Genomic DNA, 144,179 nt, shown 5'->3' with positions numbered 1-144,179 from the left:
GATGCTGATTGGCGGCCTCGACCAATCAGCAACGGGCACAGCGACGATGATGTCATAAAGGACGTAGACATCTCACGTTTCTGATTTAGCGACGGGCACAGTATCGACGTAGATGTCATAATGGTTGCCATGGCGATGATGATGTCATAAAGGTTGCCTCGACCAATCAACGACAGGCACAGTCTGCCGCGAATTCTGGAATCCTCATTGTCCATATACTACGGGGACATGCATATTCTAGAATACCCGATGCGTTAGAATCGGGCCACAATCTAGTACTGTATAATGGCCACACATGATGCTCCATCTATATATATAATTGTCTAAGAGTTTTTCCGTCTGTCTGTCTTTCTATCTGTCTGTCTGTCTTTCTGTCTGTCCTGGAAATCCCGCGTCTCTGATTGGTCGAGGCCACCAGGCCTCGACCAATCCGAGACCGGCACAGCATCGACGTAGAAATCCCGCGTCTCTGATTGGTCGAGGCCGCCAGGCCTTGACCAATCAGCAACGGGCACAGCGACGATGCTGATTGGCGGCCTCGACCAATCAGCAACGGGCACAGCGACGATGATGTCATAAAGGACGTAGACATCTCACGTTTCTGATTTAGCGACGGGCACAGTATCGACGTAGATGTCATAATGGTTGCCATGGCGATGATGATGTCATAAAGGTTGCCTCGACCAATCAACGACAGGCACAGTCTGCCGCGAATTCTGGAATCCTCATTGTCCATATACTACGGGGACATGCATATTCTAGAATACCCGATGCGTTAGAATCGGGCCACCATCTAGTACTGTATAATGGCCCCACATGATGCTGCATACAGTATAATGGCCCCACATGATGCTCAATAGTGTATAATGGCCACACAGTGCTCCATACTGTATAATGGCCACACATACTGTATAATGGCTCCACATGATGCTGCATACAGTATAATGACCCCACATGATGCTCAATAGTGTATAATGGCCACACAGTGCTCCATACTGTATAATGGCCACACATACTGAATAATGGCCTCATATGATGCTGTGTACAGTATAATGGCCACACAGTGCTCCATACTGTATAATGGCCACACCTGATGCTCCATACTGTATAATGGCCACACCTGATGCTCCATACAGTATAATGGCCACACATGGTGCTCCATACTGTATAATGGCCACACAGTGCTCAATACTGTATAATGGCCACACACGATGCTCCATACCGTATAATGTAATCACAAAAACCTTGGTACTCAAAGTTTTGCAGAAAACAATTGAACATTTCTTTTATAGTGCATCCAGTTCAAAGATTTTAAACGTTTTTGATCTATACACAAGACCTTCATCAGAATAATCTTTAACAAAACTGAAATATATACAAAATCACAAACAGATTTAAGAGATAATCTGAATGATGCACGGACAGAGAAAACATAAATCACAATTACCGTATTTTTCGCTTTGTAAGACGCTCCGGATTATAAGACGCACCCCAAATTTTGAGGAGAAAAAAAACTTTTTTTAATAAATTGGTGGGGCGTCTTATAATCCATGCGTCTTATTACTTACCAGGGGTTGTGGCTGCGGTGGATCAGGGTCCCAGGGTCGTTGCTGGAGGCAGGAGTGGAGCATTGCTGCAGGCTGGGATGAGGGGGTCTGCAGGGGGCTCCTGTGCTGCAGGGGGGCTCCTGTGCTGCAGGGGGGCTCCTGTGCAGCAGGCGGGGATGAGGGGTCTGCAGGGGGGCTCCTGTGCTGCAAGCTGGGATGAGGGGTCTGCAGGGGGCTCCTATGCTGCAGGGCTGTCTCTGGTGCTGCGGGGGGCTCTGGCGACATTTTGTGAAAGGCCAGAGCCCCCCGGCAGTTCGTCTATGCGTTCCTGTATGACTGACTCCAGGAAAATGGCCGCCGGAATCTCGAGAGATGAGATCTCAGTGCTGAAATCTCATCTCCCTAGATTCCGGCGGCCATTTTCCCGGAATTAGTCATACTGGAACGCATGGACGAACTGCCGGGGGGCTCTGGTCTTTCACAAAATGTCGCCAGAGCCCCTCGCAGCACCGGAGCCTCCAGCATCACCCGTGGCAGCAGCGGACAACCCCGGCAGTGGCGGCGGACGACAGCGGCGGCGGATAACCCCTCATCCCAGCCTGTAATGGTAAGCGGTATATCCGCTTTGTTAGACACACCCACATTTCCCCCCCAAATTTGGGGGAAATAAAGTGCGTCTTACAAAGCGGAAAATACGGTAATTCTATCTGTAACCAAATTCCGTCAAACAGTCAGAAGGCAAAAGGTGACAACAGTCGCGGCTGAGATTAAATCCAAGCTAGTGCTCCGTGAGCCGTGGAGGTTCCAATTGAAAAAATCTATAGACTGTGAATGAATGAAGCGTGATCTAGACATTTCACCATGTACGTTAGCATATAGCGTTACTGCAGCTTCGATACGTGAACGATACTGAGTAGGAAGATTATGAGGAAAACTTCCAAGGCGCCTTGAACCGAAAACGTTTAAAATCTTTGAACTGGATGCACAATAAAAGAAATGTTCAATTCTTTTCTGCAAAACTTTGAGTGCCAAGTTTTTTGTGATTACTAATTGATGGGCTGGAAACCTGACTTGTGCACCACCAACGAGGACCTTGAGTGTCGTGTGTACCTTCTCCATACCGTATAATAGCCACACATGATGCTCCATACCGTATAATGGCCACACAGTGCTCTATACTGTATAATGGCCACACATGATGCTGCATACTGTATACTGGCTCCACATGAAGCTGTGTACAGTATAATGGGCCGACATGATGCTGCATACTGTATAATGGCTCCACATGATGCTGCATACAGTATAATGAGCCCACATGATGCTGCATACTGTATAATGGCCCCACATGCTGCATACTGTATAATGGCCACACATGATGCTGCGTACAGTATAATGGGCCCACATGATGCTGCGTACAGTATAATGGCCACACAGTGCTCTATACTGTATAATGGCCACACATGATGCTGCATACTGTATGATGGCTCCACATGATGCTGCGTACAGTATAATGAGCCCACATGATGCTGCATACTGTATAATGGCCACACAGTGCTCCATACTGTATAATGGCCACACATGATGCTGGGTACAGTATAATGGCCCCACATGATGCTCCATACTGTATAATGGCCACACATGATGCTGGGTACAGTATAATGGGCCCACATGATGCTGCATACTGCATAATGGCTTCACATGATGCTGGGTACAGTATAATGGCCCCACATGATGCTCCATACTGTATAATGGCCCCACATGATGCTGCGTACAGTACAATGGGCCCACATGATGCTGGGAAAAGTATAATGGGCCCACATAATGCTGCGTACAGTATAATGGGCCCACATGATGTTGCGTACAGTATAATGACCACACATGATGCTGCGTACAGTATTATGGGCCCACATGATGCTGAGAAAAGTATAATGGCCAAATATACAGTATAATGGGCCCTCATGATGCTGGTAAAAGTATAATGGGCCCACATGATGCTGGGAAAAGTATAATGGACCCACTTGATGCTGCGTAGAGTATAATGGGCCCATTTAATGCTGTATCCATCTATATAATCGTCTAAGGGGCACTTCCATCTGTTAGTCTGTCTGTCACGGAAATCCCAAGTCACTGATTGGTCGCGGCCAGCCAGCCGCGACCAATCAGCGATGAGCACAGTCCAGCCGCGATTTGGCCCCTCCCTACGCCCCTGCAGTCAGTGCCCCCTCCATACTCCCCTCCAGTCAGCGCCCAGATAGTGTTAAATGGACTGCGTTACACCGCGGCATAACGCGATGTAATGGTCTGTTAACGCTGCTATTAACCCTGTGTGACGAACTGCAGCATCAATAGTAAAAATATATAATGTTAAAAATAATTTTAAAAAATCATTATGTTCTCACCTTCCGGCGCCTTTCCCGCTCCTCTCGCGCCGCTCCGGTCCCAAGAATGCCGCAAGCGTCGCGAGGAGGATCGCTAAAGACCTGGGCTGGATCCAGGAGCCGCCGGAAGGTGAGTATATAACTATTTTTTATTTTAATTCTTTTTTTTAGCAGGGATATGGTGCCCACATTGCTATATACTCCGTGGGCTGTGTTATATATTACGTGGGCTTTGTTATATACTACGTGGGCAGTGTTATAGACTGCGTGGGAAGTGTTATAGACTGCGTGGGAAGTGTTATAGACTGCGTGGGCTGTGTTACAAACTGCGTGGGCTGTGTTACAGACTGCGTGGGCTGTGTTACAGACTGCGTGGGCTATGTTATATACTGCGTAGGCTGTGTTATATACTGTGTGGGCTGTGTTATATACTGCATGGGCTGTGCTATATACTACGTGGGCTGTGTTATATACTACTTGGCTGTGCTATATACTACGTGGCTGTGCTATATACTACGTGGCTGCTATATACTACGTGGGCTGTGCTATATACTACAGGGGCTGTGCTATATACTATGTGGGCTGTGTTATATACTACGTGGCTGTCTGTATTATATACTGCATAGCCTGTGTTATATACTACGTCGCTGTGCTATATACTACGCGGGCTGTGTTCTATACTACGTGGGCTGTGTTATATACTACGTGGGCTGTGTTATATACTACGTGGGCTGTGTTATATACTACGTGGGCTGTGCTATATACTACGTGGGCTGTGTTATACATTACTTGGGCTGTAATACACTACGTGGGCTGTGCTATATACTACGTGGCTGTGCTATATACTACGTAGCTGTACTATACACTATGTGGCTGTGCTATATACTGCGTGGGCTGTGTTATATGCTATGTGGCCTGTTATATACTACGTGGCTGTGCTATATACTACGTGGGCTGTGGAATATACTATGTGGGCTGTGCAATATACTACGTGGCTGTGCAATATACTACGTGGCTGTGCAATATACTACGTGGGCTGTGTTATATACTACGTGGGCTGTTATATGCTACGTGGGCTGTGTTACATACTACATGGGCTGTGTTATATACTACATGGGCTGTGCTATATACTACGTGGCTTTGTTATATACTACGTGGCTGTGCTATATACTACGTGGGCTGTGCTATATAATACGTGGCTGTGCTATATACTACGTGGATGTGCTATATACTACGTGGATGTGCAAAATACTACGTGGCTGTGCTATATACTACGTGGGCTGTGCTATATACTACGTGGGCTGTGCTATATACTACGTGGCTGTGCTATATACTACATGGGCTGTGCTATAAACTACATGGGCTGTGCTATATACTACGTGGGCTGTGTTATATACTATGTGTCTGTCTGTTATATACTGCGTAGGCTGTGTTATATACTATGTCGCTGTGCTATATACTATGTGGGCTGTGCTATATACTACGTGGACTGTGCTATATACTACGTGGCTGTGCAATATACTACGTGGCTGTGTTATATACTGCGTGGGCTGTGTTATATATTACGTCGTTGTGCTATATACTACGTGGGCTGTGTTATATACTACGTGGACTGTGCTATATACGTGGGCTGTGTTATACACTACTTGGGCTGTGTTATACACTACTTGGGCTGTTATACCCCTTTCACGACATGCGCCATACTATTACTGCGCATGTCGTGTCTCCCCCTTTGATGTGGGCTCCGGCGGTGAGCTCACATCAAAGTCGCGACATGTCAGCTGTTTTGTACAGCTGACATGTGCGCGCAATAGCGGCGGGTGAAATCGCGATTCACCCGCGGCTATTAACCTGTTAAATGCCGCTGTCAAACGCAGACAGCGGCAGTTAACCGGCGCTTCCGTCCGGGCGGCCGGAAATGACCTCATCGCCGTCCCCCGTCACATGATCGGGGGTCGGCGATGCATCAGGATGGTAACCATAGAGGTACTTGAGACCTCTATGGTTACTAATGCCGGCCTGCTGTGAGCGCCCCCTTGTGGTCGGCGCTCACAGCACACTTGCATTTCTGCTACATAGCAGCGAACATCAGATCGCTGCTATGTAGCAGAGCCGATCGAGTGGTGCCAGCATCTAGCCTCCCATGGAGGCTATTGAAGCATGGCAAAAGTAAAAAAAATGTTTTTAAAAATATGAAAAAAAAAAAAATATGAAAGTTTAAATCACCCCCCTTTCGCCCCATCCAAAATAAAACAATAAAAAAATCAAATCTACACATATTTGGTATTGCCGCAGTCAGAATTGCCCTATCTATCAATAAAAAAAAGCATTAACCTGATCGCTAAACAGCGTAGCGAAAAAAAAATTAGAAACGACAGAATTACGTTTTTTTGGTCGCCGCGACATTGCATTAAAATGCAATAACGGGCGATCAAAAGAACATATCTGCACAAATGTGCAGCTCGGCATGCAAAAAATAAGTCCTCGCACGACCCCAGATCACGAAAAATGGAGACGCTATGGGTATCAGAAAATGGCACATTTTTTATTTATTTTTTTTAGCAAAGTTTTGAATTTATTTTCACCACTTAGATAAAAAATAACCTAGACATGTTTGGTGTCTATGAACTCGTAATGACCTGGAGAATCATAATATTAGGTCAGTTTTAGCATTTAGTGAACCTAGCAAAAAAGCCAAACAAAAAACAAGTGTGGGATTGCACTTTTTTTGCAATTTCACCACACTTGGAATTTTTTTCCCATTTTCTAGTACAAGACATGGTAAAACCAATGATGACATTCAAAAGTACGACTCGTCCCGCAAAAAAACAAGCCCTCACATGGCCATATTGACCGAAAAATAAAAAAGTTATGGCTCTGGGAAGGAGGGGAGCGAAAAACAAAAATGAAAAAGGGCCGCGGCATGAAGGGGATACACTGTGTGGGCTGTGCTATATACTACGTGGGCTGAGCTATATACTACGTGGCTGTGCTATATACTACGTGGCTGTGCTATATACTACGCGGGCTGTGTTATATACTATGTGGGCTGTGTTATGTGCTACGTGGCTGTGTTATATGCTACATGGGCTGTGTTATATGCTACATGGGCTGTGTTATATACACTACGTGGCTGTGCTATATTTCTCTGCTGTATCTGTGCATCATGAATCAAGGTATGTGCTAAAGACAGGGGCCCACTGAGACTCTTTCGCCCGGGGCCCTCAAAAACTTTGAGCTGGCCCTGGCTTCACTAATTGTTCTCGGCCGGCCGGGCGTGACCAATCAGCGACAGGTGCAGTCCGGCCGCGAATTGGCGCGGGATTTGAACCACGCTTCGCTGATTGGTCACGACCGGTCGGTCGAATCCTGTGTATTCATTGCATTATTTTTAAATCTTCATAAATATACTATATACATATTCTAGAATACCCGATGCTTTAGAATCGGGCCACCATCTAAAACAGTATAAAGGCCCCACATGATGCTCCATACTATATAATGGCCCCACATGATGCTGCGTACAGTATAATGGCCCCACATAATGCTCAATAGAGTATAATGGCCACACAGTGCTCCATACTGTATAATGGCCACACGTGATGCTCCATACAGTATAATGGCCACACATGATGCTCCATACTGTATAATGGCCACACAGTGCTCAATACTGTATAATGGCCACACATGATGCTCCACACCGTATAATGGCCACACATGATGCCCCATATCGTATAATGGCCACACAGTGCTCTATACTGTATAATGGCCACACATGATGCTGCATATAGTATAATGGCTCCACATGATGCTGTGTACAGTATAATGAGCCCACATGATGCTGCATACTGTATAATGGCCCCACATGATGCTGCATACTATATAATGGCCCCACATGATTCTGCGTACAGTATAATGGGCCTACATGATGCTGTGTACAGTATAATGGCCACACAGTGCTCCATACTGTATAATGGCCACACATGATGCTCCATACTGTATAATGGCCCCACATGATGCTCCATACTGTATAATAGCCCCAAATGATGCTGCTTACAGTGTACTGGCTCCACGTGATGCTCCATACAGTATAATGGCCCCACATGATGCTGGGTACAGTATAATGGGCCCACATGATGCTGCATACTGTATAATGGCTTCACATGATACTGGGTACAGTATAATGGCCCCACATGATGCTCCATACTATATAATGGCCCCACATGATGTTGCGTACAGTATAATGACCACACATGATGCTGCGTACAGTATAATGGGCACACATGATGCTGGGAAAAGTATAATGGGCCCACATAATGCTGCGTACAGTATAATGGGCCCACATGATGCTGCATCTATCTATATAATCATCTAAGGGGCACTTCCGTCTGTTTGTCTGTCTGTCTGTCACGGAAATCCCAAGTCGCTGATTGGACGCGGCCAGCCAGCCGCGACCAATCAGCGACGGGCACAGTCCGGCCGCGAATTGGCCCCTCCCTACGCCCCTGCAGTCAGTGCCCCCTCCATACTCCCCTCCAGTCAGCGCCCAGATATTATTATTATTATTATACATTTTTATAGCGCCATTTATTCCATGGCGCTTTACATGTGAATACGGGGCAAATATAGACAATTACATTAAACATGAGCAGATAACAAGGCACACGAGTACATAAGGAGGGAGGACCCTGCCCGCGAGGGCTCACAGTCTGCAGGGGGTGGGTGAGGATACACTAGGAGAGGGAAGAGCTGGCTGTGCGGCTGTTCAGTAGGTTGAGGATCACTGCAGGCTGTAGGCTTGTCGGAAGAGATGAGTCTTCAGGTTCTTTTTGAAGGTTTCTATGGTAGGCGCAAGTCTGATGTGTTGGGGTAGAGAGTTCCAGAGTATGGGGGAAGCACGGGAGAAGTCTTGGATGCGGTTATGGGAAGAAGAGATGAGAGGGGAGTAGAGAAGGAGGTCTTGGGAGGATCGGAGGTCGTGTGTAGGTAGGTACCGGGAGACCATGTCACAGATGTATGGAGGAGACAGGTTGTGGATGGCTTTGTATGTCAGTGTGAGGGTTTTGAACTGGAGTCTCTGGGCGATAGGAAGCCAGTGAAGGGCTTGACACAGGGGAGAGGCTGGGGAATAGCGGGGGGACAGGTGGATTAGTCGGGCAGCAGAGTGTAGGATGGATTGGAGTGGTGCCAGAGTGCTAGAGGGGAGTCCAGAGAGTAGGAGGTTGCAGTAGTCGAGGCGGGAGATAAGGGCATGCACTAGCGTTTTTGCAGTGTTGCGGTCAAGGAAAGCACGGATCCGGGAAATAATTTTTGAGTTTGAGACGACAGGAGGAGGCAAGGGCTTGGATATGTGGCTTGAAAGAGAGGGCAGAGTCGAGGATCACCCCGAGGCACCGGGCGTGTGGGACTGGGGATAGTGAGCAGCCATTGACATTGATGGATAGATGTGGTGGAGGGGTAGAGTGAGATGGGGGAAAGATGATGAATTCTGTTTTGTCCATGTTCAGTTGTAGAAAGCGAGCAGAAAAGAAGGCTGAAATGGCAGACAGACAGTGCGGGATTTTGGTAAGCAAGGAGGAGAGGTCAGGTCCGGAGAGGTAGATCTGCGTGTCGTCGGCGTAGAGATGGTACTGCATACCGTGGGATTCTATGAGCTGTCCCAGGCCGAAAGTGTAGATGGAGAAGAGTAGGGGTCCTAGAACAGAGCCTTGAGGAACACCGACTGACAAGGGGCGAAGTGAGGAGGTGGTGTGGGGGAGGGAGACACTGAATGTTCGGTCTGTCAGATATGACGAGATCCAGGAAAGGGCCAAGTCTGTGATGCCAAGGGATGAGAGGATTTGTAGCAAAAGGGAGTGGTCAACAGTGTCAAAGGCAGAAGACAAGTCCAGGAGAAGGAGGACAGAGTAGTGTCGCTTGCTCCTGGCAGTTAGTAGGTCATTGGTGACTTTAGTTAGGGCAGTGTCAGTTGAGTGATGGGAACGGAAGCCTGATTGTAACCGATCAAAGAGGGAGCAGGAGGAGAAGTGGGAGGACAGTTCAAGATGGACGTGTTGCTCCAGCAATTTGGAGGCATAAGGGAGAAGAGATATTGGGCGATAGCTAGACACAGAGGATGGGTCGAGGGAGGGCTTTTTGAGGATGGGTGTGATCTTGGCATGCTTGAAGGATGAGGGAAAGACACCTGTTGTGAGTGAGAGGTTGAAGAGGTGCGTTAGGGTTGGGATGAGGACCGTGGAAAGGTTAGGGATGAGGTGGGATGGGAGCGGGTCAAGCGTGCAGGTGGTGAGGTGTGATCTTGACAGGAGGGTGGAGAGCTGATCTTCTGTCATGGTGGAGAAGCTGGTTTTGGAGGAGCAGGGTTGAGCAGCTAAGAGGGGCAGTGGGCGCTGTGGGCCAAAGCTTTCTCTGATCGTATTGATCTTCTGTTTAAAGAAAGAGGCGAAGTCATCAGCAGAAATGAGGGGGGAGGGAAGAGGTGCGGGGGGACGGAGTAGAGAATTGAAAGTGTTGAAAAGCTGTTTAGGGTTGTGAGACAGGGAGGATATGAGGGATGAGAAGTAAGTTTGTTTTGCGGCAGTGAGCGCAGACTTGAAGCTGGCGAGGGACTGCTTGTATGCAGTGAAGTGGTCGGCAGAGTGGGATCGCTTCCATCTCCGCTCAGCAATCCTGGAAGCCCGTCTCAATTCTTTGGTCAGGCTGGTCAGCCAGGGCTGCCTGTTAATTGTACGAGTTTTACTATGCATGAGTGGGGCGGCCGAATCGAGTGTTGTTGTTATTGTGGTGTTCTAAAAAGTGGCAGCAGCATCTGTGTCATGAAGGGAAGCTATGTCTGTGAGAGGGAGAAGGGACTCAGAGAGTGATTGTAAGTTGAGATGTTTGAGATTTCTGCGAGGGTGAGTGAGTTTGTGGAGTGGGGGTTGCACACTAGGAGAGGAGAGGGACGAGAATGTCAGTAGGTTGTGGTCAGACAGGGGGAGATAGCGTTAAACGGACTGTGTTACACCGCAGCATAATGCGGTGTAACGGTCTGTTAACGCTGCTATTAACCCTTTGTGACGAACGTTTTACTATTGATGCTGCTTATGCAGCATCAATAGTAAGAACATATAATGTTAAAAATAATAATAAAAAAAATCATTATATTCTCAACTTCCGGCGCCTTTCCAGCTCCTCGCGCGCCTCTCCGGTCCCAAGAATGCATTGTGGCAACGACCGCTAATGATGTAGCAGTCTCGCGAGAACGCTACATCATCACGTGTTATTGCCGCAATGTATTCTTGGGACCGGAGCGTCGCGAGGAACATCGCTAAAGGCCTAGGCTGGATCTGGGAGCCGCCGGAAAGTGAGTACATAACTATTTTTTATTTTAATTCTTTTTTTAACAGGGATATGGTGCCCACATTGCTAAATACTACGTGGTTGTGCTATATACTATGTGGGCTGTGTTATATACTGCGTGGGCTGTTATATACTACGTGGCTGTGCTATATACTACGTAGGCTGTGCTATATATTACGTGGGCTGTGCTATATATTACGTGGGCTGTGCTATATACTACGTGGGCTGTGCTATATACTACATGCTGTGCTATATACTATGTGGCTGTTATATACTACGTGGCTGTTATATACTACGTGGCTGTGCTATATACTACATGAGCTGTGCTATATACTACGTGGCTGTGCTATATACTACGTGGGCTGTGATATATACTACGTGGGCTGTGTTATATACTACGTGTCTGTCTGTTATATACTGAGTAGGCTGCGTTATATACTACGTCTCTGTGCTATATACTATGTGGGCTTTTATACACTGCGTGGGCTGTGTTATACACTGCGTGGGCTGTGCTATATACTACGTGGGCTGTGCAACATACAACTTGGCTGTGCTATATACTACGTGGGCTGTGCTATATACTACATAGGCTGTGTTATATGCTACGTGGCATGTTATATACTACGTGGCTGTGATATATACTACGAGGGCTGTGCTATATACTACGAGGGCTGTGCTATATACTACGTGGGCTGTGATGTAAATAATCAGAACAGAGCAACAAATACGTCCGAAACTGGACAGAAGAACTCCCATACAATATACATATATCATCTGAAGGAGTCACGAAACTGTCATGTAATGTATAATGGTAACAATATTTATTGAACAATATAACAATAAAAGATATGAATAAAATCCAAAAATCTCAGTCATGGTAAGGTAACTATGTGAATGGTGGATACAGGTAACACCCAAGTACCACACAAACACACCTAGAGGTCAATGACCAGAGATCACAAGTTCACAGAAACATAAGTGAGTAGTTCACATGTAGAGTCCCACTGAGGGCTCCCTATCATGAATGAATAGATGATCGTGTAAAAGACTGGATCTCACCCATTGTGGTCGCGGTGTGTGTGTGTGGCAGCGCCAGCCCCTACGCGCGTTTCGCGTAGGCTTCTTCGGGGGGCCGTGCAATGTGTGTCACTGGCAAGGTATTTATACAGCCACCGCACCTGAGGCTAATCGCGGGACTCGGTGTACGGCGCATGCGTCGATGACGTCAGCGCCGGAACTAGCATCACTGCTCGGCTGTCCGGGACGAGCGAGAAGCCAGGGAGCCATCTCCATGGCAACCATGACTCACACGCTCGAACCAATGGACGCCGGCGGCGATGCACAGTCACCGTCATGCGCACAAGTCCTGGAGAGAGGAACAATAGGACTAAGTGTAAGTCTAAGTACCGCTGTGAGTAAAGGTATAGGGGTAGGAGTGCTAAAGTGCAAAGTGCTGTGCAAGTGATAAATGTGCAATCATAGCGTTAACTGGCCAAGGTACACAATATAGTATAATACAATATAACATGAGGACAAAAACACAAATAACAGAAAAATAGCAAACAAATCCGTGGATGAAGTATGATTTTCCAGACATGTGCTATGAGTCCATAGATGAATCTAGTTCCCCACTTTCATTCTCTCACGTCAATTAGCGATGGAAGTCAATAAGCAATAGTTTTCCCATCATGAACAACTAAAGATAAAATAGCAAAACAAAAAACACAAATTACGTAACAGCAAAATAAAGAGACACACAAAGACATAAAAAACTAAATCCAGATAGTCTTAGAGGAAACATGCGAAGTTATTCTGTTCATTAAGTCCGAAGGGGACCATTGTATTTAAGACATTAATCCACCTGCATTCACGTTGGAATAAAAGGCGTTTCATATCTCCGCCTCTGATGCCAGTATGGATCCTATCAATGCCCCATATTTTAAGATCCCTAGGGTCACAATTGTGTTTTTCCCTGAAATGCCTTGGGAGTGTTTTTAGGTTTCCTATATCAGTCTCTTCCCTTGCGGCCATAATCTCTCTCACGTGTTCACGTGTTCTCACACGTAACTCCCTAGTTGTCAATCCTACATATACTAGTTCACATGTACATTTGGCATAGTAGATAACGGAGGTACTCTTACACGAGATAAATTCCTTGATTTTGTACTCATGTACCCCGTCTGAGGATGTAAAAGATACAGCTCTCTGATGATTTCTGCATGCTAAACACTCCATGCAGGGGAAGAAACCAACCCTTGGTTTCCCTAATCCGAACCTATCCGGGGGGCTCGCCACATAATGACTCTTAACGAGTACCGTATATCTCGCAGATTTGGACTACGCCTAGCCATCATCAATGGATAATTAGATAGATGCTGACTTAGGATCGGGTCTGTTTTCAGAACCGACCAATGTCTAGACAGGATTGACCTAATTTCTTCCCACTTAGAATTGGAGGTAGTGATGAAAAGGGTAGCACCTTGCTGCCCATATTGACCCTTCTTTTTAGTCTGATTCTTACTTCCAGACACATGATGGCAATGGTCCTGGGAGAGTAAGGAGGTCCTACTGACATTTTTGGCCCTCTTATATCCTTTCTTAATGCATCTCTTGCTGTAACCACGTTCACTAAATCTCTCCCCAAGGTCCACTGCCTGACGCTCAAAAGCCTCTTCTGAAGTACATATTCTCCTCATCCGGAGAAATTGACCCACAGGCACGGCTCTGATGGTTGAACTCATGTGCGCGGAAGATGCATGGAGTAGTGCATTGACTGAAGTTTCCTTCCTATGCACATCCGTGTCCAGTGAACCATCAGGCTGTACATGTATTTTGATGTCAAGAAAATAAATTTCTTTTGGATGCCAAGAATACGTGAGTCTGATATTGTAGTCGTTGCGGTTCAGTCTGGACATAAATAAATCCAAATCATCGACCGATCCCTGCCAGATGAAAACGATGTCATCTATGAAGCGGTACCAACCAAGGATCTGGGGGGCAGCATGTGCGTCATCGGGAAAAATTTCCCTTTCCCAGAATCCCAAAAATAAATTTGCATACGAGGGCGCACATGCCGCCCCCATAGCGGTCCCCCGCTTCTGCAGGAAGAATCTGTCTTTAAACGTAAAAAAATTGTGTTCCAGGATGAACCGCAACAAATCCAACACCAGATCTCTGACATCCGGGTCTAGATTACTGGACTTCAGAAAGAAACTTGCGGCCCTCATGCCATCCTCGTGATCGATGCACGTGTACAGAGTTTCCACGTCAGCCGTCACGAGGAGCATGTCGGGCTCGATATGTAAACCATCCAAATGTCTCAGGACGTCCCTAGTGTCCCTGACATAGGAGGGCAAAGTCTCCACCTGTGATCTAAGATAGTGATCAATATATTTACACAGTGGTTCGTTTAGCCCTCCCATGCCAGAGACAATCGGATGTCCTGGAGGGTTCTGAGCGTCTATGTGGACCTTGGGGAGAAGATAGAACGTGGGTACCCGTGGAAATTCTACAGTTAGGCCATCCCTTAATTTTTTGGTGATGACCCCCCTTTCAAATGCTATATCCAGAATGTTGCACACCTGTGTCTGGAAGTTTTTCATAGGGTTCTCCTTCAACACACTATAGGTGTCTTTGTCCCTCAATTGTCTGAAGGCTTCTTTCTCATATTTCTCAACCGGCCAGACCACCACATTTCCCCCCTTGTCCGCTGGTTTAATCACCACATCCCTCTTAGTACGTAGCTGTGTAAGGGCCTGTTTTTGATTAAATGTCAGATTATTCACTTTCTTAGTTACACTTAATTTTTTCAGATCCTCCGTTACCAATCTGGTGAATATATCCACCTGCGGTACCAGTGACAAGGGAGGAAATGTGGCAGATCTGGGAGCAATAGACGGAGGAGAAATACCTGAGGGTCCCGGTAGTGCCTCGGCCTCCAGTTCCTCCAAGATGTGGAGAGTCTCCTGTTCAGAAATCGGTATTGAGTCTGAGGAAGATTCGTGTTTAGAGTGTAAACGTTTCAGTACCAGCTTTCTTGAAAATAAATTAAGGTCCTTTAAGACTGTAAAAAAAAATCAAAAGAGTTAGTGGGCACAAATGAGAGTCCCAATTGTAGGACAGAGATTTGATCAATGGTCAGTTGTTGAGGGGAGAGGTTTATTACCTCAAGATTAGTTTTCGCCTTCTTCTCCCTTTGTGGGGAGTTGAAGGGTTTACGTTTATTGTAGATTTTTCCACTCCTCAACCAGTTTTCTCTTGGAGGGTCCCTCCTCTCAACTGAGGTTCTCCCTGTCTCCGCTACATAGTTTCTTTCCTCTGCTGCTTCTGAGGTTCCTTCCACAGGTGACGGAGTTTATTCGTTGGCTGGCTGCTCTATTTAACTCCACTCAGATCGTTACTCCATGCCAGCTGTCAATGTTCTTGTACTGGTTCAGTTCGCTCTTGGATCTTTCTGGTGACCTGTCTACTCCAGCAGAAGCTAAGTCCCTGCTAGTTATTATTTGTTCATTGTTTCCTTGTCCAGTTGGCTATCATGATTTTGTCTTGCTAGCTGGAAGCTCTGGGATGCAGAGTGGCACCTCTGCACCGTGAATCGGTGCGGGGGTCTTTTTGCACACTCTGCGTGGTCTTTTGTAGTTTTTTGTGCTGACCGCAAAGATAGCTTTCCTATCCTCAGTCTGTTTAGTAAGTCTGGCCTCCCTTTGCTGAAACCTGTTTCATTTCTGTGTTTGTGACTTTCATCTTAACTCACAGTCAATATATGTGGGGGGCTGCCTTTTCCTTTGGGGAATTTCTCTGAGGCAAGGTAGGCTTTATTTTCTATCCACCTCTCGTGTCTCCCCTTTTCCTCATAGTTTGTAAGCTTGCGAGCAGGGCCCTCATTCCTCTTGGTATCTATTTTGAACTGTGATTTCTGTTATGCTGTAATGTCTATTGTCTGTACAAGTCCCCTCTATAATTTGTAAAGCGCTGCGCAATATGTTGGCGTTATATAAATAAAATTTATTATTATTATTATTATCTTCAGGGCTAGCTAGCTCTTAGGCTGTGAAGAGGCGTCTAGGTCATGTTAGGTACGCTCCACGGCTATTTCTAGTTGTGTGATAGGATTATGGGTTGCGGTCAGCAGAGCTCCCACTTCCCAGAGCTTGTCCTGTGGTAGTTTAATCAGGTCATTCCGGGTGCTCCTAACCACCAGGTCCTTAACAGTACAGCTGGCCCAAAGTATTAATGCATCTCAATAGAGGGATAAGAGAAGTTCTGAGACCATTTTTTTTCTCTGCAGTGTTTTTTGTCTTTCTTTTCCCCTTAACCTCTGGGTGGTTCTGGACACAGGTGTAGATATGGACATTCAAGGTCTGTCCTCTTGTGTGGATCATCTCACTGCAAGGGTACAAAACATTCAAGATTTTGTGGTTCAGAATCCGATGTTAGAGCCTAGAATTCCAATTCCTGATTTGTTTTCTGGGGATAGATCTAAATTTCTGAATTTCAAAAATAATTGTAAACTGTTTCTAGCTTTGAAACCCCGCTCCTCTGGTGACCCCGTTCAACAAGTAAAAATCATTATTTCTTTGTTGCGTGGTGACCCTCAAGACTGGGCATTTTCCCTTGCGCCAGGAGATCCTGCATTGCGTGATGTAGATGCATTTTTTCTGGCGCTTGGATTGCTTTATGATGAACCAAATTCAGTGGATCAGGCAGAGAAAATCTTGCTGGCTTTGTGTCAGGGTCAGGATGAAGCGGAGGTGTACTGTCAGAAGTTTAGAAAGTGGTCTGTGCTTACTCAGTGGAATCAGTGTGCCCTGGCGGCTATTTTCAGAAAGGGTCTTTCTGAAGCCCTTAAGGATGTCATGGTGGGATTTCCCACGCCTGCTGGTCTGAATGAGTCTATGTCCTTGGCCATTCAGATCGATCGGCGCTTGCGTGAGCGCAAAGCTGTGCACCATTTGGAGGTATTCTCTGAGCATAGGCCTGAGCCTATGCAGTGTGATAGGACTCTGACCAGAGCTGAACGGCAAGAACACAGACGTCGGAATGGGCTGTGTTTTTACTGTGGTGATTCCACTCATGCTATCTCTGATTGTCCCAAGCGCACTAAGCGGTTCGCTAGGTCTGCCACCATTGGTACGGTACAGTCTAAATTTCTTTTGTCCGTTACTCTGATTTGCTCTCTGTCGTCCTATTCTGTTATGGCATTTGTGGATTCAGGCGCTGCCCTGAATTTGATGGACTTGGAGTTTGCCAGGCGCTGTGGTTTTTTCTTGGAGCCCTTGCAGTATCCTATTCCTTTGAGAGGAATTGATGCTATGCCTTTGGCCAAGAATAAGCCTCAGTACTGGACTCATTTGACCATGTGCATGGCTCCTGCGCATCAGGAGGATATTCGCTTTTTGGTGTTGCATAATCTGCATGATGTGGTCGTTTTGGGGTTGCCATGGCTACAGGTCCACAACCCAGTATTGGATTGGAAATCAATGTCTGTGTCCAGCTGGGGTTGTCAGGGGGTACATGGTGATGTTCCATTGCTGTCAATTTCGTCTTCCACTCCTTCTGAAGTCCCTGAGTTTTTGTCGGATTACCAGGATGTATTTGATGAGCCCAAATCCGGTGCCCTACCTCCTCATAGGGATTGTGATTGTGCTATTGATTTGATTCCTGGTAGTAAGTTTCCTAAGGGCCGACTGTTTAATTTATCTGTGCCAGAGCACGCCGCTATGCGGAGTTATATAACGGAGTCCTTGGAGAAAGGGCATATTCGCCCGTCGTCATCACCGTTGGGAGCAGGGTTCTTTTTTGTGGCCAAGAAGGATGGTTCTTTGAGACCTTGTATTGATTACCGCCTTCTTAATAAGATCACGGTCAAAATTCAGCACCCTTTGCCGCTACTGTCTGATTTGTTTGCTCGGATTAAGGGGGCTAGTTGGTTCACCAAGATAGATCTCCGAGGGGCGTATAATCTTGTGCTGTATTAAACAGGGCGATGAATGGAAAACAGCATTTAATACGCCCGAGGGCCATTTTGAGTAGCTGGTTATGCCATTCAGGCTTTCCAATGCTCCATCTGTGTTTCAGTCCTTTATGCATGACATCTTCCGAAAGTACCTGGATAGATTCATGATTGTATATTTGGATGATATTTTGGTCTTTTCGGATGATTGGGAGTCTCATGTGAAGCAGGTCAGAATGGTGTTCCAGGTCCTTCGTGCGAATTCCTTGTTTGTGAAGGGGTCTAAATGTCTCTTTGGGGTCCAGAAGGTTTCATTTTTGGGTTTCATTTTTTCCCCTTCTACTATCGAGATGGACCCTGTTAAAGTTCAGGCCATTTATGATTGGACTCAGCCTACATCTGTGAAGCGCCTACAGAAGTTCCTTGGGCTTTGCTAATTTTTACCGTCGCTTCATCGCTAATTTTTCTAGTGTTGTTAAACCATTGACTGATTTGACCAAGAAAGGTGCCGACGTGGTCAATTGGTCCTCTGCGGCCGTTGAGGCCTTTCAGGAGTTGAAGCGTCGTTTTTCTACTGCCCCTGTGTTGTGCCAGCCAGATGTTTCGCTCCCGTTTCAGGTCGAGGTTGATGCTTCTGAGATTGGAGCAGGGGCTGTTTTGTCTCAAAGAAGTTCGGATCGCTCGGTGATGAAACCATGTGCTTTCTTTTCTAGAAAGTTCTCGCCTGCTGAGCGCAATTATGATGTTGGCAATCGAGAGTTGTTGGCTATGAAGTGGGCATTCGAGGAGTGGCGACATTGGCTTGAAGGAGCCAAGTATCGCGTGGTGGTCTTGACGGATCACAAGAATTTGACTTATCTCGAGTCTGCCAAATGGTTGAATCCTAGACAGGCTCGATGGTCGCTGTTTTTCTCCCGTTTCGATTTTGTGGTTTCATACCTTCCGGGCTCTAAGAATGTGAAGGCTGATGCCCTTTCAAGGAGTTTTGTGCCTGACTCTCCGGATGTTCCTGAGCCGGCTGGTATTCTCAAAGAGGGGGTAATTTTGTCTGCCATCTCCCCTGATTTGCGGCGGGTGCTGCAGAAGTTTCAGGCTGATAGACCTGACCGTTGTCCAGCGGAGAAACTGTTTGTCCCTGATAGATGGACTAGTAGAGTTATCTCTGAGGTTCATTGTTCGGTGTTAGCTGGTCATCCTGGAATCTTTGGTACCAGAGATTTGGTGGCTAGATCCTTTTGATGGCCTTCCTTGTCACGGGATGTGCGTTCTTTTGTGCAGTCCTGTGGGATTTGTGCTCGGGCTAAGTCCTGCTCTTCTCGTGCCAGTGGGTTTCTTTTGCCCTTGCCGGTCCCGAAGAGGCCCTGGACGCATATTTCCATGGATTTTATTTCAGATCTCCCTGTCTCTCAAAGGATGTCGGTCATCTGGGTGGTTTGTGATTGCTTCTCTAAGATGGTCCATTTGGTACCCTTGTCTAAATTGCCTTCCTCCTCTGATTTGGTGCCATTGTTTTTCCAGCATGTGGTTCGTTTGCATGGCATTCCGGAGAACATCGTCTCGGACAGAGGTTCCCAGTTCGTTTCGAGGTTTTGGCGGTCCTTTTGTGCTAAGATGGGCATTGATTTGTCGTTTTCTTCGGCTTTCCATCCTCAGACAAATGGCCAAACCGAACGAACTAATCAGACTTTGGAAACATATCTGAGTTGCTTTGTTTCTGCTGATCAGGATGATTGGGTGTCCTTCTTGCCTTTGGCTGAGTTCGCCCTTAATAATCGGGCCAGCTCGGCTACTTTGGTTTCGCCGTTTTTCTGTAATTCTGGTTTCCATCCTCGTTTCTCTTCAGGGCAGGTTGAGCCTTCGGACTGTCCTGGTGTGGATACTGTGGTGGACAGGTTGCAGCAGATTTGGACTCATGTGGTGGACAATTTGACATTGTCCCAGGAGAAGGCTCAACGTTTCGCTAACCGCCGGCGCTGTGTTGGTCCCCGACTTCGTGTTGGGGATTTGGTTTGGTTGTCGTCTCGTCATGTTCCTATGAAGGTTTCCTCTCCTAAGTTTAAGCCTCGTTTCATTGGTCCGTATAAGATTTCGGAAGTTTTCAATCCTGTGTCTTTTCGTTTGGCCCTTCCAGCTTCTTTTGCCATCCATAATGTGTTCCATAGGTCGTTATTGCGGAGATACGTGGCGCCTATGGTTCCGTCCGTTGATCCTCCTGCCCTGGTGTTGGTCGAGGGGGAGTTGGAGTATGTGGTAGAGAAGATTTTGGATTCTCGTATTTCGAGACGGAAACTCCAGTACCTGGTCAAGTGGAAGGGTTATGGTCAGGAACATAATTCCTGGGTTTTTGCCTCTGATGTTCATGCTGCCGATCTAGTTTGTGCTTTTCATTTGGCTCGTTCTGATCGGCCTGGGGGTTCTGGTGAGGGTTCGGTGACCCCTCCTCAAAGGGGGAAAACTGTTGTGAATTCTGTGATCGAACTTCCTCCTGTGGTCATGAATGGTACTTCGGCGAGTTCTGTCCATGGACTCCCTCTGGTGGCTGTGAGTGGAGCTGCTGCTTCTGAGGTTCCTTCCACAGGTGACGGAGTTTATTCGTTGGCTGGCTGCTCTATTTAACTCCACTCAGATCGTTACTCCATGCCAGCTGTCAATGTTCTTGTACTGGTTCAGTTCGCTCTTGGATCTTTCTGGTGACCTGTCTACTCCAGCAGAAGCTAAGTCCCTGCTAGTTATTATTTGTTCATTGTTTCCTTGTCCAGTTGGCTATCATGATTTTGTCTTGCTAGCTGGAAGCTCTGGGATGCAGAGTGGCACCTCCGCACCGTGAGTCGGTGCGGAGGTCTTTTTGCACACTCTGCGTGGTCTTTTGTAGTTTTTTGTGCTGACCGCAAAGATAGCTTTCCTATCCTCAGTCTGTTTAGTAAGTCTCGCCTCCCTTTGCTGAAACCTGTTTCATTTCTGTGTTTGTGACTTTCATCTTAACTCACAGTCAATATATGTGGGGGGTTGCCTTTTTCTTTAGGGAATTTCTCTGAGGCAAGGTAGGCTTTATTTTCTATCTTCAGGGCTAGCTAGCTCTTAGGCTGTGAAGAGGCGTCTAGGTCATGTTAGGTACGCTCGACGGCTATTTCTAGTTGTGTGATAGGATTAGGGGTTGCGGTCAGCAGAGCTCCCACTTCCCAGAGCTTGTCCTGTGGTAGTTTAACCATCAGGTCATTCCGGGTGCTCCTAACCACCAGGTCCATAACAATACTCGTTAAGAGTCATTATGTGGCGAGCCCCCCGGATAGGTTCGGATTAGGGAAACCAAGGGTTGGTTTCTTCCCCTGCATGGAGTGTTTAGCATGCAGAAATCATCAGAGAGCTGTATCTTTTACATCCTCAGACGGGGTACATGAGTACAAAATCAAGGAATTTATCTCGTGTAAGAGTACCTCCGTTATCTACTTTGCCTAATGTACATGTGAACTAGTATATGTAGGATTGACAACTAGGGAGTTACGTGTGAGAACACGTGAACACGTGACAGAGATTACGGCCGCAAGGGAAGAGACTGATATAGGAAACCTAAAAATACTCCCAAGGCATTTCAGGGAAAAACACAATTGTGACCCTAGGGATCTTAAAATATGGGGCATTGATAGGATCCATACTGGCATCAGAGGCGGAGATATGAAACGCCTTTTATTCCAACATGAATGCAGGTGGATTAATGTCTTAAATACAATGGTCCCCTTCGGACTTAATGAACAGAATAACTTCGCATGTTTCCTCTAAGACTATCTGGATTTAGTTTATGTCTTTGTGTGTCTTTTTTTATTTTGCTGTTACGTAATTTGTGTTTTTTGTTTTGCTATTTTATCTTTAGTTGTTCATGATGGGAAAACTATTGCTTATTGACTTCCATCGCTAATTGACGTGAGAGAATGAAAGTGGGGAACTAGATTCATCTATGGACTCATAGCACATGTCTGGAAAATCATACTTCATCCACGGATTTGTTTGCTATTTTTCTGTTATTTGTGTTTTTGTCCTCATGTTATATTGTATTATACTACATTGTGTACCTTGGCTAGTATACGCTATGATTGCACATTTATCACTTGCACAGCACTTTGCACTTTAGAACTCCTGCCCCTATACCTTTACTCACAGCGGTACTTAGACTTACACTTAGTCCTATTGTTCCTCTCTCCGGGACTTGTGCGCATGACGGTGACTTGGGCGTGACGGTGCATCGCCGCCGGCGTCCATTGGTTCGAGCGTGTGAGTCATGGTTGCCATGGAGATGGCTCCCTGGCTTCTCGCTCGTCCCGGACAGCCGAGCGGTGATGCTAGTTCCGGCGCTGACATCATCGACGCATGCGCCGTACACTGAGTCCCGCGATTAGCCTCAGGTGCGGTGGCTGTATAAAAACCTTGCCAGTGACACACATTGCACGGCCCCCCGAAGAAGCCTACGCGAAACGCGCGTAGGGGCTGGCGCTGCCACACACACACCGCGACCACAATGGGTGAGATCCAGTCTTTTACATGATCATCTATTCATTCATGATAGGGAGCCCTCAGTGGGACTCTACGTGTGAACTACTCACTTATGTTTCTGTGAACTTGTGATCTCTGGTCGTTGACCTCTAGGTGTGTTTGTGTGGTACTTGGGTGTTACCTGTATCCACCATTCACATAGTTACCTTACCATGACTGAGATTTTTGGATTTTATTCATATCTTTTATTGTTATATTGTTCAATAAATTTTGTTACCTTTTATACATTACATGACAGTTTCGTGACTCCTTCTTCAGATGATATATGTATATTGTATGGGAGTTCTTCTGTCCAGTTTCGGATGTATTTGTTGCTCTGTTCTGATTATTTAACTGCTAATTTCTGTGTTCACACAGCTTCTAGTTCCGAGCACATGGATTATCGTGCACGTGAGAAATCATGGTTGACACAACTAGATAAAGTGTTTTGTGAAGGACCGGGTAACACTTCTGATCCTAAATCCAGAGATATCTTTGAAATGAGGAATAAATTCAAGGAACTATTGAACAAACGCACACGTATTTGGTGGAATAAAGCGTTCCTTGAAAGATACATATCATGTGGTCTGATACCGAGGGGACTGAGACTCCAATTGTTTCCTTCATTCACTGTGGAGGAGGAGGCGTTTAAAGATAAATGGGAGGAGGTCGCCACACAATGCTCGAAAGGCTTTATGGAGCTCCTTATTAAATCAAATGAAACCAAATTGACTGAACTTGATGCAGATCTTAATATGATCCAAAGTGAAATTAATAAACAAGCCCCGGCTGAGCTGGTTACTAAATTCACTGGCGAGATGGATGCTGACTTGGAGAGATGGGAAAATGATATTGTCACTAGGAAAACTAAAAAATACCAGCGGGAACTGACAGACTTGAAAAATAATAGGATCTATAGATGGAGAAGGAATCTTCCCAATGTTAATCCAGAAGCACGAGGTAGATCAGTATCCTTCTCCTCTGTATCATCGAATGAGGAAAGAAACTATGTAGCTGAGACAGGGAGACCCTCAGTTGAGAGGAGGGACCCTGCAAGAGAAAACTGGTTGAGGAGTGGAAAAATCTACAATAAACGTAAAGCCTTCAACTCCCCACAAAGGGAGAAGAAGGCGAAAACTAATCTTGAGGTAATAAACCTCTCCCCTCAACCACTGACCATTGATCAAATCTCTGTCCTACAATTGGGTCTCTCATTTGTGCCCACTAACTCTTTTGATTTTTTTACAGTCTTAAAGGACCTTAATTTATTTTCAAGAAAGCTGGTACTGAAACGTTTACACTCTAAACACGAATCTTCCTCAGACTCAATACCGATTTCTGAACAGGAGACTCTCCACATCTTGGAGGAACTGGAGGCCGAGGCACTACTGGGACCCTCAGGTATTTCTCCTCCGTCTATTGCTCCCAGATCTGCCACATTTCCTCCCTTGTCACTGGTACCACAGGTGGATATATTCACCAGATTGGTAACGGAGGATCTGAAAAAATTAAGTGTAACTAAGAAAATAGGTATTAAGCTTACCGTTAATTATGTTTCCAGGAGTCCATCCTGACAGCACTCTGGAGGACGTCCTTCCTCCCTTGCTGGGACAGGAAACACACGAGAGTTTAAAAGGTCCGGTCCCACCCCCAAACCTCAGTGTTGTAACAAGAACCGCCTCAAGGAAATGCAGAAAAGACATTTTAATGGTCAATTGAACATAATACATTAAAAATCAGACACATATTACATCATATGCTATGAACACACTACAACTCTGCCAGAGTTATATTATATTATGCCAATCCATATTACCAGGGGGGGAACTACCCGTGCTGTCAGGATGGACTCCTGGAAACATAATTAACGGTAAGCTTAATACCTATTTTCCAGGACGTCATCCTGACAGCACTCTGGAGAGTACCAAAGCACCTCCTCAGGGTGGGATTACCGCTTGGAGAACCTTTCTCCTGAAAGCAGTATGATAACCAGACAAAACATCGAGTTTATAATGTTTACAAAAGGTATTAGCACTGGCCCATGTTGCCGCCCTACAGATCTGATCTAGAGAGGCACCAGCCCTCTCTGCCCAAGATGTAGCTATCCCTCGAGTAGAGTGTGCATGAAGACCCCCCGGAGGAGGAATCCCCTCTGATCGGTAGGCCTCAGAGATCACCGAAGTGATCCAACGAGCGATAGAGGCCTTAGAAGCCTTTTTTCCCTTATTTCTCCCACCAAACAAAATAAACAAATTTGGATCAATACGCCAAGAGTTGGTGGCAGCCAGATAGTCAAGGACAGCCTGTCTGACATCTAGAGAATGTAAAGCTCTCTCCTTAGCATTAGCCGGATTATTGCAGAAGGATGGTAACACGATTTCCTGGTTCCTATTTTTAAGAGTTGCTACTTTTGGAATAAACGAGGGATCAAGTTTGAGGATTAAACTTTCATCTCTAATCTGAAGGTACGGATCCCTAGTACTCAGAGCCTGAATCTCCCCCACTCTCTTAGCTGTGGTAATAGCTACTAAGAACGCTGTCTTTCGTGTTAGAACCGAAATGGGCATATTATCAGCTGAGGCATAAGTATCTTTACAGAGAAATCTGAGGACCAAATTAAGGTCCCAGGAAGACGACAGTTGCCTAATGGTGGGGCGTAACCTCTGGGTGGCTCTGATAAACCTGACTATCCAAGGGTGAGATGCTAGGGGATAGTCAAAAAAGGAGCTAAGAGCGGAGATCTGCACTTTCAGGGTGCTTGGTTTGAGACCTTTGTCAAACCCAGCCTGCAGGAAATCTAGAATTCTAGGTAAGTCGGGAGTGCCTGCCGCAATCTCGGACCTGCCACCCTCCAGACAGAATCGTCTCCAGATCTTCAAATAAATTGCCGACGTGACAGGCTTCCTACTGGCCTTGATTGTGGCAATTACTTGACTTGATAGCCCTCTGGCCTTCAAGATCATCCCTTCAGGATCCAGGCCGAGAGATGGAGCTTCTCTGGATTTGGGTGATACACAGGACCCTGGTGGATTACATCTGTCCTGAGAGGCAGCTCTACTGGGTTCTCGACTGCTAAGTCTACCAGACGGGAGAACCAACTTCTTTTCGGCCAGTATGGCACAACCAGAATAACTCGAGCCCGGTCTTCCTTGATCTTCTTGAGAACGGCAGGGATTAATGCCAGAGGAGGGAAGGCATAAGAGAGAGGTTCTGTCCAATCCTGGCTCAGACCGTCTATCCCTTCCGGAAGATCCCGCGGGTTCAGAGAGAAGAATTTTGAGACCTTCGAATTTCTCCTGTTTGCAAAAAGGTCTATACTGGGAGTTCCCCAGCGAAGACATAAATCCCGGAAGATATCCTGGTTGAGTTCCCACTCTGTTGCCAACACTCTTCTCCAGCTCAGGAAGTCTGCAATGACGTTCTGGGAGCCTTCTAGGTGAACCGCAGAGATTGAAAGGACCGATCTTTCTGCCCAGCGAAATATTCTCCCTGCCAGTTCCTGAAGTCGATAGTGCCTTGGACCTCCTTGATGCTTCAGAAAGGAAACCGTAGTCACATTGTCGGATAGAATCCTGACATGTCGATTCTCCAGAATCTGATGGTTCCTTTTCAAGGCCTCCCAAACGGCATACAGTTCTTTGAAGTTGGAGGAACTGTGAATGACGTCTGAAGGCCATCTGCCCTGTAGAATCCTGCCTTTTAAATGAGCACCCCAGCTCCAGGCGCTGGCGTCTGTTGTGATTACCACATAGGGATCGGTGGACCATAGCACCCCGTTCCTTAACTTCTCTGGGTTTGTCCACCAAAGGAGAGACCTTCATACCTGATACGTCAGCTTTAAAATATTGTCCAGAGAAGACTGACGCCGGTCCCATTTGGAGAGGATTAATCTCTGCAGAGGTCTTGAATGGAACTGTGCCCATCTTACACATGGTATACATGCCGTCATTAGGCCCAGCATTCTCATGGCCATCCTTACTGAGACTCTGTGTTCTAGTAAGAGTCTGACCTGGATCCGTATTGCTTCCAGCTTGGACTCTGGTAGAAGCGATATTCTGTTTACTGAATCCAAACATACTCCCAGGAAGATCTTCTTGTGTTCTGGAGTTAAGTCGGATTTCTGCCAATTTATGACCCAACCTAACTGTTCCATCACAGATAAGGTTCGGTTCCTGTGATCTACTAGAATCTCCGGAGTACTTGCCACCAGGAGGAAGTCGTCGAGATAAGGAATTATTCTGATTCCTTGGTTCCTTAGGAAAGCAACAATCTCCGACACCAACTTTGTAAAAATCTGAGGAGCCGATGCAAGGCCGAAAGGAAGGCTCTGAAACTGGAAGTGACAGGTCCCAGATGGCAGAACTACCGCAAACCTCAGAAGCCTCTGAGAAAGAGGGTGAATGGGAACCTGATAATAGGCACTTTTCAGGTCGAAAGTGCACATTACATCGTTCTGATCTATGAGGAGGATTGCCGAACGAACTGACTCCATACGGAACCTCTTGTACCTGACCCAATGATTCAGGGGTTTCAGGTTCACTATTGTGCGAGAGTCGCCGGAGGGTTTCGTTATTAAAAATAGGGAAGAGTAGTGACTCTGGCCTACTTCTAATGGTGGTACTGGAATTATGACTTGAGAGGAAAGCATCCTCATTAAGTTTATCATCATGGGCGAGTCCCGAGGAACCATCATAGGAACAATGTATCTGTCTGGTGGAGGGGAATAAAGCTCGATCCTGTAGCCCTCTGCCACAGTCCGAAGAACCCACTGATTCTTGGTGATTTGAGCCCAGCTGTCTGAAAAGTGACGAAGCCTCCCCCCTATAAGGGTGGCGTCATTGAGACTTAGATTTCGAGGAGAGACTGAAGAAAACATTTCTGTTCCTATTACCCTGGGTACGTGAACCCCTGTTGAATCCCGTTAGATCTACCGGCTCTGAAGTCTGACTGTCTCCTGAAGGAGAACCCTCTCCGAAAGGACTGCGACCTCTTAGGCTTGTCCTCCGGAAACCCTTTTTTCTTGTCAGAGGCTGACTCCAGAATAGTATCTAGAGATGGACCGAATACCCTTGTACCTGAAAAGGGGATTGAGCATAGCTTGGTCTTAGAGGCATTATTTCCAGACCAAGATCTTAACCAGACCGCCGTCCTAGCCGCATTGGATAATGAACTATTTCTGGCCGAAAATCTGACGGACTCAGCCGTCATGTCGGACAGAAAAGCCGTGGCAGATCTCATTATAGGGAGAGATTTTAGGATCTCGGATCTCGGGGTCTTATTAGAGAGATGCTCTTCTAATTGACCCAACCAAAGGTACATAGACCGGGCTACTGAGGTAGCTGCAATGTTGGTCTTAATTAGCGCCGCAGAGGATTCCCAGGTCCTTTTTAACAGTACGTCGGCTTTCCGATCCATGGGATCGCGTAAGTTTGATGAGTCCTCAAAAGGAATAGCAGTCCTTTTGGCAACCTTTGCCACAGGAACGTCCACTTTGGGGATCTCGTCCCAAAGTTTTACTTCCTCTGAGTCAAACGGCAGACGAGCCTTAAAGTCCTTGGACAATACCAGCCGACGTTCTGCCTCCTTCCACTCTTCGAGTACCATGGCTTTGATATGCTCGCTAACTGGGAAGACTGTCTGCCGACGCGACATAAGTCCCCCAAACATCAGGTCCTGCCTGGATTGCGGCTTAGCAGTTTCTTCTATTTGCATTGTGCTCCGCACTGCTTGCACCAGATCATTCGTATCCTCAGCCTAGAAGAGGTACTTCCTCTGGTGGTCCTGGCTTCCCGAAGGAAGCTCCCCTTCCTCTTCAGAGACAAAGTCTTCAGAGTCAGACCTATCTTCAGAGGAAAATTCTGGTTCTTTAAAGTCCCGTTCCTTCCTGGCCCTCTTGCGGACAGGAATAGGGCTAGATCTTTCCATCATACTAGACAGAGAGGATTGGACTTCCTCTCGTATAAGGGACCTCATCTCCGATAGCAGTGAGGGCTGCTCATCTCTCATAACCTTGGATGTGCAATCTGCACATAAGGTTTTCCCATGCGAGTCTGGCAGCTTTACGCTACATATGGGGCATCTACTGGACTTCCCAGAGGCCTTGCCGGATTTCTTAACTGGACCAGGCGGGACAGCGGGGGTACCCTTATCCTTAAACGATATAAGATAGGGAATAGGTAAGGAGCACCTGTCTGGGCGAGCCGGTGGGGAAGTTTGCGCTATGTGCACTTACCCCCTCCTCAGGTGGCATGCTTCCTTCCATGTTTGCAGAGGTCCTCGGAACTCCCAACAGAAGTGCTACAGCCGCCGACTGAACCGCGCTGGAACGCACACCTCCCTCGTACATCAGCGTTACCGGAAGTGACGGTAACGGGTGCCGCGAAACAAGAAGTGACGCGGCCCCTGGGAACTTCCGCTCAAAGACGCCGAGCCGGGCACCGCCGGCCTCCAGGAACCGCGTCCGCAGCCGAGAGCCTCCCTCCGGGAGGAGCGGCTGCCTCCAGGAGCCTTGTCCACTCCTGGTCTTTGGAGCAGAGGGACCCCCCTCTGGAGGGTATCTGCCCTGAGCCTCTTGACAGGGGGAAGGGTATTGGACGAGCCGCACGATCCCCCTGAGCTCCGGTAAGTTGCTCTCGCGCGTCCCTTGCAGGGACAGGAAAAACACTGAGGTTTGGGGGTGGGACCGGACCTTTTAAACTCTTGTGTGTTTCCTGTCCCAGCAAGGGAGGAAGGACGTCCTCCAGAGTGCTGTCAGGATGACGTCCTGGAAAATGAATAATCTGACATTTAATCAAAAACAGGCCGTTACACAGCTACGTACTAGGAGGGATGTGGTGATTAAACCAGCGGACAAGGGGGGAAATGTGGTGGTCTGGCCGGTTGAGAAATATGAGAAAGAAGCCTTCAGACAATTGAGGGACAAAGACACCTATAGTGTGTTGAAGGAGAACCCTATGAAAAACTTCCAGACACAGGTGTGCAACATTCTGGATATAGCATTTGAAAGGGGGGTCATCACCAAAAAATTAAGGGATGGCCTAACTGTAGAATTTCCACAGGTACCCACATTCTATCTTCTCCCCAAGGTCCACAAAGACGCTCAGAACCCTCCAGGACGTCCGATTGTCTCTGGCATGGGAGGGCTAAACGAATCACTGTGTAAATATATTGATCACTATCTTAGATCACAGGTGGAGACTTTGCCCTCCTATGTCAGGGACACTAGGGACGTCCTGAGACGTTTGGATGGTTTACATATTGAGCCCGACATGCTCCTCGTGACGGCTGACGTGGAAACTCTGTACACGTGCATCGATCACGAGGATGGCATGAGGGCCGCAAGTTTCTTTCTGGAGTCCAGTAATCTAGACCCGGATGTCAGAGATCTGGTGTTGGATTTGTTGCGGTTCATCCTGGAACACAATTTTTTTCGTTTAAAGACCGATTCTTCCTGCAGAAGCGGGGGACCGCTATGGGGGCGGCATGTGCGCCCTCGTATGCAAATTTATTTTTGGGATTCTGGGAGAGGGAAATTTTTCCCGATGACGCACATGCCGCCCCCCAGATCCTTGGTTGGTACCGCTTCATAGATGACATCCTTTTCATCTGGCAGGGATCGGTCGATGATTTGGATTAATTTATGTCCAGGCTGAACCGCAACGACTACAATATCAGACTCACGTATTCTTGGCATCCAAAAGAAATTTCTTTTCTTGACATCAAAATACATGTACAGCCTGATGGTTCACTGGACACGGATGTGCATAGGAAGAAAACTTCAGTCAATGCACTACTCCATGCATCTTCCGCGCACATGAGTTCAACCATCAGAGCTGTGCCTGTGGGTCAATTTCTCCGGATGAGGAGAATATACTTCAGAAGAGGCTTTTGAGCGTCAGGCAGTGGACCTTGGGGAGAGATTTAGTGAACGTGGTTACAGCAAGAGATGCATTAAGAAAGGATATAAGAGGGCCAAAAATGTCAGTAGGACCTCCTTACTCTCCCAGGACCATTGCCATCATGTGTCTGGAAGTAAGAATCAGACTAAAAAGAAAGGTCAATATGGGCAGCAAGGTGCTACCCGTTTCATCACTACCTCCAATTCTAAGTGGGAAGAAATTAGGTCAATCCTGTCTAGACATTGGTCGGTTCTGAAAACAGACCCGATCCTAAGTCAGCATCTATTTAATTATCCATTAATGACGGCTAGGCGTAGTCCAAATCTGCGAGATATACTCGTTAAGAGTCATTATGTGGCGAGCCCCCCGCATAGGTTCGGATTAGGGAAACCAAGGGTTGGTTTCTTCCCCTGCATGGAGTGTTTAGCATGCAGAAATCATCAGAGAGCTGTATCTTTTACATCCTCAGACGGGGTACATGAGTACAAAATCAAGGAATTTATCTTGTGCAAGAGTACCTCCGTTATCTACTATGCCAAATGTACATGTGAACTAGTATATGTAGGATTGACAACTAGGGAGTTACGTGTGAGAACACGTGAACACGTGAGAGAGATTACGGCCGCAAGGGAAGAGACTGATATAGGAAACCTAAAAACACTCCCAAGGCATTTCAGGGAAAAACACAATTGTGACCCTAGGGATCTTAAAATATGGGGCATTGATAGGATCCATACTGGCATCAGAGGCGGAGATATGAAACGCCTTTTATTCCAACGTGAATGCAGGTGGATTAATGTCTTAAATACAATGGTCCCCTTCGGACTTAATGAACAGAATAACTTCGTATGTTTCCTCTAAGACTATCTGGATTTAGTTTTTTATGTCTGTGTGTCTCTTTTTATTTTGCTGTTACGTAATTTGTGTTTTTTGTTTTGCTATTTTATCTTTAGTTGTTCATGATGGGAAAACTATTGCTTATTGACTTCCATCGCTAATTGACGTGAGAGAATGAAAGTGGGGAACTAGATTCATCTATGGACTCATAGCACATGTCTGGAAAATCATACTTCATCCACGAATTTGTTTGCTATTTTTCTGTTATTTGTGTTTTTGTCCTCATGTTATATTGTATTATACTATATTGTGTACCTTGGCCAGTATACACTATGATTGCACATTTATCAGTTGCACAGCACTTTGCACTTTAGCACTCCTGCCCCTTTACCTTTACTCACAGCGATACTTAGACTTACACTTAGTCCTATTGTTCCTCTCTCCGGGACTTTTGCGCATGACGGTGACGTGGATGTGACGGTGCATCGCCGCCGGCGTCCATTGGTTTGAGCGTGTGAGTCATGGTTGCCATGGAGATGGCTCCTTGGCTTCTCGCTCGTCCCAGACAGCCGAGCGGTGATGCTAGTTCCGGCGCTGACGTCATTGACGCATGCGCCGTAAACTGAGTCCCGCGATTAGCCTCAGGTGCGGTGGCTGTATAAAAACCTTGCCAGTGACACACATTGCAAGGCCCCCCGAAGAAGCTTATGCGAAACGCGCGTAGGGGCTGGCGCTACCACACACACACCGCGACCACAATGGGTGAGATCCAGTCTTTTACACGATCATCTATTCATTCATGATAGGGAGCCCTCAGTGGGACTCTACATGTGAACTACTCACTTATGTTTCTGTGAACTTGTGATCTCTGGTCGTTGACCTCTAGGTGTGTTTGTGTGGTACTTGGGTGTTACCTGTATCCACCATTCACATAGTTACCTTACCATGACTGAGATTTTTGGATTTTATTCATATCTTTTATTGTTATATTGTTCAATAAATATTGTTACCATTATACATTACATGACAGTTTTGTGACTCCTTCTTCAGATGATATATATGTGGGCTGTGATATAGACTACGTGCTGTGCTATATACTACGTGGCTGTGTTATATACTACGTGGCTGTGCTATATACTACATGGGCTGTGCTATATACTACGTGGCTGTGCTATATACTACATGGGCTGTGTTATATACTACATGTCTGTCTGTGTTATATACTGCGTAGGCTGTTATATACTACGTCGCTGTGCTATATACTACGTGGGCTGTTATACACTGTGTGGGCTGTGTTATACACTGCGTGGGCTGTGCTATATACTACGTGGCTGTGCTATATACTACGTGGCTGTGCTATATACTACGTGGCTGTGCAATATACTACATGGGCTGTGTTATATACTGCGTGGGCTGTGCTATATACTATGTGGCTGTGCTATATACTACGTGGCTGTGCTATGTACTACGTGGCTGTGTAATATACTTGGGCTGTGTTATATACTGCGTGGGCTGTGCTATATACTATGTGGGCTGTGTTATATGCTACGTGGCCTGTTATATACTACGTAGCTGTGCTATATACTTGGGCTGTGCTATATACTATGTGGGCTGTGTTATATACTACGTGGCATGTGTTATATACTACGTGGCTGTGCAATATACTACGTGGCTGTGCAATATACTACGTGACTGTGCAATATACTACATGGGCTGTGTTATATACTGCGTGGGCTGTGCTATATACTAGAAAAACAGAAAAACTTTTCAGCTCACCCAGTAGAAACATTTGTCTGTAGTCCACATAGTTTCCGGGCAAGGAAAAAACATCTCTGTCTGACGTTGAAACTTGTGCACGTGGAAAGAAAAAATCCAGCTCCAGGAATAAAAAGTATCAAAAATTTATTTAAACATATTAAAATATGGAAAACTGCTGACAAGCGAAAAGTTACATCATTTGGATAGAAGATACCATGTAGTCGCTGGATGCGTTTCGAGCACAAACAGCGCTCTTAGACTTCAGCATAAGACTAAACAGACTAACCCAATATGTAACCACTAAAAACAGGTGAAAATAATTCGGCTATGTACTTTGGGTCACTACCATGCCGACTTTGCGGGAGGGAGAGAACCAAAGCAAAAACTGCAATAACAACAAGACATGTAAAATATTCATGAAAGAAAAAACACATAACAGGCAAAATGGAAATAAATAAATAACTAAATATAAAGTGTGGAATAAACACGAAAACACAAGTATGAGTTAATAATGCAACATAGCTTCTTTTCTGAGATTTAACCCTGATGGAACACGAGTATTTAGCAAATAGATCCAGAATGCTTCTCTGTCACGTAGTTTTTTCTCTCTCTCTATCTTCCCCCCTGATATCTCGGTATATCTGTTCAATTGCAAAAACTCTTAAATAAGCTGTTTGTCTGTTATGTATTCTAATAAAGTGATTGGAAATGTTGGAAACGTGTCTGATTGATGGTTGCAATGTGTCATAAAGATGTTAAACATTTTAATAATGTTTTAATCTTCTTATAGTAGATCCGACATTAAAAAGTTTGCAATGTGTGCACTCAATTATATAAATTACGTAATTTGTATTGCAATTCAAAAAACTCTTAATAAAAAAATTATTCTGATTTTCAGAACAGGAGAAATTAGCGTTTTTTTTAGTATAGGGACAGGTTTTACCAGGGTGTGACCCGCATTTGAAAAACCCTTTAGTAGATAACCATCCAGTTGGATTCCTGGCACTCATGGAATCTAAATAACTAGGGGATAAAACATTACCCAAAGTGGGTGCACGTCTTGATACTATTTTTATACCATCCTGGAGAATTGTATCCATAATATGGTCGTCCCTTAATATGTTAAGATTTTTATGAACAATATTAGATACAGATTTTAAAAAAGTACTATAGGTTAATACCAAAACTGGTTGATCACTAGAATTTTTATTAGTGATGTTTTGTTTTTCAGAAATGGAATTAATATTGATAAGGTTGTGTTACGTGTTACGGAACCACTCAGCACCCAGAATATGTTGTGCAGTTATATGTATGTGTAACAGGTTCCACGTGAGATGCATGTCCCTAATGCATCAGCCAAAAGGCTGCGCCCCTGGGCAGAGGGGACACGATATTCCCCTTTTGTCCTCCCCCCACCTTTGTAATTCCCACAGTAAATATCGGCAGGCTCCGGCCCACTGCAGCTATTGTAATGTATGTCTGGCCTGCCGCCTGTCTATTGGCCTGCCCTCTGTAACTGTGTGATATATTCTGTGTCCTGTGAATAAAGTGTTGTCAGACTGGAAATACGTGGAGAAGCAGTGATATTTTATATGCGCCCATGTAATCAAGGAATTCCAGCCAGCGTCATTCATTCAGACTCCAGCCAAAGAAGAGTGGACCTCCTGAAACAAGGGGTGGTACTGAAAAAGGTACCCCAGCTTGGTAGACCCCTTTACGGGTCCAATCTGTGTTTGGTATCAGCAATATCAAAGGCACGTTTAATGCTCCGATTGGGATAATGTCTGGTGGTCAGACGTTTTTTTAATGATGTTTTTTTCACGATTAAAAGCTGAATTATTGCTGCAGTTTCTCTTGGCTCTGAGTACTTCGCCCAATGGACTAGATTGTATGGTATGAGGCGGGTGGAAGCTCTGAGCGTGTAAGATTGTATTGCCTGCGGGTTTTCTTGCGATAAGTTTGACTTTGAATGATTTGCTCATGAGTACCTGTAAGGCTACGTTCACATTAGCGTTGTGCGACGCAGCGTCGGGCGCCGCTGCGGCGACGCATGCGTCATGCGCCCCTATATTTAACATGGGGGGCACATGGACATGCGTTGCCGTGCGTGCGTTTTGTTGCGTTTTTGTTTGCGTTGTGCGTTGCGTCTCCGACGCAACATCGCACAACGCAAATGTGAACGTAGCCTTAGAGTCAGATCCAAAAAATGTATGCATTTATCATTATGAGTAAAGTAAATTTTAAGTTGAACGGATTATTATTAATGTAAAAAATTAAATGTGATAAAGAAATATGATCACCAGACCAATGAGTAAATCATCAATATGTCTGGAATAATATTTTATATGTTCAATGTTTTATTAAGAGTTTTTTGAATTGCAATACAAATTACGTAATTTATATCGTTGAGTGCACAGATTGCAAATTTTTTTATGTCGGATCTACTATAAGGCTATGTGCACACGTAGAAGAGGTCCACTGCGGATTTTTCTGCAGCGGATTTGATAAATCCGCAGTGGAAAACTGCTGCGGATTTATCGCGGTTTTACTGCAGTTTTTACTGCGGTTTTACAACTGCGGTTTTCCATAGGGGCAGTTGTAAAACCGCTGCGGAAAACACAGAAAGAAGTGACATGTACACAGCGTTTTTGGTTTCCCATAGGTTTACATTGAACTGTAAACTCATGGGAAACTGCTGCGGATCCGCAGCAAAATCCGCATCGTGTGCACAGAGCCTAAGAAGATTAAAAGATCGTTTCCGTGAACATCTTCATGACATATTGCAACCAACAGTCAGACACGTTACCAACATTTCCATAACAGACAAACAACTTTTTAACCTTTCTGACCTCAGACGGGATAGTACGTCCGGGGTCAGAACCCCCGCTTTGTTTGGGCTCCGGCGGTGATCCCGCATCAAAGCCGGGACATGTCAGCTGTTTTGTACAGCTGACATGTGCCCGCAATAGCATCAGGTAAAATCGCGATTCACCCGCCGCTATTAACTAGTTAAATGCCGCTGTCAAACGCTGACAGCGGCATTTAACCGGCGCTTCCGGCAGGGCAGCCGGAAATGAGCGCATCACCGACTCCCGTCACATAATCCGGGGTCAGCGATGCGTCAGAATGGTAACCATAAAGGTCCTTGAGACCTCTATGGTTACTGATGCCGGCCTGCTGTGAGCGCCACCCTGTGGTCGGCGCTCATAGCACACCTGCATTTCTTCTGCATAGCAGCGATCTGATGATCGCTGCTATGTAGCAGAGCCGATCGAGTGGTGCCAGCTTCTAGCCTCCCATGAAGGCTATTAAAGCATGGCAAAAGTAAACAAAAAAAAAGTTTAAAAAAAATGTTAAAAAAATAAAAAAAAATATAAAAGTTTAAATCACCCCCTTTTGCCCCATTCAAAATAAATCAATAAAACAAAATCAAACCTACACATATTTGGTATCGCCACGTTCAGAATCGCCCGATCGATCAATAAGAAAAAGGATTAACCTGATCGCTAAACAGCGTAGCGAGAAAAAAATTTGGAACGTCAGAATTAAATTTTTTTGGTCGCCGCGACATTGCATTAAAATGCAATAACGGGCGATCAAAAAAACGTATCTGCACCGAAATGCTATCATGGAAAACGCCAGCTCGGCACGCAAAAAATAAGCCCTCACCTGACCCCAGATAATGAAAAATGGAGACGCTACGGGTATCGGAAAATGGCACAATTTTTTTTTTCTCGCAAAGTTTGGAATTTTTTTCCCACCACTTAAGGTACCGTCACATTTATCGACGCTGCAGCGATCCAGACAACGATCCCAATCGCTGCAGCGTCGCTGTTTGGTCGCTGTAGAGCTGTCACACAGACAGCTCTCCAGCGACCAACGATGCCGGTCCCCTGGTAACCAGGGTAAACATTGGGTTACTAAGCGCAGGACCGTGCTTAGTAACCCGATGTTTACCCTGGTTACCAGCGTAAAAGTAAAAAAAAACAAACACTACATACTTACCTTCCGCTGTCTGTCCTCCGGCGCTCTGCTATCTGCACTGACTGTGAGCGCCAGCCGGAAAGCAGAGCGGTGACGTCACCGCTGTGCTCTGCTTTCCGGCTGGCCGGCGCTGACAGTGCAGAGGAAAGCAGAGCGCCGGAGGACAGACAGCTGAAGGTAAGTATGTAGTGTTTGTTTTTTTTACTTTTACGCTGGTAACCAGGGTAAACATCGGGTTACTAAGCGCGGCCCTGCACTTAGTAACCCGATGTTTACCCTGGTTACCAGTGAAGACATCGCTGAATCGGCGTCACACACGCCGATTCAGCGATGTCTGCGGGAGGTCCAACGACGAAATAAAGTTCTGGACTTTCTGCTCCGACCAACGATGGCACAGCAGGATCCTGATCGCTGCTGCGTGTCACACTCAACGATATCGCTAGCCAGGACGCTGCAACATCACGGATCGCTAGCGATATCGTTCAGTGTGAAGGTACCTTTAGATAAAAGAGAACCTAGCGATGTTTGGTGTCTATGAACTCGTAATGACCTGGAGAATCATAATGGCAGCTCAGTTTAGCATTTAGTGAACCTAGCAAAAAAGCCAATCAAAAAACAAGTGTGGCATTGCACTTTTTTTTGCAATTTCACCGCACTTGGAATTTGTTTCCCGTTTTCTAGTACACGACATGCTAAAACCAATGATGTCGTTCAAAAGTACAACTTGTTTCGCAAAAAAGAAGCCCTCACATGGCCATATTGATGGAAAAGTAAAAAAGTTATGGCTCTGGGAAGAAGCGGAGCAAAAAACGAACACGGAAAAACGAAAAATCCCAAGGTCATGAAGAGGTTAAAGAGTTTTTGCAGTTGAACAGATATACCGAGATATCAGGGGGGGAGATAGAGAGAGAGAAAAAACAATGTGACAGAGACGCATTCTGGATCTATTTGCTAAATACTCGTGTTCCATCAGGGTTAAATCTCAGAAAAGAAGCTATGTTGCATTATTAACTCATACTTGTGTTTTCGTGTTTATTCCACACTTTATATTTAGTTATTTATTTATTTTTCCATTTTGCCTGTTATGTGTTTTTTCTTTCATGAATAGTTTACATGTTTTGTTGTTATTGCAGTTTTTTGCTTTGGTTCTCTCCCTCCCGCAAAGTCGGCATGGTAGTGACCCAAAGTACTTAGCTGAATCAGGGTATGTGCACACGTCCGGAAAGTATGCAGAAATTTCCTGAGAAAATCCTGAGGTTTTCTGCAGAAATTCTGCATGCGTTTTCTTGTGCGTTTTTGGCGCGTTTTTCCCCAGACACTCCAAATGCCATAATATAGTGGGAAATCCGCAAAAAATCCGCAAAAAGAATGAACATGAAGCTTCTTTTTCCGGAATGTGTTTTTTTGCGGAAAAAAACACATCATGTGCACAAAAATTGTGGAATGCATTCTAAATGATAGGATGCATATGCATGCGGATTTTAAGCGTTTTTCTTGCGGATAACGCGCAAAAAACGCGAAGAAATCCGGACGTGTGCACATACCCTCATTTTCACCTGTTTTTAGTGGTTACATATTGGGTTCGTCTGTTTAGTTTTATGCTGAAGTCTAAGGCTATGTGCACACGTTCAGGAATTCATGCAGAAAATTCCTGAGAATTCTGGACATTTTCTGCATGAAATCCGCAAGAAAACCGCATGTGTTTTTGCCGCGGTTTTGCCGCGGTTTTTTCCGGACACTTCCCAATGCATTTTGGAGTGGGAAATCCGCAAAAAAAACGCAAAAAGATAGAGCATGTCCGGATATTGTGAGGTATGCGTTTTTTATGCGGAAAAAAACGCATCATGTGCACAAAACATGCGGAATTCATTCTAAATGATGGGATGCTTATTGTATGCGTTTTTTTTTGCGGTTTTATAGCATTTTTATCGGGAAAAAACGCGAAAAAACCGCGTGTGAACACAGCCTTAAAGCGCTGTTTGTGCTCGAAACGCGTCCAGCGACTACATGGGAGCTTCTATCCAAATGATGTAACTTTTCGCTTGTCAGCAGTTTTCCATATTTTAATATGTTTAAATAAATTTTTGATACTTTTTATTCCTGGAGCTGGATTTTTCTTTCCAAGTGCATTGTGCTATATACTACGTGGGCTGTGCTATATACTACGTGGCTGTGTAATATACTGCGTGGGCTGTGCTATATACTATGTGGGCTGTGCTATACACTACGTGGGCTGTGTTATATGCTACGTGGGCTGTTATATGCTACGTTGCTGTGCTATATTTCTCTGCTGTATCTGTGCATCATGAATCTTGGTATGCGTTAAAGGCGAGGGCCCACTGAGACTCTTTCGCCCGGGGCCCTCAAAAACCTGGAGCCGGCCCTGGCTTCACTAATTGTTCTCGGCCGGTTGCAACCAATCAGCGGCAGGCGCAGTCTGGCCGCGAACTGGTGCGGGATTTGAACCACGCTTCGCTGATTGGTCGCGCCCGGCCGAATCCTGTGTATTCATTGCATTATTCTTAAATCTTCACAAATAAACTACATACATATTCTAGAATACCCGATGCGTTAGAATTGGGCCACCATCTAGTACAGTATAAAGGCCCCACATGATGCTGCATACAGTATAGTGGCCCCACATAATGCTCAATAGTGTATAATGGCCACACATGATGCTCCATACTGTATAATGGCCACACAGTGCTACATACTGTATAATGGCCACACGTGATGCTCCATACTGTATAATGGCCACACATGATGCTCCATACTGTATAATGGCCGCACATGATGCTCCATACTGTATAATGGCCACACAGTGCTACATACTGTATAATGGCCGCACATGATGCTCCATACTGTATAATGGCCACACAGTGCTACATACTGTATAATGGCCGCACATGATGCTGCGCACAGTATACTCCACTCCATACACCTCATACACACGTGGCTCCGCTCCATACACCTCGCACACACGCGGCTCTGCTCCGTACACCTCGCACACACGTGGCTCCGCTCCGTACACCTCGTACGCAAGCGGCACTGCTCCTTACACCTCGTACGCAAGCGGCACTGCTCCTTACACCTCGTACACACGTTGCTCCGCTAAGTACACACGCGGCTCCGCTCCGTACACCTCGTACACAAGTGGCTCTGCTAAGTACACACGCGGCTCCGCTCCGTACACCTCGTACACAAGTGGTTCTGCTAAGTACACATGCTGCTCCGCTCCGTACACCTCGTACACAAGTGGCTCTGCTAAGTACACACGCGGCTCCGCTCCGTACACCTCGTACACAAGTGGTTCTGCTAAGTACACATGCTGCTCCGCTCCGTACACCTCGTACACAAGTGGCTCCGCTCCGTACACACGCGGCTCCGGTCCGTACACCTCGTACACAAGTGGCACTTCTCCGTACACCTCTTACACACGTGGCTCCGCTCCGTACACCTCGCACACACACGGCTCCACTCCGTACACCTCGTACACACGCGGCTCTGCTCCGTACACCTCGTACACACGCGGCTCTGCTCCGTACACCTCGTGCAGACACGGCTCTGCTCCGTACACCTCGTGCAGACACGGCTCCGCTCAATACACCTCGTACAGACACGGCTCCGCTCCATACACCTCGTACACACACGGCTCCGCTCCGTACACCTCGTACACACACGGCTCCGCTCCATACACCTCGTACACACGCGGCTCTGCTCCGTACACACGTGGCTCTGCTCCGTACACCTTGTACACACGCGGCTCTGCTCCGTACACCTCGTGCAGACACGGCTCCGCTCCATACACCTCGTACACACACGGCTCCGCTCCGTACACCTCGTACACACACGGCTCCGCTCCGTACACCTCGTACAGACACGGCTCCGCTCCGTACACCTCGTACAGACACGGCTCTGCTCCGTACACCTCGTACACACACTGCTCCGCTCAATACACCTCGTACACACGGCTCTGCTCCATACACCTCGTACACACACTGCTCCGCTCAATACACCTCGTACACACGGCTCCTCTCCATACACCTCGTACACACACGGCTCCGCTCCGTACACCTCGTACACACACTGCTCTGCTCCATACACCTCGTACACACGCGGCTCTGCTCCGTACACACGTGGCTCTGCTCCGTACACCTTGTACACACGCGGCTCTGCTCCGTACACACGTGGCTCTGCTCCGTACACCTTGTACACACGCGGCTCTGCTCCGTACACCTTGTACACACGCGGCTCTGCTCCGTACACCTCGTGCAGACACGGCTCCGCTCCATACACCTCGTACACAGACGGCTCCGCTCCATACACCTCGTACAGACACGGCTCCGCTCCATACACCTCGTACAGACACGGCTCCGCTCCGTACACCTCGTACAGACACGGCTCTGCTCCGTATACCTCGTACACACACGGCTCCGCTCCGTACACCTCGTACACACACGGCTCCGCTCCATACACCTCGTACACACGCGGCTCTGCTCCGTACACCTCGTACACACACGGCTCCACTCCGTACACACAGGGCTCTGCTACATCCACACTGTAAACCCCTCCTGACCGCACACATAAACTTCCTCTCATCCAGCACCATGACAACCAGCACAGCAGAGTCCTGCATACATGGAGGCCCCTGATCATGTGACCCCTGACTCCTCCCCCTCCTGTGACCTCATCACAGGTCCTGTGCGCACACAGCAGCCATCCGGATGTTGTGCAAAAGCTGCAGAGCGAGTTACCCGCACTTGCCAACCCGAGCGTCACTCCGGAAGCGACACGCAGGGAACGCCGGGAAATGTAGTACCGTGACTCTGCGAGCGCCACGTGACGGCAGGGGACGGCTCTCCGGGCGGCTGCGCAGTAGGGACCAGCACACTGGCTGGCGGGAGCTGGAGCCGCACAGTGCGGTCAGGACACGGCAGGGATCTGTGTTCTCCCAGGTGAGCCTGGACTGTATGGCCGCTGCCTGCCCGTGTAATGGCGGCTTCTCTGCCTGTACTAGTGATGTGTCGTTCGTGAACGATCCGACACAAAGAGCCGGCTCCCTGCTGTGAACGAAAGGAGTCGGCTCTGCAGCGTGAGTGAGCCGAGTCTTTTTTTTCTTTCTTTCTTCCCTGCTGGTGCCTGCAGCCTATCAGATTCAGGGTGGTGAAGTGACTGTGACTCATGTGGGAGGAGCAGTGAGGAGAGAGGGAGCTGTGGACTGTTAACCCTTAAGTGCCCCCAGACTGCAAGGATTAGGCCGGCTTCACACTCAGCGTATGAAAATACGGTCCGTATATTACGGCCGTAATACGCTGAAATGTCCCGAAAATAGTGGTCCGTAGCTCCTCCGTAGGCAGGGTGTGTCAGCGTTTTTTGCGCATGGCATCCTCCGTATGTAATCCGTATGGCATCCGTACTGCGTGGTTTTCTCCCAGGCTAGCAAAACCGACATACCGCTATAGAAATGATCCATGTGTCCCAAAAAGAAAAAAAAAAATATATATACTGTCTATATATATATATATATATATATATATATATATATATATATATATATATATATATATATATATATGTCATTAGACACATATATGTATATATATTAATATTTATTCCAGCGCTATACAGCTTGAAAGCCGGTAATTCAATTACCGGCTTTTTCTTTCTCCTTCATAAAACCCGACATGATTTGAGACATGGTTTACATACAGTAAACCATGTCTTCTCTCCATTTTTTTTTGCAGATTCCACACTACTAATGTCAGTAGTGTGTATCTGCAAAATTTGGCCGTTCTAGCTCTTAAAATAAAGGGTTAAATGGCGGAAAAAATTGGCGTGGGCTCCCGCGCAATTTTCTCCGCCAGAGTAGTAAAGCCAGTGACTGAGGGCAGATATTAATAGCCTGGAGAGGGTCCACGGTTATTGGCCCCCCCCTGGCTAAAAATATCTGCCCCCAGCCACCCCAGAAAAGGCACATCTGGAAGATGCGCCTGTTCTGGCACTTGGCCACTCTCTTCCCATTCCCGTGTAGCGGTGGGATATGGGGTAATGATGGGTTAATGCCACCTTGCTATTGTAAGGTGACATTAAGCCTAATTAATAATGGAGAGGCGTCAATTATGACACCTATCCATTATTAATCCAATTGTAGTGAAGGGTTAAATAAAACACAAACACATTATTTAAAATTATTTTAATGAAATAAAAACAATGGTTGTTGGAGTATTTTATTCAACGCCCAATCCAGTCACTGAAGACCCTCGTTCTGTGAGTAAAAAAACATAATAAACCAACAATATACTTACCCTCCGCAGATCTGTAACGTCCAACGATGTAAATCCTTCTGAAGGGGTTAAAACATTTTGCAGCAAGGAGCTGTGCTAATGCAATGCTACTCCTCGCTGCAAAACCCCGGCGAATGAGTCTAAATATAGATCAATGATCTATATTTAGCTTCATTTGCGGTGAGGCGCCCTCTGCTGGATGTTCATAGATCGTGGGAAATTACCTAGAAAGCTCCCAGGCTTTCTATATATATATATATATACCTATTCTATGTGTACACATTTATTCTACCTATTCTACTATAAGCTGTCAGTGTGATTTTACTGTACACCGCACTGAATTGCCGGCTTTTCTCTCTAACAGCGCTGCGTATTTCTCGCAAGTCACACTGCTTGTCCGTGTGTAATCCGTATTTTTGGGGCTTCCATAGACTTTCATTGGCGTATTTCTTGCGCAGTACGGTGACAAACGCAGCATGCTGCGATTTTGTACGGCCGTAGAAAGCCGTATAATACTGATCAGTAAAATACGGCAAATAGGAGCAGGGGCATAGAGAATTATTGTGCCGTATTTTTTGCGAGTTTTACGGACGTAGATTCTGCGCTCTTACGTCCGTAAAACTCGCATGTGTGACGGCGGCCTTAGTGTTCCACCATCCTTCAGTCAGTGCTGGAGTCAGGATTTGAGCTACCTTAGTCCCACATAAAGATATACTTTACTGGCCTCATTCATGGCATTATATACTGATATATACTTTATAATTGTCTAAGGGTCACTTCCGTCTGTCATTCTTTCTTTCTGTCACGGTTATTCATTCGCTGATTGGTCACGCCAGCTGACTGTCATGGCTGCCGCGACCAATCAGCGACGGGCACAGTCCGGAAAACAATGGCCGCTCCTTACTCCCCGCAGTCAGTGCCTGTCGCCCACATACTCCCTGCTAACTCAGGGTTAATGCCGGTGATAACGGACCACGTTATGCCGCGGGTAACGCACTCCGTTACCGCCGCTATTAACCCTGTGTGACCAACTTTTTACTATTGACGCTGCCTATGCGGCATCAATAGTAAAAAATGTAATGTTAAAAATAATTTTAAAAAAACAACCTGCTATACTCACCCTCTGTAGTCGCTCGTGCTGGCCGCCATCTTCCGTTGCAGGTTCGGGTGGCAAAGATGGTATGGGAGAAGGACCTGCCATGACGTCACGGTCATGTGACCGCGACGTCATCACAGGCCCTGCGCTCATACCAACCCTGGGACCGGAAGCTGCCGTGGACTACAAGGGGCCCTCGGAAAGGTGAGTATATGTTTATTTTTTAACCTGTGACAAACCTGGCTGGGCAATATACTACGTGGCTGGGCAATATACTACGTGACTAGGCAATATACTACGTGGGCTGTGCAATATACTACGTGACTGGCCAATATACTACGTGGCTCTGTGCTGTATACTACGTCGCTGTGCAATATACTATGTGGCTCTGTGCTGTATACTGCGTCACTTGGCAATATACTACGTGGCTGGGCAATATACTATGTAACTGGGCAATATACTACGTGGCTGGGCAATATATTACGTGGTCCAGATTGCATCTCTACACTTGACATAGGGACGCATGGACCTGCAATTGCATCAGGATTTGTCATGTGCTCCCAAAACGCAGCTTGTTGCGAATTTTGGGTGTTAAAAAATCTGCAGACATCCTGGTACGTGGCAGCGAATCCAATAAACATGATTGTCAATGTAGACGCCCCCCAAATCAGGATGACTGCATCCAATCTGTATGTGGATGTCATACTGCGCAGGCTCGGAGCCTAATTTTTATTTTCTTTCACTTTCACCAGTGCTGGTAACATGCCTTTATTTTTATGAATTATAATCTCATACAGCGCCAGCACATCACACCACTTACTAAATCAGAATGGACATGTACAAAAAAATGCCACATATTAGGCTGGGATCACACATACGAGAAATACGTCCGTGTCTCGCATGTGAAATCCAAGCTCTGGCACCGGCACTCCAGAGCGGAGCGTGCGGCTCCATGTGTTGCTATGCGGCCGCACGCTCCGCTCCGAAGTGCTGGTGCCAGAGCTTGGATTTCACATGCGAGACACGGACATGTTTCTCGCATGTGTGATCCAGGCCTTAGGGCTTGTTTTCACATGCGAGGAACACGTCCGTGTCTCGCATGTGGAAACGAAGCTCTGGCGCCGGCACTTGGGAGCGGAGCGTGCGGCCGCATAGCAACACATGGAGCCGCACGCTCCGCTCTGGAGTGCCGGCACCAGAGCTTCGTTTCCACATGCGAGACACGGACGTGTTCCTCGCATGTGAAAACAAGCCCTTAGAAAGTAATACATAAGACTACAACTGAGTAGCAGGGCCCTGTTCACAAGAGCTGACAATCTGAGGAAATAGCAATGCTAAAAAACAGTCTGTACTGCTTCACTAGAGACTTCTACAGGTGTATAATGAGGCCCTCACTGTACAGGCAAACACCTGGAGCAAGGACTATGGAAAACGGATTTTTATTTTGAAAAAGAGCCGGTTCGCGAGCCAAAAGAGCCGGATCACCAAAAAGAGCCGGACTGCCCATCACTAGCCTGTACTGAGTCAGGGCACGCCCCCTGTGTGACACGCCCCGGAAATGACGTCACACCGGGAGGAGCCGCACAGTAGTTTAGTATTTACTCCAGAGTCTAGAAGTTTCTTATCCCCGTGGATTCCCGGTGTCCGGTGTGCGGCTCTGCAGGTGGAGTCTGCGCAGTCCTCGTCTTCCTCCATGTGGGGGATTCCTCCTCCTATACCGCCTCCATACTCCGCCCCCTCACTATAGCGCTATTCACACCTGGGGTCCTGGCTGTGTCTGTGCAGTAAGTGCGTTTTCCTCCCCTGTGTACTGGCCACTGTAAGAATTCTCCCTTCTTCCCCACATGGTGATATTCCCCTATTAACACCTTCATGACCCAGCCTATTTTGACTTTAATGACCTGGCCGTTTTTTGCAATTCTGACCAGTGACCCTTTATGAGGTAATAACTCGGGAACGCTTCAACGGATCCTAGCGGTTCTGAGATTGTTTTTTCGTGACATATTGGGCTTCATGTTAGTGGTAAATTTAGGTCGATAACACAGGGGACAGACTAAACTGCATATTGGGATGATGGGCTGCAATACTAGACTCGACCACTAGATGGCAGCACATTTTACAAATGCAGCCCAGGAAATGACTTCTTGTAATATAGCAAGAAGGGAATTCAATGGAAATACTTAAATGAATCAGAACATCCACAGGGCTGGATTAAAGTTTAATAATAGAACCAGGGAAAAAAGATTGTAACTATATGGGATTATGTGTAGAATATCGGGTTACACACGCCTGGTGATATATCTCATCAACATCTCATAGGAATATGGGTATATCTATTGATCTGTATGGGGATTATGGGTGAAATATCACAAATACACATGCTCAGGAACATACTTCATCTACTTCTGATAGGAATATGGATATAATTATTGTTCTGTATGGGGATTATGGATGAAATATCACAAATACACATGCCCAGGAACATACTTCATCTACTTCTGATAGGAATATGGGTATAATTATTGTTCTGTATGGGGATTATGGATGAAATATCACAAATACACATGCCCAGGAACATACTTCATCTACTTCTGATAGGAATATGGGTATATCTATTGTTCTGTATGGGGATTATGGGTGAAATATCACAAATACACATGCCCAGGAACATACTTCATCTACTTCTGATAGGAATATGGGTATAATTATTGTTCTGTATGGGGATTATGGGTGAAATATCACAAATACACATGCCCAGGAACATACTTCATCTACTTCTGATAGGAATATGGGTATAACTATTGTTCTGTATGGGGATTATGGGTGAAATATCACAAATACACATGCTCAGGAACATACTTCATCTACTTCTGATAGGAATATGAGTATAATTATTGTTCTGTATGGGGATTATGGGTGGAATATCACAAATACACATGCTCAGGAACATACTTCATCTACTTCTGATAGGAATATGGGTATATCTATAGATCTGTATGGGGATTATGGGTGAAATATCACAAATACACATGCTCAGGAACATACTTCATCTACTTCTGATAGGAATATGGGTATAACTATTGATCTGTATGGGGATTATGGGTGAAATATCACAAATACACATGCCCAGGAACATACTTCATCTACTTCTGATAGGAATATGGGTATAATTATTGTTCTGTATGGGGATTATGGGTGAAATATCACAAATACACATGCCCAGGAACATACTTCATCTACTTCTGATAGGAATATGGGTATATCTATTGATCTGTATGGGGATTATGGGTGAAATATCACAAATACACATGCTCAGGAACATATTTCATCTACTTTTGATAGGAATATGGGTATAATTATTGATCTGTATGGGGATTATGGGTGAAATATCACAAATACACATGCCCAGGAACATACTTCATCTACTTCTGATAGGAATATGGGTATAATTATTGTTCTGTATGGGGATTATGGGTGAAATATCACAAATACACATGCCCAGGAACATACTTCATCTACTTCTGATAGGAATATGGGTATATCTATTGATCTGTATGGGGATTATGGGTGAAATATCACAAATACACATGCTCAGGAACATACTTCATCTACTTCTGATAGGAATATGAGTATAATTATTGTTCTGTATGGGGATTATGGGTGGAATATCACAAATACACATGCTCAGGAACATACTTCATCTACTTCTGATAGGAATATGGGTATAATTATTGTTCTGTATGGGGATTATGGGTGAAATATCACAAATACACATGCTCAGGAACATATTTCATCTACTTCTGATAGGAATATGGGTATATCTATTGATCTGTATGGGGATTATGGGTGAAATATCACAAATACACATGCTCAGGAACATATTTCATCTACTTCTGATAGGAATATGGGTATAATTATTGATCTGTATGGGGATTATGGGTGAAATATCACAAATACACATGCCCAGGAACATACTTCATCTACTTCTGATAGGAATATGGGTATAATTATTGATCTGTATGGGGATTATGGGTGAAATATCACAAATACACATGCTCAGGAACATATTTCATCTACTTCTGATAGGAATATGGGTATAATTATTGATCTGTATGGGGATTATGGGTGAAATATCACAAATACACATGCTCAGGAACATATTTCATCTACTTCTGATAGGAATATGGGTATATCTATTGATCTGTATGGGGATTATGGGTGAAATATCACAAATACACATGCCCAGGAACATACTTCATCTACTTCTGATAGGAATATGGGTATATCTATTGATCTGTATGGGGATTATGGGTGAAATATCACAAATACACATGCTCAGGAACATACTTCATCTACTTCTGATAGGAATATGGGTATAATTATTGTTCTGTATGGGGATTATGGGTGAAATATCACAAATACACATGCCCAGGAACATATTTCATCTACTTCTGATAGGAATATGAGTATAATTATTGTTCTGTATGGGGATTATGGGTGAAATATCACAAATACACATGCTCAGGAACATACGTCATCTACTTCTGATAGGAATATGGGTATAATTATTGTTCTGTATGGGGATTATGGGTGAAATATCACAAATACACATGCTCAGGAACATATTTCATCTACTTCTGATAGGAATATGGGTATAATTATTGTTCTGTATGGGGATTATGGGTGAAATATCACAAATACACATGCCCAGGAACATACTTCATCTACTTCTGATAGGAATATGGGTATAATTATTCTGTATGGGGATTATGGGTGAAATATCACAAATACACATGCCCAGGAACATATTTCATCTACTTCTGATAGGAATATGGGTATATCTATTGTTCTGTATGGGGATTATGGGTGAAATATCACAAATACACATGCCCAGGAACATACTTCATCTACTTCTGCTAGGAATATGGGTATAACTATTGTTCTGTATGGGGATTATGGGTGAAATATCACAAATACACATGCCCAGGAACATATTTCATCTACTTCTGATAGGAATATGGGTATATCTATTGTTCTGTATGGGGATTATGGGTGAAATATCACAAATACACATGCCCAGGAACATACTTCATCTACTTCTGCTAGGAATATGGGTATAACTATTGTTCTGTATGGGGATTATGGGTGAAATATCACAAATACACATGCCCAGGAACATATTTCATCTACTTCTGATAGGAATTTGGGTATAATTATTGTTCTGTATGGGGATTATGGGTGAAATATCACAAATACACATGCCCAGGAACATATTTCATCTACTTCTGATAGGAATATGAGTATAATTATTGTTCTGTATGGGGATTATGGGTGAAATATCACAAATACACATGCTCAGGCACATACTTCATCTACTTCTGATAGGAATATGGGTATATCTATTGATCTGTATGGGGATTATGGGTGAAATATCACAAATACACATGCCCAGGAACATACTTCATCTACTTCTGATAGCAATATGAGTAATTATTGTTCTGTATGGGGATTATGGGTGAAATATCACAAATACACATGCCCAGGAACATATTTCATCTACTTCTGATAGGAATATGGGTATATCTATTGATCTGTATGGGGATTATGGGTGAAATATCACAAATACACATGCCCAGGAACATACTTCATCTACTTCCGATAGCAATATGAGTATAATTATTGTTCTGTATGGGGATTATGGGTGAAATATCACAAATACACATGCCCAGGAACATACTTCATCTACTTCTGATAGGAATATGGGTATATCTATTGATCTGTATGGGGATTATGGGTGAAATATCACAAATACACATGCTCAGGAACATATTTCATCTACTTCTGATAGGAATATGGGTATAATTCTTGTTCTGTATGGGGATTATGGGTGAAATATCACAAATACACATGCTCAGGAACATACTTCATCTACTTCTGATAGGAATATGGGTATAATTATTCTGTATGGGGATTATGGGTGAAATATCACAAATACACATGCCCAGGAACATACTTCATCTACTTCTGTTAGGAATATGGGTATATCTATTGTTCTGTATGGGGATTATGGGTGATATATCACAAATACACATGCTCAGGAACATACTTCATCTACTTCTGATAGGAATATGGGTATATCTATTGATCTGTATGGGGATTATGGGTGAAATATCACAAATACACATGCTCAGGAACATATTTCATCTACTTCTGATAGGAATATGGGTATAATTATTGTTCTGTATGGGGATTATGGGTGAAATATCACAAATACACATGCTCAGGAACATACTTCATCTACTTCTGATAGGAATATGGGTATAATTATTCTGTATGGGGATTATGGGTGAAATATCACAAATACACATGCTCAGGAACATATTTCATCTACTTCTGATAGGAATATGGGTATAATTATTCTGTATGGGGATTATGGGTGAAATATCACAAATACACATGCTCAGGAACATACTTCATCTACTTCTGCTAGGAATATGGGTATAACTATTGTTCTGTATGGGGATTATGGGTGAAATATCAGAAATACACATGCCCAGGAACATACTTCATCTACTTCTGCTAGGAATATGGGTATAACTATTGTTCTGTATGGGGATTATGGGTGAAATATCACAAATAAACATGCCCAGGAACATATTTCATCTACTTCTGATAGGAATATGGGTATAATTATTGTTCTGTATGAGGCTTATGGGTGAAATATCACAAATACACATGCCCAGGAACATACTTCATCTACTTCTGATAGGAATATGGGTATAATTATTGTTCTGTATGGGGATTATGGGTGAAATATCACAAATACACATGCCCAGGAACATATTTCATCTACTTCTGATAGGAATATGGGTATAATTATTGTTCTGTATGGGGATTATGGGTTAAATATCACAAATACACATGCCCAGGAACATATTTCATCTACTTCTGATAGGAATATGAGTATAATTATTGTTCTGTATGGGGATTATGGGTGAAATATCACAAATACACATGCTCAGGAACATACTTCATCTACTTCTGATAGGAATATGGGTATATCTATTGATCTGTATGGGGATTATGGGTGAAATATCACAAATACACATGCTCAGGAACATACTTCATCTACTTCTGATAGGAATATGGGTATATCTATTGATCTGTATGGGGATTATGGGTGAAATATCACAAATACACATGCCCAGGAACATACTTCATCTACTTCTGATAGCAATATGAGTATAATTATTGTTCTGTATGGGGATTATGGGTGAAATATCACAAATACACATGCCCAGGAACATACTTCATCTACTTCTGATAGGAATATGGGTATAATTATTGTTCTGTATGGGGATTATGGGTGAAATATCACAAATACACATGCCCAGGAACATACTTCATCTACTTCTGATTGGAATATGGGTATAATTATTGTTCTGTATGGGGATTATGGGTGAAATATCACAAATACACATGCTCAGGAACATATTTCATCTACTTCTGATAGGAATATGGGTATAATTATTGTTCTGTATGGGGATTATGGGTGAAATATCACAAATACACATGCTCAGGAACATATTTCATCTACTTCTGATAGGAATAGGGGTATAATTCTTGTTCTGTATGGGGGATTATGGGTGAAATATCACAAATACACATGCTCAGGAACATACTTCATCTACTTCTGATAGGAATATGGGTATAATTATTCTGTATGGGGATTATGGGTGAAATATCACAAATACACATGCCCAGGAACATACTTCATCTACTTCTGTTAGGAATATGGGTATATCTATTGATCTGTATGGGGATTATGGGTGAAATATCACAAATACACATGCTGAGGAACATACTTCATCTACTTCTGATAGGAATATGGGTATATCTATTGATCTGTATGGGGATTATGGGTGAAATATCACAAATACACATGCTCAGGAACATATTTCATCTACTTCTGATAGGAATATGGGTATATCTATTGATCTGTATGGGGATTATGGGTGAAATATCACAAATACACATGCCCAGGAACATAATTCATCTACTTCTGATAGGAATATGGGTATAATTATTGTTCTGTATGGGGATTATGGGTGAAATATCACAAATACACATGCTCAGGAACATATTTCATCTACTTCTGATAGGAATATGGGTTTATCTATTGATCTGTATGGGGATTATGGGTGAAATATCACAAATACACATGCCCAGGAACATACTTCATCTACTTCTGATAGCAATATGAGTATAATTATTGTTCTGTATGGGGATTATGGGTGAAATATCACAAATACGCATGCTCAGGAACATATTTCATCTACTTCTGATAGGAATATGGGTATAATTATTGATCTGTATGGGGATTATGGGTGAAATATCACAAATACACATGCCCAGGAACATACTTCATCTACTTCTGATAGGAATATGAGTATAATTATTGTTCTGTATGGGGATTATGGGTGAAATATCACAAATACACATGCCCAGGAACATACTTCATCTACTTCTGTTAGGAATATGGGTATAATTATTGTTCTGTATGGGGATTATGGGTGAAATATCACAAATACACATGCTCAGGAACATATTTCATCTACTTCTGATAGGAATATGGGTATATCTATTGATCTGTATGGGGATTATCGGTGAAATATCACAAATACACATGCCCAGGAACATACTTCATCTACTTCTGATAGAAATATGGGTATATCTATTGATCTGTATGGGGATTATGGGTGAAATATCACAAATACACATGCCCAGGAACATATTTCATCTACTTCTGAGAGCAATATGGGTATATCTATTGATCTATATGGGGATTATGGGTGAAATATCACAAATACACCTGTCGAGAGGAATAAAGTGTAATATTTTTGTGCGGAGGCACCAGTGAGGCGGTTAGAGGGCTGTCCACACTGCTGGACCTGTCAGCTATGCCACCATAGCTGCGGCTTGGTGGCATGGAATGTGATGACAGGTCAGCTTTAAGCCTTTTTTTCAGTACTGAAGATAAGCAGTTAAAAGTCTCTTAAATCAGCCTTTATTTACTTATTTCAGCAACCTTGACGTCCAACCACAAAATATATCAATAAAGTCACAAAAGCTATTTTCAAGTCAATGCTTCAGACAGTTTTCACAATCTTGAAGAAAAAAAAAAAAAAAAAGCAAAAACTTTGTTAAACCCGTCTTTCCAGGCCTGTTTCAGCATCTTTGAGCGTATAAACACTGCATATGTCCAGGAAATCAATGCAGATATTTTCAAATTAATAGTTCAAACTGTTATCGCTATATTAATGAAAAGCCGTCATATAGAGACAATAAACAGCCTATACTGACTTATTACAGCGCTATTGAATGCAGAATTACCAAGCTGTAAAAGGAAATTACTTAGCCTATTTGACGCTGTAATATAAATGTACATATAGGTATTCATTTATTATGGAGCTTAGGTGCCCACAAGTTTTTAAAGATATTTTTTCAAACAAAGCTGCAAAATTATTTGGCCTCTGTAAATATAATATTTCACATTGAATTACCATGGAGGTGAATAATTCTATTCATATTATTATGGGAAATTCATCAAATGTGGTACTGGGCATGACTATTTGGGATAAATATATATGTTCTTAAAATAATGATAAAATATGTTCCTGGGCATGTGTATTTGTGATATTTCACCCATAATCCCCATACAGATCAATAGTTAGACCCATATTCCTATCAGAAGTAGATGAAGTATGTTCCTGGGCATGTGTATTTGTGATATTTCACCCATAATCCCCATACAGATCAATAGATATACCCATATTGCTATCAGAAGTAGATGAAATATGTTCCTGGGCATGTGTATTTGTGATATTTCACCCATAATCCCCATACAGATCAATAGATATACCCATATTGCTATCAGAAGTAGATGAAATATGTTCCTGGGCATGTGTATTTGTGATATTTCACCCATAATCCCCATACAGAACAATAATTATACCCATATTCCTATCAGAAGTAGATGAAGTATGTTCCTGGGCATGTGTATTTGTGATATTTCACCCATAATCCCCATACAGAACAATAGATATACCCATATTCCTATCAGAAGTAGATGAAGTATGTTCCTGGGCATGTGTATTTGTGATATTTCACCCATAATCCCCATACAGAACAATAGTTATACCCATATTCCTATCAGAAGTAGATGAAATATGTTCCTGAGCATGTGTATTTGTGATATTTCACCCATAATCCCCATACAGAACAATAGATATACCCATATTCCTATCAGAAGTAGATGAAGTATGTTCCTGGGCATGTGTATTTGTGATATTTCACCCATAATCCCCATACAGAACAATAGATATACCCATATTCCTATCAGAAGTAAATGAAGTATGTTCCTGAGCATGTGTATTTGTGATATTTCACCCATAATCCCCATACAGAACAATAGATATACCCATATTCCTATCAGAAGTAGATGAAGTATGTTCCTGGGCATGTGTATTTGTGATATTTCACCCATAATCCCCATACAGAACAATAGATATACCCATATTCCTATCAGAAGTAAATGAAGTATGTTCCTGAGCATGTGTATTTGTGATATTTCACCCATAATCCCCATACAGAACAATAGATATACCCATATTCCTATCAGAAGTAGATGAAGTATGTTCCTGGGCATGTGTATTTGTGATATTTCACCCATAATCCCCATACAGAACAATAGATATACCCATATTCCTATCAGAAGTAAATGAAGTATGTTCCTGAGCATGTGTATTTGTGATATTTCACCCATAATCCCCATACAGAACAATAGATATACCCATATTCCTATCAGAAGTAAATGAAGTATGTTCCTGAGCATGTGTATTTGTGATATTTCACCCATAATCCCCATACAGAACAATAGATATACCCATATTCCTATCAGAAGTAGATGAAGTATGTTCCTGGGCATGTGTATTTGTGATATTTCACCCATAATCCCCATACAGAACAATAGTTATACCCATATTGCTATCAGAAGTAGATGAAGTATGTTCCTGAGCATGTGTATTTGTGATATTTCACCCATAATCCCCATACAGAACAATAATTATACCCATATTGCTATCAGAAGTAGATGAAATATGTTCCTGAGCATGTGTATTTGTGATATTTCACCCATAATCCCCATACAGAACAATAGATATACCCATATTCCTATCAGAAGTAGATGAAGTATGTTCCTGAGCATGTGTATTTGTGATATTTCACCCATAATCCCCATACAGATCAATAGATATACCCATATTGCTATCAGAAGTAGATGAAGTATGTTCCTGGGCATGTGTATTTGTGATATTTCACCCATAATCCCCATACAGAACAATAATTATACCCATATTGCTATCAGAAGTAGATGAAATATGTTCCTGGGCATGTGTATTTGTGATATTTCACCCATAATCCCCATCCAGAACAATAGTTATACCCATATTCCTATCAGAAGTAGATGAAGTATGTTCCTGGGCATGTGTATTTGTGATATTTCACCCATAATCCCCATCCAGAACAATAGTTATACCCATATTCCTATCAGAAGTATATACAGTATGTTCCTGGGCATGTGTATTTGTGCTATTTCACCCATAATCCCCATACAGAACAATAACTATACCCATATTCCTATCAGAAGTAGATGAAGTATGTTCCTGAGCATGTGTATTTGTGATATTTCACCCATAATCCCCATACAGAACAATAGATATACCCATATTCCCTTCTTGCTATATTACAAGAAGTCATTTCCTGGGCTGCATTTGTAAAATGTGTTGCCATCTAGTGGTGGAGTCTAGTATTGCAGCCCATCATCCCATAATCCCAATATGCAGTTTAGTCCGTCCCATAACACAGGGGAACAATTTGAAAAAAAATGTTTCTGTTGAGTTCGGTTTTTGAGCTGATTTATACTAAAATTGTCATGCTGATTCCAAAAATGTAGTCTGTTTTTTTCTAGCACGTCAAGTTTTTCCTCCACAACTTACCTGCCAGAGAAGCACAATTGCACTGATATCTGTAATAAGACTTGTTACCTGATTACAATTCGACTCATATAGAGCTACGTGGCAACTTGTAAGAGTAGTCACAACTTTGTCATGCCTATTTCTTATATATTTCATTTTTTGTTCATATTTGTACCATTTAAAAAAACAAACAAACACTTTTCAGGTACAGTGGTTTACATAGTTTTGAGAAGACAAAAAACCTATAGTTAAAAAACTTGACGTGATAGAGAAAAACTGAAATCATTTCTGGATTCAGCATCCAAAAATTAGTTAAGAACAGTTGTCTGACCTAAACTCTAAAAAAAATTGTGTTCCCCAGTGTAATTTTTGCGTTTATTTGTGAAAAAAATGGAAATTTGGCAAAAATTTTGAAAATTTCTCAATTTTCACATTTTGAATTTTTATTCTGTTAAACGTGAGTTATGTGACACAAAATAGTTAATAAATAACATTTCCCACACGTCTACTTTACATCAGCACAATTTTGGAAACAAATTTTTTTTTTTGCTAGGAAGTTGTAAGGGTTAAAATTTGACCAGCGATTTCTCATTTTTACAACAAAATTTACAAGGCTGAAGTTGGTTTCTTATTCGTTCAGTTTCTTATTCGGAGCTGAAGTTGGTTTCTTATTCGTCAGTTTCTTATTCGGCATTTTTTTCTTTTCTGTTTTTTATAGGGTTAGCAACAAAAAATGATCATCACAATAATAAAAGACAATGCAGCGAGGAGCCCTGATGTGAATACACTTAAAAACGGCAACAAAAACAATAAAACTGGCACAAAAATGGGCATCAAAGTGGGCACCAAAGAGTGCTGAAGAAAGGGTTAAATGCCTTTGGGCCAGTGATCTAACACTGCAGACATATAGAACAGGGCGCCCCACATCCAAACCAGTTATTTCCAGCCTGGCCCAAATGGGTTCTGGGCATCAGAACTGGCATCAAAGTGGGCAGTCAATTTTTGCCATTTGAATAAGTAACTGATGTTTTTAAGGGGTTAAATGCCTTTTGGGCCACCGATCTGATGCACAAAATACACAGACAGCGATGCCCTGCATCAAATTCACGTCCCTCCTGCCTGGCCCAAATGGGTTCTGGGCACCAGAACTGGCATTAAAGTGGGCAAACAGCCCATTTTCTCAGATTATAATATAATAATAATAATAATTTTTATTTATATAGCGCCAACATATTCCGCAGCGCTTTACAAATTATAGAGGGGACTTGTACATACAATAGACATTACAGCATAACAGAAATACAGTTCAAAACAGATACCAGGAGGAGTGAGGGCCCTGCTCGTAAGCTTACAAACTATGAGGAAAAGGGGAGACACGAGAGGTGGATGGTAACAATTGCTATAGTTATTCGGACCAGCCATAGTGTAAGGCTTGGGTGTTCATGTAAAGCTGCATGAACCAGTTAATTAATTTTTTTTTTTTTTTTTTAATATAGGCCACACAGGGATTGTTAGGTTAATGCATTGAGGCGGTAGGCCAGTCTGAACAAATGAGTTTTTAGGGCACGCTTAAAACTGTGGGGATTGGGGATTAATCGTATTATCCTAGGTAGTGCATTCCAAAGAATCGGCGCAGCACGTGTAAAGTCTTGGAGACGGGAGTGGGAGGTTCTGATTATTGAGGATGCTAACCTGAGGTCATTAGCGGAGCGGAGGGCACGGGTAGGGTGGTAGACTGATACCAGGGAGGAGATGTAGGGTGGTGCTGAGCCATGGAGTGCTTTGTGGATGAGGGTAGTAGTTTTGTACTGAATTTTAGCCCGCAATTTTTTATTTTCCCAAGGGTAACAGGAGAAATTTGACCCCAAAAGTTGTTGTCCAGTTTCTCCTGAGTACGCTGATACCCCATATGTGGGGGTAAACCACTGTTTAGGCACATGCTGGGGCTCGGAAGTGAAGTAGTGACGTTTTGAAATGCAGACTTTGATGGAATGGTCTGCGGGCGTCACATTGCGTTTGCAGAGCCCCTGGTGTGCCTAAACAGTAGAAACCCCCCACAAGTGACCCCATTTTGGAAACTAGACCCCCAAAGGAACTTATCTAGATGTGTGGTGAGCACTTTCAACCCCCAAGTGCTTTACAGAAGTTTATAACGCAGAGCCGTGAAAATAATAAATACGTTTTCTTTCCTCAAAAATAATTTTTTAGCCCAGAATTTTTTATTTTCCCAAGGGTTACAGGAGAAATTGGACCACAAAAGTTGTTGTCCAGTTTCTCCTGAGTACGCTGATGCCCCATGTGTGGGGGTAAACCACTGTTTGGGCACACGTGGGGGCTCAGAAGGGAAGTAGTGACTTTTGAAATGCAGACTTTGATGGAATGGTCTGCGGGCGTCACGTTGCGTTTGCAGAGCCCCTGGTGTGCCTAAACAGTAGAAACCCCCCACAAGTGACCCCATTTTGGAAACTAGACCCCCCAAGGAACTTATCTAGATATGTGGTGAGCACTTTGAACCCCCAAGTGCTTCACAGACGTTTACAACGCAGAGCCGTGAAAATAAAAAATCATTTTTCTTTCCTCAAAAATGATGTTTTAGCAAGCAATTTTTTATTTTCTCAAGGGTAACAGGAGAAATTGGACCCCAGTAATTGTTGCGCAGTTTGTCCTGAGTATGCTGGTACCCCATATGTGGGGGTAAACCACTGTTTGGGCACACGTCGGGGTTCGGAAGTGAGGGAGCACCATTTGAATTTTTGAATACAAGATTGGCTGGAATCAATGGTGGCGCCATGTTGCGTTTGGAGACCCCCTGAAGTGCCTAAACAGTGGAAACCCCTCAATTCTACCTCCAACACACCCCTAACCCTTATCCCAACTGTAGCCGTAACCCTAATCACAACCCTAACCCCAACACACCCCTAACCACAACCCTAACCCCAACACACCCCTAACCCTAACCACAACCCTAATTCCAACCCAACTCTAAGGCTATGTGCCAACGTTGCGGATTCGTATGAGATTTTTCAGCATCATTTTTGAAAAATCCGCGGGTAAAAGGCACTGCGTTTTACCTGTGGATTTACCGTGGATTTCCAGTGTTTTTTGTGCGGATTTCACCTGTGGATTCCTATTGAGGAACAGGTGTAAAACGCTGCGGAATCCGCACAAAGAATTGGCATGCTGCGGAAAATACAACGCAGCGTTCCCGCGCGGTATTTTCTGCACCATGGGCACAGCGGATTTGGTTTTCCATATGTTTACATGGTACTGCAAACCCGATGGAACACTGCTGCGGATCCGCAGCGGCCAATCCGCACCGTGTGCACATAGCCTAATTCTAAAGGTATGTGCACACGCTGCGGAAAACGCTGCGGATCCGCAGCAGCTTCCCATGAGTCCACAGTTCAATGTGAACCTATGGGAACCAAAAATCGCTGTACACATGCTGCGGAAAAACTGCACGGAAACGCAGCGGTTTACATTCCGCAGCATGTCACTTCTTTCTGCGGATTCCGCAGCGGTTTTAGAACTGCTCCAATAGAAAATCGCAGTTGTAAAACCGCAGTGAAATGCGCAGAAAAACCGCGGTAAATCCACGATAAATCGGCAGCGGTTTAGCACTGTGGATTTTTCAAATCCGCTGCGGAAAAATCCGCATAGGACCAGAATACGTGTGCACATACCGAAACCCTAACCCTAGCCCTAACCCTACCCCTACCCCTAGTTCTTACCCCAACCTTAGTGAAAAAAAAAAAAATTCTTTATTTTTTTTTATTGTCCCTATCTATGGGGGTGACAAAGGGGGGGGTCATTTACTATTTTTTTTATTTTGATCACTGAGATATATCCTCTCAGTGATCAAAATTCACTCTGGAACGAATCTGCCGGCCGGCAGATTCGGCGGGCGCACTGCACATGCGCCCGCCATTTTGGAAGATGGCGGCGCCCAGGAAAGAAGACGGACGGACCTCGGGCGGCCAGGTAAGTATAAGGGGGGGGAGATCAGGGCACGGGGGGGGGGCGTCGGAGCACGGGGGGGGGTGGATCGGATCATGGGGGGGGGTGGATCGGAACACGGGAGGGAGGATTGCAGCACGGGGAAGGATTGGAGCACGGGGTGAGGGATCGCTGTGCGGGGGGGGTGGATCGGAGCACGGGGGGGGTGTCGCTGTGTGCGGGGGGGGGGGGATCGGAGTGCGGGGGGGTTTGATTGCAGCACAGGGGGTGTGATTGGTGCACGGGGAAGCGGACAGGAGGACGGGGGAGCGGAGCACAGGACGGAGGGGAGCGGACCACAGATCGGGGGGCTGGGGGGGCGATCGGAGGGGTGGAGTGGGTGCACATAAGTGTTTCCAGCCATGGCCGATGATATTGCAGCATCGGCCATGGCTGGATTGTAACATTTCACCAGTTTTTTAGGTGAAATATTACAAATCGCTCTGATTGGCAGTTTCACTTTCAACAGCCAATCAGAGCGATCGTAGCCACGAGGGGGTGAAGCCACCCCCCCTGGGCTAAACTACCACTCCCCCTGTCCCTGCAGATCGGGTGAAATGGGAGTTAACCCTTTCACCCGGCCTGCAGGGACGCGATCTTTCCATGACGCATATGCTGCGTCATGGGTCGGAATGGCACCGACTTTCATGACGCAGCGTATGCGTCAAAGGTCGGGAAGGGGTTAAAGGCAAAGTGTGTTCCCTATGCCCCCAGCAGTTATCACTGCATATGTAAACACCCTGCTAAACAGTCACTATTACACAAACAGCTCTTTAGAAAAAGCACTTCTAGAGTGAGTGAATTAGATTAGGAGGGCCACATATTTAAAGGGAACCTGTCACCCCAAAAATCGTGGGTGAGGCAAGCCCACCGGCATCAGGGGCTCATCCGCAGCATTCTGCAATGCTGCAGATAAGCCCCCGATGCTACCCGAAAGGAGAAAAAGACGTCCCACCATACTCACCCAGGGGCGGTCCCGCCGCTGGTCAGGTCGGATGGGCATCTCTGGTCCGCTCCGGCACCTCCCCTCCTCATCCCAAGACGTCCTCCCCTGATCCCCAGCCACGGCTCCGGCGCACTCTGCTCTGCCCTGTTGAGGGCAGACAAAGCACTGCAGTGCGCAGGCGCCAGGCCTCTGACCTTTCCAGCGCCTGCGCACTGCAGCACTATCCTCTGCCCTCAACAGGGCAGAGCAAAGTACGCCTGCGCCGGAGCCGAAGACCAGAAGAGGACGTCCCGCAATGAAGATAGGAGGCGCCGCATCCGACCTGACCAGCAGCGGGACCGCCCCCGGGTGAGTACAATACAACGTCCCCTTCTCCTCTTCCAGGCAACATCGGGGGCTCATCTACAGCACTACAGAATGCTGCAGACAAGCCCCCGATGCCGGTGGGCCCACCCCACCCACGACCCTCGGGGTGACAGGTTCCCTTTAAGATCTCCACTACGCCAACAATGCTAACGTTTCCACCTTGTAAAATAAGAGCTACGCTCACCTCCACTGTCAGCACAGGCTCATCCAGGGAATACCAGATCACCACCCCATCCCGGCACCCAAATGGTGCCATTTTCACTCTCCCCGCCTTTGGGCAAATCCCATACATCTAGAGGAAGTGAGGGAGCAGCCACAACTCTTACATGAGGAAACATAGGATTGAGAATGGATTGTCCAAGTAGTGGACAACCTCTTAAGATCTCAGATTAAGAAGCTTTTGGCATTTATATTTCAAGTACATTCAACAAGGACTAGCCAACCATGTGGAGGGGGGGAGCAGCATTCAGATTTGAATAAGTAACTGATGTTTTTAAGGGGTTAAATGCATTTGGGCCACTGATGTCACTCCACACTTACATCCCCCATAATGGTTTTGTGGTCCATCACCATTGTCATTATGTCACTTTTATTAGTGTTAAAATGTTGCAGCAATTTTTCATTATATTTAATGAAATTTGCAAAACCTTCTTTTTACTGACTTATACCATTTTTAACGATCTTTGAAGGCTTGATATATTTTGAAACCTGTAGAATTATACCTTTTCAACTGCACCTGTCAGGAAACAGGAAGAAATTCTGATTACTTCAATTACACATACAGGGCTCTCAGCTGCAGTTTCCTCTGCCTGCCAGCACAAGGGTGGAATTCAAAGCTTCTCTTCCTCCCTTCCCCCTGCAATATGGCTGTAATTGAAGAGCAGCGTGCAAGCTCCACTGAGAAATTTTTATGGCTTTGTGCTGTGAAAGCCGTCCTCTCCCTAAACCCCTCATCCCCCCTCCCGCCTGATACTAGCTATAACTGGTACAGCCACTTTCAAACCGCATGGGACTTTTTTGTTCTTGAAAATTTATGTACAATGACACAGATCAGGGATTGGGATATAAGGGTTACACATTCCGAATATCCACCGAGAAATCTATAACTCACTGAAATCGCTAGTATCTACACCCAAAAAATGCAAGGCAAGGATTTCTCCTTAAGCGGATTATATATCTACGCCGTGTTTATACTTAAAAGAACCCCCATGACATGGTGAGCATCATGATCATTGTGTCCTTCATCTCCGAGGTTCATACAGCGAGTTATGTATAGAAATGTCTTGTCATAACTCGAAGAAAGGGGAGTATTCAGCCTCTGAGTGAGATCACCACAGGGGCAGTGCCTTGGTTTTGGGCACGGAGATCAGTGAGTTAGACATCAATCTTCACTAGTCTTTTGTCTAGGGTCCAACTGCGAGACCCATCTGTAATGCATCTTGATGTATGCCCATCCCCCACAGCACATGGTCTGCTATGAGATGAAATTACATAACAAACTGTAAGTGTTTTTTCAAATTTAATCCCATTTTAGTTGTAATTGTACTGTACATACGATACTTGTCTATTTTTCGAATATCTTTTTATAATTCTGTTAACGCAGCCTACCTTTTTGTAGTAAAATATATAAAATTACTAGATTTGTTCCTCCTTGCTCTACAACGTACTGTCCTGTCCTCTGAAGAGAATTACTCTACTAATTTGGGTTGCCTCCTGACACATTATGAATTAAAAAAATCGGAGCTCGTGGCAGCGGATATGTCCTCTGCATTTGTGAGACCTTGTTGCAATGGACGGCGTTGATAGTTATTGTTCCCACCTGAGTGGGAGTAGTTATATCGCCCTCGCTGCAGAGTGCCAATTAGCCAGTACAAAGAAGGCAGACTTTCTGGCTACTAATTATCCTAGGTGCAGTACCCTTTCTGACCTGAGGGTAAGGGGGGGGTGCCATAGAGCTGCAAGTTCAAAACCGGAACTTTGAAGTGGGACAGAAATAATTCCCCTTCAGAAAGAAGTGAGCAACCTAACAACTCCGGTTCATGTCCTATTGGTGTTAGTGGCGGGGATCATAAAGTTATCCTCCCTGTCAGGAACATGAGGTATTTGATTGTGTATTATCGCACACACCGAGCTCTGCTACAACCAAGAGCAGAGAACAGATGCTGTGGGTCATTCCGACCCCCCTCTTCTGCTTGCTGCTATGAGTGTAATTCAAAACCCTCGCTAGAAGTTATGGCTGTAGCTGCCGTTAGCAGTCTCTGTGAAGGCTGCTCATTTCCCCCCCTCCCACCAAAGACTAGTTTTAACTGGTGTAAAGCCCTGAGTTTCTTTGTACTATTAAAGTTATAGCGCCACTGATTTCAGCTACAAAGATAAGAATTATATATTCCGGACATCCATCAATAGATCTATCACACACTGAAAGCGCTAGCAGCTAAACCCAACGAGGGCAAAGTGCAGATTTTTCCGTAAGTGGTTCAGGGAATCAATCCGTATTTACAATTAAAAGAATCGCCCCGACGTAGTGCACCGCTTGATCCTGGCGTATTTCATATACGAGGTTCATACAGTGAGATATGCATAAAAATGGTTTTAATATTTTCAGTAAAGGGGTGGTTTCAGCCCCAGAGTGATGTCACGACAGGGGGAGTGCCTGGGTTTTTGGGCTAAGAATATTTGTGTTTCAGCATTCCAGCAGTCTTGGTGCAGGAAGCAAGCTAACAACAGCTCGGTAAAGCTGTGCTCATGCATCTGGATATATGGAATCCCTTTCTCCTCCTGAGCACAAGGCCGCCATGCTGATATGAAATGACCTGAACGACCTGTAATTGTTCTCTATTCAATGTTAATCCTTTTTTTTTTTTTTTAATCTTCAATGTACATATGAGTTTGTCCTCTTTAGAACATCTTTTATACTTTGTAAACACTGCCTTCCATTTTTATGGAGTAAAATATCTAATTTACTAGCTTGTCTCCTATGCTCTATAAACGAACTGTCGCTTCCTCTTAACCCCTTCATGACCCAGCCTATTTTGACCTTAATGACCTGGCCGTTTTTTGCAATTCTGACCAGTGTCCCTTTATGAGGTAATAACTCAGGAACGCTTCAACGGATCCTAGCGGTTCTGAGATTGTTTTTTCGTGACATATAGGGCTTCATGTTAGTGGTAAATTTAGGTCGATAAATTCTGCGTTTATTTGTGATAAAAACGGAAATTTGGGGAAAATTTTGAAAATTTCGCAATTTTCACAATTTGAATTTTTATTCTGTTAAACCAGAGAGTTATCTGACACAAAATAGTTAATAACATTTTCCACATGTATACTTTACATCAGCACAATTTTGGAAACAAATTTTTATTTTGCTAGGAAGTTATAAGGGTTAAAATTTGACCAGCGATTTCTCATTTTTACAACGAAATTTACAAAACCATTTTTTTTAGGGACCACCTCACATTTGAAGTCAGTTTACGGGGTCTATATGGCTGAAAATACCCAAAAGTGACACCATTCTAAAAACTGCACCCCTCAAGGTGCACAAAACCACATTCAAGAAGTTTATTAACCCTTCAGGTGCTTCACAGCAGCAAAAGCAACATGGAAGGAAAAAATGAACATTTAACTTTTTAGTCACAAAAATTATCTTTTAGCAACAATTTTTTTGATTTCACAATGGTAAAAGGAGAAACTGAACCACGGAAGTTGTTGTCCAATTTGTCCTGAGTACGCTGATACCTCATATGTAGGGGTAAACCACTGTTTGGGCGCACGGCAGGGCTTGGAAGGGAAGGAGCGCCATTTGACTTTTTGAATGAAAAATTGGCTCCACTCTTTAGCGGACACCATGTTACGTTTGGAGAGCCCCCGTGTGCCTAAAAATTGGAACTCCCCAACAAGTGACCCCATTTTGGAAACTAGACCCCCCAAGGAACTTATCTAGATGCATAGTGAGCACTTTGAACCCCCAGGTGCTTCACAAATTGATCCGTAAAAATGAAAAAGTACTTTTTTTTCACAAAAAAATTCTTTTAGCCTCATTTTTTTCATTTTCACATGGGCAACAGGATAAAATGGATCGTGAAATTTGTTGGGCAATTTCTCCTGAGTACACCGATACCTCACATGTGGGGGTAAACCACTGTTTGGGCACATGGTAAGGCTCGGAAGGGAAGGAGCGCCATTTGACTTTTTGAATGGAAAATTAGCTCCAATTGTTAGCGAACACCATGTTGCGTTTGGAGAGCCCCTGTGTGCCTAAATATTGGAGCTCCCCCACAAGTGACCCCATTTTGGAAACTAGACCCCCCAAGGAACTTATCTAGATGCATATTGAGCACTTTAAACCCCCAGGTGCTTCACAGAAGTTTATAACGCAGAGCCATGAAAAAAAAAAATATTATTTTCTCAAAAATGATCTTTTAGCCTGCAATTTTTTATTTTCCCAAGGGTAACAGGAGAAATTTGACCCCAAAAGTTGTTGTCCAGTTTCTCCGAGTACGGTGATATCCCATATGTGGGGGTAAACTACTGTTTGGGCACATGCCGGGGCTCGGAAGTGAAGTAGTGACGTTTTGAAATGCAGAATTTGATGGAATGCTCTGCGGACGTCACGTTGCGTTTGCAGAGCTCTTGATGTAGCTAAACAGTAGAAACCCCCCACAAGTGACCCCATTTTGGAAACTAGACCCCGAACGGAACTTATCTAGATGTGTGGTGAGCACTTTGAACCCCCAAGTGCTTCACAGAAGTTTATAACGCAGAGCCGTGAAAATAATAAATACGTTTTCTTTCCTCAAAAATAATTATTTAGCCCAGAATTTATTTTCCCAAGGGTTACAGGAGAAATTAAACCCCAAAAGTTGTTGTCCAGTTTCTCCTGAGTACGCTGATACCCCATGTGTGGGGGTAAACCACTGTTTGGGCACATGTCGGGGCTCAGAAGGGAAGTAGTGACTTTTGAAATGCAGACTTTGATGGAATGGTCTGCGGGTGTCACGTTGCGTTTGCAGAGCCCCTGGTGTGCCTAAACAGTAGAAACCCCCCACAAGTGACCCCATTTTAGAAACTAGACCCCCAAGGAACTAATCTAGATATGTGGTGAGCACTTTGAACCCCCAAGTGCTTCACAGACGTTTACAACGCAGAGCCGTGAAAATAAAAAATCATTTTTCTTTCCTCAAAAATGATGTTTTAGCAAGCATTTTTTTTATTTTCACATGGGTAACAGGAGAAATTTGACCCCAGTAATTGTTGCGCAGTTTGTCCTGAGTATGCTGGTACCCCATATGTGGGGGTAAACCACTGTTTGGGCACACGTCGGGGCTCGGAAGTGAGGGAGCACCATTTGACTTTTTGAATACAAGATTGGCTGGAATCAATGGTGGCGCCATGTTGCGTTTGGAGACTTCTGATGTGCCTATACAGTGGAAACCCCTCAATTCTACCTCCAACACTAACCCCCCAACACCCCTAACCCTAACCCAACACACCCCTAACCCTGATCACAACCCTAACCACAACCCTAATTCCAACCCTAACCCTAAGGCTATGTGCCCACGTTGCGGATTCGTGTGAGATTTTTCAGCATCATTTTTGAAAAATCCGCGGGTAAAAGGCACTGCGTTTTACCTGCGGATTTACCGTGGATTTCCAGTGTTTTTTGTGCGGATTTCACCTGCGGATTCCTATTGAGGAACAGGTGTAAAACGCTGCGGAATCCGCACAAAGAATTGACATGCTGCAGAAAATACAACGCAGCGTTTCCGTGTGGTATTTTCCGCACCATGGGCACAGCGGATTTGGTTTTCCATAGGTTTACATGGTACTGTAAACCTGATGGAACACTACAGCGAATCCGCAGCGGCCAATCCGCTGCGCATCCGCAGCCAAATCCGCACAGTGTGCACATGGCCTAATTCTAAAGGTATGTGCACATGCTGCGGATCCGCAGCAGTTTCCCATGAGTTTACAGTTCAATGTAAACCTATGGGAAACAAAAATCGCTGTACACATGCTGCAGAAAAACTGCACGGAAACGCAGCGGTTTACATTCCGCAGCATGTCGCTTCTTTCTCCGGATTCCGCAGCAGTTTTACAACTGCTCCAATAGAAAATTGCAGTTGTAAAACCGCAGCGAAATGCGCAGAAAAACCGCGGTAAATCTGCCATAAATCCGCAGCGGTTTAGCACTGCGGATTTATCAAATCCGCAGCGGAAAAATCCGCAGAGGACCAGAATACGTGTGCACATACCGAAACCCTAACCCTAACCCTAGTTCTTACCTTAGTGGAAGAAAAAAAAATAAATCTTAATTTTATTATTGTCCCTACCTATGGGGGTGACAAAGGGGGGGGGGGGGGGATGGGTCATTCAGTATTTTTTTAATTTTGATCACTGTGATAGGTTTTATCGCAGTGATCGAAATGCACTTGAAATGAATCTGCCGGCCGGCAGATTCGGCGTGCGCTTTGCGCATGCGCCCGCCATTTTGAAAGATGGCGGCACCCAGGAAAGAAGACTGACGGACCACGGGAGGCTCGGTAAGTATGATGGGGTGGGGTGGAGCACGGGGGGGGGGGGGGGGGGGTGGATCGGAGCACGGGGGGTCGGATCGGAGCACGGGGGGGGGATTGGAGCACCCGGGGGGTGGATCGGACTGCAGGGGTGGTGGATCGGAGTGTAGGGGGGTAGTTGGAGCACGGGGGTGGGATTGGAGCACGGGGGTGAGCGGACAAGAGCACGGGGGGAGCGGACAGGAGGACGGAGGGGAGCGGAACAGTGTAAAGGACAGATCGGTGGCTTGGGGGGGCGATCGGTGGGGTGGGGGCACATCAGTGTTTCCAGCCATGGCCGATGATATTGCAGCATCGGCCATGGCTGGATTGTAATATTTCACCAGTTATAATAGGTGAAATATTACAAATCGCTCTGATTGGCAGTTTCACTTTCAACAGCCAATCAGAGCGATCGTAGCCACGGGGGAGTGAAGCCACCCCCCCGGGCTAAACTACCACTCCCCCTGTCCCTGCAGATCGGGTGAAATGGGAGTTAACCCTTTCACCGGATCTGCAGGGACGCGATCATTTTGTGACACAGCATATGCGTCACAGGTCGGATTGGCACCGACTTTCATGACGCATACGCTGTGTCACAGGTCGGGAAGGGGTTAAAGGGCCACTGTCACCCCCTTCCAGCCATTATAAACTAAAAAAGCAACCTTGTGCAGCAGTAATGCTGCATTCTAACAAGGTGGCTTTTTTAGTTTTTGGTTCATGTATTCCGAAAATAAAGCGTTTTGAAAGTTATGCAAAAATACCTCTGCCGTCACTCAAATCTTCAGGGGCATACGGCGCCGCCCCCTCTGTGCTGTTTTTGCTTCAAAACTGGAGCCTGCGCTGTCTACTACTGTGTTTGCAGGCACAGTAAGCTCTGGCCGTCTGACGTCCCAGCCAGGCTTGCAGACTGCGCCTGTGCGGGCATTGCGGCCGCCCACCTTGGAAATCCCTGCCCCGCACTGTGTTATGCATTATGCACAGTGCGGGGCAGGGATTCATAGGCAGGGCGGCCGCACACGCGCAGTCTGCAAGCCTGGCTGGGATGTCAGACGGCCAGAGCTTACTGCGCCTGCCCCACATAGTAGTAGACAGCACAGGCGCCGGTTTTGAAGTGAAAACAGCGCGGAGGGCGCGGCACCGACAATGGGTTGTTTGCCCACTTTGATGCCAGTTCTGGTGCCCAGAACCGATTTTGGCCAGGCTGAAGGGACCTGGGTTTGATGCAGGGCATCACTGTCTGTGTATTTTAAGTGTCAGATCAGTGGCCTAAAGGCATTTAACCCCTTAAAAACATCAGTTACTTATTCAAATCTGAGAAAATGGGCTGTTTGCCCACTTTGATGCCAGTTCTGGTGCCCAGAACCCATTTGGGCCAGGCTGGAGGGACGTGGGGCGCCCTGTTCTATATGTCTGCATTGTTGGATCAGTGGCCCAAAGGCATTTAACCCTTTCTTCAGCGCTCTTTGGTGCCCACTTTGATGCCCATTTTTGTGCCAGTTTTATTGTTTTTGTAGCCGTTTTTAAGTGTATTCACATCAGGGCTCCTCGCTGCATTGTCTTTTATTATTATGATGATTGTTTTTTGTTGTTAAACCTATAAAAAACAGAAAAGAAAAAATTGCCGAATAAGAAACTGACGAATAAGAAACCAACTTCAGCTCCGAATAAGAAACCAACTTCAGCTTCGTACAAAATTTACAAAACCATTTTTTTTAGGGACCACCTCACATTTGAAGTCAGTTTGAGGGGTCTATATGGCTGAAAATACCCAAAAGTGACACCATTCTAAAAACTGCACCCCTCAAGGTGCACAAAACCACATTCAAGAAGTTTATTAACCCTTCAGGTGCTTCACAGCAGCAGAAGTATCTTATAAGGAAAACATGGAACATTTAAATTTTAGTCACAAAAATGATGTTTTAGCAACAATTTTTTATTTTCCCAAAGGTAATAAGGGAAACTGGACCCCAAAAGTTATTGTACAATTTGTCCTGAGTACGCCGATGCCCCATATGTGGGGGGGAACCACTGTTTGGGCGCACTGCAGGGTTCGGAAGGGAAGGAGCGCCATTTGACTTTTTCAATGAAAAATTGGCTCCAGTCGTTAGCGGACACCATGTCGCGTTTGGAGAGCCCCTGTGTGCCTAAACATTGGAGCTCCCCCACAAGTGACCCCATTTAGGAAACTAGACCCCCCAAGGAACTTATCTAGATGCATAGTGAGCACTTTGAACCCCAGGTGCTTCACAAATTGATCCGTAAAAATGAAAAAGTACTTTTGTTTTTTTCACAATAAATTTCTTTTAGCCTCAATTTGTTCATTTCCACATAGGCAACAGGATAAAATGGATCCTAAAATGTGTTGGGCAATTTCTCCTGAGTACACTGATACCTCACATGTGGGGGTAAACCACTGTTTGAGCACACGGCAAGGCTCGGAAGGGAAGGAGCGCCATTTGACTTTTTGAATGAAAAATTAGCTCCAATTGTTAGCAGACACCATGTCGCGTTTGGAGAGCCCCTGTGTGCCTAAACATTGGAGCTCCCCCACATGTGACCCCATTTTGGAAACTAGACCTCCCATGGAACTAATCTAGATGTGCGGTGACCACTTTAAACCCCCAAGTGCTTCACAGAAGTTTATAACGCAGAGCCGTGAAAATAAAAAATCATATTTCTTTCCTCAAAAATTATTTTTTAGCCCGCAATTTTTTATTTTCACAAGAGTAACAGGAGAAATTGGACCCCAAAAGTTGTTGGCCAGTTTGTCCTGAGTACGCTGATACTCTATATGTGGGGGTAAACCACTGTTTGGGCACACGTCGGGGCTCGGAAGTGAAGTAGTGACTTTTGAAATGCAGACTTTGATGGAATGGTCTGCGGGCATCATGTTACGTTTGCAGAGCCCCTGATGTGCCTAAACAGTAGAAACCTCCCACAAGTGACCCCATTTTGGAAACTAGACCCTCCAGGGAACTTATCTAGATGTGTGGTGAGCACTTTGAACCCTCAAGTGCTTCACAGAAGTTTACAAAGCAGAGCCGTGAAAATAAAAAATCATTTTCCCTTCCCCCATGACGGCACACCTGAGATAGGGGATCCGCCCAGCCAGGACAGGAAACCCTACTGAAAATAAAAGGGCGGTACCTTTCGGTCGCTTCAGTTGGGTTTCCTGTCCTCACAGGGACCCTTGTGCTGAACACGGCGGTTCACTTACCCTGGTCCCGTCCCGGCGTGGAAGAACAGGCAGCGCCTGTGCGTCGGAGTTCGGGTCCTGGATGCGCCATCCGCGGGTCCCCCGGGTCTCTGCGTCCGAGCGGGCGTTGGGCAGCATGGTCAGAGGGCCGGGTTCCCTTCCATGGCTGCCACGCCACCCTCCCCTCTCTGCCGGCGTCCAGGTGCGGTGGCCGCTTCCGGGTCGCTCGTCTGACGTCACGCGCAAGGCACGCTGGGAATGGGCGTGCCCGCGTGACGTCGGGGGCGGGCGCCGGATCCAAGATGGCGGCACCCATGAAGAAAACGCCGGCCGGTGAGAGGGAACTCCGGCGGCACGGCAGAGAGTGGGAGGGGTCATTACTGGGCACCAAAGGAGGTGGGGAGTGCAGTGGTCCCCCCCATAAAAGGGGGTTGGACCACAGAAGACGCGCTCATGTCCAAAATCTTCACCATGGAAGTAGGACAACAGGAGCAGCAGTAGCAGCCGCCTTCACAGCAGCAGCAGCAAATGGAGCTCTCACCAGATGCCTTGCCGAGCCACCAGCATACCAGGAGCAGCCGCTCAAGTGGTAGGAACAGCAGTTGTCCTGTCCGGCAAGATTCGTCGGCGTCCAGGAGGGACGCTTCACGTGCATCTGTTCAGCCTCCAAAATCGGTACCCTTGATTGTCGTTGGTGGTGAGTGATCTACGTGAATGTCACCCTTATGGTAACAGGGTCCATTTTTGTCTGTTTTGATCACTAGGGGTCCAGGAAAGCTGGTGTTAAAACAAAGAACCGAGAGTGTGCCCTTTGTAAAAACCCGCTTGCAGTTCAGTGGCAGAAGGATCTCTGTGCTGACTGCATCAGTAAAACTATACAAGAATTTTGCCACTAGCCTAAAAGCCATAATACAGGCTGAAATAAAAGACTCCTTGAAATTGGCCCTTAGCGAACCAAGAAGGAGAAGCCGTAAGGCGTCCACAGAGTCAGATACCACTCAGAGACAGGGGAGTCATAAAACATCCCGGTCTCCCTCTACCTCCTCGGCCTCTGTCCAGTCTTTAGATTCCTCCTCGGACAGTGATTCAGGAGGTCGTCCATGTTTCCCAACTGAGGACGTAGATAAATTGGTCAAAGCAGTTAGATCTGCAATGGGGCTTAAAGAGGAGAAGACACCTAGGTCACTAGAAGATGTCATGTTTGGTGGCCTAGAAGAGAAAAGGAAACGCACGTTTATTCGGACTCCCATGACAGCACACGAGAGAGGGGATCCGCCCTTAAGGAACAGGAAACCTACAGATACAAAAGGGCGGCACCTCTCCCCATGCATCAGTTGGTTTCCTGTTCCTGAAGGGACTGGATGCCTATAGAATCTACAGGAGTCCAGGCCGGCCGGACCGATTCTGGTGGCGAGGGGGTCTCCCACTTCGGCCGGTGCGGGTACCTGATGTAGTCACGGTGGCCCTGGCAGGGCGGCACGGCGGTGACTAGGCAGCGAGGAGCGGTCGCCAGGGGGTGTCCGGTCTCCGGGGCCAGCGTCTGGTAAGTCGCCCTTCCCGTGGGCTGTGGGTCTCTCTGGACAGGGGGGGGCGCGGCGGCATCTAGGGGGCGCCGATCGGATCGTAGCTGGCCGGCCTCGGCGTTCCACAAGGGCTGCAGCGCTGACAGGAAGCGCTGAAAGCTGTGGTGACGTCGGGGGGCGGAGCCGGCGACGTCTTCCGGATCGGTGAGCTCCTGCGCATGCGCGGGGGCTCCAAGATGGCGGCGCCCACCGGAGATCATGCCGCAATCCCTCCGGAGTAACGATTGATTCCCCACAGCTGCGGGAGGGCGGGAAAATTAAACAAGCAAGCTGGGCAGGATGCGCTGACCGAAGGAGGGGCTTTATAAGGCGGCTCCAGCAGCATGTTCCCGGGTTCTGGCTCCAATTTACTGAAAATGGATTCAGATCAGGATCAGCAGGTTGTGCTGCTGGAACAAGCATCCCAGAAACCCAAGGAGAAGGAACATGAAAAGAGGAGCGATGGTTCGGGCCGCAGAAGCTCCTCCAGACAGGGGTCTGGAGTGTCAGCCAAAAAGGATCCCCCTCGTGCTTCGGTATTTCTGGGTGTGAGCAGCCACTGGTAAGTGATCTTCGAGAAAGTTCACTTAGTGACTAGTCTCCCCTCATGTGTTTTTATGTAGGGAAGGAAAAACGTCAGTAAGGCGAAGCATAGGGAATGTGCCATCTGCGGGGTTCCCTTGCCTGACTCACACCCTAAAAAACTATGTGACCCCTGTATCCAGCAGACGGTAGCCGAAGAATCCTCCTCTATTACGGCCAGTCTCAAGGAGATGATTAGAATGGAGGTTAAAGAGTCCTTTAAAAACCTTTCACAGTCAGGAGGTTCTAGGCAGAGAACTGAATCTGATTCGTCTATGGAAAAGGACAAGTCCGAAGAATCAGACAATTCAGCAGCATCATCCTCCTCTTCGGAAGAAGACGCTGCTCGGTTTTGCCTACCCCTAGAAAGGATAGACAAATTGGTAAAGGCGGTCAGAGGCACAATGGGAATATCGGAACCCAAGCCTCAACTATCCAAAGAACAAATGATGTTCAGTGGATTGGAGCAAAAGAGGCGCAGAGTGTTTCCTTTAAATGAGAAAATACAAGATCTTATTAATAGGGAGTGGAGAAAACCGGAGAGAAAAGGCTCCTTACCACCTGCGCAAAAACGTCGATACCCTTTTGATGACCCAGCAGTAGGTAACTGGGAGAAAGCACCAAAGCTGGATGCAGCAATTGCCAAGGTAGCTAAACGATCTTCTCTCCCATTTGAAGATATGGGAACACTTAAAGACCCCCTGGATAGGAAAGTGGATACCTTCCTGAAGGGAACCTGGGAGATGGCAGCTGGCTCCTTAAGACCTGCGGTAGCTTCAACCTGCACGGCAAGGTCAATGATGGTCTGGCTGGACCAGTTGGAGACCCAATTAAAACAAGGGGCCTCTAGAGATTCCATTCTCTCAGCATTACCTGTAATCCAGGAGGGGGCGGCTTTTTTATCAGACGCCTCAATTGACTCCGTAAAGTTGGCAGCTAGAGCAGCAGGACTTTCTAATGCTGCAAGGAGAGCCCTATGGCTGAAATGCTGGCCGGGGGATATGCAGGCAAAAGCGAAGCTCTGCGCTATCCCTTGTAAAGGCGAGTATTTATTTGGGCCTACCCTGGATGAACTCCTGGAGAAAGCAGGAGATGATAAGAAAAAGTTTCCCAACCTGTTCAATCCATACCGTCGTCCCTTCAACAAAAGAAGGTTCAACCGGGGAGGAAAGCGAGCCTTTTCACCAGGGAGAGATCGTCCCAGATGAGAGGATAGGCGAAAGCGAGGTACAGGTCTCATGTTTCGCTGTAACCAGACGGAAAATAAAAAACAAGACCAATGACTGGCAATTCCAGTGGGAGGGAGACTATTGCGTTTCTCGGCAGAGTGGTCGAAAATCACAAACAGCGTTTGGATAAAAGACACTGTTTCCCATGGTCTCAAGCTGGAATTTGTTCATATTCCACAGGACAAATTTAGTTTAACACCCTGGCGCTCATCTCCCACTGAACAATTCGCCCTAGAAGAGGAAGTGAGGACTCTTTGTTCCAAAAATGTTTTGGTAGAAGTGCCGTATTCTCAGGCAGGGAAAGGGTTTTACTCTCCCCTGTTCCTAATCCAGAAGCCTGATAAATCTTACAGGACCATTATAAATCTTAAGGGTCTCAATAAGTTTTTGGTGAAACACACTTTCAAAATGGAGTCCATCAATTCGGCAATAAAGATGCTTTTCAACAACTGTTTCATGGTAGTAGTGGATTTGAAAGATGCCTACTATCATGTACCCATTCATGCTGATTTCCAACGGTACCTGAGGGTAGCGATACTAATGGGGGGTAGGATTCAACATTTTCAATTCAGAGCACTCCCCTTTGGAATCACCTCGGCACCTAGGGTGTTTACTAAAATAATTGCGGAAGTCATGGCGCATTTAAGAGAGTCAAATATCCTTATAGTCCCCTACTTAGACGATTTCCTCATTGTAGGTAACTCGGTAGATCATTGTCTGTCACAATGGGAGATTGCTAAAACCAAACTAGAACGGTTGGGTTGGATCATAAACTTTGAAAAATCAAAATTACAGCCCCTAAATGTTCAAAAATTCCTGGGGTTAATGTTGAATTCAGTGACACAGCAGTGTCTCCTCCCTATGGAGAAAATGGACCAAATTCAGAGTTTTGTATTAAGAGCAATCAATACACCTTCCATGACACTTAGACAAGCAATGTCTCTACTTGGGTCACTCACATCTTGCATCCCAGCAGTTAAGTGGGCTCAGTTCCACACCAGGTGACAAAAAGAAGTCCTGTTCCATGACAGAGCCTTAGGAGGCGCATTGAATGGGAAATTGACATTGAGGCCGATAACATTGAATTCCCTTAGATGGTGGCTAGAGAAACAAAATTTATCAGCAGGGGTTCCCTGGATGGTAGATGTCACCCACGTGATAACCACGGATGCCAGCTCTTCAGGGTGGGGAGCCTATATGGGGGACATGGTGGTCCAGGGACAGTGGGAACCCTTCACAACATTTTCATCAAATCAAAGAGAGTTGTTGGCGGTTGAACTGGCTGTTAAAAAATTCCTCGTATATCTGCAGGGCCAGCACGTCAGAATTCTGTCGGACAACAGAGTGGCGGTCGCTTACATAAACCGGCAAGGGGGAACTCGTTCCGAAACTTTAATGCAGATCACGGATCGGTTGTTCCAGGTGGCAGAGCTCAATTTTCTATCTTTGACAGCTCTTCACATCAAGGGAAAAGAAAATGTGGCAGCAGATTTCCTCAGCCGAAATGTGTTAAAACAGGGAGAGTGGTCTCTCAACGAGGACATTTTCAATCTCGTCGTCCGCAGATGGGGTCAACCAGTGGTGGATCTATTCGCCACCAGAAACAACAGAAAAGTAAAACTTTTTTGCTCCCTAAATCCCAGGGAGAATCCCCTGGCGGTAGACGCGTTTCTCATAAAATGGGATTTTCCACTGGCCTATGCTTTCCCACCACTGAACCTGATACCTCTAGTGGTGAGGAAAATCAGGGAGGATCGAGCGAAAGTCATCCTTATCGCCCCCTTTTGGCCCAGAAGAACCTGGTTTGCCTGGCTCAAGACAATGTCTGTATCGGTCCCCTGGGTACTGCCAGAGATCCCGGACTTGCTTTCTCAGGGACCGATCTCCCATCCACAAGTGGCGGGGCTCCATTTGACGGCATGGAGTTTGAACGGTCACTATTAGTGGGGAAAGGCTTCTCTCCAAACTTGGTGGAGACGCTCCTAAAGAGTAGAAAGCAAATAACTACGAGAATCTACTCTAGGACTTGGAGAAAGTTCTTGTCTTGTTCAAAGTTTAATGTCCAAGACGGGGTGCCAGTACAACAAATCCTAGAGTTCCTACAGAAGGGGTTCGAGTTAAAACTCTCTCCTAGTACCCTTAGGGTACAGGTCTCAGCTTTAGGTGCCCTATTTTCCTGTAATATAGCGAATAACTACTGGATAGCGAGGTTTATGGAGGCAGTTAGTAGATCTACACCACTGCATAAAGACAGAACAGTTCCATGGGATTTAAATTTAGTTCTGTCCTCTCTAACTAAACCCCCCTTTGAACCTCTGCAGGAGGCCTCGATCAAAATGTTGACACTTAAGACAGCCTTCCTGATCGCCATAACCTCAGCTCGCAGGATAGGGGATATACAGGCACTTTCCAGAGCTCCTCCATACACTGAAATCTTGTCAGACAGAGTAGTCCTTAGACCAGACCCAGCATATCTGCCAAAGGTGGCGACACGGTTCCATAGATCACAGGAGATAGTTTTGCCGTTCTTTATTCCTAATCCCTCTAATCCTAAAGAGCAGGAGCTTCATACGTTAGACGTCAGGAGATCTCTTCTTCAGTATATTTCAGCTACTGATAATTGGAAGAAAGATGGAGCACTGCTTCTTTCCTTCCAAGGTCCAAGGAAAGGGTTTAGAGTATCGAAATATTTACTGGCTAAATGGATTAGGGAAACTATCTCTCTAGCTTATACAGCAGGTGGGGGGCCAGCTCCGCAGAACCTAAAGGCACATTCCACCCGGGCCATGGCGTCATCCTGGGCAGAAAGATCTGGAGTGTCAGTGGAGCAGATATGTAAGGCGGCCACATGGTCATCCCCTTCCACTTTCTTTAAACACTATCGGTTGGATTTGGGGTCCTCCTCTGATCTTTTCTTTGGGTTAAGGGTGCTACAATCTATAGTCCCTCCCTAAGGTAGCTTACATCTCTGTAAATCTCTCGTGTGCTGTCATGGGAGTCCGAATAAAGCATTAAGCTACTTACTGGTAGCGGCATTTTTCGGAGGCCCATGACAGCACCCTTAGTTCCCTCCCTATTCACGTGGGGGTAGCACTTCCTGATATGTATATAGCGTAATATGTAAATCTCACGTATGGTGTCTTATTACAATAATGGGTTATTTTGTTTCAAATGTATATAATGTATATTTGTGTACCACTAACCGCGGCAGTCCTCTCAGGCTCTGAAATACAACTGATGCATGGGGAGAGGTGCCGCCCTTTTGTATCTGTAGGTTTCCTGTTCCTTAAGGACGGATCCCCTCTCTCGTGTGCTGTCATGGGCCTCCGAAAAATGCCGCTACCAGTAAGTAGCTTAATGCTTTCCGGTTAATGCAAAAATAAAAGCGTTAATTGAGAGAGTGGAAAAAGCCTGAAAAAATGGGTTCTTTGCCCTCTTCATCCAAAAGGAGATATCCTTTTGAGGATAAAGACTCTGAGTCCTGGGAGAAGATCCTTAAGATTGACGGGGCAGTAGCCAAATGTTTAAAAAGTTCATCCCTTCCCTTAGAAGACTCTGGTGTTCTCAAAGACCCGCTTGACAAAAAAGCAGATAGTTTTCTGAGACACATCTGGGAAGCCTCAGCGGGGGGCCTAAAGCCGGCAATTGCTGGAACATGTACGACCCGTGCTCTAATAGTCTGGCTACAACAGATGGAGGATCAGCTAAGAAACAAAGTACCCAGAACTGACATCCTTGCAAATATATCTTTAGTGCAAGGAGCAGCAGCTTTTTTGGCAGACTCTTCTGCGGATTCCGCAAGACTAACGGCAAGAGCAGCGGGCTTATCCAACGCGGCAAGAAGAGCCCTTTGGCTCAAAGGTTGCCCGGGGGATTTGCCATCTAAACACAAGCTGTGTTCTATTCCATGTGACGGCCAACTTCTCTTCGGGAAAAAACTTGAAGACATCCTGGAACATGCAGGAGATAAAAAGGTTTTTCCCAACATCCCTAAAGATCCTAAAAAACCTTCTTTTCGGAGGAGAAGATATAATAGAGGTCGCCCTCCAGGGGAGAGAAAAAATTGGGACTTTAGGGATAAGAGAGGATCGGGCTATATGTTTAAAGGGCCCTCCACATCGGCAAAAAAATCCCCCCCCAATGACATTACGCCGGAAGTGGGAGGAAGACTCTCCCTCTTCTTTCCGGCCTGGGTAAATATCTCCCCCAGTATCTGGGTCATGAACATCATCAAAATAAAATTCGTCTGTCCACCCAGACGAAACTTTATAATAACTCCCCGACGGATGTCCCAGCAGGAACAATCTGCCCTAGACACCGAGATCTTGGGACTTATCCACAAAAAGGTTCTTCAAGAAGTCCCGGTTCAGGAGGAGGGAGACGGGTTTTACTCCCCCCTCTTCTTGATCCAAAAACCGGATGGTTCTTGGAGAACTATTATAAATCTAAGGAAGCTCAACCAATCTATAGAGAACTACTCTTTCAAGATGGAGTCTATAAACACGACCATAAAACTTCTTTTCCAACACTGCTTCATGGCAGTAATAGACTTAAAGGATGCATACTACCATATACCAATACATCAGGAATATCGGAAATACTTGAGAGTAGCTCTCTATATTCAGAATCAGGTAAAGCATTATCAATATACAGCCCTTCCATTCGGCCTGTCTATAGCCCCCAGAGTTTTCACCAAAGTGATGGTGGAAGTAATGTCATACCTCCGGTCCCGGGATGTAGTAATTGTCCCATATCTGGACAATTTCCTGGTAATAGGGAGGTCAGAGTCCCACTGCACTCATCAAGTTTCAGTGGTAACATCAACTCTAATGGAGCTGGGTTGGATAATAAACATCCCCAAGTCCAGACTACTGCCAGTAAAACTACAGTCCTTCCTGGGGTTAGTACTGGACTCCGAGCGTCAGCTCTGCCTCCTTCCAGAAAACAAAGTGGACAAGATAATAAACCTGGCCAGTACAGCAATACGTCAACCCGCAATGACTCTCAGAAAGGCGATGTCCCTTCTAGGCTCGTTAACATCGTGTATTCCGGCAGTAGAATGGGCACAATTCCACCTAAGACAACTACAGTGGGAAGTTCTCTCAGCTCAGACTATTAAGAGGGCATTCAGAAGGAAATCTATGTCTCTCCCTGGGCGTAAGGGATTCCCTAGTTTGGTGGACTGTAGAACACCACCTGACAATGGGGGTCTGGTGGAAAAATCCGGTCAAAGACATCATCACGACCGACGCAAGCGGTACAGGTTGGGGAGCTCATCTGAGGTCTCACTCTGTACAAGGTACCTGGTCCATACGATAAAAAAACTATGGGTCAAACGAAAAAGAGCTATGGGCAGTGGAGAAAGCCCTAAGACATTTTCTTCCTTTACTCCAGGGTCGCCATACTTGAATCCTGACAGACAATCGAGCAGTGGTGGCGTATGTCAATCATCAGGGGGGGACGAGGTCCAAAGGCCTCATAAATGCGTCAAAACTACTCTTCCAATTAGCAGAACAACACCTGTTATCTCTGTCGGCACTACACATCAGGGGCATAGAAAACACTCAAGCAGACTTCCTGAGTCGCAGAGGCTTAAGACAGGGGGAATGGTCCTTAAACCCCCAGATATTTCAACAAATAGTCCAAGCCTGGGGCTCACCAGAAATAGACTTGTTTGCCAACTCACACAACAAAAAAGTCAGAAAATTCTGCTCCTTGAATCCAAGAGAACATCCCTTCGCAGTAGATGCCCTACTAATACCTTGGAAGTTTTCTCTGGCCTACGCATTCCCCCCAATAGTGATGATCCCAGCTGTGATCCGGAAGATCAGAGAGGATCAGGCAAAAATTATCCTCATAGCTCCATTTTGGCCAAGGAGACCATGGTTCTCCCTTCTAAGGCAGATGTCTGTAACAGATCCATGGATTTTGCCAGAAATTCCGGACCTACTAACCCAGGGCCCAGTAACCCACTCTCAGGTGAAGGGCTTCCATCTGGCAGCCTGGAATTTGAGAGGGCGTTACTAAGTCGCCAAGGATTCTCACCAGGTTTAATCTCCACCCTGTTGAAAAGCAGAAAACCCATAACTTCTAGAATCTATGGTAGGACATGGAAAAAATTTCTTGACTTCCTGGGTGAACCATTGGGGGAGGTGGCTCCAGTGGGTCCTATCCTGGAATTTCTGCAAGCAGGATTACATCTTGGGTTAGCAACCAGCACCCTTAAAGTTCAGGTTTCAGCCTTGGGGGCACTATTTAACTGTAATCTTGCCTCGAATAGATGGGTTTCACGATTTATAAAATCTTGCAGTAGATCTCGGCCGGTCGTTATCCCAAAAATCCCTCCTTGGGATCTAAATTTGGTGTTAGAAGCTCTAACTAAACACCCTTTCTCTTACCCCATGACGGCACTAACGAGAGAGGGATCCGCCCTCAGGGACAGGAAACCCACAGGTGAAAAAGGCGGGACCTCTCCTCCACCTCAGTTCGGTTTCCTGTCCCCGACGGGGATCCCACAACTCACCATCCAGGAGTCCAGGGACCATCAGGCCGAGTTCAGGCAGCGGGGGGCCCTGCCACGGTCTCAGGTGGATTCCTCCCTGAGGGCGCGATCCGGGGTCGGCGGGCCTCGTAGATGCGCGCAGAGGGGAGGCAGTGAAGAGGATGCCGAGAAAGCCTGCCTCTTCCTTTTCAAAGGGATGATCGGCAATAGGTAGCGGCGGCTACCTGGAGGTTTTTCTCCACCGATCCATAAGGCACACAGGAGGTGGTGACGCCGGTCACCGACAGGAGAACGCTGGGAGCAGCGGCGGCTGCGGAAGCTCCGTCCCTCCTGTGAGCCGGCAAACAGTGAGCGCGCGCGGGGTTCGGCGACTTACTGCGCAGGCGTGGGGGTCACTTCCGGGGCGGCGCAGGGCACCTCTGGGTAATCCGGAAGTTGCCTGGCGCCGCTCCATTAGTATATATCCAGAAGGAAAGGGGTATACCGCTGCTCAGAGATTACCACCATGAGTGGAATAGAGCAGTCGGTGGAAGAAATTTCACAGGCCCCTGTGACAAAGAACCCGAAGGAGCGCCATTCCTCAAGAAAACCCACGCAGCGCAGCAGCTCAGGATCCCAGCGTAGCAGAGGCTCTGGTGGATCCAGGAGGGAGACGGTGGTTCAAGTGGAGGAGGCATCCTCAAAGCCACAGCCGGTATCTTCCTCACATTAGGAGGGTAAGTGACCTCCGTGAAAGTGTAAATTCTAATAGGGGTTTATTGTTTCCTAGGGAAAGAAATGCCAGGGGAAAAGTAAACATAGAGTATGCCCGCTTTGTTCAGCAGATTTGCCGGATTCATGGGTTAAAAAACTCTGTGCGCCATGTATTAAGAACACCATTGATGAGGAGACACCAAGTTTCACATCTGAATTAAAAGATTTAATTAAAACCCAAGTAGCAGACGCATTAAAAAGCGTAAAAAACCGTAAAAGAAAACATAAAGAAAAATCTCCAGATTACAGCTCCAGCGAGGGAGATAGTACGAGTGGGGATTCTGATAGCTCTACAGCTTCATCATCCTCCTCTGCATCTTCAGAAAGCGGTCGCAACTGTTTCCCAATAGATGAAACGGATGCGTTGGTGAAAATGGTTAGGGCGACAATGGGTCTGGCAGACACTCGTTCCAAAAAATCTGTACAAGATCTTATGTTTAGTGGCCTGGAACAAAAGAAGTACAGAGTGTTCCCATTAAATGAAAAAATTCAAGCCCTTATAAAAAAGGAGTGGAAAAGACCAGACAAAAAAGTACTGTTAACACCCAAAAGGAAATACCCATTTGATGACCCAGCCTGCGCCTCATGGGGAAAAGCGCCAAAATTAGACGTCGCCATCGCGAAAGCCTCTAAAAAGTTCGCTCTGCCTTTTGAAGATATGGGGACCCTCAAGGATCCTATGGATAAAAAGGCCGATGTCTTCCTAAAAGGGTCCTGGGAGGCCGCCAGCGGGGGGCTAAAACCCGGTATAGCTGCTACGTGTACAGCTAGAGCACTAATGGTCTGGCTGGATCATTTAGAGACTCAATTAAAAAATAAAAACCCGAGAGAGTCTATACTAGACTCTGTGTCAGCGATGAGAGGGGCCGCTGCATATTTAGCAGATGCCTCAATAGACTCAGTTAGACTGACGGCAAGATCGGCTTCCTTCTCAAATGCGGCTAGGAGAGCACTATGGCTAAAGTGCTGGCCGGGGGACCTGCAAACTAAAGCTAAGTTGTGTTCCATTCTGTGTGAAGGTGAATATTTGTTCGGTCCCACCCTAGACGATGTCCTCGAAAAAGCGGTTGATAAAAAGAAAGCCTTTCCGGGATTCCTAAATCAATCTTATAGGCGGCCCTTTCGAGGAAGGAGGTTCACACAAAGACGCCCCCCAAAAAATCAAAAGGAGGGGTGGGAAGACAGAAAATTCAAAAGAGGAGGTTTCATGTTCAACAAGCCGGATAATAAAAAACAGCCACAATGAGGGTGCGCCCCAGGTAGGAGGGAGACTGACCCACTTTCTTCCAACCTGGGAAAAAATTTCTGGAAGTGCCTGGACTCTAAACATCATAAAGACGGGCCTAAGACTAAGCTTTCACACAATGCCACACAATCAGTTTGTGGTCACACCACGAAGAAAGTCAGAGATCGAGCAGCTCAGCATCCAGAGAGAAGTTCTCAGTCTTCTGGAGAAGAATGTCTTACAGGAAGTTCCACAACAGGAAGAGACGAGGGGGTTTTATTCTCCGCTCTTTCTTCGAACAAAACCGGACGGAACTTTCAGAGTAATTATAAATTTGAAACAACTAAACAGATACCTGGTAATAGAAAAATTCAAAATGGAGACAATAAAATCATGTGTCAGATCCCTTATCCCGTCTTGTTTCATGACTGTTATAGACTTAAAGGACGCATACTATCATGTGCCAATCCATCCGGATTTCCGGAAATATCTCAGGGTTGCAGTAATGATACAAGGGGAACTGAAACATTACCAATACAGGGCTCTTCCGTTTGGTCTAGCCATTGCCCCGAGAGTATTCACAAAATTAATGGCGGAAGTAATGGCCCATATAAGGGAACAAAACATATTGATTGTGCCTTATCTGGACGACCTCCTAGTGATGGGCAGTTCCTCTCTACATTGCAGCCAGCAACTAAACAGAGTGATGGTAGCCCTATCGAATCTAGGATGGTTTTTGAACCTGGAAAAATCCAGGCTTATCCCATCTCAAGTACAGTTGTACTTGGGGATAGTAATAGACTCAACAAAGCAAGAGTGTCGTCTGCCGGAAGAAAAAGTATCCAACATGATACATCTAGTGAATCAGTTGAGTATCTCTCCTCTGATCTCTCTAAGGAGAGCCATGTCCATACTGGGGTCGATGACATCCTGTATCCCAGCGGTACAGTGGGCTCAGAGCCACTCGAGAGATCTCCAGTGGGAAATACTAGAGGCGGTATCCCACGCAGGAGGAAATTTAGAAAAGCAATTAAAAATATCCTCTCGGACAAAAACTTCCTTAGCTTGGTGGACAGACCCATCCAATCTCAGGAGGGGGGTTCCATGGGTATGGCCGGTCTCGATAATCCTGACCACAGACGCAAGCCCTTGGGGGTGGGGGGCCCACCTAAACAGGCAAATTGCCCAAGGTCCTTGGTCAGTAGAAGAAAAAGACCTTACTTCAAACATGAAGGAGCTTTTAGCAGTTCAGTACGCCATCAATCATTTTTTAACTTCCCTCCGTTCCCACCACGTGAGAGTACTGACGGACAACAGGGTGGTAGTAGCATATTTAAACCATCAGGGAGGGACGAGGTCTCAATCCCTAATGAAAGTGACAAATTTCATCATGTCACAAGCAGAAGCCAACTTGTCCTCCCTGACAGCCCTTCACATAAAAGGGTCAGAAAATCAAACTGCAGATTTTCTAAGCAGAACCCAATTAAAACAGGGGGAATGGGAGTTAAATACAAGTATATTCAAACGCATAGTGGATCTTTGGGGGGCCCCGGATATAGATCTATTTGCAAACAATCAAAATCAGAAAACGGAGGCCTTCTGCTCGAGTCCAGTGGCTATAGACGCGTTGTTAATTCCATGGAAATTCCATCTAGCTTATGTGTTTCCTCCGATAGCTCTAATTCCCTTAGTCTTGAAGAAAATCAGGGAGGACAGAGCCAAAGTGATACTGATAGCTCCGTTCTGGCCGAAAAGAGTATGGTTCCCATGGCTACGCCTAATGTCCATAGCAGATCCATGGGTACTCCCAGATATCCCAGACCTTCTGCATCAAGGGCCAGTGAATCACCCTCAAATAAAAAGTTTGCACATGACGGCCTGGCTTTTGAAAGGGAACTATTAACAAAAAGGGGGTTTTCTTCAAATCTAATTTCTACCCTGCTGGCCAGTAGAAAACCTATAACTACCAGAGCCTACGGCAAAGTCTGGAAAAAGTTCCTCTCCACGTCAGGGGTTATCCTATCAAATCAGATGCCAATTCAGGAAATCTTAGAATTTCTTCAAAAAGGTTTAGAGAAAGGCCTAGCAACAAACACTCTGAAGGTTCAGATTGCAGCATTGGGTGCCCTTTACAACCAGGATTTGGCGGGGAATCACTGGGTAAAAAGATTATTAGAGCATCTACTAGGTCCTGACCAGTTATACATCTCACCGCTCCTCCTTGGGATCTGAACCTAGTCCTTTCAGCACTAACTAAGGCGCCGTTCGAACCTTTATCTCAGGCTTCACTAAAAATAATATCTTGGAAAACCTGTTTATTGGTGGCCCTAACCTCAGCTCGCAGGATTAGTGATCTGCAGGCCTTATCAGCCTACCCACCTCTAACACAAATATTAGATGACAGAGTAATCCTCAAAACTGACCCTTCTTACCTTCCCAAAGTGGCGTCAAAATTCCACAGATCTCAAGAGATAGCGTTACCATCTTTTTGCCCCAATCCAAAAAACAAAAAAGAGGAGGCTCTACACACTCTAGATGTAAAGAGATGTCTAACACACTATCTGTCAGCCACTAGGGAGTGTAGGAAAGGGAGGGCTCTGTTTGTCTGCTTTCAGGGACCAAATAAGGGTCACAAGGCATCGAAAGCCACGTTGGCGAGGTGGGTAAGAGATGCCATCAAGATGTCATATACCTCTTCCGGAGAACAAGCTCCGGACACAATTAAGGCTCATTCAACCAGGTCGGTGGCAACCTCTTGGGCTGAACGTGGTGGAGCATCAATAGATCAAATATGTAGAGCAGCCACTTGGTCTTCCCCCTCTACATTCTTCAAGCACTATCAGCTTAATCTATCTTCTCCCTCAGACTTAACTTTTGGTAAGAGAGTTCTTGAGGCAGTAGTCCCACCCTAAAATTTTCATTCTTTGAAATTCTCTCGTTAGTGCCGTCATGGGGTAAGAGAATATCGTAGTTACTTACCGATAACGGTATTTCTCTGAACCCATGACGGCACCTGTATATTCCCTCCCTTCACGTATGGGTGTCCACACTACTTATAAATTAAGTCACGAGGTGTGCATAAAAAAAAAAAAAAGTATATATATATATATATATATATATATATATATATATATATATATATATATATATATATATATATATATATATATATATATATATATATATATATATATATATATATATATATATGAGCTTATATAAGTTATACAGTTATATTTTGTTGTGTAAAAATAACCAATTAAGTTACAGCAGAAATTCCCTGCAAGGCTCTGTAAACCAACTGAGGTGGAGGAGAGGTCCCGCCTTTTTAACCTGTGGGTTTCCTGTCCCTGAGGGCGGATCCCTCTCTCGTTAGTGCCGTCATGGGTTCAGAGAAATACCGTTATCGGTAAGTAACTACGATATTTGAGCCCTTACAGGAGTTATCACCTAAGTTACTTACCCTTAAAACAGTTCTTCTAGTAGCCTTAACATCGGCACGTAGGGTAAGTGATTTGCAAGCCCTGTCAATATCCCCTCCTTATACTCAGGTTTTTGATGACAGGATCGTTCTAAGACCAGACCCGGCTTATCTCCCCAAGGTGGTTCAAAAGTTCCATAGGAGTCAAGAGATTACCTTACCATCTTTCTGTAGTAATCCCAAAAATCCAGGGGAACTAAAGTTCCACATGCTAGATGTGAGAAGATCTATGTTACAATACATATTTATGACTAGTCAGTGGAGGAAAGACCAAACCCTATTCATAGCCTTTCAGGGTAGCAAAAGAGGGTGTGGGGTAGCTAAAAGTACTATTGCTAGATGGATTAGAGGGAGGCCATTAGTTTATCCTACTCTGCGGGTGGCACTCCGGTTCCTGAAGGCATCAAGGCTCACTCTACCAGAGACGTGGCTACCTCCTGGGCAGAAAAGGCTGAGGTATCAATTGATCAAATTTGCAAGGCTGCTACCTGGTCCTCACCCTCAACTTTTTTCAAGCACTACCGGCTAGACCTTTCCTCCTCTGCTGACCTAACCTTTGGTAGAAGGGTACTACAAGCAGTGGTCCCTCCCTAAGGTTTCATTCTACAAAAGTCTCTCAGGTGTGCCGTCATGGGGGAAGGGAAAACACCAAGGTTACTTACTGGTAGCCAGTTTTTCCGGAACCCATGACGGCACCCGTATATTCCCCCCCTTTATCACCCTTTCGGTGTGCACTATTGTTTTGGGTGCTTTTTTAGTTAATATGATGTGGTGTTGGATTGCCATGTGTACTAACCAGGGGGGCCTCTCATGCTCTGAAAACCAACTGAAGCGACCGAGAGGTACCGCCCTTTTATTTTCAGTAGGCTTTCCTGTCCTGGCTGGGCGGATCCCCTCTCTCAGGTGTGCCGTCATGGGTTCCGGAAAAAACGGCTACCAGTAAGTAACCTTGGTGTTTTTCTTTCCTCAAAAATGATGTTTTCGCAAGCAATTTTTTATTTTCACAAGTTTAACAGGAGAAATTGGACCCCAATAATTGTTGCCCAGTGTGTCCTGAGTACGCTGGTACCCCATATGTGGGGGTAAACCACTGTTTGGGCGCACGTCAGGGCTCGGAAGGGAGGGAGCACCATTTGACTTTTTGAATGCAAGATTGGCTGGAATCAATGGTGGCGCCATGTTGCGTTTGGAGACCCCTGAGGTGCCTAAACAGTGGAAACCCCTCAATTCTATCTCCAACACTAACCCCAACACACCCCTAACCCTAATCCCAACTGTAGCCATAACCCTAATCACAACCCTAACCCCAACACACCCCTAACCCTAATTCCAACACTAACCTTAATCCCGACCCTAATCCTAAGCCTAATCCCAACCATAACCCTAACCACAGTCTAATCTTAACCCTATTTCCAATCCTAGCCCTAATTCCAACCCTAAGGCTAGGTTCACATTGCGTTAGAGCAATCCGTTTAGCGCATACGCTAACGGAATGCGCTAACGCAATGTCCAAAAAGGGATTGCGTTTTGCGATCCCGCTAGCACAGATGCCCGATCTGCGCTAGCGAAGAACGGACCCTGAACGCTGCAAGCAGCGTTCGAGGTCCGTCTGAAAATAACGGGACATCGCTAACGCATGCCAAAAAAGGCATACGTTAGTGATGCGTTAGTACATTGCTGTCAATGGGTGCGCTAATGGATCCGTTACATAGCGTTAATTGCGCCATGTAACGGATTCCGTTAGCGGACACCCACTAACGCAATGTGAACCCAGCTTAAGGCTATGTGCCCACGTTGCGGATTTGTGTGAGATTTTTCCGCATCATTTTTGAAAAATCCGCAGTTAACGCAGTGCCTTTTTTACCTGCGGATTTACCGCGGATTTCCAGTCTTTTTTGTGCGGATTTCACTTGCTGATTCCTATTGAGGAACAGGTGTAAAACGCTGCGGAATCCGCACAAAGAATTGACATGCTGCGGAAAATACTAACAGCGTTTCCGCGCGGTATTTTCCGCACCATGGGCACAGCGGATTTGGTTTTCCATAGGTTTACGTGGTACTATAAACCTGATGGAAAACTGCTACGAATCCGCAGCCAAATCCGCACCATGTGCACATAGCCTAATTCTAGCCCTAACCCTAGCCCTCACCCTAACCCTAGTAGGGAAAAAAAAATAAATATTTTCTTTATTCTATTTTTGTCCCTACCTATGGGGGTGATAAAGGGGGGGGGGCGGTTTATTTATTATTGTTTTTATTTTGATCGCTGTGATAGGTTCTATCACAGCGATAAAAATGTACTTGTAACGAATCTGCCGCTCGGCAGATTCAGCGGGCGCACTGCGTATGCGTCCGCCATTTTGCAAGATGGCGGCGCCCATTGAACAGACGGACGGACACCGGGAGGGACACAGGAGGTAGGTAAGTATGATGTTCGGACAGCGGGGGGGGAGGGAGCGGACAGGAGGACGGAGGGGAGCGGAGGACAGTTTATGACCGGACAGAGGAGATCGGTGGCGGTGGGGGGCAGATCGCGGTCTCCAGCCATGGCTGATGCTATTGCAGCATCGGCCATGGCTGGATTTTAATATTTCACCAATTTTCATTGGTGAAATATTACTATCGCTCTGATTGAAAGTGAAACGTCACTTTCAACAGCCAATCAGAGCGATCGTAGCCATGGGGGGGGCGAATCCTCCCCCCTGGACTCAAGTACAACTCCCCCTGTCGGTTGGGTGAAATTACAATTAACCCTTTCACCCGGCCTGCAGGAGCGCGATGCGACCATGACTCATATGCTGCGTCACAGGTCGGATTGGCACAGGTTTTCATGACGCATACAGTGCGTCAAAGGTTGGGAAGGGGTTAACCTACAGGGGCCATAAGTCCTTCTATGTGGCCCTAACTAGTATTAGTGTCCCCTGTGTGCCCCCATATATTACTACTGGCCCCCGTGTGCCCCCATATATTACTACTGGCCCCTGTGTGCCCCCGTATATTACTACTGGCCCCTGTGTGCCCCCGTATATTACTACTGGCCCCTGTGTGCCCCCGTATATTACTACTGGCCCCTGTGTGCCCCCGTATATTACTACTGGCCCCTGTGTGCCCCCGTATATTACTACTGGCCCCTGTGTGCCCCCGTATATTACTACTGGCCCCTGTGTGCCCCCGTATATTACTACTGGCCCCTGTGTGCCCCCGTATATTACTACTGGCCCCTGTGTGCCCCCGTATATTACTACTGGCCCCTGTGTGCCCCCGTATATTACTACTGGCCCCTGTGTGCCCCCGTATATTACTACTGGCCCCTGTGTGCCCCCATATATTACTCCTGGCCCCTGTGTGCCTCCATATATTACACAGGATTCTTACGATGTTACATCGGCTCATCTTCTCATTCAGGTTTCTACAATATCGGATCCTCTCAGTGAAGATCTTCTACAAAAGAAAATTTTCCTGATTTACCCATCAAAAATGGATGTGGACAAAGACAAGATGGCGGAGACGATATTACATCTCACCCTAGAGATCCTCTTCCGGCTTACTGGAGAGGTGAGAGATTCTGATGATTTCACATTACATCATTCTTATCTATGGCAATAACAGATGGACAGAACTAGAGGTGAGGACTCTGGAAATGTCTGTAGTGAGATTTATTAATGTGTCTCTCCATTACCAGGATTACACGGTGGTGAAGAAGACCTCTAGTGATCGCTGTCAGGACCCTGTGTCTGAGGGATGGGGAAGACCGCTGAGCCCAATCACGGGGCCTTCACCTCACCTCCTGATCCATGAGGACATCAATGACCAGAAGATCCTAGAACTCCTCTACAAGATGATTGAGCTGCTGACTGGAGAGGTGACACTGCTGGGAATGCTGGGACATTATACAATAACACTATGAAGAGATCGGGGGGATGACGGTATCATTGTATGTGTCAGGTTCCTATAAGGTGTCAGGATGTCGCTGTCTATTTCTCCATGGAGGAGTGGGAGTATTTAGAAGGACACAGAGATCTGTACGAGAACGTCATAATGGAGGTTCCCCAGCCCCTCACATCTCCAGGTAATAGACAGGACTAAATACACACGGCCTATAATTATCTGTATGTAAATAATGAATTCACTCCCTGTATGTGTTTCCTCCAGATCTATCCAGTAAGAGGACAACACCAGAGAGATGTCCCCGTCCTCTTCTTCCACAGGACTGTAACCAAGAAGATCCCAATGCTCCTCAGGATCATCAGGTAGATGGAGAGGTGGTGTCAGGAGATCTCCCCTATGATGTGTAGATGCTGGTGAAGGTCTTGTGCTCAGTCTTGTTTTAATCACCAGTATTATAGGTTTTATACCTGTGTAATGAGAACAGTGGAGATGGCAGGATTAGAGCTGATCATAGATGTGACTTCTCCATCTGTCGGTGACTTCTACAATATTTGTTTCAGAGTGAAGATCTGACCCATATTAATACTACAGAGACATATGTAAGGGGGGATGAGTGGTGTAAAGAGGAGATTCCCACATATGACTACCCAGGTGAGTAGTAACCACTAAATGCAGAGAGGTCACAGATTCTTCTCAGTCACCGGCTGTGGCTGCTTTATAGGTGGTGTAGTCCGGCCGTATTACCATGATCACCATTTTGCCTCTAGACCACAACATTCTTCTCCACCCAAAACTGTTCAAATGACTTTAGTCTTTGAAAGCCTTTTTCTATAGATCTTACAACCTGGTAGATCCACCTACCACCTGGGTTTAGGAGACGCTGTTACCTTCCCAGATCTGTAAACTATAAAGCCAAATGACAGCGTACGTAGAATGTGCTGACAAGATAGAAAATTACCGTATTTTTCGGACTACAAGACGCACTTTTTTTCCCCCCCAAAAAGGGGGGAAAATGGGGGGTGCGTCTAATAGTCGCAATGCAGGCTTACCGTGGCGGCAGAGGTGCGGTGGCAGAGGTGCGGCGGCAGAGGTGTGGGGGCAGAGGAGGCGCAGTAAGCGGGGTCCCTTTCTCCGGTGAGGTGATGCAGCAGCCTGGTATGCAGCAGAGCCGGGTGAATCCTGTTGTTATCGGTGGGCGCGGCCATTTTCCTGAGGCCGCGTGTGCGCAGATGAAGCGCTCTGCTTCCCGGGGCTTCAGGAAAATGGCCGCGGGAGGCCGCGTGTGCGCAGATGGAGATCGCGGCGGCCATTTTCCTGAAGTCCCGGGAAGCAGAGTGCTCCATCTGCGCACGCGCGGCCTCAGGAAGATGGCCGCGCCCACCGATAACAACAGGATTCACCCGGCTCTGCTGCATACCGGGCTGCTGCATCACCATACCGGGGAAAGGGACCCCGCTTACTGCGCCTCCTCTGCCGCCGCACCTCTGCCGCTGCACCTCTGCCACCGGACCTCTTCCGCCACGGTAAGCCTGCATTGCCTGCACGGTAAGCCTGGGACCCCTCTCACGCCATACCTCTCACTGCACCTCCTGATCCCAGCACCTCCTGATCCCAGCACCTCCTGATCCCAGCACCTTCTCATCCCAGCACCTCCTCATCCCAGCATCACCCCACCTCTGCCGACACCTTGCCTCCCGTGACCCTGCTCTGCCACCGCCAGCCCTCAGGTAAGATACTGTAAATTCGGACAATAAGACGGACCCCCATCTTATAAAAAATCTTTTTTTCTGCAATTTTCACCCCAAATTTGGGGTGCGTCTTATGGTCCGGTGCGTCTTATAGTCCGAAAAATACGGTACTTGAAGAAAAATATTCTGATGGGCCTGTAAGAGAAAGCGGAGGGTAATGATGCTGTTGGCTTCCTAGAACCCTGAGATCTTATGGGATGAATCTCCCTTCTCTCCCTTCTGTGCTGCTGAATGTGATCATATGGTCCCTACAAGACCAGGTCCAGTCTTTCTGGCCAAACTTCACTTTTATGATCGACAACATTAAATGTGCAGTGAGGCCAAGTGTGAATTTCTGTACAATAACAGTGTTTCCCTTTATCCTGACTTTTCAATTTATATTAAAACCGACTAACTTCCAGGAGGATTGTGATAATCTACATAAACCCATCACACCTGTGCCATGATATATCTCTGAGCTGTGCGTGGCTGATGGCTGTAATATACATTTATTCCCGCCTGCAGGAGCTGTGTTGGCTCCAGCCCTGGTTTCATGGATTCACTCCACCTCATAAATTACATTGTTTTTGATAATAAGAAATTCAGATTACTGCACAATCTCTCCTGAAATGGGGAGCAATATTATTTTCTCTAATCTTCTGGTCGGGACTCATAGTAGCTCCAATGGGCCACCATAAATGAATGCAACTCTGGTTTACTGTTGTGTAATCTGTATTTGTGGTTTTCAGTTGATGAGATTCTCATGCTCTGGGGCGGGGCTTTATGTGGTGCTGTGGGCGGGGCTTTGTGGTGCTCTAGGGCAGGGCTGTGGGCAGGGCTTTATTGGTGCTCTGAGGGCGGGGCTGTGGCTTTATGTGGTGCTTGGATTACATATTCATCTTATTGGCTTGTGACAGGTCACTGATCCCTCACTGACCTGCCCTCCATTTTTACATAATGCATATACAGTAATAGCATTGATATGATTGTTGATAATGCCTATAATATTGTGGCTATTGGGAGGCTTAGAAAAAAAATTAGGTAGATCAAAGATATAAAAGGGCATAAGGGCTTTTATCATAGCACACTGTCATTTCCAAGGGATATTAAGTTTAGGCCTGATTTTCATGTCCCCACATAGCCAATATACATCAGGCAATTGGTAGATTTGACCTACCAACAAAGAGTCATTGTATAGACTGCCCTCCTGGAGCGGGATTATCTGGTCATTACAGTATTCAGATGGTAGGTTATTTACCTGTCGTCCGGGACCTTTCCTTTCAAAACAGGTGTAGTTCCCTGGATAGGAGGTGATCCCATGGCCAGTTGGTTCATTACTTTGGTGAGGTGGGTATAAGTGAGATACAGTTTGACATTTATGTGAGTTACCTAGTTGGTTTTTCTCTTCGCCACGACAGCACCCACTTGAGAGAGGGGATCCGCCCCTAGGAACAGAAAAACCTATGGAGAGAATAAAAGGGGCGGTCCCCCTCGCTCCCACAGTTGGTTTCCTGTTCCTACGGGAGACACCTGTGTTATGGCTGGCAATCAGGCAACACAGCGTGCAGTAATCAGCGCACATACAGAGATCTGGCAATAACCAAAAACAATAGGACGAGCTCTGAGACGTGGAATCTCTGTAGACTGCAGTACCTGATCTATCCTCACACAACTATAAGCAGCAGTGGATTGCGCCTATCAACTACCTATGCAACTCGGCACTGCCTGAGGAGCTGACTAGCCTGAAGATAGAAATACAAGCCTGACTTACCTCAGAGAAATACCCCAAAGGAATAGGCAGCCCCCCACATATAATGACTGTTAGCAAGATGAAAAGACAAACGTAGGAATGAAATAGATTCAGCAAAGTGAGGCCCGATATTCTAGACAGAGCGAGGATAGCAAAGAGAACTATGCAGTCTACAAAAAACCCTAAAACGAAAACCACGCAAAGGGGCAAAAAGACCCACCGTGCCGAACTAACAGCACGGCGGTGCACCCCTTTGCTTCTCAGAGCTTCCAGCAAAAGTTAATAGCAAGCTGGACAGAAAAAACAGAAAACAAACTAGAAGCACTTATCTAGCTGAGCAGCAGGCCCAAGGAAAGATGCAGTAGCTCAGATCCAACACTGGAACATTGACAAGGAGCAAGGAAGACAGACTCAGGTGGAGCTAAATAGCAAGGCAGCCAACGAGCTCACCAAAACACCTGAGGGAGGAAGCCCAGAGACTGCAATACCACTTGTGACCACAGAAGTGAACTCAGCCACAGAATTCACAACACACCTGGAGAGAAGAGGATGCCCAGCCTGGATGCCGCTTGCGCAGTTTACCTGTATAGGGACGGCAAGGACTCCAGAGCTGGAAACAGCGTTGGGGGTCCTGTGACAGCTTCCCCCCCTCTGCTGGCAGGTACCGTGAGGCCAGAGTCGGGGAGTCGTGTCATGATCCCAATGGCAGGGGATCACAAAAGGACAAGCACAAAAACAAAACAAGCTCTAGGGTGATGGAACCTGAGCTGACCGCGATCCTGAACCTAAACACACAACTAGCAATAGCCGGGGAACGTGCCTACGATGATACCTAGACGTCTCGCGCCAGCCGAAGGACTAACTTCCCCTATTAGAAGAAACACAGACCTCTCTTGCCTCCAGAGAAACACCCCACAGAAATAGCAGCCCCCCACATGTAATAACGGTGAAATGAGAGGAAAGCACATACGTAGTTATGAAAACAGATTCAGCAAAATGAGGCCCGCTAAAGCTAGATAGCAGAGGATACAAAAGTGAACTGCGCGGTCAGCGAAAAACCCTTCAAAAAGCCATCCTGAAATTACTTGAACTCATGTGCCAACTCATGGACCATGAGGAGTAATTTCAGCCCACTAGAGCAACCAGCAGCAAGGAATCACATCTGCAAGCTGGACTAAGACAAATTAAGCAAAACGTGGAACAGGAAAATCAACACTTAGCTTGTCCTGAAGATAACAGAAGCGGGTAGCAGAGGTAAAAAGACACACTGATTACATTGATAGCCGGCGAGGAAATGACAAGAATGCCAGGATAAATAGGAAACTCCCATATCCTGATTGAACAGGTGGACACCAGAGACCGCAGAGAACACAAGTCACCCAGTACCACCAGTAACCACCAGAGGGAGCCCAAAAACAGAACCCACAACAGTCGCCTGGCTCACGGATGTCCATTCAGCCGACCTGCAGGGACCAGATCGCTGGGGTAAGAGAACCTGTGACGCCATCCTCGGTGGCATACAGGCAGCGTGTGGCCCGGTATTTGTCCACCGGAAGTATTACCACAACTTCCGGGGTGATACAGGAGGAGGACGGCGCCTGCGCGAACGCTGGATGGAGGCGCAGGCGCCTACAGCAGAGCCGCAACCCGGATGTAGTGGTCACTTTCAGGTGCGGCAGGAAGAAGATGGCGGCCCCCATTACAAAAGGACGCCGGCGCTGATACCCGGCGTCCATCATGGCATCTCCCCAGGACACAGCGTTGCCTTCATCCGAAGTCACCGCTATAACACCTGGTAGCCGGACAAGCAGCAGCCGCAGGTCTTCTTCTAAGAGTGCCAGGGAAAAGAGGTCGGACCGGTCGGCTCTTCCATCTGTGCCTCCGTCTCCTCCTCTTCAGCCGCTACTGTGACAACAGCTTCACTGGGGTGAGTGTCTGTCTACCCTATTAGGCTGATTATACTTCCCTCTTTATCTAATTCCCTAGGCAAAAAGAACAGGGAAATCCAAACATAAGCAATGTGCTTTATGCTCTCAGCCACTCCCAGATACTTATTTAAAGAAGCTGTGCCAGTCATGCATCGAATCCACCTTATGTGAGGAGTCTTCAGTAAGGTCGGAAGATATAAGAAGTATGATTAGGAAAGAATTACGAGCCTTTCGAAGCTCGGATAAAATTCCTGAGAATAGGAAAAGATATAATTCTCCTAGGTCTGAACAATCTTCTGATGTTGAGGATAAAGATTCGGACGGTTCCCAAGAGTTTATATCCTCAGAGGGTGAGCAGGATACATGCTTTCCTAAAGACAGTATTGACAATTTAGTCAAATCAGTATGTAACACCATGGGTATTGAAGATGCAAAAACCCTTAAAACGCCACAGGACGTGATGTTTGCTGGCCTGTCTGAAAGAAAAAGACATTCTTTTCCTGTTATTCCAGCAATAAAGGATTTAGTCAAAAAAGAGTGGGAAAGCCAGGGACAAAGAGGGTTGCCATCTTCGTCAAAAAGACGCTATCCCTTTAATGACGAGGATTTCTCCAAATGGTCAAAAGCCCCGAAGGTAGATGCGGCAGTGGCATTCACTTCTAGGAAATCTTTACTGCCTGTAGAAGATTCGGGATCTTTACAAGACCCGCTTGACCGGAAAGCTGATTCCCTTCTAAAAAGAGCATGGGAGTCCTGTACAGGAGCTTTCAGACCGGCTATTTCGGCTACATGCACTGCTAGGTCCATGCTAGTCTGGTTGAATGATTTAGAAGAAGGATTGAAAGGTGGCCTTTCCCGGAATAAACTCATGTCTTCCATACCATTGATTAGAGGAGCTACTGCCTTTTTAGCGGATTCTTCAGCTGATTCTATACGATTAGCAGCCGAATCGGCAGGTCTGACCAACGCGGCTCGCCGCGCCTTGTGGCTAAAGTGGTGGAAAGGAGATCCCCAAACGAAGTCTAAGTTATGTGGTCTGCCATGCCAGGGTGAGTACCTATTTGGTACTAAGTTGGATGAAATTCTTACCAAAGCGGGTGAGAGGAAGAAGGGGTTCCCCAATAACACTTAGTGGGGCAAAAAAGTATTTAGTCAGTCAGCAATAGTGCAAGTTCCACCACTTAAAAAGATGAGAGGCGTCTGTAATTTACATCATAGGTAGACCTCAACTATGGGAGACAAACTGAGAAAATAAAATCCAGAAAATCACATAGTCTGTTTTATTTGCATAATCCCTCCGGACTCTTTTTTTTATTAACTTACTTAAGGTCTCAATCACAACAAGAGGCCTTAGAGCAGGAAATAATAACTCTCCTGTCCAAAGGAGTATTAATGGAAGTCCCTTTTCATCAAAAAGGGAGGGGTTTTTATTCCCCTTTATTTTTGATTTCGAAACCAGACGGATCATTTAGAACAATAATTAACCTTAGGAGACTAAACGTCTTCTTAGAGAACCAAACTTTTAAAATGGAATCTATTCGGTCAACTATTAAGCTTCTGTTTCCCCATTGCTTCATGGCCGATCTTGACCTTAAAGATGCATATTACCATCTTCCAATCTTCATTGAGCATCAACAATATCTACGGGTGGCAGTTATTACCAATATACAGCAATGCCCTTTGGACTATCAATAGCCCCTAGAGTTTTCACAAAACTGTCAGAGGTAATGTCATATTTGAGGTTAAAAGACACCCTCATAATACCATATTTAGATGACCTCTTGATAGTGGGGAACTCCCTTTCTCAATGTCATCAACGTTTATTTGATTCAATTTCGTCCCTACAGGAATTAGGGTGGTTAGTAAACTGGGAAAAGTCTAGATTGTCCCCCACAACTCGTCAAAAATTTCTAGGACTTATTCTAGATTCTATAAATCAAAGGTGCTTTCTTCCCGAGTCTAAACAAATAGCAATTATAAACAAGGTACAATCGGTGATTAATAACCCCCTAATTTCCCTAAGAGAAGGTATGACCCTTCTTGGTTCCTTCACATCATGTATTCCGGCTGTTCCGTGGGCCCAATTCCATAGTAGAAAATTACAGTATACAATACTTCAGGAGGAAGAAAGGTTACAGGGCCGGTTAGATAGTCTTGTTTCTTTGTAACACGTCTGTTGGTAATCTCTCACCTGGTGGTTAGATCCGAATCATTTTACCAGTGGGGTTCCCTGGGTGGTTAACCCCTTTCTGCCATTAGACGTACTATTGCGTCCATGTGGGGTGGGCTTTACTTCCCAAGGACGCAATAGTACGTCATATGCGATCGGCAGCGCTCACGGGGGGAGCGCCGCCGATCGCGGCCGGGTGTCAGCTGTTTATCGCAGCTGACATCCGGCACTATGTGCCAGGAGCGGTCACGGACCGCCCCCGGCACATTAACCCCCGGCACACCGCGATCAAAGATGATCGCGATGTGCCGGCGGTACAGGGAAGCACCGCGCAGGGAGGGGGCTCCCTGCGGGCTTCCCTGAGCCCCCCGCAGCAACGCGATGTGATCGCGTTGCTGCGAGGGTCTCACCTCCCTCCCTGCTCCCTCCAGCCCCGGATCCAAGATGGCCGCGGATCCGGGTCCTGCAGGGAGGGAGGTGGCTTCACAGAGCCTGCTCAGAGCAGGCACTGTGAAGCAGCCTGCACTCCTATCAGATCAGTGATCTGACAGAGTGCTGTGCAAACTGTCAGATCACTGATCTGTGATGTCCCCCCCTGGGACAAAGTAAAAAAGTAAAAAAAAAAAATTTCAAATGTGTAAAAAAAAATAAAAAAAAATATTCCAAAATAATGAAAAAAAAAAAAAAATATTATTCCCATAAATACATTTCTTTATCTAAATAAAAAAAAAAAAACAATAAAAGTACACATATTTAGTATCGCCGCGTCCGTAACGGCCCGACCTATAAAACTGGCCCACTAGTTAACCTCTTCAGTAAACACCGTAAGAAAAAAAAAAAAAAAAACGAGGCAAAAAACAACGCTTTATTATCATACCGCCGAACAAAAAGTGGAATAACACGCGATCAAAAAGACAGATATAACTAACCATGGTACCGCTGAAAGCGTCATCTTGTTCCGCAAAAAACGAGCCGCCATACAGCATCATCAGCAAAAAAATAAAAAAGTTATAGTCCTGAGAATAAAGTGATGCAAAAATAATTATTTTTTCTATAAAATAGTTTTTATCGTATAAAAGCGCCAAATCATAAAAAAATGATATAAATGAGGTATCGCTGTAATCGTACTGACCCGAAGAATAAAACTGCTTCATCAATTTTACCAAACGCGGAACGGTATAAACGCCTCCCCCAAAAGAAATTCATGAATAGCTGGTTTTTGGTCATTCTGCCTCACAAAAATCGGAATAAAAAGCGATCAAAAAATGTCACGTGCCCGAAAATGTTACCAATAAAAACATCAACTCGTCCCGCAAAAAACAAGACCTCACATGACTCTGTGGACCAAAATATAGAAAAATTATAGCTCTCAAAATGTGGTAACGCAAAAAATATTTTTTGCAATAAAAAGCGTCTTTCAGTGTGTGACGGCTGCCAATCATAAAAATCCGCTAAAAAACCCGCTATAAAAGTAAATCAAACCCCCCTTCATCACCCCCTTAGTTAGGGAAAAATTTAAAAAATGTATTTATTTCCATTTTCCCATTAGGGCTAGGGTTAGAGTTAGGGCTAGGGTTAGGGCTAGGGCTAGGGTTAGGGCTAGGGCTAGGGTTAGGGCTAGGGTTAGGGTTAGGTTTAGGGCTAGGGTTAGGGCTAGGGTTAGGGCTAGGGTTAGGGCTAGGGTTAGGGTTAGGGCTAGGGTTAGGGTTAGGGCTAGGGTTAGGGCTAGGGTTAGGGCTAGGGTTAGGGCTAGGGCTAGGGCTACAGTTTGGGTTGGGGCTAAAGTTACAGTTAGGGTTTAGATTACATTTACGGTTGGGAATAGGGTTGGGATTAGGGTTAGGGGTGTGTCAGGGTTAGAGGTGTGGTTAGGGTTACTGTTGGGATTAGGGTTAGGGATGTGTTTGGATTAGGGTTTCAGTTATAATTGGGGGGTTTCCACTGTTTAGGCACATCAGGGGCTCTCCAAACGCGACATGGCGTCCGATCTCAATTCCAGCCAATTCTGCGTTGAAAAAGTAAAACAGTGCTTCTTCCCTTCCGAGCTCTCCTGTGTGCCCAAACAGGGGTTTACCCCAACATATGGGGTATCAGCGTACTCAGGACAAATAGGACAACAACTTTTGGGGTCCAATTTCTCCTGTTACCCTTGGGAAAATACAAAACTCGGGGCTAAAACATATTTTTTGTGGGAAAAAAAAAGATTTTTTATTTTCACGGCTCTGCGTTATAAACTGTAGTGAAACACTTGGGGGTTCAAAGTTCTCACAACACATCTAGATTAGTTCCCTGGGGGGTCTAGTTTCCAATATGGGGTCACTTGTGGGGGGTTTCTACTGTTTAGGTACATTAGGGGTTCTGCAAACGCAATGTGACGTCTGCAGACCATTCCATCTAAGTCTGCATTCCAAATGGCGCTCCTTCCCTTCCGAGCTCTGCCATGCGCTCAAACGGTGGTTTCCCCCAACATACGGGGTATCAGCGTACTCAGGACAAATTGGACAACAACTTTTGGGGTCGAATTTCTCCTCTTACCCTCGGGAAAATACAAAACTGGGGGCTAAAAAATAATTTTGGGGGGAAAGATTTTTTTTTTTAATTTTCACGGCTCTGCGTTACAAACTGTAGTGAAACACTTGGGGGTTCAAAGCTATCACAACACATCTAGATGAGTTCCTTAGGGGGTCTAGTTTCCAAAATGGTGTCACTTGTGGGAGGTTTCTACTGTTTAGGTACATTAGGGGCTCTGCAAATGCAATGTGACACCTGCAGACCATTCCATCTAAGTCCTCATTCCAAATGGAGCTCCTTCCCTTCCGAGCCCTCCCATGCGCCCAAACAGTGGTTCCCCCCCACATATGGGGTATCAGCGCACTCAGGACAAATTGGACAACAAATTGTGGGGTCGAATTTCTCCTGTTACCCTCGGGAAAATACAAAACTGGGGGCTAAAAAATAATTTTTGTGGGAAAAAATTTTTGTTTTATTTTTACGGCTCTCCATTATAAACTTCTGTGAAGCCCTTGGTGGGTCAAAGCGCTCAGCACACATCTAGATAAGTTCCTAAGGGGGTCTACTTTCCAAAATGGTGTCACTTGTGGGGGGTTTCTACTGTTTAGGTACATTAGGGGCTCTGCAAACGCAATGTGACACCTGCAGACCATTCCATCTAAGTCTGCATTCAAATGGCACTCCTTCCCTTCTGAGCCCTCCCATGTGCCCAAACAGTGGTTCCCCCCACATATGGTGTATCATCGCACTCAGGACAAATTGGGCAACAAATTTTGGGGTCCAATTTCTCCTGTTACCCTCAGGAAAATACAAAACTGGGGGCTAAAAAAATAATTTTTGTGGGAAAAAAATTTTGTTTTATTTTTACGGCTCTGCATTATAAACTTCTGTGAAGCACTTGGTGGGTCAAAGTCCTCACCACACCTCTAGATAAGTTCCTTAGGGGGTCTACTTTCCAAAATGGTGTCATTTGTGGGGGGTTTCAATGTTTAGGCACATCAGTGGCTCTTCAAACGCAACATGGCGTCCCATCTCAATTCCTGTCAATTTTGCTTTGAAAAGTCAAACGGCGCTCCTTCCCTTCCGAGCTCTCCCATCCGCCCAAACAGTGGTTTACCCCCACATATGGGCTATCAGCGTACTCAGGACAAATTGTACAACAACTTTTGGGGTCCAATTTCTTCTCTTACCCTTGGGAAAATAAAAAATTGGGGGCGAAAAGATAATTTTTGTGAAAAAATATGATTTTTTATTTTTACGGTTCTACATTATAAACTTCTGTGAAGAACTTGTTGGGTCAAAGTGCTCACCACACCTCTAGATAAGTTCCTTAGGGGGTCTACTTTCCAAAATGGTGTCACTTGTGGGGGGGTTTCAATGTTTAGGCACATCAGTGGCTCTCCAAACGAAACATGGCGTCCCATCTCAATTCCAGTCAATTTTGCATTGAAAGTCAAATGGCACTCCTTCGCTTCCGAGCTCTGCCATGCGCCCAAACAGTGGTTTACCCCCACATGTGGGGTATTGGCATACTCAGGACAAATTGTACAACAATGTTTGGGGTCCATTTTCTCCTGTTACCCTTGGTAAAATAAAACAAATTGGAGCTGAATTAAATTTTTTGTGAAAAAAAGTTAAATGTTCATTTTTATTTAAACATTCAAAAAATTCCTGTGAAGCACCAGAAGGGTTAATAAACTTCTTGAATATGGTTTTGAGCACCTTGAGGGGTGTAGTTTTTAGAATGGTGTCACACTTGGGTATTTTCTATCATATAGACCCCTCAAAATGACTTCAAATGAGATGTGGTCCCTAAAATAAAATGGTGTTGTAGAAATGAGAAATTGCTGGTCAACTTTTAACCCTTATAACTCCCTAACAAAAAAAAATTTTGTTTCCAAAATTGTGCTGATGTAAAGTAGACATGTGGGAAATGTTATTTATTAAGTATTTTGTGTGACATATCTCTGTGATTTAATTGCATAAAAATTCAAAGTTGGAAAATTGCGAAATTTTCATAATTTTCGCCAAATTTCCGTTTTTTTCACAAATAAACGCAGGTACTATCAAATAATTTTTACCATTGTCATGAAGTACAATATGTCACGAGAAAACAATGTCAGAATCACCAGGATCCATTGAAGCGTTCCAGAGTTATAACCTCATAAAGGAACAGTGGTCAGAATTGTAAAAATTGGCCCGGTCATTAACGTGCAAACCACCCTTGGGGGTAAAGGGGTTAAACCTTCAAAAACTATTTTCACTGATGCCAGTCCTAGTGGTTGGGGAGCACACTTAGGAGATCAAATAGTGCAAGGTCTGTGGTCTCTTAAAGAATCGGATGATTCTTCTAATAAAAAAGAGCTGGAGGCTATCTATCATGCCTTATCTAAATTCCTTCCGCAGCTACACGGAACGCATACAAGAATCCTTTCAGACAACATGACAGCAGTTGCATATATAAACCACCAACCAGGAACAAGATCAGAAGCTCTCATGTCTATAGCCGACGACATTCTAGCCATAGCAGAGGAGCACCTTCTATCCCTATCAGCACTGCATGTGAGAGGAATCGACAATTCGAAGGCAGATTTCCTCAGTCGCCACACCCTCCACCAAGGAGAATGGGTTCTAAGTCGTCGTATCTTTTTCATGATAGTAAAAAAATGGGGCACTCCCGAGATAGACCTTTTTGCAACAAGACACAACAGGCAAGTCAAAAAGTTTGCTTCATTGTTCCGATCCGACAGTCCAGATATCTTCGACGCCCTCAAGACAGCTCTTCTTGTCGCCTTAGTATCAGCGAGAAGAGTAAGCGACATACAGGCACTATCGATAGATCCTCCCTTTATGTCAATATTCCCAGATAGAGTTGTCCTAAAGACAGACCCTTCATACTTACCCAAAGTATGCACTAAATTTCACAGATCGCAAGAAATTTTCCTTCCTTCTATGATAACCCTACAAATCAGGAAGAACAAAAATACCACACATTAGATGTGAGGAGAGCCATAATAGCCTATTTAGATAGGACTAGTGCCTGGAGGAAGAGCAGGGCTCTCTTTGTTTCCTTCCAGGGTCATAGAAAAGGAGCTGGAATCACGAAGGGTACTTTATCTCGATGGATTCGGGATGCAATATGTCTGGCCTATTCATCCAATGGGGAGAATCCGCCTGAGACCGTAAAAGCACATTCCACGCGGGTGATAGCATCATCCTGGGCTGAACGAGCGGAGGTTCCAATAGAACTGATATGTAAGGCCGCAACCTGGTCTTCTCCTACTACCTTCTATAATCACTATAGATTAGACTTGTCTTCCTCATCTGACTTGTCCTTTGGTAGATCAGTTCTTAACACGGTGATCAAGTGGGTGCTGTCGTGGCGAAGAGAAAACACCGGATTACGTACCGGTAATGCTCTTTTATAGAGCCACGACAGCACCCCTTTATTTCCCACCCTTATAGGTTTTTTATTTAGGAGCACGGTTAAGGGTGTTTGGTTCTTGTAGTTAGCCATACTTAAGTTAACTAATAATAAATGATAATATTGAATGACCTACTAAAATCTGGTGGGTGGTTCCTCGCAATCTCTGTAACCCAACTGTGGGAGCGAGGGGGACCGCCCCTTTTATTCTCTCCATAGGGTTTCCTGTTCCTAGGGGCGGATCCCCTCTTTCAAGTGGGTGCTGTCGTGGCTCTATAAAAGAGCATTACTGGTACGTAATCCGGTGTATCCATGTACAGGGACAGGACACATAAGAATCCCTTTTCATTTACCCGTGGGTCTATTGGGAAAGGTACTGTGCCTAAACGAGTTCTGGCAGCGGTACAGGCTATGCATGAGGAGCGATTCGCATTAGTAACAGTGTATCTTACCCACTCGAGCCAGACATTGGAGTCAGAGAATCCTGTTTCTATGGCAAGTTTATCCTCCTAGATCAAATCTAATAGGAATTTGGCTCCTGGTATTGTTTCATCTATCTCTTCAGTTTCAGAGATACGCCCGGAATCAAGATTTCTCAATCAAAATTTCCCTATTTTGTCACCTTCCCCTCCCCCCCCCCCCCACCAAGTTTTGTACTTGAGCCTAGTACATATAACCCTTGGTCATCTTCTGAAGGATTGTCAGTAGTAAGGTAGAGAACTATGCATCCCTCTTTGGGACAGTGGGTGGCAGGGATGGAGAGCACTGAACCCCGAAAGGCTTTCTGGCCTTTGAAAGGGGTGTTGGTCAGGGTCATACGGGTGATTAGGCTGGCTCCCCATTTGTCCCTTTGTTGCAGGGCTAGGACTGGCTGATATCGCCACATAATTTCACTGGCGTGCTACCCAACAAGTGACCAATCCTCACAGTTTGACCCTTTCCCCCTTTCAGCTGTGGTGACACAGATGAATTGAGTGCCTAGCCAGACATCAAACTGTGCCATGGGGCCTGGGCATTCAACTATGAGACAATAATCAAATTGATATATGACCCTGGGGGTGGAGACATTATACCAGAAAGTTACTATACCCTCCTCATGGGTGATAGCCCCTTGGCTACTGCTGGAGCTAGATAAAGGATAAGTATCAGATGGATGAAGAGTGGCAGTCGCCACTGGCCTCTGGATCTGGCACCTGCAGTGGGAAGCATGGATCTATGTGGGCTTTCCTTCAAGCTTGACTGCTGTGGCAGTGGTCAACAGGACTTGGTACGGGCCGTCGTATCTGGGCTCAAGGGTACGTCTGTTGAACTTCTTGGTTAGGACCCAATCACCGGGCTGGATCTGGTGGGTTCCCTCTAGGTCCTCAGGAGCTGGGATGGATGAAAACACTCGAGAATGTATTCTCTGTGAGTGATATGGAGAGTGAAGGACCAACTCGGTCCCGAGTGCGTCCCATATCTCTTTTGTGAGGTTGGCAGTGAATGCAGGCCCTTGGTCACTCTCTATGGTTTCTGGGAGACCATATCTGCACACTGAGAGAGGAGCTTCTTTGCAGTGGTCTTTGCTGACTTATTTTAGACTGGAAAGGCTTCTGGCCACCCTGAGAATATGTCTGTAACGGGGTCTACCAAGCTGGCGTACCTCTTTCAGTACCACCCCGTGTTTCAGGAGGTCCACTCTGCTTTTGCTAGATTCTGAATGAAGGACGTTGGCAGGAATTTCTTGATTACATGAGAGCATATAAAAGCTGACTGCTTCTGCACGTATTTCCAGTCTAAGAACACCCTTTATTTACAGCACACAGAATATATAACACAGATACACAGGGCATGCCAATAGGAAAACAGCGGGCCAGACATACATTACAATAGCCGCAGGGGGGCGGAGCCTGCCAATATTTACTGTGGGAATTACAAAGGTGGGGGGAGGTCAGAAAGAGAATATCTTGTCCAGGGGCGCAGCCTGTGGACTGATGCATTTCACATGGAAACTATTATACATACATATCCTGCATAATATTCTTGGTGCTGGGGGGGGTTCTGTAACACTGCTCCCCTTTTCAGCGACGCGATCGGCATACACAGTCTGATCCTTAACGGATCGGTTTGGGGATGACCGAAGTTTATGGGGTTGGTACGAGTTCCGTTTGTCGACTTAGTCCATCGGCATTACCGTTTTGTTTGCCGGGTCTGTAGTGGATGGTGAAATCCAGAGGTTGTAGGGCTAAACTCCACCGCAGTAATCTGGCGTTGTCTCCGGAGACCCGATTAAGCCAGACTAGGGGATTATGGTCCGTTAGCAGGGAAAACTGTCGTCCATACAAATATGGTTGTAACTTTTTGAGTGCCCATACTATTGCCAGGCACTCCTTCTCGATGGCCGCATAGCTCACTTCACGGGGCAGTAGTTTCCGACTCGGGTAAGCTATCGGGTGTTCTTGGCCGTCCGGCCCGACTTGGCTTAGTCCTGCCCCCAATCCAAACATAGAAGCGTCTGTGTGAACAAGGAAACGTTTAGTTGGATCGGGTGCGGCCAATACAGGGGTATTGGTGAGGGCGTCCTTTAGCTGGCGGAAGGCTTCACACTCACACTCTGGGGTCCAGGTTACCTGGCGTGGTTGGTTCTTACGGGTCAGATCAGTGAGGGGCTTGGCTACGCTGCTGTAATTGGGAACGAATTTCCTGTAATACCCCGCTGTCCCTAGAAACGCCATGACCTGGGTTTTAGTGCGTGGGGTGGGCCATTTGGCTATGGCCTCAATCTTGGCTGGTTCTGGTCTCTGTTTCCCACTTCCCACCCAATGCCCTAAATACTGAACCTCTGCTTTGCCCACGTGACACTTATTTGGGTTCAGGGTGATTCCGGCCTTGTGGATCCTGTTCTACTGTCTCTAGGTGATTTAGATGCTCTTCCCATGTTGCGCTGTAGATGGCGATGTCATCCAGTTAGGCACACGCATAGTCCTGGAGACCATCCAGAAGTCGGTCAGCCAGCCTCTGGTAGGTCGCCGGGGCAGTCTTCATCCCGAATGGCATAACTCGAAACTGGAATAAGCCAAACGGGGTGACAAATGCCGACTTGGGAATAGCATCAGGACTAAGGGGAATCTGCCAGTAGCCTTTGCATTGATCGATGGTGGTCAAATACTTTGCCCCGCCAGCCGGTCTAACAAGTCATCCACACGCGGCATGGGATACGCATCCGTCACTGTTTTCTCATTGAGCTTACGATAGTCTACACAAAACCGTGTAGTCCCATCCTTCTTGGGCACTAACACTACGGGGGATGTCCAGGGACTAGCTGACTCTTCAATGACCCCTAAACGCAACATCTCTTTTATCTCTTGTCGCATCCCTTCTCGTACAGACTCAGGGACGCGGAAGGGGGGTTGTCGCAGGGGGGTCAGATCCTGGGTCTCAACCTTGTGTTGTGCTAGGTGAGTGTACCCGGGTTTCCCCGAAAACATCCTCTGTCGCTGCCTCAACAACTCCTCTGCCTGCTGTCTCTCCCGGGGACCCAAGTCTTCACCCCAGTGTGCCTGGTCCCATGTTTTAGATTGAGTCCTCTCCCCTAAGAAATTCAGGCAAGGGAAGTCCGGCTAAATCCTCTGCTTCAGGTGCACAGATGGCCACTACCTCTTCAGGGCGCTCCCGATAGGGCTTCAGCATATTCACGTGGAACATGCGGATAACCCTGGGGTCGTCACAATCGGCGACATTATAGGTGGTGTCGGCTATTTTCCCCACTACCTGGTAGGGCCCCTGCCATGCAGCTTGGAACTTGTTCTGCCTAATGGGCTCTAACACCAGGACCTTCTGCCCTATTTCCAAGGTGCGCTCTCTGGCCCTCCGATCGTACCATACGCGCTGGCGCCACTGGGCCACCTGCATGTTCCCACGTACAGCCTGGGTCAGCTCCTGTAGGTGGTCCCGGAATTCCAGCACATAGGGTACAATAGGTACCCCTTCTATGGTGCCCTCCCCTTCCCAGTGTTCTAGCACTAAGTCTAGGGGTCCCCTTACCCGTCTCCCGTATACCAGTTCGAATGGGGAGAACCCCGTGGACTCTTGGGGCACCTCTCGATAGGCAAACAGGAGGTGAGGCAATTTCTCCCAGTCCCTGTAGGTCCTGGTAAAAGTCCCAATGAGTTGTTTTAACGTCCCGTTAAAGCGTTCACACAACCCATTGGTTTGCGGGTGGTACGGGACGTTTCTAATGGACTTTAAGCCGCATAGCTTCCACAGTTGGTTGGTCACCTCTGCTGTAAACTGGGTACCCTGGTCTGAGATAATCTCCCGGGGAAATCCAACCCGTGAGAAAACCTGGAGCAGGGCAGCCGCCACCGTCTCTGCCAGTATGTTAGGTAACACAACCGCCTCTGGATACCGTGTGGCATAATCTATCACTGTCAATATATACCTTTTCCCTGACGGACTGGGTTTGGCTAACGGCCCTATCAGATCGACCGCTACTCGGCTAAATGATTCCTCCACAATGGGGAGGGGGCGTAATTTGGCCTTGCATCGATTCCCCCCTCTTGCCAATGCGCTGGCAACTGTCACAGGTCTGGCAGTATTGACGAACATCATAGGTTACCCCCGGCCAAAAGAAGTTTTGTGTCAGACGATGCCTGGTGCGACTGACGCCGAAGTGCCCGGCCAAGGGTATGTCATGAGAGATTCGCAGTAACTCCTGCCTATACTTCTTGGGAACTACCAGCTGTCGTTTTATAGTGGGGCTCGTCCCTGTGTGGTGCAGCTCTTTGATCCAGTAGAGGAGTCCCTGCTTCCATATAAACTGTTCCCCTTCCAGTACCCCTCTCCCCTCCTGTGCCTTCCCACGATATCCCTCTAATGAAGGATCCTCAAGTAACTCCCTCTTAAATTCATCTGGGGTGGCCCAAGAAATGTGTCTGGCTATGGGAATACGTGTAGGGCTGGGATGTCTTACCTGGGCCACCTCTGAGTGTGATTCTGCCTCCGCAGCTCGAGCTTGTCTCCGTGTGGTCACAGGATGTCTCAGCCAGAGAGGCAACCGAGAAGGCAGACAACATGGGCCCCAAGTCATTTCCCAGCAAAACGTCTGCGGGCAAATCCTCCATCAAGCCGACCTCAACAAGGCCGTCCCCAACTCCCCAGTTAAGGTGAATCCTGGCAGTGGGCAGTCGATGTATGGCTCCCCCTGCTACACGGACTGCCACTGTCCGGTCCGTCTTCTCTTGGTTCCGGACGAGATGAGGCTTCACAAGGGTCAAAGTTGCTCCGGAATCTTAGTCCCTGCATGCGTTTCCCATTAACCCACACGACCTGTCGATGCTGTTGTCGATTATCTGCCCGGGCTGCCTGCACGGGGTCTACTTCATGCAGCACTTCCTCCATGTCTTCCACCTCTTGGTTAGTTGTAGCCCCCAATGCCGGATCAGCTTCGCCTTGGTAGCAGTGTACAGCGGCCTGGCGGAAGGCAGCTGTTCCCGCCTTTGGCCACTGGGTATGCTGAGTCCAGTTGGGACATTGTCTTTGCAGGTGGCCCAGCTGACGGCAGGTGTGGCATCGCGCCCCAGGGGAACTGTGGTAGGCCGGGTTTCTAGCTGGTCCCCCTACAATCTTCGGTGGTTTGGGGCTCTCCAGGTCCATGGGTGGACCCCTAGTGACCATCTTTGATCCGGACAACTGAGGCCTCCTGGCGTCATGATGTTCATCGGCCAGACGAGCGGCTTCCTCAAGAGTCCTTGGCCGCCTGTCCTGAAGCCATTCCTGTGTCTCGGGGTTTAGTCCATTAAAGAATCGTTCTAACAAGAAGAGCTGGAGGACATCCTCCTTAGTGGTTGCTTGGCTCCCTTGTACCCACTGTAGCAGTGACTGCCGTAATTTACAGGCCCATTCAGCGTGGGTATCGGTTACTCGTTTTATAAGTCCGCGGAACTTTTGGCGGTATGCCTCTGGTGTCAGCGCATACCGGGCCAAGATCACTTCTTTGATCCGCTTATAGTCCATACAGTCCTCATCAGGTACCGTGCGATAGGCGTCCGCTGCCCGGCCTGTCGGCTTGCTGGCCAGAATCTGAACCCGTTCCTCCGGCTTCACTTGATGAAGGGCACACTGCCGCTCAAAGTCCTGCAGAAGCCATCAATGTCTTCCTCTGCCTCCCCCAACTGTCGGAAGGCATTATACTGGATCTTTTTGTGGCTTACTGTTGAAGGTACCTGGGCAGAGGCCAGAGCTCCCCTTGCTCGCTGACACTCCTCTCTCCCCTCTGCCATCTCCATCTTGGCCAGCTCCACTTTGGTCCGCTCTGCCATCTCCTTCTTGGTTAGCTCTATCCTGGTCCGCTCGGCCATATCTTCCTTCAGATCAGTACGCACATCAGCCATCACCTCTCGTATGATCTCTACTGCAGGGTTTGGGCCATAGAACGCCAGTCTGTTCTTTACCTCCCTCTGGAATTCAGTGTCCTCCACGTTCACATTGGGGGGCGCTGCACTGTCGTGTTCCATGATGGCTGCTATCAAATCCACTTTCTCCTTCGCCTCATTGGGGGACACAGGACTGTGGGTGTATGTTTCTGCCACCAGGAGGCTGTCACTAAGTAAACGTGAAAAAAAGTTAGCTCCTCCTCCATCGTATACACCCTGACACTGGCTACCAGAGACTCCAGTTTATGCTTAGTGTTTCAAGGAGGCACACCTCTGAATCCTGTTCCTTTGGACTCCATTTTCAACACTATGATTTGAAGGGGCGACGGACCCTTTTGAGGGTCCGATCTCCCCAAACCATCAACTGGCAAGCACGTGTGATTCCATATCCACGTATCCTTTCCCGCTACGTGGGATTCTTCACCGGACTTGGCCCTGACCACCCTAAGGTATTGAGGTCCTGGGCTGTACAGGTGCCCCTAGACGTCCGTGTTTCCCCCCGGTTTTCTACACCCCTGCTCTGCTGCGGTGATAGGATGGGGTGGTGGACGGTCCCTCTCCTTATCCTGGGAGATAATGGAGATAGGGTTCCTGCACCGTCTTTTTTGCTTCCCCCCCCCTCGCTGGATGCTCTGGGGGGGCTCCTGACAGGGCGCTCTATCTTTTGTTTTACCTGTCACTGCTGGCATCTTGGCGTTACTTCAGGGTCCGTCGCCTGCGCCGTGTCCGGTGGTTGGGCGCCGGCGCTGCGGTGCCGCCGACGCCTTTTTTCTGCCGGTTCTGCGGCACTGTGGTGCAGCGCTGTAGGGCGGCCGATGCGGCGTTGCAGCTGGCGCTGCGATGCGGCCGGTGCTGCGTTGCGGCCGGCGCCGCTGCGCTTCGGTGCTGCTGGCGCCGCGGCGCTATGGTGTGGCTGGTGCCGCGCTGTCTCCCCAGGTGCGGCCAGGCCTCCTGCATGCATGGGGACAACTTCGGGGCAGCTCAGGGCCCGGGCTTCCGCCCAGCAGACCGCGCGTTTAGGCCCCTCCCCTTCCGGGGCATCCATTTCCGGTTCCGCCTTTCCTCTATCAGGGGGAAAAAATTGAGGTCCCTGCTTCAGGCCTACTACAGGCCGCAGTGCAATATGGTGGTCCCGCCCCCTGAAACCTGCTCAGGGGGGCTCTGAAGAGGATAAAGGCAGCACGGGAGGGAAGAGGCGTGCGTCCGGATCTGTCGCTACAATCATTGGGACACAGGACTGGGGTAAGTGCTTCTCCCTCCAGCTGGCTGAAGCATTATTTTTGTCCCAGTCTCTGGCCCTGGGTATAGCTTTACGGATCACTATGTCTAGAAGAGTTAAGTCTCACACGGTTCTGTGTAGATTGTCGTGCCCCATTCCCGCACGCCCAGAATAATTGCCGTTGCGAGGCCTGTGACTCTGAACGCGCCCAGGAGCCCCCCCTGCCAGCTCCCCAGCAATCCCTCCGGCTCCTGCCCCTCAAGATTCTGGGGCAGCTCCGCCGGAATGGGTCACGTCCTTGTCGCAATCCATGGCGTCCCTTACTGAAGCAATCAAATCCCTTCAGACCCCGGCAGTCAGGGCCAGCAGTCCATCTGTCTCGGAGAGGGCCTCGAGGTCTCAGGAGCCTTCGGCCTGCAGGGGCCGCGCTCGCACTAGGCAGACGCGTGGAAAGCGGATTTGCACTACGTCGCCCAGGCCCTCAGGTGCTTCCGCATCCTGGATCTCTGTATCTCGTTCTCCTTCCCCTGCAGAGAGCGGGGAAGTTGAGACAGAGTATGAGTCTGAAGGGTCCCTTAATTTTGAGAATCCTGGTTTTCAGGAGTCAGTAGATAGCCTCATTGAGGCTCATTTAAGCGGGCCAAACGGGCCCATAGGGTATTTTCCTCTCATCCGGAATTTGAGGACCTGATTCGTCGTAACCGGGAGCACCCGGACAAACGTTTTTCAGGGCAGAGGGCTCTGAAAGCTAGGTATCCCTTTGCTACTGAACTTTGTAGTAATTGGGCGGAAAATCCTGCTGTGGATCCTCCGGTGTCCCGCTTAGCCTCTAACACATTATTATCTCTCCCTAATGGCTCGACTATTAAGGATCCTACCGATCGTCTTATCGAGAGCTTGGCTCGCTCCGCTTTTGAGGCTTCAAGTTCGGCGCTTTTCCCTTCTTTCGCGGCAACCTGGGTTGCTAAGGCTATGATGGCTTGGTCAGTGTCTTTAACAAAGGCTCTTCAAGAGAGTGATTTGTCAGCAGAATTGGCGGAAATGTCATCTCAGATAGCTCTGGCTGGTAGTTATCTGATTAATGCATCCTTAGATGCTGCAGATTGTGCCTCTGCAGCTGCGGCTAATGCTATTGCTATTAGAAGGGCTCTCTGCCTAAACAACTTGGCGTGCTGACTCTACCTCTAAAAAATCTCTTTCAACTCTACCGTATCAGGGTGGTCGCTTGTTCGGTGAAAAACTGGATCAGCTGATCTCGGATTCCACAGGAGGGAAGAGTAAGTTTCTTCCTCAGCAGAGGATTAGACAACCTTTTCGCCGCCAATTTCAAGTTCGTTTCAGACCCTTTCGCAATGCTAGAGGGGCCCCAGCATCGAGTTCTGCTGTGCAGGGTCGACCCAATCAGGACCGAGACGTTCGGATCCCCTATTCGGCCTACCAGGGGGGAATGATGCGTTCCCAGTCAACTAGATCCAGAGGATCTAGGGCCCAAAGGTTTTCGGCCTAGTGACTGGAGGCCTCCTCGGAGTACCTCCAACACAGTAGGCGGACATCTGCTTTTGTTTCACCAGGTCTGGCTTCAGGTAATCCACGACCGGTGGGTAGGAGAGCTCGTATCGTCAGGTTAAAAGATAGAGCTGGCTGGTCCGTCTACCTCGTCCCCGGTTTTTCCCATCCCGTCTTCCCAGGTCCGAGTCCCTCCGACAGGACCTGTACAACTCCATAGAGTCCCTTCGTCTCAGTGGAGTGATTCTCCGGTTCCAAAGGAGGAAAGGTTTCGGGGCTTTTATTCCAATCTTTTCGTAGTCCCCAAAATGGACGGAACGGTAAGGCCTATTCTAGATCTAAAACTTTTTAACAGGTTTGTCCGCGTTCGTCCCTTTCGGATGGAATCGCTCCGGTCAGTCATCGCCTCACTAGAGAGGGGAGAGTTCTTGGCCTCGATAGACATTCAGGATGCCTATCTACATATTCCCATTTTTCTGCCTCATCAAAGATTCCTCCGGTTTGCCTTAAACAATCTGCACTTCCAGTTCACGGCTTTACCCTTCGGGCTGGCCTCCGCTCCCAGGGTGTTCACAAAAGTTATGGCAACTGTGGTGTCCATTCTGCACTCCCGGGGCATAGTTGTCTTGCCTTACCTAGACGATCTACTGATCAAAGGGTCGACTTTTCAATCTTGCAGGGAAAATGTCGGCATCACCCTGGATACCCTTTCTCGTCTAGGTTGGCTAATAAATTTAAGGAAGTCATCCCTTCAACCATCTTGGAGGATCTCATTTCTAGGCATGATCTTCGACACCTCTCAAGCCCTCTCAATCCTCCCCCAGGACAAGGTCCTTGGCCTTCGGCGGGAAGTGAGGAAGCTCCAACAGCCGCACTCTCATACGATCCGGTCTTGCATGAGGGTGCTAGGAAAGATGGTTGCAACTATAGAGGCAGTTCCATTTGCGCAGCTTCATCTTCGTCCTCTCCAGCAAGCTATTCTAGCAGTGTGGAACAGAAATCCACTCTCCCTCAACCACAGTTTTCGGTTATCTCTCCAGGTCAGGCAGTCCCTCTCTTGGTGGCTAAACAGCTCATCTCTTCTCAAGGGGAAGCCCTTTCCCCCAACCAATTGGCTAATAGTCACAACAGATGCCAGTCTCCTGGGTTGGGGAGCAGTATTCTTTCATCACACAGCTCAGGGGCTCTGGTCTCCGATGGAATCAGCCCTCCCCATCAATCTTAGAGATTCTAGCAGTTCGGCTAGCCTTGCTACGTTTCCACTATCTTCTGGCGGGTCGCCCTGTCCGAATTCAATCGGACAACGCCACAGCTGTGGCCTACATAAATCACCAGGGGGGCACCCGCAGCAAGGCAGCCATGCAGGAGGTAAAACAGATTCTTCTCTGGGCAGAGAGAAATCACTCTGTGATCTTAGCAGTCCACATTTCGGGCGAAGAAAACTGGGCGGCAGATTTTCTAAGCCGTCAGGGTTTAGCTTCCGGGGAATGGTCTCTCCATCCCGAGGTATTTCTGCAGATATGCCATCGTTGGGGGACTCCGGACGTGGATCTAATGGCGTCCAAGGGCAATGCCAAGGTACCCAGATTTGTCTCTGGATACCGAGATCCTCAGGCATTCGCGGTAGATGCGCTAGTACTGTCTTGGAACCGATTTCACCTCCCTTATCTGTTCCCGCCTCTGGCTCTTCTCCCGAGGGTAATCAAGAAAATAAAGTCAGAGAGAGTACCGGCTATTCTGATCGCCCCGGATTGGCCGCGACGGACCTGATCTTCTATCGCAAGGGCCGATCTACCACCAGAACTCAGGGGTCCTACGTTTGACGGCCTGGCTGTTGAATCTTGGGTTTTAACTCGGGCAGGGTTCTCCCAAGAGGTAGCAGATACTATGATCAGTGCACGTAAGACTGTTTCGGCCAGAATCTACTATCACACTTGGAAAGTTTTCCTCTCTTGGTGTAGAGAGCGCGGGCTGCCTCCTCTGCGTTTTTCCGTTCCAAACATTTTAGCCTTCCTTCAAGCAGGCCTGGATTCTGGGCTTGCTCCAAGTACCCTTAAAGGGCAAATTTCGGCTGTATCAGTCCTTTTTCAGCGCAGGATTGCTACTAATCGTCAGGTCAAGACTTTTTTCCAGGGGGTCGCTCATAAGGTTCCTCCTTATAAGACTCCTTTGGAAGCTTGGGACCTTAATTTGGTCTTAAGGGCTTTACAGGACGCTCCTTTTGAGCCTCTTCAAGATATTTCCTTGACTCTCCAGGAAAGGAAAGTTGTTTTTTTAGTGGCTATAACTTCCATAAGGCTTGTATCAGAGCTGGCAGCCCTCTCCTGTCGTACCCCCTTTCTTCGTTTTCATCAGGACAAGGTAGTGCTCAGACCAGCACCGTCTTTTTTGCCGAAGGTTGTTTCCTCATTCCACATCAATGAGGATATTGTTCTGCCCTCTTTTTGTCCTGCGCCTACGCACCGTGTAGAAAAAGCTCTCCATACGTTGGATCTGGTGAGAGCACTGAGGAGGTACGTTTCCCGAACGGCTTCTTTTCGCCAGACAGATGCTCTGTTTGTCCTTCCGGAAGGTCGCAGGAAGGGTTGCACGGCCTCAAAATCTACCCTGGCCAGGTGGATACGGGCGACCATTCAGGAGGCCTATCGCACCAAGGGCATGACGGTTCCGGCTGGAATCAAGGCTCATTCAACTAGAGCAGTGGGGGCTTCCTGTGCCATTCGGCACCAGGCCTCAGCAGATCAGGTTTGTAAGGCTGCGACCTGGTCTAGTTTGCATACTTTTGTTAAACATTATAATGTCCACTCCCAGATCTCTGCGGATGCAAGTCTGGCTGGAAGGATTCTTCAAGCGGCGGTGGTGCACTTATAGAGAATCATTATCTGGATAACTATTACCGGTGAGTTAATTTCCCTCCCAGGGACTGCTTTAGGACATCCCACAGTCCTGTGTCCCCCAATGAGGCGAAGGAGAAATAGGGATTTTTGTGTTACTCACCGTAAAATCCTTTTCTCCGAGACGCTCATTGGGGGACACAGCTCCCTCCCTGGTAGCCTGTTGGCTGCTTTTGCTGTATCTGATTTTGTTAGTCAGGATCTTTTCTAGACATAAGTTTTCTGTATTTATGCTGTTATATCATTTTTTGTGTTTTGTTCTCCTACTGCTTTTGCACCAAACTGGAGTCTCTGGTAGCCAGTGTCAGGGTGTATACGATGGAGGAGGAGCTAACTTTTTTTCACGTTTACTTAGTGTCAGCCTCCTGGCGGCAGAAGCATACACCCACAGTCCTGTGTCCCCCAATGAGCGTCTCGGAGAAAAGGATTTTACGGTGAGTAACACAAAAATCCCTATTTTGTTTTGTTGCTGGCGATTAACCCTCGGGCTTCCACCAGATCTTTTAATGTAGTCCTCTTTAACTTCTGGTAGTTGTCTTCCATTCATTCCTTTCCTCCTGTAGAAGGGATATCACATCCCGCTGTCTGCCACCAGTGTCACGGGGTCTACCAAGCTGGGGTACCTCTTTCAGTACCGCCCCGTGTTTCAGGAGGTCCACTCTGCTTTTACTAGATTCTGAATGAAAGACGTTGGCAGGAATTTCTTGATTACATGAGAGCATATAAAAGCTGACTGCTTCTCCACATATTTTCAGTCTAAGAACACCCTTTTGTTACAGCACACAGAATATATAACACAGATACACAGGGCAGGCCAATAGGAAAACAGCGGGCCAGACATACATTACAATAGCCGCAGGGGGGCGGAGCCTGCCAATATTTACTGTGGGAATTACAAAGGTGGGGGGAGGTCAGAAAGAGAATATCTTGTCCAGGGGCACAGCCTGTGGACTGATGCATTTCACATGGAAACTATTATACATACATATCCTGCATAATATTCTTGGTGCTGGGGGGTTCTGTAACAATGTCTATCACCAATAAGACATACTCAAACCCCACAGAGTGCGGCATTTGTATATGATCTATGATCTATCTGTATGCGCTGGAAAGGGTATATGGGTCTAGGTGTGCATTTCTGAGGTGTTTTCCCTGGATTGCATCGGGCACAGACAAGACATCCCTTTGTGATGTTGATGGCTGTTGTCGAGAAGCCTGGAGCATGGTAGTACTGGCGGACAAGATTGTGCATCTTAATCTTGGATTGGTGAGTGGTGCCATGGGCCTATTTGGCCACCATAGGGTAGAGGACTCTGGGTAGACAGGGTTTTCCCTTGTTCATCATCAGGTGTCTTTCATACTGTGTGGCTCCATCTTGGGTCCATTGGTCCTTTTCTTCCTTGGATGCATGCTTCTGGAGTGTGGAGAGCATATTTTCCCAGGATTGCTTCTTTTCTTCTACTCCAGAGTCCACAAGAGAGTACAGATGAGATGTTTGTGTCCAGTGGTAGTAAGGCCGCTTCTTTTGCTGTGACATCAGCCAGTCTGTTTCCCACCACTTCCTTGGAAGTGCCTCCAGCATGCGCCCTACTTTTTACCACCGCAACTCTTTCTGGCATCAATAAGGACTCCATCAGTTTCTGTATGGCTTTGTGGTGTCTGACAGGCGTTCCATTTGCCGTGATGAAGTCTCTTGCCCTCCAGCTTGTTCCATAGTCGTGACGTGCGCAATGAGCGTACCGTGACTCAGAGTATATTGTAGCTTTGCATTGGGCAGACATTTTGCATGCTTCTGTCAAGGCCCTCAGTTCTGCCTCCTGTGCAGAGACGGATGGAGGCAGTGGTTGTGCTAGCAGCACAGTATCTTCTGTGACTACCGCTATACCAGTGTGAAAGCGGCCTTCTTGGTCTGCGTACCTTGATCCATCAACGAAGAGTGTCAGGTCAGGATCTTCCAAATGTACATCAGTGACTGATTCAAATCCAGAGGTTTCCTGTCTCATCAGAGCGAGACCATCATGCTGAGCCATTTCAGAGTCGACTACCTCTTCCATCATTGTGTCAGAGATGTGGGCTTCATCCTCCTCCCCCCTTGGCAGAGGTAGGAGAGTAGCTGGGTTAAGAACGGCACATCTGGAGATGGTGACGTTGTCTGGAAGCAGAAGAGAGCATTGTAGGCGTAAATGGCGGGCGACAGACAGATGCTTTGGCTGTTTGTGGGCCAGAATAGCTGTAATGTCATGAGGTGCCATTATCTTCAGTTCGTGGCCTAGAATTATGTCAGAAGCCTTATCCAGCAACAGGTGGGTTGCAAACACAGCTCTCATGCAGGTTGGGGCTCCAAGGGCCACTGGGTCAAGTCTATCCGAGTAGTACCCAAGAGGCCGTTGTCTGCCTCCGTGGAGCTGAGTGAGGACTCCAGTTGCATGGCCTTGCTTCTCCATGACGAATAGGCAGAATAGTTTGCTGTAGTCTGGGAGTCCCAGGGCAGGAGAGAATGTGATAGCAGCCGTTAGCATGTAGAACCCATCAATGGCTTCCTTGGTCACACTGAACAGAGTGTCCTTGAGGCAGTCATACAGGGGTTGCATGTGGAGAGAGGCATCTAGTATCCAGGGACAGCAGTAGGATACAAGTCCAAGAAAGGACTGCAGCTGTGGGGGCTTGGTTGGCAGAGGTATGTTCTGGACAGCTGTTTTCCTGTCTTCAGTTAGGTGTTTGGTCTGGTGGTAGATGCAGTGTCCCAGAAACACAACTTTTTCCTTGCAGAACTGTAGCTTGTCTTTAGATGCCTTGCATCCATTGTTGGCCAGGAACTGTAATAAAGTAATGGACTCGGTCTGTGCTTCTGGCAGGGTGTCAGCCAGGGCTGTGGAGTCGGAGTTAGTTTTGGTTGGAGTCGGAGTCGGTAGAAATGTTGCGACTCCAGCTTTAAGAAAAATGTATTAATATTTCATAATTGAACTTTCATATGAATTTTATAAATGTTACTCAAATACATATGTTCTATCAAACTATGAACAGTGATAAGCAGTTCTGCTGGAGATAGAGACATTTCTTTCTTCTTGTGTGTCACTGTTCTCCACTGCCCTTATATAATCTTATACTTGGTTAACCTCATGCTGCCCCAAACCCCCTACTTACAATGTATGAAACTGAAAGTGAAAATGAAAATCAAAGAACACAGCCAGTACATTTCAGCAGAATTTTTCATGTGCACTAAAAGAAATTGACAAATTTGACCGTTCATCAAAAATAACAGTGCAACAAGAGATTCCTCTGTATCCTGACATTGTCAGAGATGTTGCCCGAGTGGTTACTGCTTTGCCACCAACCCAAGTTAGTGTAGAGAGGTTGTTCTCGGCTCTCAAAATAATTAGATCAGATTTGAGGGCATCCATGAAGGAGGATCTGACAGAGGCAATACTTTTTCTGAGGACAAATTTATAGATTTCTTCTTCTTAACTGCATAAGTGTTTATTGCATATTTACTTACAAGAGTTTAGAAAAGTTTATAAAAGTTATTTGCTATATTCTAATTGTATTCTAATAAATATAGTTTTTGCTCTAAGTGGTCTGATTACTTATATGATGGTGAGAAACTGAATAAGCACGATGTTAATATTTGACAACAGTAAATTTATTGTTACGAATTGGCCATTTATGAAGGAGCCGGAGTCGGAGTCGGAACCTGGTAAAATCCAGGAGTCGGAGTCGCAACTGTGGCTTACCGACTCCACAGCCCTGGTGTCAGCACAGAGGAGGAGGTCATCCACGTACTGTAGGAGGGTTGCAGTGGGATGTGTGATCTTCCAGGGTTCCAGGACCATTGTCATGGCTTGGGTGAACATGGAGGGGCTATTTTGTGCCCCTTGAGGAATCACAGTCCAAGTGTATTGCTGACCCTGACCCTCGTGTGTGAAAGCAAACAGGTACTGGCTGTCAGGATGTAGAGGTACACTGAAGAAGGCATTGGCCAGGTCAATCACCGTGAACCATGGGGAGGTGGGTGGGATTGATGAAAGCAGTGTGTGTGGGTTGGGCACAATGGGCGTGTCCAACACTGTGGCTTCATTGACAGCACGCAAGTCATGTACCATGCATAACTTTGTAGGCTGTCCTTTAGGTGTTTTCTTCTTTACCAAAAACAGAGAGGTGTTGCATGGTGACTTGGTGGGGATGATTGCTCCATTTTCCAGGTAGATTTTCAGATGTTGTGTGATGGCGGCAGATTGTGACGTGGAGAGTGGGTATTGCGGTTTCCGTGGCAACAGAGCTCCAGGTTTCAGCTCCACCTTCATAGGCTGGACTTTAAGCCTGCCAATATCTTCCGGTCCTCGCGCCCACAGCGAATCTGGGATCAGTGCAATCAGTTCAATGTCCACAGAATCCACAGGTGTGTCCTGTAAAGAGAAGAGACCGTACACTTCTGCAGACTGCTCCGGTGAGAGTAGGGTTGTAAGAGTGACAATTCCATCCTCGTGCAACAGAATACTGGCTTGGAGTTTTGATAGTAGGTCTGATCCTAGTAGGTTGACGGGGCAGGTGGATGAGACTACTAGTTGAGACAGCATACTCTGTGTGGGTTGTAGACCAATATGAAGGGGTCTGGTCATTGGAGTGTACTGTGTGTTACCATCCACCCCTACACAAGGCACTACTTCTTCCGTGAGACAGTCCGGGTCGGGTAAGTCAATGTTCCTGATTACACTTCTGGCTGCACCGATATCCACCAGGAAATTAAGGGGTTTACCCTCAAACTGTATCTGGATGGTAGGCATTGGTCCACTCGGCTGTTTTGTGGAGTGTAAGAGTATGAGTGGTGTGTGCAGTGGATCCGGCTTGCCAATGTCCTATTGTGGATGGGGCCCAGGTGGTCGCTGGGTGGGCTGCGGCTGCCATGGCCCCCTCCTGAGGAGCTGATTTGCAGTTCCTTTTAAGGTGCCCTACTTTGCCACAGTTGTAGCAAATGGCCCTAGGCCTTTGTGATTTTGCGGTGTCAGAAGGGTCCTGAGAGAACAGGAGAGTGGTACGGGGCCTGGCTGGTTAGTTCAACTCTACCCCTTTTGCTACTGTGTGGAGCACTTCTGAATCTAGCCTTCGGTACTCTGGCCTTGTGGTCTGCAACTGCTTGCGTATTGGCTCTCGGAGGCCCTGCACAAAGGCCTGCACCCAGATTTGGCGATGGGCTTTGTCAAGGAGATCAAATCCTAGATCAGTAAACCTTTGATTAAGTCTGTGGTAACCTTTTTCCACAGACTCCCCTTTCTCCTGCATGGTGTCCTGCAGGGAGGTGACTTGGTCTGCCAGGCGGTCCTTAGCCCAAAGTCGGAGATTGTCGAGGATGTCCTGCCCTGATGATAAGGACTGATAGTATTCGGGTAGCCCACTTATGGGCCTCAAGGCTGGTTCCATTACGGGCCCCAAAGGAGTCACCTGCTTTACTTTCTGCTAGTCCAATTAAGTCTATCCACGAGGCAGCATGTGTCTTTGTATCTGATTCATCTTCCTGTAAAAAGGCGTAGGGTGCCCTTCCGGGTCTGGTAAACTGTTTACTAGAGTAGCAGCTTCCTGACGCTTCTATCTCACGTAGCGGGTGCTACTTATGGCAGGGATTAAGCTGTCACGGATGGGAGCTGTACGCCTAATACGGAGGTGATCCGAACCACCCAAGCTTTGTGGTTCTCCCTTCCAAGGTCAGTATGTATTTGGGCCAGTCCTGGATGAAATCTTGGACAAAGCCTCAGATAAGAAGAAAGTCCTTCCGGAACAAAAAACCCTAGAAAGCGTTTTTTTCGTTCTTTTCTACCCAAGGACCATCAGACCGATGTTGTCCACAGGATCTCCAGGTTCAGAAACCAAAAAACCCCAACTCTAAGAGACTCTGTCAATCCTTGGTTCATTAACATCATACATCCTTGCAGTCTCCTGGGCCCAAGCCCATACGAGAATACTTCAATCTCACATCCTGACGTACTCAAGAGGACCCCAGATGGCTTTAACCAGGAAGATTCCCCTTCCCTCTCGTGTGAGATCCTCCCTCTCATGGTGGCTGAACTCCCAAAACCTACATCGGGGAGTCAGCTGGGATCAGACTCCTCTGAGTACTCACAACAGACGCAAGCCAGAGAGGTTGGGGCGCCGTGATAGAAGGCTCCCACTTTCAGGGGTTGTGGCCCCCAGATGTAAGACACAGTTCCTCAAATCTGAGGGAATTGAAAGCAGTGGAGGAGGCGCTAAGAGCCGCATCTGCCATCATCCAAGGTCACCATGTACGGGTGATGTCCGACAATATGACCACTGTGGCCTATCTCTGGCACCAAGGGGGCACAGGACACTCGAGCCTAAAGTTAACTGCTGGAAGGATTTTTTCCTGGGCGGAAAATCACCTTCCGTCCATCTCTGCAGTACATATAAAGGGACTGGACAATTCCCAGGGGGATTACCTCAGCAGGAGGGACTTCCATCCAGGAGAGTGGTCTCTAAACCAGGATGTATTCCTATCCTTAGTCCAGAGGTGGGGAACTCCCGATGTAGACCTGTTCGCCAACAATTGGAATACAAAATCAAACACCTTCTTCTGCCTGACCTCCTCAAACGAGGCGCAGGGACTGGACGCGTTCTCCCACCCCCGGGAGTTTACCCTGACACATGCCTTCCTGCCAATACCATTGCTACCCAGAATGTTACAGAAGATCCGGATAGATCAAGTTACGATTCTGGTAGCCCCATTGTGGCTAGGGAGAAGCTGGTTCAGCGCATTAACAGGCATGTGTCTAGAAGGCCCGATTCTGCTTCTCCAAAGACGCGGCCTTCTTCAACAGGGTCCCCTGACCCATCAGGACCTACACAAGCTAAAGCTGGCAGCCTGGTTACTGAAGCCGAGATCCTAAAAGCCAGAGGACTCTCGCAGGAAGTGATCGAAACCCTACAAAAGAGTAGGAAGCCAATAACGAACGCCATTTATGGCAAAATATGGAAAAAGTTCTCGTCATGGTGTTCCCCAAACAGACCGGATCCTTTCAACCCAAATATTGCACAGATCCTTCAATTTCTCCAGAAGGGCTTGGAACTGGGGCTTTCACCTAGTACCCTAAATGTTCAGGTGTCAGCTCTTGGGTCTTTCTTCGACCAGGATCTAGCAAACCACCGGTGGGTCAAACGATTCATAACATCAGCAACTAGAATCCGTCCGAGACTCCACGTCCACTCCCCTCCTTCGGACTTGAACCTTGTTTTAAAAGGTCTGACCGGGGACCCCTTTGAACCCCTATCAGCCTCCAGCTTAAAGATCCTGACCCTTAAAACTGTCTTCCTGGTAGCTATCACTACCGCCAGGCATATAGGGGAACTTCAGGCCTTATCAATCCAGGAGCCATTCCTGACCATAACCATGGATAGTATAATCCTCAAATTAGACCCTTCCTTTATGCCTAAGGTAGTTTCAGACTTCCACAGAAATCAAGACATCATTTACCCTCATTCTGTCCAAATCCCTCTAATCCAAAAGAAGAGGCCTTTCACACCCTGGACGTCCGCAGGGTGGTCCTGTGCTACCTCCAACAGACAGAAAGTTGGAGGTTGGACCAAAACCTGTTCGTCCAGTGGTCAGGACGAAATAAGGGCAGAAAGCTGCCAAAAGCAGGATCGCTAATTGGATTAAGCAAGCCATTAGTCTTGCATACTCATCCCAGAAGCTTGCACCTCCAGCTTCACTAAAAGCCGACTCCACCCGTTCAGTTTCGACTTCCTGGGCAGATAGGGGAAGCGCATCATCGGAGCAGATATGCAGAGCCGCCACCTGGTCGTCAGTTCATAAATTTACCAGACACTATAGGCTCAACTTCAACAGGGACCTATCGTTTGGCAGACGCATTCTACAAGCGGTAGTCCCCCCCTAAAGAAATTAGCGGTTGGTATCACTCCGATACTGCTGTCGTGGAAGGTGACTGGAGAAAATAGAATTAGTCTTAACGATAATTCAGTTTCTAGGAACCTTCCACGACAGCACTAATTTCCCTCCCTATCTGATATATTTATTAGATGATTCCTGCACTTAAGTGGTAACTATACATGCTACTGTGTCCAGAAGAAACACTGGTGGTTGCAGGAAGGGGAGGGGTATTTAACCTCTTTGTTTCCTGTTCCCTATTAGGGCGGGGAAACATCCTTCGATACTGCTGTCGTGGAAGGTTCCTAGAAACCGAATTACCGGTAAGACTAATTCTATTTTTTTTTCCACAAGAAATTAGCTTATGGCCCTCAATTTTTTTTTTCAAAAGAGTAACAGGAAACCCCAAAAGTATTTGTGCAATTTGTCCTGAGTATGCTGGCATCCCATATGTGGGGGTAAACCACTGTTTGGGCGCATGGCAGAGCTCAGAAGGGAAGGATCGCCATATTGGAAAGCAGATTTTGCTGGAATTGTTTGTGGGCGACATGTCACATTGCCAGAGCCCCTGAGGGGCCAGAACAGCATAAGCCCCCAAAAGGGACTGCATTTTACAAAATACTTCCCTGAATGAAATCTAGTGGTGCAGTGAGCATACTGACACCACAGCTGTTCCATAGAAAATTATACCATTGGGCAGTGAAGAAAAATTAATAACATTTTTACCACTAAAATATTGTTTAACCCCTGATTTTACATTGGAAAATAGGTAGATGGGTAAATGGTCACTACACCCATACATGAATTTGCAGTAGGGTGTCATTTCCAAAATGGGGTCACCTCAGGGGGATTCTGGGGTCACTTCTGAGGGGGGGTGGCACTTTGGAGAGCCGCTACGTGCCAGAACAACAGAATTCCCCCCTGAAGTGACCCCATTTGGGAAATGACACCCCTCCTGGAATTTATCTATGGATATAGTCACCATTTCCACTACATGGATGATTTCCAGAAACACGTAGTGGAAGTTTTAGAGCAAAAATGTCATTGTAGTGCCCAGTATATTGTGCCCAGCTTGTGTCTCTGGAGACATCCTCCCACCTACCCCTGGAAATTGTTAAGCCAGCTCTACTCAAATGTGTCTGTCACTAAATAAACCAAATGCTTGAATGTCAAAACAGTTTAAAAATGTGGTTCTGTGTGGAAGATTTTAAATCAGTCATGGAGGCATAAGGCTGGCAATGATGGGCATTGTGGGCAATAATAGCGGGTATCATGCCTCATTCCTCTCTTGGAACATACATGACATCTTCTCTGGGGGCTCTTTCTTGTTTCAATTGCTGGAATGAGTGCAATAAAATGTCGCTCAGCGAGTCTTCTGACATATTCAGATTCTAAAGGATTGGCATGGACAAAATTTTAAAAAACAAGAATTTCAATGACCTTTTCCAGATAATCAAGGAAAGTATCTGCATTTACAGCTTTTTTGTATAACCCAAAAAAACATATGTGGCCACCTGAAACAAATAAGACTAACTTCTTATACCAGGTATATGGTTTTCTTGATACTTGGTATGGTTGTAGATCCTGATCTGCAAGGTCCACACCCCCCATATATTTGTTGTAGTCAACGACAGACACAGGTTTTGGAGTAGTGGATCCCTGTTGGTCTGCAGTGGACCTTGCAGCATCTGTGTGGATCGAGCTCAGGATAAAAATATCTTTGTTATCCTTATACTTAAGGGCAAGCAGCTCTCCATTGCGTAAAGCCCATGACTGCCCCTTTCGGAACTTTTCGTTGACCAATGATTGTGAAAACCCCTGATCATTTTTGTGAATGGGGTATGCTGGTGTAGTAGTTGTCAACATAACGATTGTAGCCTTTTTGTAAAAATGGAGTTATCAGCTCTCAAACAGTTTTTCCAGATGTCCCCAGATAAGTAGAGCATCCTAGTGGGCTCAGTTGGCTATCTTTCCCCTCATAAATGCGATGTGTATCCAGTTGAACCCTTGCACATTTTATAGAGCTTTATTCCGAACCTTCCCGTCTTAGAAGGAATAAATTGCTTGAGGTGCAGTCTTCCTTTGAATTTTACAAGGGACTCATCAATGGAAATGTTTTCTATTGGGGTGTAAAGCTTTGAGAACTTTTCTGTCAAGTCTTCGATGATGGGTCTGATTTTGAATAGTCTGTCATGTTTCGGCTATAGCATTAGCCTTTATCAAGAGATACAAGTAGTGTGACAGCAGAAGTCAGGCGAATCTGTGGCGGTCCGACGCTGCAGAGTGATGATCACACTCCCTTCCCAGGCTGGTGCGGCAGGTTTGGTGGTGCTCCACCAAAGGCTAATGCTATAGCCGAAACGTTGAAATATGATACCTACCTCATGTGGATCTTGATACCTACTTTATGTACCTTTTTGGTCCTTTTTGTGCGCATTTTGCTTGAATACGAAATGAAATAAATTTACATTTCTAATAAATTTCACCGTGTTTGAAAAAAGTGTGTCGGATTTTTTTCGAGACTATTAAGATATTTTTCCTGAGCACCTGTATATAACAGTCTGAGCCACTCCTTATCTGCTCTGAATACATAAATTTGACTTAGCATAATAGGATGGTGGATTCTGGGTGATGAATTGGGACACATATAAATTTGTTTGTAGGATAATATGCTCTAGCACGCTATTTGTCAGAAGCAAATAAAAAAAAAACTGGTCCAAAATTTTCCACCTCCACATTTGTACCAGGAATGGCATTAAAATTAGGGATGAATGGAGTAGCCAAATCCGAAGCTTCCCATCTGGAAAATGCTACATCAAGAGGCAAAGCCCCTTGTAAATTGATGTGCACCAATTTACGAGCACTAGGGACAGCGCTAGTACTGGGCATTGCTCCCTGAGTTGAAGACATTTCTCCCGAAGCGCAATTTGTCCTTCTTTTTGTACTGATCCTTGTGTGTGAGGATGTACCAGAATCACTGCTCATTTCTGAGCTATCACTGTCACTGCTACTAAAGCCCTCGAAATCCATCTGGCACTGCACTTTCTTCGCTGTCAGAACATAAAAGTGCATAAGTCTCCTCTGTACTATAATACTGATTGGCCATTTTACTTGTTTTTATTTTTTTTTTCCGGAAATAGAAAATTCTGACGTTACATGACTGAGGTGACCAAATTATTGGGGAGACAATTGAGAAAAGCCTAATTCTTTAGCCTAAGCCGAACTTTAGAATAAACCCTAACTCTAACTTTAGCCTAACAGTAACCCTAACAGCAACCCTAACTGTAACCCTAACTTTAGCCTAGCAGTAACCCTAACTTTAGCCTAACAGTAACCCCAACCCTAACAGTAACCCTAACTTTAGCCTAACAGTATCCCTAACCCTAATAGTAACCCTAACTTTAGCCTAATAGTATCCCTAACAGTAACCCTAACTTTAGCCCCAACACTAACCCTAACTATGGCACTAACCCTAACCTGCCTTATCTGTTTTTTTTTTACTTTATAGCAAAATCGCTGACTGACACAGCTGTTACCAGCCGCACTTGTAACACTGTTTCTCCTCTAATCTCTAACTGACAGGAGATCTGAGGAGAAACTGCGTTTTTATGAAGCAGATCGCCCTGGAAAGTTCTTTTCGTTGCTACAACAAACTTTCCTTGTGATTTGTCTCATTGGCTGGTGTGACGCTGATGTCGTCATTGTTTGGGATACAATAAACTACCCATTTTTCTTCTCACCGCAAAGTTGAGTGCTGGGTTTTTTACTTGCTGATGTCATCAGGACCTGAACCAATCTGGTCTCAATGAGGTTGGGGTCACAGGAAGTGTTGTGCGCTGGAATCCCCTCATTGTAAGGTACGTGGGGGTCCTGATGAGCACAAAACTGCCGACCGTAGACAAATGTCGGCGTTGTACAAAGCCCTGCTAGCGCCGATGTTCATCTACTGTTGGCGGTCACGAAGCAGGTAAGTTAAGGGTATCATCATTTCTGTCCAGGCCTACTTCATGAGTTTTATTTTTTTTTTAATTCTGTGGATACATGGTTGAAAAGCAATGTCTGACTTTCATTTGTTCATTTTCATAGATTTTTTTATTTATTATTACTTTTGTCAGATTCAAGTTATTTCTGTGACCATTGTGGGTTTTTCTGTCATTAAACGAGGGGTAACAACAATTTTGACCACGGATGTAGGTGGAATTAATATTTTGACTCCACAGCCACTTTCTGGAAGTGGATGTTGGAGAGTGAAAATTACATAGTTGCCAATTTTATTACCCAGCACATAATGCCCAGATTGTGCTGCAGGAGACACACACCGCAGATTAAGTGGATTCTTCTCACTATAATATTGGTAAATACAGGGATCCTAAATGTTGTTTGAGAATACAGCAAGACTCAGAAGTGAGAGCAGATTTTGCTGGATTGGTTTATAGAAACTCTTGCTTTTCAACAGCCTTTGAGCCACTAATAGTGTGGGAACCTCTGTTTTTCCATTCACAGATGATGGGCCTAAGTGAGGACTTGTTTTTTGTGAGATGATAATTAGTATTATTTTCGCCTACATAACATTGATTGGTGTCTTTTTATTCGATATTTGGGAGGCAGAATGAACAATCAGTTGAACACCACACACTACTTGCTTATCCAACAAGGTCTTCTATTAGACTTTGAACTGTCATTGTCTTGGTAAATAATTAAAGTTTTTTTTACATAGCTTGCCATTTTTATGGACAGTTTAAGTAGAAATGTTCAAAAATATGAAACTCAAGGATATTTTATTAATTTTTTTTTTTTTTTTTTTTTTAATCTTAGCAGATGACTGTACCAGGCGATCAGAGGGACAGCTGACATCTTCAGTTTTTAAATCTGATGATCTTGAGATCCTACAAGATACAATTGAAGTGATTACTGTTACTCCAGATATATCATCATCCATTCACGGCAAAGATCTGTCATCTGATCCTATGAAACAGGTCCCATCTGCTGATTCATTACTGACTACTAAGAAAAATCAAAGTCACAAAAGAGGCCTTAAAAAACAAACTGATGCTAAAGCAAAGAAGTCATTTTCATGTTCAGAATGTGGGAAATGTTATACCGACATATGGCATCTTGTTACACACCAAAAAACTCACACAGGGATGAAGCCTTTTTCATGTTCAGAATGTGGGAAATTTTTTAAATGGAAATCAAGTTTGGTTCATCACCATAGAACTCACACAGGGGAGAAGCCTTTTTTATGTTCAGAATGTGGGAAATGTTGTAAATCGAAATCAGATTTGGTTAATCACCAGAGAACTCACACGGGGGAGAAGCCTTTTTCCTGTTCTGAATGTGGGAAATGTTTTAACCAGAAAGGGAATCTTAATGAACACCAAAGAACTCACACAGGAGAGAAGCCTTTTTCATGTTCAGAATGTGGGAAATGTTTTACCTACAAAGGGAATCTAGATGAACACCAAAGAACTCACACAGGAGAGAAGCCTTTTTCATGTTCAGAATGTGGGAAATCTTTTACCAACAAATCACAATTTGTTAGACACCAAAGAACTCACACAGGAGAGAAGCCTTTTTCATGTTCAGAATGTGGGAAATGTTTTACCCTCAAAGAGACTCTTGTTAGACACCAAATAACTCACACAGGAGAGAAGCCTTTTTCATGTTCAGAATGTGGGAAATGTTTTAACCATAAAGGTAATCTTGTTGCACACCAAATAACTCACACAGGGGAGAAGACTTTTTCCTGTTCAGAATGTGGGAAATGTTTTTACCAGAAATTCCGTCTTGTTAGGCACCAGAGAACTCACACAGAGGAGAAGCCTTTTTCCTGTTCAGAATGTGGGAAATGTTTTAACCGGAAAGGGAATCTTGTTAGTCACATGAGAACTCACACAGGGGAGAAGCCTTTTTCATGTTCAGAATGTGGGAAATGTTTTAACCGGAAAGCGCTTCTTGTTAGACATCAGAGCAGTCACACAGAGGAGAAGCCTTTTACATTTTCTTAATGTGGGAAATATTTTACTTGGAAATCAACTGTTAATAAACATCAGAGGCGTCACATAGGGGAGAAGCCTTTTTTTATGTTCATAATGTTGGAATAGTTTTAACCAAAATTGAATCTTAAATGGTTTGTCTCTTGTCATTCCTCATGTTTGTGGCAAAAGGATAAAACTAAACTTAATTAATTACAAGTGTAAAACTATACCCATAATTTACCCCCTGAAGGTTAGTCAGTAGGTGACTAATAGAAAAACATGTACCCCACATCTCAGTATATAGGGTGAGGAGATGTATACACACTCACTCTCCAAGCCTCTCATTTCTACGGGTTTCATCGCCCTCACCAAAGGCGACTCATCAGGAGACTATTTAATATTGAACTATATTCAAGCGAGACTAAACAAAAAAAAAACTAAAATCATGTTATCCGAAAGTCAGAAAAACCAGCCACATATTGGCAGACCCCAGATCTCATTCTATATACTTTGTAAGTTTATAAGCCACTCCAGTGTCAGGAATAGATACGGTAGTATGTGAAAATACAGTATAATTCTTGTGTTTTTTTTCTCCTATAGGGACTGCCCTAGTTTGGTATTTTAACAGCTGTTAATTAGTAGTGCAGACAAATTGTCCTAGACCTCGCTCAGGGTAGGTAAGTGTAATGGTTGTTTTTTTTATGTTTTCTAATGGGGCCATGCATACCAGGACCGGGATGGGGGCCAATCATACCAGAATAGAGATGGGGCCATGCATACTAGGATATGGATGAGGGATCCATGCATACCAGGCTAGGGATGAGGGGGCCATGCATACCAAGATAGGGATTAGGGGGCCATGTGTATCAGGGTTTGGATGAGGGGGCCATATGTACCAGGATAGGGGATATTAAGTACAGAATTGATCACATTTTTTTGCTTCTATTTTTTTTTTGCCTAATTTCCTCTAAAACCTAGGTGCATCATATAGTCAAAAAAATATGGTATATCTTTATTTTTTTTTTCTCTCAGTGAACTCATTCCTCCTGTTTGGCTTTATTAAAATAAAAACATTCATACACCGCTGGCGTGCCGGCTCCACTTCAGCGGTGTCGAGACTCCCTGTCCCGAGGCTTATGTGAGGTTGTTACATCACATGAGCCCTGCACCCGATCAGCAGCAGCTTCACTGTTCATTCCTTCTGACATATTGAACATGACCAGGAAGCCAGGGCCGCGACTGCTCTCTGACTGCCTCATGATACTTGATTTGTCTGAAGGTGGGGACATAGACGTAAGCGCTGATTGGGCACAGGGCTCACATGACGAAACAACCTCAAAAGAGCCCCAAGAACACAAGCGCCAGCACCACTAAAACGGCGCCACCATGGGAGGTTTAAATGAGAATTTTTATTTTAACATGACCAAACATGAGGAATGAGAAGGGCTTGTCCTGTTGACTACCTTTTTAAATATTAAAAATCCCACACAGGAAAAATCCATTATTATACCTAGAGTGTGAGAAATTACAGGAAAATCTTATTTTGTTAACCTTCAAAAATAACTCAGACGGGGAGAACCTATATATATTATTGACAAAACAAACATTTATCAGTAAAAATAACTCCTCTTTATTAGGTAAAGCATAAAAGAATTGCGCCATTTTCCGATACCTGTTGCATCTCCATTTTTCACGATCTTGGGTTTGGGTGAAGGCTTATTTTTTGCGTGCCGAGCTGACTTTTTTATTATACCATTTTGGTGCAGATACATTCTTTTCATCGCCTGTTATTGCATTTTAATGCAATGTTGCCGTGACCAAAAAAAGTAATTGGCGTTTTGACTTTTTTCGCGCTACGCGATTGGGTTAATTCTTTTATATTGATACATCAAGCAATTCTGAACGTGGCAATACCAAATATGTGGATGTTTGATTTTTTTTTTTTATTGTTTTATTTTGAATGGGGCGAAAGGGGGTGATTTTAACTTTTATATTTTTTTTAATATTTCTTAAAACATTTTTTGTTTACTTTTGGCATTGTGAAGAAATTCGGCATTGTATCATAATTAACCAGATGACTATTTTTAGCAAATGAAGAATAATAGAATGTTATCTATATGTTGGCTTTCAAGTTAAGTGTTGATTTCTGGTTGGTCAAGAAAACAGACTTTTGTTTGTGTAGGCCGGTAATATTAACTTTTATTGTGGCTTATCCTTGATTACTAGTGATGTTTGCGGATATGCTAATTATGCATTGTGTTATTGAGCCAGTTTGTTGACTTCTAAAGCAGAAAGGGAAAAACTATGCAAATAGTTTAAATAAGTAATGCTACTTGATCTCGTCTCCATTCTTACCCTTTATGTAAATACTGAATGAGAGACACCTGTTAAGTCTAAAAATAGGTTACATGCCTCTGTATAAAGAGACTCAGAGAAAGAAGCGCCAAGAGAGAATCTGCCAAGACATCCATACATTTCAAAAAGACCAGAGACAGGACAGCAGCCATTTTACATCATAGCTCCATTTTGAGAGACACGGATCTATCATTCTGTAGGAAACAACCTAGGAGTTTTCAGCTTCGGTTGGAAGAATACAGATCTGCTCCATTGACCATCGCTGAACCATGGATATGTTTGGAGAAGCCAGGTTGTGATCCATAGATCAACTGGCCTTGTACCTTGTATGGACTCAATGGACTGTCATCTTCCTACACTTGTTGTTACCTCCTCTCTGTGGGCATGCCACAGGTGGAGTAAACAACCCTGGAATATGAAGCCAGGTTTTGATCCTCGGATCAACTGGCCTTGTATGGACTGGCATCTTCCTATGCTTGTCATTACCTCCTCTCTGTGTGTGTGCCACAGGTGATGTAACGACACTGGAAGATCTGTAGTCACAGCTACTATTATCCCGGCGAGTCAGCGGAAGGGTGAGACTCTGCAATGTGCACCATCTTTGGTACTGTGCTGGAACTGTTCTATATGTTATCTGCCTGTTTTGTGGTTCAATAAAGCTTTGCCACACTGTTTTACCCTCACCATGTGTTGCCTGATTAGTGTTTTGCCCATGTTAAAAGGAGAGCGGGAGTTCGGCGAGACGATCCCTGGTCCATGCGTTTTTGGCTAGTGGGCGGCGCTCATAGCAATCCGGCAGTGGCAACCATAGACTTCTTCTGGAGACCTCTGGTTGTCCTGCCAACCCATCGGTGACCCGCGATCTTGTGACGGGGTCACTGATAGGCGGGATTTCCTATGCGCTTGCTGTCATGTGCCAGAAAAGATGTGGCTCAGCGCTGGAGCCCACATCAAAAGGAAGAAGTCCGACATCGGCGTACATTTACGCCTGATGTTGGAAAGGGGTTAAAGTGGATTGTTTTAACCGACAGAAGTGGTAATCAATCATGTATACATACATATATGTGTGTGTGTGTGTGTGCGCGAAGCCACACCCACTCCACATAGCCCCACCCACTCCACAGTCACACTCACTCCACACGTAAGTATAAATATATATATATATATATCTCAAAAAAATAAAGGGAACACTAAAATCATCCACATCCTAGATATCACTGAATTAAATATTCCAGTTGTAAATCTTTATTCATTATATAGTGAAATACGTTGAACAGTGAAACCTAAAAAATGATCAATGTAAATCACAACTAATATCCCATGGACCTCAAAAATGTACCATGCCTAGGTTAGGCAGCTTACAAAGAATAAATACATCCAAAGAACGAAAAAGCTATTGCCTTAAAAGTATCAACATTTTATTTCAATCATTTTTTAAAAAAAACAGTTTAGAAAGTAAATGGCATAAAATTTAAAATTGTGGAGACACAATGTGCAAAATATAGTCCATCCAGCCTGTGCAGTAATAGCGCCACTGGTTATATGATGAGTAAACAATAACATAACTACCCGGGGAATCGGTCCATGCCGGAGAGGTAATGTGCCTTCGCCACTGGGCGTTACAATTAGTGGGTTATTTATGGCTGCTTTAGTTTACTTGGGTTGATTCAGTCCCTTGTTGCTTCATTAGGCTGCACTTGCATTTAGACACCTTACTATCACGGATAGCACAGCACTTCCATTTTACTTGCCCTCTATTCCTATTTAGGCTACACATACTATTGTACAAAACTGCCACAGATTTTTATATTTTAGGTCTTTTTGACCTGTTTCATAGGTTTCTTTACCCCCTTTTTTTACATTGTTATATACACTGATTTTTCATATATTTATACGTTATTGTTTACTCATCATATAACCCATGGCGCTATTACTGCACAGGCTGGACCGACTATATTTTGCACATTGTGTCTCCACAATCTTAAATTTTATGCCATTTACTTGCTAAACTCTGTTTTGTTTTTAAATGATTGAAATAAAATGTTGATACTTTTTAGGCAATAGCCTTTTTGTTCTTCGGATGTATTTAATATCCCATGGAGGTCTGGAGTTGGAATGATGCTCAAAATCAAAGTAGAAAATCAAATTGCAGACTGATCCAACTTCAGTGGAAATGCCTCAACACAAGGAAATGATGCTCAGTAGTGTGTGTGGCCTCCACGTGCCTGTATGACCTCCCTCAATGCCTGGGCATGCTCCTGATGAGGTGGCGGATGGTCTCCTGAGGGATCTCCTCCCATACCTGGACTAAAGCATCCACCAACTCCTGGACAGTCTGTGGTGCAATGTGACGTTGGTGGATGGAGCGAGACATGATGTCCTAGATGTGTTCAATGAGATTCAGGTCTGGGGAACAGGCGGGCCAGTCCATAGCTTCAATGCCTTCATCTTGCAGGAACTGTTGACACCATCCAGCCACATGAGGTCTTACATTGTACTGTATTAGAAGGAACCCAGGGCGAACCACCCCAGCATATGGTCTCACAAGGAGTCTGAGGATCTCATCTGGTACCTAATGGCGGTCAGGCTACCTCTGGCGAGCACATGGAGGGCTGTGTGGCCCTCCAAAGAAATGCCACCCCACACCATTACTGACCCACTGCCAATCCGGTCATGCTGAAAGATATTGCAGGCAGCAGATCTCTGTCCATGGTGTCTCCAGACTATGTAACGTCTCACATGTGCTCAGTGTGAACCTGCTTTCATCTGAGAAGAGAACAGGGCGCCAGTGGCAAATTAGCCAATCCTGGTGTTCTGTGGCAAATTCCAAGCGTCCTGCACGGTGTTGGGCTGTGAGCACAACCCCATCTGTGGACGTTGGGCACTCAGACCATCCTCATGGCGTCGGTTTCTAACAGTTTGTGCAGACACATGCACATTTTTGGCCTGCTAGAGGTCATTTTGCAGGGCTCTGGCAGTGCTCCTCCTGTTCCTCCTTGCACAAAGGCTGAAGGTAGCAGTCCTGCTGCTGGGATGTTGCCCTCCTACGGCTCCCTCCACATCTCCTGGTGTATTGGCCTGTCTCCTGGTAGTGCCTCTGGGCACTGCGCTGACAGACCACTGCAAACCTTCTTTCCACAGCTCGCATTGATGTGTCATCCTGGATGAGCTGCACTATCTGAGACACTTGTGTGGGTTGTAGAGTCTGTCTCATGCTACCACAAGTGTGAAAGCACAACCAACATTCAAAAGGGACCAAAAAATAAGCCAGATGTGTGGTCCCCACCTGCAGAACCACTCCTTTGAGTGTCTTGATAATTGCCAATAATTTCCATCTGTTGTCTATTCCATTTGCACAACAGCATGTGAAATTGATTGTCAATCAGTGTTGATTCCTAAGTGGACAGTTTGATTTCACAGAAGTTTGATTTACTTGGTGTTATATTCTGTTGTTTGTGTTCTATTTGTCTTTTTGAGCAGTGTATATAATATCTAATGTATATATTTCATAGGCACATCTTCTTGACTACAACAGATTACACTGCCTGTGTTGCCCATAGCAACCAATCACTAAGCATCTTTCATTTCACCAGAGCTGTTTAGAAGATGAACGCTGAGCTGTGATTGGTTGCTGTGAGCAACAGTTTTCCTTGTAGACCGTTGTGGTAACTGAGGCCTATTGTTCTTATCATTTCTATGGTGTTATCGTCCTTCTGGAAAGCTGGAAATAACACAATTTATTACTGTGCCGACACAGACCCCCCTCTGCCACAGACTGCAGGGGGCCCAGAATCAGGAACTTCTTTGTCTGGCATGAAGCATCTCATTAACTTCAACCACAGATTAAAGAAAGACAAGACGGATCTCTCCAACCCAGGAACCATTTTACTCGGTGTAACAGCGCCACCCTGACAATGTCTGGTTCACTGTATACCTATTTATACAGCTACAACTAAAGCCGCTCTAAATTAGAAGAAAAATCTGGCACTCCTTAATGCATCAAAATGAAAGATATTTATTGAAAATATGAGAGTCCCAAAATTATGTAACGTTTCGGTCTAAAATTGGACCTTCTTCACATTGGGATACATATAATAAAAAAAAAAATATATATATATATATACACATACAATCATACACGTGCTTTCTGGGCTGATTAAATAAGCTCTTTTTCACTACAAATGGTGTGCTGCCTCCAATTTTTCTTTTTTACACATACAATCAGTTATAACATGTCACTAATATTTGGTAACAGTTAATACAGAAATAGAACATCGGGGCTCAATATTATAATGAATCAAGACCTGATGACACTGGTCACAATGCTATACAATATGCTATACAATATGGCTAGGTTCACATTGAGTTAGGGCAATCCGTTAAGCGCATAGCGCTAGCGGATTGCGCTAACGCAATGTTTGTTTAGGGTCCGAGTTCGGCGTCCCCTGCAAGCCGCGTCCGAGGCTGAAAATGGCATGCGCTAGCGATGCGCTACAGCAAAAAATAACATTGCTGTCAATGGTTGCGCTAACGGACCCGTTGCACGGCGTTAATTGCGAAATTTTCACCATGCAACGCAGTCCGTTAGCGTTAACCCATTAACGCAATGTGAACCTAGCCTAACTAAATTACCAAAGTTGTACATTATTGTATTATTGGGACTATCATATTTTCAGTAAATATCTTTCATTTTGATGCATTAAGGAGTGCCAGACTTTTCTTCAGATTTATTACTAGGATTGGTATCCTTTTTCTGTGAACCCAAATTTTAGAACGGCGTGACGTGTTTTGTGATTGAATATATTTTCGCCATATACATGAGCACCCAGTTTTTCACTGATTAACGTACCAAGAGATGTCTGCAATCAGCTTTTTTATGAGACATATGTGGCCAATATTGTCTCAGAAGTTACTGAATCTAGCTCATTTTTACAAGCAGTGAATTTAAATCACGTGATCTGGAAAGAGAATCTCGTCATCTTATAGGCCTGGAGCTTCACAGTGTAACGATTGCTGACTATATTAAAACACAACAGATTCCAAGAGGCCTCCGAGTATCACTGCGTCCTACCTTGTTTCAGGATAACACTGATTTTTGTCAAAGATTTGAACAGGTGTTTGGAATATCTCAATAAGGAAATCAAAAATGGTCAAGAAAAGATCTCCAATATTGAAGCACAATTTAAAGACACTTTAAAGGGACTCTGTCACCTGAATTTGGGAACAATTTTCAGCCATAGAGGTGGGGTTTTCGGGTGTTTGATTCACCCTTTTCTTACCCGCTGGCTGCATGCTGGCTGCAATATTGGATTGAAGTTCATTCTCTGTCCTCCGTAGTACATGCCTGCACAAGACAATCTTGCCTTGCGCAGGCGTGTACTATGGAGGACAGAGAATGAACTTCAATCCAATATTGCAGCTAGCATGCAGCCAGCGGGTAAGGAAAGGGTGAATCAAACACCCGAAAAACCCGCCTCTATGGCTGAAAATTGTTCCCTCCAAATTCAGGTGACAGAGTCCCTTTAAGGATGAATTTGACTCCATGAAATCCCGCACTGAAGAGAATTTGGACGGTTTTAAACAAGAAACTGAAAAATGTAAACGTAAAAAAAAACTTGACTCACAGGACTATTTGCAAAAAAGAGTTTATAGATGGCAAACCCCACTTTCTCTTCCAACTCCAGTTATCGAAATTATAGTTTCTCTGATGGCTCATCAGCTTCTAGTTCAGATAATGAACGTGCTGGTCCAGGTAGATCTTCTTCTTTAGGCTCAAGCAGGAGATACAACCAAAGAAAAGGACAAGAAGGGCAGGGCCAATGCTTTAGAAACCAATCGAGATACAATGAACACCGGGTCACAGGTAATAACTCAAATTTTGTAATGAATACCTCATCAAAATCACTAGGTACTTTGCAGTTACGTCTGTTACAAAAGGAATTATCTTTTAGTCCGACATATAAGTTTAATACGTTCCAACTAGATCTACAGAGATTTTACAGGAACTTAAGGCTTAAAGCTTATTTTACTAGTCAGACACTGATACATCAATTACCAATGAAGATCAATAGGACTCCGATAAATCTACCTGATTTAGGACTTGGACTACGTACAGTGCCTTACGAAAGCATTCGGCCCCCTGGAAGTTTTCAACCTTTTCCCACATATCATGCTTCAAACATAAAGATACCAAAAGTAAATTTTTGGTGAAGAATCTACAACAAGTGGAACGCAGTTGTGAAGTTGAACGAAATTTATTGGTTATTTAAAATTTTTGTGGAAATTCAAAAACTGAAAAGTGGGGCGTGCAATATTATTCGGCCCCTTTACTTTCAGTGCAGCAAACTCACTCCAGAAGTTCATTGTGGATCTCTGAATGATCCAATGTCGTCCTAAATGCCTAATGATGATAAATATAATCCACCTGTGTGTAATCAAGTCTCCGTATTAATGCACTTGCTCTGTGATAGTCTCAGGGTTCTATTTGCAGCACAGAGAGCATCATGAAGACCAAGGAACAAACAGGCAGGTCCGTGATACTGTTGTGGAGAAGTCTAAAGCCGGATTTGGACACAAAAAAATGATTTCCAAAACTTTAAACATCCCAAGGAGCATTGTGCAAGCGATCATTGTTATGACCTGGTGGTCAGGACAATAATGGACCTGGTGGTTAAGAGCACACGGAATGACCTGATAGTTACTGATAATAAAGGACGAGCTCTGGGACGTGGGAACTCTGATGACCGCAATCCCTAATCCTATCACACACACTAGAAATAGCCGTGGATTGCGCCTAACACTCCCTATGCAACTCGGCACAGCCTAAGGGTACCGTCACACTATACGATTTACCTACGATCACGACCAGCGATATGACCTGGCCGTGATCGTAGGTAAATCGTAGTGTGGTCGCTGGGGAGCTGTCACACAGACAGCTCTCCAGCGACCAAGATGCCGAGGTCCCTGGGTAACCAGGGTAAACATCGGGTAACTAAGCGCAGGACCGAGCTTAGTTACCCGATGTTTACCCTGGTTACAAGCGTTAAACTAAAAAAAAAAAACAGCACATACTTACATTCTGGTGTCCGTCAGGTCCCTTGCAGTCTCTGCTTCCCGCACTGTGACTGCCGGCCGTAAAGTGAAAGTGAAAGCACAGCCGCTGTGCTCTGCTTTCACTTTACGGCCGGCAGTCACAGTGCTGGAAGCAGACTGCAAGGGACCTGACGGACACCAGAATGTAAGTATGTGCTGTTTTTTTTTTTTTTAGTTTAACGCTTGTAACCAGGGTAAACATCGGGTAACTAAGCGCGGTCCTGCGCTTAGTTACCCGATGTTTACCCTGGTTACAAGCGAACGCATCGCTGGATCGCATCGCTAGATCGCTAGATCGGTGTCACACACACCGATCTAGCGATGACAGCGGGAGATCCAGCGATGAAAGAAAGTTCTAAACGATCTGCTACGACGTACGATTCTCAGCAGGATCCCTGATCGCTGCTGCGTGTCAGACACAGCGATATCGTAACCATATCGCTGGAACGTCACGAATCGTACCGTCGTAGCGATCGAAATGTTATAGTGTGACGGTACCCTAAGGAACTAGCTATCCCTGAAGATAGAAAAATAAAGCCTACCTTGCCTCAGAGAAATTCCCCAAAGGAAAAGGCAGCCCCCCACATATAATGACTGTGAGTAAAGATGAAAATACAAACACAGAGATGAAATAGATTTAGCAAAGTGAGGCCCGACTTACTGAACAGACCGAGGATAGGAAAGGTAGCTTTGCGGTCAGCACAAAAACCTACAAAAAGACCACGCAGAGGGCGCAAATAGACCCTCCGCACCGACTCACGGTGCGGAGGCGTTCCCTCTGCGTCCCAGAGCTTCCAGCAAGCAAGACAACAATAAAAATAGCAAGCTGGACAGAAAAATAGCAAACCAAAGAAAATACAACAGGAACTTAGCTTCTGCTGGGAAGACAGGTCACAAAAACGATCCAGGAGTGAACAAGACCAATACTGGAACATTGACAAGTGGCATGGAGCAAAGATCTATGTGGAGTTAAATAGAGCAGCCAGCTAACGAATTAACCTCGTCACCTGTGGAAGGAAACTCAGAAACACCCACCAGAGGAAGTCCATGGACAGAACCAGCCGAAGTACCATTCATGACCACAGGAGGGAGCCCAACAACAGAATTCACAACAGATCATATTGAAATGGAAGGAGTATCATACCACTGCAAATCTACCAAGACCCGGACGTCCCTCTAAACTTTCATCTCAAACAAGGAGAAAACTGATCAAAGATGCAGCCCAGAGGCCCGTGATCACTCTGGATGAACTGCAGAGATCTACAGCTGAGGTGGGACAAGTCTGTCCATAGGACAACAATCAGTCGTACACTGCACAAATCTGGCCTTTATGGAAGAATGGCAAGAAGAAACCCATTTCTCAAAGATATCCATAAAAAGTGACGCTTAAAGTTTGCAACAAGCCACCTGGGAGACACACCAAATATGTGGAAGAAGGTGCTCTGGTCAGATGAAACCAAAATCAAACTTTTTGGCAACAATGCCAAACGATATGTTTGGCATAAAGGCAATACAGCTCATCACCCTGAACACACCATCCCCACTGTCAAACATGGTGGTGACAGCATCATGGTTTGGTCCTGCTTTTCTTCAGCAGGGACAGGGAAGATGGTTAAATTTGATGGGAAGATGGATGGAGCCAAATACAGGACCATTCTTGAAAAAAACCTGTTGTAGTCTGCAAAAGACCTGAGACTGGGATAGAGATTTGTCTTCCAACAAGACAATGATCCCAAACATAAAGCAAAATCTACAATGGAATGGTTCACAAATAAACGTATCCAGGTGTTAGAATGGCCAAGTCAAAGTCCAGACCTCAATCCAATCGAGAATCTGTGGAAAGAGCTGAAAACTGCTGTTCACAAACAATCTCCATCAAACCTCATTGAGCTCGAGGTGTTTGCCAAAGAAGAATGGGCAAGAATTTCAGTTTCGCGATGTACAAAACTGATAGAGACATACCTCAAGCGACTTGCAGCTGTAATCGCAGCAAAAGGTGGCGCAAGAAAGTATTAAGTTAAAGGGGCTGAATAATATTGCAAGCCCACTTTTCAGTTTTTGAATTTCTACAATAACCAATAAATTTCGTTCAACTTCACAATTGTGTTCCACTTGTTGTTGATTCTTCACCAAAAATTTACATTTGGTTTCTTTATGTTTGAAGCATATGTGGGAAAAGGTTGAAAAGTTCCAGGGAGCCGAATGCTTTCGCAAGGCACTGTACTATATTCAGGAGGAGATGACTTACAGGTATATACTATATACAGGGGACATGACAAATAGGTATATACTATGTACAGGGGAGATGACATACAGGTATATACTGGGGAGATGACACACAGGTATACACTATATACAGGGGAGATTACACACAGGTATATACGGGAGAGATGACACACAGGTATATACTATATACAGGAGAGATGACATACAGGTTGTCACGGATCCCTCACCGTCCTGTCACTAATTCGTCACGCGTCCGCTCTCAGATTAACCCTTGCAGGCACAACCCCAAGTCACGTGCTATCTCCTCTCTCAGTCTAGCATTCAGCCTCTGTCCTATGCTGTAATGGGAGCATAAATCACACACCGACCCAGGCCACATACAGTTAGGGCCAGAAATATTTGGACAGTGACACAAGTTTTGTTATTTTAGCTGTTTACAAAAACATGTTCAGAAATACAATTATATATATAATATGGGCTGAAAGTGCACACTCCCAGCTGCAATATGATAGTTTCCACATCCAAATCGGAGAAAGGGTTTAGGAATCATAGCTCTGTAATGCATAGCGTCCTCTTTTTCAAGGGACCAAAAGTAATTGGACAATGGACTCTAAGGGCTGCAATTAACTCTGAAGGCATCTCCCTCGTTAACCTGTAATCAATGAAGTAGTTAAAAGGTCAGGGGTGGATTCCAGGTGTGTGGTTTTGCATTTGGAAGCTGTTGCTGTGAGCAGACAACATGCGGTCAAAGGAACTCTCAATTGAGGTGAAGCAGAACATCCTGAGGCTGAAAAAAAAAGAAAAAATCCATCAGAGAGATAGCAGACATGCTTGGAGTAGCAAAATCAACAGTTGGGTACATTCTGAGAAAACAGGAATTGACTGGTGAGCTTGGGAACTCAAAAAGGCCTGGGCGTCCACGGATGACAACAGTGGTGGATGATTGCCGCATACTTAATTTGGTGAAGAAGAACCCGTTCACAACATCAACTGAAGTCCAGAACACTCTCAGTGAAGTAGGTGTATCTGTCTCTAAGTCAACAGTAAAGAGAAGACTCCATGACCGTAAATACAAAGGGTTCACATCTAGATGCAAACCATTCATCAATACCAAAAATAGACAGGCCAGAGTTAAATTTGCAGAAAAACACCTCAAGAAGCCAGCTCAGTTCTGGAAAAGTATTCTATGGACAGATGAGACAAAGATCAACCTGTACCAGAATGATGGGAAGAAAAAAGTTTGGAGAAGAAAGGGAACGGCACATGATCCAAGGCACACTACATCCTCTGTAAAACATGGTGGAGGCAACGTGATGGCATGGGCATGCATGGCTTTCAATGGCACTGGGTCACTTGTGTTTATTGATGACATAAGAGCAGACCAGAATAGCCGGATGAATTCTGAAGTGTACCAGGATATACTTTCAGCCCAGATTCAGCCAAATGCTGCAAAGTTGATTGGACGGCGCTTCATAGTACAGATGGACAATGACCGCAAGCATACAGCCAAAGCTACCCAGGAGTTCATGAGTGCCAAAAAGTGGAACATTCTGCAATGGCCAAGTCAATCTCCAGATCTAAACCCAATTGAGCATGCATTTCACTTGCTCAAATCCAGACTTAAGACGGAAAGACCCACAAACAAGCAAGACCTGAAGGCTGCGGCTGTAAAGGCCTCGCAAAGCATTAAGAAGGAGGAAACCCAGCGTTTGGTGATGTCCATGGGTTCCAGACTTAAGGCAGTGATTGTCTCCAAAGGATTTGCAACAAAATATTGAAAATAAAAATATTTTGTTTGGGTTATGTTTATTTGTCCAATTACTTTTGACCTCCTAAAATGTGGAGTGTTTGTAAAGAAATGTGTACAATTCCTACATTTTCTATCAGATATTTTTGTTCAACCCTTCAAATTAAACGTTACAATCTGCACTTGAATTCTGTTGTAGAGGTTTCATTTCAAATCCAATGTGGTGGCATGCAGAGCCCAACTCGCGAAAATTGTGTCACTGTCCAAATATTTCTGGCCCTAACTGTACCTGCTCATACACGTTGCCACCACTCACCAAATACACGGGCGATGAGACCCGGAAATTACTACTACTGTCTACCACTCATAAGTCTCACACGCCTTAGGCTATGGATTCTTTAGAACATTCAAGGCTCAAATTGTTAAAGTTTTAT

At 45.7% G+C, this 144,179-nt stretch overlaps 1 protein-coding gene across 1 annotated transcript; it reads left to right on the top strand.

Moving 5' to 3' along the window:
* The first annotated feature begins 41,930 nt into the window (after nucleotides 1–41,930).
* On the top strand, nucleotides 41,931–133,363 carry LOC138662849 (oocyte zinc finger protein XlCOF22-like). The gene is made up of 7 exons (XM_069748827.1): nucleotides 41,931–42,174; nucleotides 90,432–90,581; nucleotides 90,709–90,888; nucleotides 90,972–91,095; nucleotides 91,179–91,276; nucleotides 91,475–91,565; nucleotides 129,163–133,363. The coding sequence occupies exons 1-7, from the start codon at nucleotides 41,944–41,946 to the stop codon at nucleotides 130,353–130,355; spliced, it is 2,067 nt and encodes a 688-aa protein (XP_069604928.1). The 5' UTR covers nucleotides 41,931–41,943; the 3' UTR covers nucleotides 130,356–133,363.
* The last annotated feature ends 10,816 nt before the right edge of the window (nucleotides 133,364–144,179 follow it).

Source organism: Ranitomeya imitator, chromosome 2, assembly GCF_032444005.1.
Source record: "Ranitomeya imitator isolate aRanImi1 chromosome 2, aRanImi1.pri, whole genome shotgun sequence".
NCBI classification, from domain to species: Eukaryota; Metazoa; Chordata; class Amphibia; order Anura; family Dendrobatidae; genus Ranitomeya; species Ranitomeya imitator.
This window is presented reverse-complemented; position numbering and strand designations above follow the sequence as displayed.

What these genes read in the sequence shown, in the direction of transcription:
- LOC138662849 (XM_069748827.1), top strand. Translation starts at nt 41,944, where the DNA reads ATGTTGTGCAAAAGCTGCAGAGCGAGTTACCCGCACTTGCCAACCCGA. An exon ending in AGGGATCTGTGTTCTCCCAG is followed by an intron (nt 42,175 to 90,431) that starts GTGAGCCTGGAC and finishes CTTCTCATTCAG; the next exon opens with GTTTCTACAATATCGGATCC. An exon ending in TTGAGCTGCTGACTGGAGAG is followed by an intron (nt 90,889 to 90,971) that starts GTGACACTGCTG and finishes TGTATGTGTCAG; the next exon opens with GTTCCTATAAGGTGTCAGGA.